The 144,179-nt window shown below is 39.0% G+C and overlaps 1 protein-coding gene across 1 annotated transcript; it reads left to right on the forward strand.

Moving 5' to 3' along the window:
- The first annotated feature begins 5,502 nt into the window (after positions 1–5,502).
- On the forward strand, positions 5,503–117,320 carry LOC136864122 (protein phosphatase inhibitor 2). Its single transcript, XM_067140726.2, has 4 exons — positions 5,503–5,690; positions 5,965–6,138; positions 53,364–53,455; positions 116,583–117,320. Exons 1-4 carry the CDS (start codon positions 5,605–5,607, stop codon positions 116,750–116,752), a joined length of 522 nt encoding a protein of 173 aa, XP_066996827.2. The 5' UTR covers positions 5,503–5,604; the 3' UTR covers positions 116,753–117,320.
- The last annotated feature ends 26,859 nt before the right edge of the window (positions 117,321–144,179 follow it).

A 144,179-nucleotide genomic window follows, 5' to 3' on the forward strand; every position in this document is an offset into this window, starting at 1 on the left:
AACCTATTGGCAAATGCTTATTCAAGATTACAAATCGCGTTTCCTGGAGCTGGTGTATGTAGACCGCTTGACAACCCAGGCCTTTTTAGTGACATTGAAAAATGAGTTCGCACGTCATGGGGTACCTCTAGCTCTCCGTTCGGATGATGGCACCCAATCTGTGTGTGAAGAGTTCAAAAGTTTCGCTGTACAGTATGGATATACATGTAAGTATTGAGCTCTAGATACAATCCTGGAAAGGGCTGTGCTGAGAAAGCGTCGATATAACAAAGAGGATTATTTCAAAACGCAGTAACCTCAACCTGGGACTTCCCGAATATAAGAAATCTCCATTACTATCACGTCTTTCACCTGCCGAGCTGTGTATGGTAGAAAGCTGCGATTAACTTTACCATTGGCAATGACTTTCCGACAGATATCTTAGAAGAAATTTAACCAATTTCGAAAAAAACTACTTTAAAATAAAACTGCGGAACAAACAATAGTTGGATAAATGAAATAGGGTGCGAACGCTTCCACTTCTCCAAGATGGAAGCAAGGTTTGTATTCAGGATATTCGGTGATATGGAATTGTCGCTAGAAAATCGGTGTCTTCCCGTTCAAACGTGATTCAAGCTGAAGAAGGAAACTTTGTTAGACGGAACAGAAAATTCCCAGAGCAGGTGAGGCATGATCAAACGCCATCAACAACATTAGGTCATAGGGCAGGTTTCGATACATTAGCGGAAGGGGAGCTTCCACTCACAGCTGAAGAAGACCAACATGGGACACCAGAACCTGAGAAGCAGGATGCGTCTAACACGAGAAAGGGCGTTAGAATTCGAAGACCGACGGTCCAATTTCAAGGCTATCTACTAAATTGAACATTTGTATTCTATTGTACGGTATTGATTGTACTGACTGCATTGATTCTACTGATTGTATTAATCTATTGATTGTATTCTACTGATTGTATTGATTCTATTGATTTATATAATATTCTTTTTATAAGTAAGAATAGAGAGATACTTTGTTATTGTTAAGGCAGATAAAATTACTATCATAGGACATTAGCCCAGCACAGAGAGCAGACGACGCTTTTCAATACATAACATAAGCATTATCATTAACAGTAACTGAAGAAAATATCATCATCGGAGGTGATCTCAATTGCAGAACAGGCAAATCAGACAAGAACTCAGAAATGATACTCGAACTCTTTCAGGATGAAGGTTGTAACTTAGTAAATAAAGCTGAAGAAGTAACATACACTATATATATAGCTCGAAATGGGAAAAGCACTATCGATCTTCTTTTCATGAAAGGAAGGAGTATAACTACATATAGTCAAGAAGTAATGTACTCTAGTCCGACTGCCGTTATAAAGAAGCATGTTCCCATAACCACAAAAATTACTTTGGAAAGACATACTCCTCCACAAGGAAAATGGTCAAAGCAAATTGCCATAAGAAAGTTAGATAAAGGTATTCTAAAAACAAGAAAATGTGATTTGCTTGAGATATTACAGCAAATAGAAGCTGGAAATATATAGCAAGCATTGGACAACACAACAAAATACATACAACAGGTAAGAACACACAAGTCCCGGTGGGTAGCGAAACCATAGTTTGATGCTGAGTGTTTCAACCTTCGAAGAAAAACATTAGATCTGCTACACGGAGCCAAAGAAGCAACTGCAAAAGGACCTCTAGAGATTTATGCTAGGAAGAGAAGGACATATAAGAAACTGGTTAAAGAAAAGCAGTCAGAATATTTCGAAAATCAAGCAAAGCAACAGGCTGAAGATGCACTACAAAACCCATGCTTTGCGCTGAGGAAAAATTACAAAACCTCGAACACGAAATTTCCGTTAAACACCTGGGAAGTACATTTCTCGCTATTTCTGAATTAGGAATCCAGCGAATCAGCGCTTCAAATTAGAACAACACAAACAAATTAAACGAACTCAAAAACTCTAACTGAAATTGAAACAGCAATCTTTGAAATAAGAAATAACGAAGCAGCTGAGCCAGATGGAATATTTAAGGAACATTTAAAGGAGACCGCAAATACGCTCTTAAAGATATGGTTTCTAATATTTAATAAGTGTTCCATTAGAGCAAACATACCTCAACATTGGAGAATATCAAATATAAAAATGCTATATAAAGGGAAATGGGAAAGAGGAGTCCCAAACTCATATAGAGGAATTGCCCTGCAAAACAACATCTATAAAATATATTCTAGAATAGTTAGAAACAAGCTTATCAAAGAAATAGAAACACACCTTCCAGAACAACAATTTGTTTTAGTAAAGGAAGAGGGACTGTTCACGCAATAATAAATATTCTTACGAATAACAAGAAGAAAATTTTATGCTACCTTTGTAGATTTCGCTAAGGCTTTCGATCTAGTGAGCACTAAAATTTTAGTCAAGAAATTAGAAAACATGATCAGCAAGGATGATCCATTGATAGTTGTTACCAATAACATACTCGCATATAATGAAATTGAAATTAAAGACGGACTGACAAGTTAAAAACCCATAATACAAACATTTGGCGTTCCACAAGGTGACCCTACCAGCCCAATACTCTTCAATATAGCTACTGCTGACATCACTGGGATACTAGACAGTAAAACTGCATCACAGTATGTATATGTACATGACATTATTTTAGGATCACATAGTAGAGAAGATCTACAAAATACTATGGACAGGTTACAAGAGTACGTAGACAACAATAGACTGACGATAAACTCAGATAAAACAGTTCCAATGATATTCAGAAAAGGTGGAAGAACAGCTGCCGCGGAAAAGATAACGTATAAAACAAGAAACTCAACATTTGTAAATTCTTTTTTTTTTTTTTTTTTTGCTAGTTGCTTTACGTCGCTCCGACACAGATAGGTCTTATGGCGACGGTAGGACAGGAAATGGCTAGGAGTGGGAAGGAAGCGGCCGTGGCCTTAATTAAGGTACAGCCCCAGCATTTGCTTGTGTGAAAATGGGAAACCACGGAAAACCATTTTCAGGGCTGCCGATAGTGGGGTTCGAACCTACTATCTCCCGAATACTGGATGCTGGCCGCACTTAAGTGACTGCAGCTATCGAGCTCGGTTGTAAATTCTTATAAGTACGGTATCTAGAAATCATCTTTCAAACAACAGCAACTTCCTTCAGAATACACGTGAGAGAAAAGGCAGCTGTGGCAATCAAGAGCATATATCAGATAAACGAGCCTACCAAGATATCGATAAAAACAGCTCTGATACCTTTTAACGCAAAAATACTCCCAGTAATAACATACGACTTAGAACTAATTTGTGAAAGGCTAACAGTAGGTGACTTAAACATAATAGAAAATGTTAAAAGAATATATTTAAAGCGAGTTCTTGGAATTCCCAAAATTAAAGCTTCAAAATTAGCTTATGAGCTAGCCAACGAGCCATTCTTAATAGAAGAGCTCAGAATCAAGTTTCAACTACCTTCTACCCGTCAAGAACAGTAACTTCTCAAAACCAGACAAGAAAAAAGAAACATGATTCACCGGGACTTCTACCAAATACAGTAGAGGCAATACGCGACACTTACAGATTTAGCCTTGTTAAAATGGGAGACAATTCGACGGTGGCGCTCCTAGTGACTTGACCTGAAAAGTCGCGCTAAATTCAAATATCAATGGAAATGCACATATGAAAATGGATAAATAAATTACGTCTAGAAAGAAAGTATTATTGAGATATTAAGTTCGAAGTTGCTAAAGCAATTCTCGATAAATGAATGAAGAATTATTTAAAAGGTTATTATTTAAAGATTGAAATTATACATATATACAAGATGTGAAATGGACTGCTGTGAAATGGGTTGATCTTTCAATTATGCATTACGTTTTTTGCTTTAGCATTCCTGCCTGAACTTTTACGGTTAGATTTGTCTTTTTTCTCTTGTATATCACATTAAGACACTTGTCAATAAAAATATCGGCACATTCCTTACACACATGATGCAATGAATTAACATTTAAAAGCTGGAAAATTTTCCTCTTAACATGAAGGCTACTAACAGAAAGAAAATCTATAAAATCCCGGCTTTAATCTGAGAAGTGGGATAAAAGAAAGAAAAGTATGAAAATGTTGTCGATAGTGATATTTTGAGGAATATTTACGTACAATTAGAGTAAAAAATGTAACATACCCTTGGCTGTGTAGTCGAGGATTTTTAAAGTCGCTGGCCTGGAAATGATCTGAACAGATCTTATAATTCTTATATAAGCGTAACGTCCCTTCTTTCTTGTACACTTTATCCAAATCACTTCTGTGACATTTCAAAACCCACAGATCACACCTACAACAACACATCGGTATTGAAGGTTAACTGCTGCACTATACAATAAAATATGCGTATTATATTTTAAGCCTGTTAGAAGATGGGTCGAGCAGGTCTGAAGATTATGAAGTACTATAAAAATAACTTTGTCACTGGAAGAATATATATGCAAACACAATATTTCTTACATTTTCTTGTCATGAGGGTAGCGAAAGAAAGACCGCGCATTCTTCTCTACTTCATAGTTACTGCAGCCAAACACAGCACATACCTTTCCCCTCATGTTGAGACGAGATATCAAGCAATGACACACACTACTATTTAATTATATCAACTCACTGAAAACGCATAAATGACACCAGAAACTTCACACACAAATACACGAGTTCTTATGGCAGAATCAGTAGTTCTCAGGTCTACACGCTAGAGAGAGCTCTAATAGCCGTCCCTCGATATCTCGCCGAGTGTCGCGTATTGTCTCTACTGTATTTGCTTCTACAAATGTCATGTTAGATCGATGTTGCACAGGTCCGAATAATGGCCCGCGGAGCGCTTGTACAAGTTCAGCAGTACACGGCTTGCATACGAACAAGTTTTCACAAGCCACGTGGAGAATGTGTGTGTGTGTGTGTGTGTGTGTGTGTGTGTGTGTGTGTGTGTGTGTGTGTGTGTGTGTGTGTGTGTGTGTGTGTGTGTGCGCGCGCGCCTTGTGCGGAAATTTACCTGAACGTTATCACTTCAACAAGTGTAAAGAAAGAACTTAATCACCGCTGGAGTATAGTGACAATTAGATTAAGCCGATCATACTTATGTATGTCATCTTATGGACTTTCGGGCATAATTTGTTTTTTATAAGACAAACACAATATTACTTACATTTTCTTGTCATGAGGGTAGCGAAAGAAAGACCGCGCATTCTTCTCTACTTCATAGTTACTGCAGCCAAACACAGCACATACCTTTCCCCTCATGTTGAGAGGAGATATCAAGCAATGACACACGCTGCTATTTAATTATGTCAACTCACTGAAAACGCATAAATAACACCAGAAACTTCACACACACAAACTTCACATCTCTGCTGATGGTGTCAACGAGGTAGAAGATTACTATCTCGTTGGGTGTTGTATTTTCTATGGTGTTTTGTACTCTGTGGTTTCAAACGAGTTTACTCTTTACTCCCTGACCCTAAGTATTCCTTGAGGGTTACTCTTTAACTGTGATAGGGTTGTGCCCGCATCTAGCAATTTTACATACCTTTCTGTTGTGCTGTTTGTGCTAGTAATCCTGGAATCATGGCGGAATATTCGGGAAAGAAAGCGCCTAAAGGAATCCTAAAAAATTCATCTGACAAAAAGTGCGAGTGCGACCCGTCTAAACGGTAAAGAAAATGTGGTCATGTTAATTCTGTATATGCCGGTTGTTTTATTGAGATTGTCATTTGGTTGGGGTTGCGTGTTGTGGCGATACTCTTTGTGCACAACAGCCAATATTTTGGCATTTAGTTATTAATTTAGTTTGGGTGTTGGTTCCTTGCATCGTAGTTCGAGAATCTGTGTTTGTTGTTATTTACATACTTGCCATGTATTGCTTTGATTTAATTTTGTTTGTTACTTGAACATTGATAGTTGTCTGTGCATCATATTTCTCCTCAGAAAGTCGAAACAAACAAAATGGGATGAAATGAACATAATTGCTACATTACATCCTCCTGATAAGGATTATGGACACATGAAAGTGGAAGAACCGAAAACGCCGTTTAATTGGGCAAGTGGGTCCGATTCAGATGATGAAACTGATGCCTTCGATCCTAATGATCTAGCCAGTAGGTGAGTAGCAGTTTTGTGTATGACCAGTAGTGATTTTTTGCTGACTTACTCTGGTAATTCAGGTGGTGTTATATGAGGAGTTTTGTAACAAAACAGTGTTGATGCTTTGTTCTGCTTAAATCTTTTAAGTATCATTGTATTGAGAGACTGTGGGAATCTATGACTTGAAACAAATCCTGCTATTGTTCTTAAGTGGTTATAACTCTGAGAAATATTTGCGATACTTGGTCGTTTTAGAAATTTTTGCTTGAATGGTGTTCTTGAATTGTGGAAACATGATTGGTCTGGACTGGTTCTTGCCATGCGGACGGCTAGGATAGGATCTGGATAAGACCATTGGTCTGGACGATTAGAAGCCGCGAAGCGGCCCTAGGCCCCTAGTTTCGTGAGGAAACACGATTCGTCTGGACGGTTATGATTCTTGTCATGGGCAAGACGATTGGTCTGGACGGTTAGGATTCTTGCCATGGACAAGACCATTGGTCTGGACGGTTAGACGCCGCAAAGCGGCCCTAGGCCCCTAGTTCTGTGTGGAAACACTATTGGTCTAGACGGTTAGGATTCTTGCTATGGACAAGACAATTGGTCTGACGGTTAGGATTCTTGCCATGGACAAGACCATTGCTCTGGACGGTTAGATGCCGCAAAGCGGCCCTAGGCCCCTAGTTCCGTGTGGAAACACTATTGGTCTAGACGGTTAGGATTCTTGCTATGGACAAGACGATTGGTCTGGACGGTTAGGATTCTTGCCATGGACAAGACCATTGCTCTGGACGGTTAGATGCCGCAAAGCGGCCCTAGGCCCCTAGTTCCGTGTGGAAACACTATTGGTCTAGACGGTTAGGATTCTTGCTATGGACAAGCTTCACCACTCGGTTAACATGTCATGTGACAGGTAAAGATGTTCTGTGTTTGTTTTTGAACTGTGTCTGAAGATGTCCCTATGAGTACGAAACATGTATCAATGAGGTAATGTTATTCTGAAGGGAATAAATGTGCTTTGTATTGTAAAGGTGGGCAAAAATTCAGAATAACTTACATTTTCCAGGTCACACTTTTTTTTTGCTTTACGTCACACCGACACAGATAGGTCTTATGGCGACGATGGGACAGGAAAGGGCTAGGAGGTGGGAAGGATGCAGCTGCGGCCTTAATTAATGTACAGCCCCAGCATTTGCCTGGTGTGAAAATGGGAAACCGCGGAAAACCATTTTCAGGGCTGCCGACAGTGGGGTTTGAACCTACTATCTCCCGAATACTGGATACTGGCCGCACTTAAGCGACTGCAGCTATCGAGCTCGGTGGTAACATATCTAGGCTCGATTGCACTGTCATTTGTTTCTCTCTCGATCGTGCGGTGGACAGAGCTGCCAACTATTCATATAAAGAACTAGTCCTAGTGCAGCAGCGCTACTTTGGAATTTACGAATCTCATGACAAAACCATAATGATAATGCCAATTAGGCAATTTAAAGATCAAAATCTCAATACCCAAATTTTCTGGAATTTGCTCAGAAGAAACTGAAACCATCTTTCTGTCATAAAACTCAATCTTCAATTAATTCTCTATGGATTAAAAATGAAATTAAGTTTCTTTATAGGAAGAAATTCATTTTTAACATAGTTATTTGGCTCAGCTGAGTGCTTCGTTCAGCACTGGTCCCATTAGAATGGGATTCCTTCCAAAGTTTTGCTAGCGCACAAATCCTCAGTCAACATCATTTCCCTGCCAGGTCAGGGTATTTATGGCACTTCACCATCTTCCTCTTTCCTTCCACCACTGCTCTTCCATGATCTTGTCCCAGTCTAAATTTCATCTTCTTATGCTGCTCTTCACTGTTCTAGGTCTTCCTCTTGCCCTCGTACTTTGCCTCCAGTATTTGTCTTTGAATTCTTTTCTCCTCCATCCTCTTTACATGTCCAAACCACCTTAGTTTATTCTTTTCAACTCTCTCATTTAGCTTTCCTACCCCAACTTCCTAACATCTTCATTTCTCACTCTTTCCTAATCTTTCCTATCGTACTACTTAGGAATTTCATCTCACTGGCTTGAATTCTATTCTCTTGCTTACTAGTAAAAGTCAAGTCTCAGCTGCATAAGTCAATATGGGTACATAGTACGTTTTTTACATTATCTCTTTACTTTTCCTGGGTACTTCTTTGCTCCAGACAAGTTTTCTTACACTTTGGTAGAATGCATTACTCTGCTGTACCCTCCGGCTAATCTCCATGTCCTCCCTAGCATTTTGCATTAATTCACTTCCTAGGTATTTAAAGCTGTCCACAATTTCCAGACTCTGACTTCCAATTGTCACAGTGCCCTTTCCTTGCCTTTCCCCTCTCGACATCTCCATTGTCTTTCTTTTCTCTGTACCGATTCTCACGCCATACTTCTCAATTTTTTTGTCTTGTACATCTAGTTATTGTTAAACTTCTTTGCTGTCCTTTCCCAAGATCCCAACATCGTTTGCAAATACACAGTTGAAAAAAATTAGGGGAACATGTTTTTGAATTTATGCCGTGCTCCACAAAACAATACCTCACACCCAGGTATATTACCAATCAAACCTTTATTGTTTACCGTTAAAGTATGCAAAAGAACATCGATGGATTCGTGTTAATTTTCAGAACACAAACTGAAATGTCCAAATAGGGGCGAAAAACAAAGTGATAACAGTCCTCCAGGTTGGGTTTTTATCACAGTTGGAGAGCTTCAGTATGGTGTATGTCCTCCATGAGCATTTATCACAGCTTGGCACCTACGTGGCATGCTCCGTATAAGCCGACGGAGGTCCCATTCTTCAATGGGAGCCTGTTCGAGGTCTTGGAGAGTCTGTTGCGGAACAGGACGCCCACTAGTGGTGAAGCGTGCTAGTATTCACCGTTACCACTGGTAACAGTTTGAAAATATGAAAGTGGAGTATTCTTTAATACTGAAAATATAAAAATCAAATATTCTTTAATACTAATATTTAATATTTTTTGTTTATTTGCCTGGATGTGTCGTGAGAACTCTGTTGCAGTAGATTGTCACCGTCAAAGCTGAACGTGAGATTTAATTTATGTTAAGTAAGGATAGCCTATAGGACTGCACAACATATTAAACATCAAAATGACTGTTGTCGCTTCCACCTCGAAAATAAGTGAGTTGGCGGGCCCAGAATATTCATGTATAATAGAAAGCTAGGAAAACAACAGATAGGTAATCTGCCACCTGGGCGACTGCCTTAAATGTAGATCAGTAGTGATTGAAAGCTTAATGAGTAAACTCGTGTCCTCATCCCGAGATGGTGCAGCTCTTATCAGGCAAACCCCCATTGGAGGTGAGCTGCATGTACCATTTCAACCACATACCAGCACTCCTGCCATTCTTAAATTTCTGGCAGTACTGTGTAGAGATGAGAAGAATGCAAGAATGAGGAATGTGACCTGCCAGCACGAACTTCCTGTTCTGTCCAGACAGGTCGACTCTTATCTGCTCGTATCTGCTACACGAAAACATTGACTCACACTTTGCAGTTCGCTGGATTACAACTGACAAGAGCGAAGAGTTGCCAGTAGAAGATAATATAAAGTCGCCTGGGTAGTAGCGGAGTTGCTATGGTAACCATTGTGTTACTGGCTCTGCTGGTGAAAACCCCTTCACTCCGTGCCTCACCGGGCATGTGCATTCTTCTGATCTCCCAACAGTACCGGGAATCGAACCCAGGCCCTCAAGGATGGCAGCTAATTACACTAACCGTTATACTAAAGAGGTGGACAGAAAGCTTAATGAACATGCCATTTTCGTTAAGAACTTTTGAAGAAAAGAAAAACATAATTGAAAGGGTAGACCCATGCCTTCTCTTAAAAATTTAGTCAAGGAATTGAAAAGAACAGTATGATATTTTCATGACTCGTGGTACATAGATCTGGATTGGGTATGTGGTTGTGCAAAAATGAATAAACTGTATTGTTGGCCTGTATTCCATTTTTCAGAAAAGAATGCTTGGAATAAAGATGGTGTGAACAATTTTTATATTTTCAGAGTTTTAGAGAGACGCCATGAGGTGCCTCAAGCACACATCACGCTGTTGCCGATAAGATTCAGTTCGGAAGGTCCAGAATAGAGTACAGCTCACAGAAAGAAAATTAACGAGCATAATGAGCTATATAACATATGTTATCAGCATTTTCTTTCAAAGCAACGGAGCGAGTTGGCTGTGCGGTTAGGGGCGCGCGGCTATTAGCTTGCATCCAGGAGATAGTCGGTTTGAATTCCACCATCGGCAGCCCTGAAGATGGTTTTCCGTGATTTCCCATTTTCACACCAAGCTAATGCTGGGGCTGTACTTTAATTAAGGCCACGGCCGCTTCCTTCTAACTCCTAGGCCTTTATCCTTGCCATCATCGCCATAAGACCTATCTGTGTCGGTGCGACGTAAAGCCACTAGCAAAAAAAAAAAAAAATATTTCAAAGCAAGGATTATCTTTCAGTGATCGAGAAACTGAAGAATCTGATAAGAGGTAATTACAGGGAGTTATTAGCATAGATTGCTAAGAAAGATGACATTTCAGCACCACTTAGAAACATCTACAGTTTTCTCAGGACTTCCATCTGACATTCAAAATGATATTGACGCCATAGCTATACAGCAAAATTAAAGACGAGGTTAAGAAAACAAACTTTATTTCAGATAATTTGGATTAAGGTACAGACATTTCTAACTCTATTTAGATATGTTAGTCCCGAAGGTGAAATTCAGGAAGGTTTTGAGATTCAGTGATGTAAGCAGTGACCGTCTACTGTTTCTCTCTCTAAACATCTCTTTGAAATGTTACAAGAATTCCAGTGTGGTTGAAAGTTAGTAGCAGAGTCATTTGATGGCACAGCAGTGACCTGTTTTACATAGATCTAGGTTGATTATGTGGTTGTGCAAAAATGAATAAACTGTACTGTTGGCCATGTATTCTATTTTCTTCAGAAAGGAATGCTTGGAATAAAGATGGCGTGGACGATTTAGATAGATGTACTCTCAAAAGGAGTGTGGTCACACTTTTCAAAACGCCACTGACGCCCACGAACACTTCTGTCAAGCCTGTCGCACACATGCTCGATGGGATTAAGGTTGGGACTCACTGCTGGCCATTCCATCTTTTGAATGTCCAGTTCTCTCAGGACAGCTCTGGTTATGCGCGCTACATGAGCCCTGGCATTGTCGTGTATGAGTATGAATTCAAGGCCAACACCATATGCAGCAACCAACACATGTTGTAGCAGTATCTGCTCGGTGTACCCCATAGCGGTGAGATTACCACGGACGATGACAAGATCCGTACGGCCAACAATGTTGATGCCACCACACACCACCACAGAACCTTGTCCGAATCGGTTACCTTCCTGGACAACATTTGGCATATACTGTACTGCTCACCACAACGTCTCCATACACGTTGACGTTCATCGCGCTGTGTCTGGGGAAATCTGGACTCGTCTGTGAACAACACAGGTCTCCATTGGCGAAGTTGCCAGTTGACGTGGCTACGGGCAAATAGAAGGTGAGCTGCGCGATGTTGCTGCATTAAACGGGGCACTCGAACTGGACGTATGGGTCGTAAGGACACTTCTCTTAACCTGTTCCGTACTGTCTGGTCTGGTCAATGCACAGATGATCAGGTATCTGTAATCTTGTGGGGTTGTCATGCGTCCACGACCTTGTCCAACTCTGCTTGTGAAGTGGCCTGTCTCGTAGTGATTCCACAAGCGTTGGATAACTGACAGAGAGACATTGAGATCTGCTGCAACACGACGAAAAATCCATCCTTCATGGATCAGTGACGGCCCTTGCGACTTGAACCTCGTTAAGATGTCTAATGGGATGTGCTGGTTTACGTACGTGCTCAAATGACCGCAGCAGTCTGTGTACCTCACGACACACAGATGTACCGCTATTCACTTTGTTTTGAGGGGTCACCTAACAGTTTAACCCGTTAAGTGGGGAGGTCATAAACGAGAAATTCCTGCATAGTGGGGTATCATTTTCAGTAAAATTTTTATTTGAAAAAGATAGTTTTTGCCAACCTACACCCGCTTAAATATTATATTATGTTAAACTTGGCATAAAATTATTCGTTTCAGTGTAAATTGCATTATTATTTACAATTAAAACTATTTTTAATTCATTCAGTGTCAGTGCAAAAATTGCATATGTGCCATTTCATATTTACTCCGATTCGGAGTATTATTTGTGTTGCTTATATTAATTCATTGTTGAAATGCGTAACACACAAATGAAGGATTATCAAATACACCAAATAATAGAGACGCATCCACTCAAATATCACATATTCCTGAAATAGAAAAATATACCAGAGGTGCCAGCTATTACGGATTTCACCTCACGATTACGGAATTATGGTCAAAGGGGAAATTATTACTGAAAAGCTGATATTACATGATACAAACTTCATATTTGGTCCGTATTGAAAATGTACATCAATTTAAGATTATTAAAATTTATTAGTCAACCTATTCAATACAAATGATACTTGCCAAGCTGGGTGACGCTCTTGTTCCGATTTCGAGGCCTATTTGAATGTCACAGTGCAACGATTTCGAACTACCCTACAATCAGCGTTGTAAAATTCATTAATTGAAACGAGGACGATTTAGGAGAAATGTTCGAGCCTTTATCATTGGTTTCTTTTTTTCGTATAAAATTATTTTTTCATGATAATATCAGCTTTAATTAATTTAAGATTATTAAAATCTATCTAGAATCTATATCTCCCCTATATTTTAATAATTACATTAAACAATTATACTGTAGTGGTACAGTACTCATGGGGATGCAATACTTTTAAAAATATGATCAGAATGAGGCTGTAACCTATTGTAGGTCCATATCATTTTAAGGATTTCTCTCATAAATAATTATGTCTACGGTCTTTATTGGAATTTACACTTAACCGCAACAGCCAAGCTGGCTGACGCTCTTGTTCCGATTTCGAGGCCTATTTGAATGTCACAGTGCAACGATTTCGAACTACCCTACAATCAGCTAACGTGATGTTGGCCTCGTGGCACCACATGATGAAGTGGCATTATTCGTAGTCTGATTTATAATGCTTTAGTCCGGCTCCATGGCTGAATGGTTAGCGTGCTTGCCTTTGGTTACAGGGGTCCGGGGTTCGATTCCTGGCAGGTTCAAGAATTTTAACCATCATTGGTTAATTTCTCTGGCACGAGGGCTGGGTGTGTGTTGTCTTCATCATCATTTCATTCTCATAACGACGTGCAGTTCGCCTACAAGCGTCAAGTCAGAAGACCTGCCTATGGCAAGCCGAACATGTCCTTGGGCACTCCCGGCACTAAAAGCCATACGCCATTTCATTATTTGAATGCGTTAAGGTTTCGGCTAACGGTCTTTAATTCTGCCCCAGTGATTCTAAAATGCGTATTTTCTACACTTTCTGTCATTCAAGAGCAAAGCTCCCTGGCTTGTGTGACCACAGGAAACATGGCGGACGTTAGTTCTATTAGCTTCACCCGGCAGCACTTCCGCCTCTCTGTTATTCTAGCTCGTTATTCAATCGTGACTTCCTTTTGCTACCCACAAGTGTTGTAAAATTAGTCCAACCACACCTTTCAAGAAGAAGCGTTGTAAAATTCATTGTGAACGAAGGAACTCAGGTGCTGTTCTGCATTATAAATCCTTCAATAATGTTGTATTGCTGTGTTAAGTGGACGTGACAGTTGACAGAGACATTGAGAAAGAAGTGAGGCCCACATTAAGCACATCTGCACTGGAATCGCTTATGGTTCAGAAGACGAAAATGTCATCATAGTAGGAAGGATGCTTCAAGAAAAACTACACAGAAAAGCAGCTGCTGCGTGAGAAACAAGCTGCAAGGAATGTTTTATCAGTTTATCACAGAAGTAACAGGTTGTGTGCAAATGTTATTGTGTAATGTGATACACTTTCGAATAAATTGCTAGAGGGAAGGGCAAAAATGGTTGTCATTATCAAGAAGGGAGGAGCATGGTTTGGACTTCAAATTTTTCTCGGGGGCGGAGGGCGATTACTGATAATCCACTTCAAAGGTTGACACCTCTGATGTACTTACCGTGTGGGCCTGTAACTTGCCATTGTAGAGGGCAGCAAGTAATCCACGAGTTCATTCGTCACAATTTTATCACCACACTAGCTGATGTACCTGTGCTTAGCTACGGGATTCTCAGAAAGACTGACTTTGTGGTTTTCCTAACCTAAAATCAACATAGGTCATTACAAAAACGTAAGTATGAATGTAGCGATTAAAAGCAATGCTATCATATAAAATACTCTATCAAATGAAAAGCCGCTAGTTTTATCACTTTTAACGAACAGGGCTGCGGTTAGATTGCGGTGCCAATCTAATAGTCCAAAGTTCCAGAGCTGGGATGACCAGGCCGCAGATTGCCATGAACACTCATCTGCCATTATTCCGCTAAATATGCACACTGTTCATTCCAATCACTGCCTCAGAGTAGGGATTGAATAGCCCGAATGCTATGATGATCCAGTGTGTTACGTACCAGTAGTATCAGAAAATTTATAAACCAGGGGAGTGGCATGCTAAAGAAGAAAGTTATCTAACTCCCCAGCTACTTCCCATCAATATTCAGACAGGCTGTTACACTCTGTACGACTGGGCGAGTTGACCGTGTGGTTAGCGGTGCGCAGCTGTGAGCTTGCATCCGAGAGATAGTGGATTCGAACCCCATTGTCGACAGCGCTGAAGATGGTATTCCGTGGTTTCCCACTTTCACACCAGTCAAATGCTGGGCCTGTACCTTAATTAAGGCCGAAGGCACTCCTAGCCCTTTCCTATCCCATCGTCGCCATAAAACCTATCTATGTCGGTGCGACGTAAATCAAATAAAAAATCCTCTGTACGCAGCAGTAATCCTATCTACCGGAGATGAGGGGCAACAGAAGACACAAAGCACATCACAACAAACAATGGTCAATGTAATGTTATTGTTGATCAATGTTATGAGCTTTCTATATTGTAGGCCTTCACATTTAGTTTTCTTTCGACTCTGTGATTTGTAAAATATTTTATACCACAAACTGTAGTTTCTTATTCTCCGACTTTACATTCCGATTTTCATTAAATACTGTTTACCCATTTTCTCGTTACTCGGCACTGATGTGGACTTAGTAACAAAAATCCAAATTCATTAATATCTTTGTGATCATAGCCAGTACGGTAACAATGTATAAGACATGAATAGGAAATTTAATACTATATAACCTTACTTATGTAGCATTCATCGATTACACCTCTAATAAGAAATATTTGTGAATTACATTTTAGGCCTTCCCCTAAACTACCATTTCACTCAGCGTGAATAAAATAATTTACAGCCTAGACTATAGAGACTTATTTCCTGACTGCATACCGATTTTCATCAATACAATTATTGATAGCCTAGATCAGGGCCTCTCAGGGTGCATGCGCCGTGCAGTGCACGGGCGCAAGGTGCAGGGGACGACTTCACTAAGTTGACCAGAGTGCAAACCCCCACTCCATTTCCCCTACACCTGTCTCACCCGTTCGGCCTGCCTTCGCCTTCTCCACCTTCCCCGCTGATCCACCCCTCACTGCGAAATGTTTATGAGCGGTGACACTGTTGTATGGGACAACGTTACCGGTGTTAAAACATTTCTTTCAATTTGGTTTGAGCAGTCAATTTATCTTCTCTAGCTCTTTTTTTCCGCCGGGCTGAGTGGCTCAGACGGTTAAGGCGCTGGCCTTCTAACCCCAACTTGGCAGGTTCGATCCTGGCTCAGTCCGGTGGTATTTGAAGGTGCTCAAATACGACAGCCCCCTGTCGGTAGATTTACTGGCACGTAAAAGAACTCCTGCGGGACTAAATTCCGGCACCTCGGCGTCTCCGAAGACCTTAAAAAGTAGTTAGTGGGACGTTAAATAAATAACATTATTATTAACTCTTTTTTTTCCTTTATCTTTGCAATGATACCAGTTATGCCTGCAACAAGGGACCGGCTGCCAGCAATTTGAGAGCCTTCTTTAAATTACAATCAGAAATAGGCCTACTCGCACGCAATCTAGTTTTCGTACAAGATAAAGCAGGAAAATATACCTTTCACATATGCATGTGGAACCAAACATAGAAATAATCTTAGCTGCTTCTCAATGCAGCTTAGGAAAATCTTCCTTAGAAAAATTCTCCTAGATTTTGAGCAAAGCCTTTGTATTCGAAAAAGATCTTTTTGATTAACTTATCACATAATTATTGGCCCACGGATTAAGCATTTGGCTTGATCGTCACGACTGACAAAGAAATATGAAAGTTCCCAGTTCGATTGAAATGGACTTTCGGAAGTCTTTGCTTTCTTTGAAACAGTTTGCTCGATTATTATGTTGTTGTCTTGCGCTTATCTATTTCACTGATAAACAAGCTGTCTATCACCGAACGCTTCGTCGCTCTCAGCGCACTACACCATCCGAGTCAAGCCGAGTTGAGTCGAGTCGAAACGATGCACAGTGCACGGAGTCTATGCGCCTCGATATCCACGCGTGAGATTTTCAGCGTTTGAAAGGCCCTGGCCTAGATTGTAGCAACTTATTCCCCAACTTTGCTGCATACCCATTTTCTTTAAAATACGACCAGTAATAACATAAATAGCTGAGAATTCAATTTTAGGCCTTCCCCTAAACTACCATTTCACTCAGCGTGAGTAAAATGATTTATAGCCTAGATTGTAGAGGCTCATCCCCTGACTTCACATACCGATTTTCATTAGACCACTAATAACATAGTTGAGAATTCAATTTTAGTCCTTCCCCTAAACTACCATTTCACTCAGCATGAGTAAAATGATTTATAGCCTAGATTGTAGAGGCTCATCCCCCGACTTCACATACCGATTTTCATTAAATTCTCTTCAACCGTTCTCTCGTGATGCGTGTACATACAGACAGACAGAAATTACGGAAAAGTAAAAAGTGCATTTTCTTGTTACTATGGACATGACCGATACATAAATACCATTATTTTCAAATTCTGAGCAATGTACAGACAAAACTCTTATTTTATGTATATAGATTACACAAAATTGCACTGCACTGTTCAGCACTATTTACACTAATTATTTACACTCAATAGGTATAACAAATGACTGAAGAAAAAATTGGAAAAAACTTTCAGGATGGTCACTGATAGTTGCTGGCACACAGATTGTACAGCGGTTACCGAGTGTAGACTACGATCTTCTCAAATTCCCCGAGCGTGGAACCTGATACTCGCTAGCATATTTGCAATGCTCGTACTTCAGCTGTTTGGTATAGCCTGAAGCAAGGTGAGGGGCATAAAGCGACATTGCATACTACACAACAATACTGAGTATCCCACCGCTGGCCTTTCGCCACGCAAACAACGCATCTCTTATTTCCGTGCAGTCTTGATTATGAGGCTGGAATGAAATCTGGAAAATGCCTTCCCGAGAATCGTGTTGACAAGTCAGTGGGTGCTGGTCTCACTGATCGAGTTGGCAAGGCTGCGTTAGTGTAGCGTTCGCATACTTCTGAAATAGTTTGCTGCCATGTTTCTTGTATATCACGAAAGCATTGAACACTGTTATGTCCAGTAGGTGTCTAAAAATCTTGTGGTAATATTTCTTCATTTTTCTCGTCGTACTGTATGGCATGATACATTTGTCCAATAAGTCCACACCTCCCATTTAGTCATTGTAGTCAATACATACGACCAGCTTCTCTTTGGTTTCTCCTTTCTTGTTTAGAACAGCGCGCATTTCGGCGTCATGAATACTACTCAGCATGCAGACGTCTCTCTTGTCTTTCTACTTCAAGGCCATGAGTTTGTTTTTATAGGCAAAAGCCACCTCCCCTTTTTTAAACTTTTTCCCCATCACGGCCTTCGGAAGATTTTGCTGTTAGATTTTACAGTACCGACAGCGTCTGTCTGAAACTCATTGAGCTGATCGAAGAGTTCCGGGCTACTGTAATAATTATCTAGAGCTATGAGGTATGCCTTATTTAGCAGAGGTTCGGCTAGAGCAAACACAACTTTCGAGGGCTTGGTATACTGAGAAATATTTACCCCACAAACCTCATTTACTAGCTCAGTTTCCTTGCCAGTGTACCACTGGATATTCCACGCATATCCTGTTTTAGCCTCACATAATTTCAAAGATTCCATCCCGAAACAAGCTTTCTTCTTCGGAATGTACATTTTCCATCCCAAGCGACCTTTCCAAAGGAGTAAACTTCCGTCACTCGATGGACAATCATCTGGCAAATAGGAAATTTTATATTTTGATACAAGAATGTCTAAAACTAGCTTCACTTTGTAGAGTTTTGGGGATACTTGCCGGTCGTAAGCCTTGTTATCTGAGAAATGTAAAAATTTCAGAAGGAAAAAAAGTTTCTCGGACATGGTCTTGTAAAACACGGGCGTAGCAAAGAGTCTATTAATTGAAAAATGAGATAGCTTCGGCTTTTGAATTACAGATACCCTGAAGAAAAAGGATCCCAAACAAAAGTTTTATTTCTTCCTTGTTAGTAGGAACCCAATCACTCTCCCTGCTTCTTCTTTTCATGTTAGTTATTCTTATACTAGCTTGTATTGACTGCTGAGCGTACAGATTAGTTTGCTCTGCAATAAGTTTGCACAGTTCGTCAATTAAATGCTCATATATTTCGTCCTGTTCTTTTTTATTTAAAAGTTCGCCTAAATTCCACTTTGCTATGTAGCTGGAAATCGGGATCTCCTACATCCCAGTCAATGGGCGGAGTAGCATGCAAATCGCTCTCGCTTTCTGACTCGCAACTCTCATCGGAGCTCAAACTCGACACCTGTCTACGGCATGTAGGCAGCAGGCCTACTCCGACGGAAGCACTCGTGCTTCGAGCATCTAATAGCGGGATAGTTTCACCATTACTATCTAAACTAGAATCACTGCAACTATCTTCCTCACTGAGTTCGAGAATATCCCATATATCATCACTCGGAAGAACTACAATTCTTTTGGACATGTTCACAACAAATAGGAAATGCTACATGTAGAATTAAAACAATAAATAAACAAGAGAGACTTAATTACCAACAAAACAACTTTTGAGTGCTGAAAACATTCACACCGAGACGCGCAATACTACGCTCCACGCAGCAACTGACTGAGCATCTCGCCAAGCGCCACATAGGTTGTTCTTGCGCTACGCAGCTATGTAGCAGATAACGAGGGGATTCCCAGACGAGAACTGCTTAGATACACAAAGGTGAAAAAATTTGTCAGATGGTAGCAACACTCGGAACATACGGAGAAGTTTCAAACCTACAGCTTGTTTCGTAATGGAGATAAAAATAAAAACTTTCCGCGCTTCACATGACGCGCACACACCAGCGGGCTCGCTCCTGCCGCATCACCTGAAGCGAGTCCCACTCTACGGGTTATGCATGGCTACGCCTACAGACTTCGATTTGACATACCCTGAGTAGCTAAAATCTCATGGTATGCTGTACGACCATTGGAACCCCATCTACCAAATTAACATTCCCATACCAGATGTTGCAAAATATGTTCCCCTAATTGTTTTAAACTGTGTAGCAGTATCTTCATCTCTTTATCTCCATAGGCTTCCTTTGTTTCCTTTACAATTTCCGCCTTGACCATAATGAACAAACGAGGTGACAGTACACTCCCCTGTTTTAGTCCAGTCTTATTCCTAAACCATTCTGTCCTTTCAACTGGGGTCAGTACTCTTAACACAGTTGTACATTGCTTGCACCATTTCTAACATTTCTCTTCAAGACTCTTTTTAACCATGGTTTCCCAAACCTCCTTGGGTAGACTATAATATGCCTTTTGTATATCTATGAAAGTTATGACTAGATCCTTTCCATATTCCCAGTTCTCTTCCATTAGCTGTCTCGTGCTAAAGATTTGGTCCACTGTAGATCTTCCACTCCTGAAGCCACATGTACTGCCTGTAACTCTTCTTCAATCTTTCTTCTCATTCTTCTTTCTAATATCCTTTCCATTATTTTAACTGCCTGCGATATAAGTGTGATTCCTCTATAGTTACCACAAACATTCTTGTTCCCTTTCTTAAACACCGGTATTATTACCCCCTTTTTTCCAGTCTTGTGGTACACATTTGTGTTTCCACATACACTTTAGTAGTCGGAACAACCATTGCAATACAACTGGTCCAGTAGCCTTTATCATTTCCACACTGATTTCATCTGTCCCTGTTGCTTTTCTCATCTTTATCTTTTGTACTGCTAACTCCACCTCCCTTCTGGGTGTGTTAACAGTCCCCCATCTTCCACGCTTTCACTAGCTTGGTGGTAACTCTTTCTGTCCTCTTACTTATAAGTCCATACAGCATCCTTTTACTGCCACTTATATCTGCTTCCATATTTTTGTGTAAATTCTTCCCAACTTTTCTCCTAACACCTTACATCTCCGTTTGCTGTTCAGATCCTTCCTTTTGCATTTTTCTGTTTGATCTCGGTTCCAGGCTGTCTTTTCATTCTACTTTCCTCACTTCCTCATTTCCTCATTCCAACACTGTCTCTCCTTTTCTTTCACTCTTGTAGATGTCCTGCCACAAGCACTCACTGCTGCACTAACAAATGCCTTTTTAAAATTGGCCCACTTTTCTACATTTTCCACTTCAGTAACTGGGATTTCTTGCTTCAATCTCTCCTGAAAATCGTCCTGTACATTTTTGTCTCTCAATTTCCATACGTTTTATTTTGCTTTCTCTTATCTCTTAGTTTTTCCCTTTTTCCCAACCGTAATTTTGCCACCACTACTCTATCAAATGCTTCTCCTGGTAAAGCATTTACATCCATAAACTTCCTTCAGTTTGTCCTTTACACCAAAAAGTAGTCAATTACTGATTTCTTCTGTCACCCCACCCATACCTCGTAATTTTCATGCTGTTTTTCTTTTGAAATCATGTATTCCCCACTATAAGTCCATTCCTGTCACAGAAGTCCATTAGTTCCTCTTCTTTGCGATTCTGTTTCCCATATCCATATGTTCCAGTGACTTCTTCCTTTCCTTATCTCTCGTTTCCGACCTGTGCATTTAGATCTCCCATAGTAACCCCTTCCACACCTGAAATTTCTCTTTCTACTTTCTCCAAGAAGGTTAGGAGCGTGCAGCTGTGAGCTTGCATCCGGAAGATAGTGGGTTCGAACCCCACTGTTGGCAGCTCTGAAGATGGTTTTCCATACTTTCCCATTTTCACAGCAGCAAATGCTGGGGTTTACCTTAATTAAGACCACGACCGCTTCCTTCCCATTCCTAGGACTTTCCTATCCCATCATCGCCATAAGACCTATCTGTGTCGGTGTGACGTAAAACAAATAGCTTTCTCCAAGAATCCTTCAATATCTTCTTTCCTCTTTCCTGTCTGTGGTGCATACACTTGTATAAGGTCCATCACTTCATTCTTCATTTTTCTGTCACACATTCTACCACTTCAACATAATCCTCCAATTGCTTCAAAATGATTAGTCCCACTCCGTTTATTGCCTCTTGGCCACCACTCCTGTATAATGTGTATCCTTTCCTCAATTTCTTCCGTTACCTTTCCATTTCACTTCACTCAGCCCCATCATTTCAACCTTCTCCTCCATGAAATCTGCTACTTCCTCCGCATTTCCTGTCAGGGTCATTAGATTTACTATTGCCATCTTAATGTTGGTTACTGGTCGCCCATTTCGCACAGTTCCCCCAGTACCCTGAGAACTGCACGTCGCTTTAAGCAGGGGACCCCCTAGCCTTTTCCGAGGTTGATTTCCTAGTACCATACCATACATAGGCTATTATTACGATGGGGTCGTCACTCCCAATGGCATTTTATACCTACTTCCAGGTGTTATTCTAGGCCGCTCCACTCGAATGCAGGCGCTACAAGTTTCCCTCTTCCCCACCACCGATGCCGTACCGAAGTCCACCTTCTCTGCCACTGATGCTGTTGGGGTTTTCAACCATACCCTTTGCTTGGGCCTTCCATATTTGTGGCCTCCGGAGAGAGGGTGTCCAGTATTTTAAAGCCTTGTAATTAGTACCATTATGTGAGAAACACCACGGGTCTGGGCGTTGCGTGTGGTTTGTACCCACTATGTGAGGAACACCACGGGATAGTTCGGGTCCCTGTGATCATACACCTATGTGAGGAATACCATGGGTTTGCATTGCCTATGACTGGTGCCATTATGTGAGAAACACCATAGGTGTTCATTACCTGTGAGTAGTACCACAATGTGTGCAACAACGCGAGTCTACGTTACTTGTGATTAGTACTGCTACATGAGAAGTAGCATGGTTCTACTTTACTAGTGATAAGTACCATTATGAGGGGCCATGGACCTGGATTTTGGTCCCTTTTAGACAATAAGCATCATCAGTTCAGGATTGTGCTTTGGAAGCAGCCCCTTGGTCAGTACATACTATTGTTTTATGATAGTATAGTTTCTGAGAATGTGGGGCATTGCGGGTCGGATCTGCTGATTGTTTTAAGTTTGTAATCATTGTTAGTCATCTTTTTGAATTCTAGTCAGTGGATTGAATTCGGAATTATTTTTAACTTTGAATATTGTGAGTTGGATCCCTAATTATTTTAAATTCATATTCATGCATTCATTCTTTATCACGATTTGAATTTTGGACTTTTAAATTGTCATTACGTTTCGTACCATTCGGGGCTGATGACCTAGATGTTAGGCCCCTTTAAACAACAATCATCATACTCATGAAATCTGGTGTACACAAGTTGAAGTGTACCCGATGTCAGGCCAGTTATACAGGCCAAACTGGTTGTAGTTTCTTACCTGGTACCAAGAACACGTTAATGCCAAGAGGTGTAATAAATTCTCTATGTGTAGTCACATGTCCGACTTTAATAATTCATTTTCTTCGATTTTTCAAATAGCCAATAAATAAGAACATATTTATCAACATAGACCAAAGGAATAATCTGAACTGTAACCAGAACAAAATATCCAAGAACATAAACATTTTATTTTTGTTACACCGCAACAAGCACACACAACGCACCCACTCCTGCTTCTCTCCCACTCGCCTCAACCCTCTCTCTCTCCTTCCCCTACACACTCACTACTCCAAGCTAGCGATCAACTGTCCGCAGTTCAGCTTAAGGCAGTATCAGGCTGACCAAAATGACATAAGATTGTTGATGAAGTAAGCACTCGGATGTCTATTATATTCCTCATTATCACAGTTTTAAAGAATTTTCTCATGTTATTTTTCTAAATAACTACTTCATCCTTTACAGACTCCTTTTAACATCTTTTGAAATCAAGCCCAGCATTCAATCTGTAAACACTTTTAAGAAATGTTCTCCCTCATGAACAACACAATACAAACAGAACTACAGCCTTCAGCAAAAAGAAAGTTGAACTTTTCTTTCAAGACCTACCCCAGGCAACTGTAAAACACACTAACATTTTAACTGAAACCAACTTATATTTTATGTGTTATCAACTTAACATCGGTGTATTTTCATGTCTAAAGAGTGTGATATGGGGGATGTATGGTTATAATGGTGGTTTTTGACCAATAATACATTTTAACTCGGGATGTTTGCACATCAAGGTGACAATGTTTTTAATTGGCACACGGACAAGACGCGTTAATAATACTCTTGTCCAGTGTCTTTTAAAGTACAGTTAAGTTGTATCCTTGTTCTGTTTACTTTTAAACTGTGGCTGAAGATGTCCCTATGAGGACGAACATGTACCAATACGCTAATGTTATTCTGAAAGGCATAAATGTGATTTGTATTGTAATGGTGGAATTCTCCTGAAAGTACCATAACATTTGGTAACTTTGAGACACGATAAAAAGAAATGAATCCCAAATCACGAGATTCATTATCGCTATAAAAGGTAGACCATGTATCATATCCACATTCCTTTCAGCCACATATATATTCATAAAAAATAGCAATATCACAGTAGAGGCCTGCTGGCCACTTCATGGACTTAGCCTGGTGGCTTACCCACCAAGACGACCTTTGCCCAAGCCCAGTAGTTTTGTCACTAGCCAGACCTAACAAATCCAGATTAATTGTTTGGTCACTAGCTGGACCTATCTCATCTTACTGTACTTTAAGAGACACTGGACAAGTCTTGTTAACGTGTCTTGTCGTTGTGCCAATTAAAAACCTTGTCACCTTGATGTGCATACATTTTGAGTTAATATGTATGATTGGTTAAAAACCACCATCATAACCATACATCACATTCTTTAGACATGGAAATACACTGATAAGTCTTATTAGCCCTTGGATAGTCGCGCGGGCTACAGATGTAGCCCTACATTGTAGTACAGAGTATATTTGTTGCTAGGAATGTTGATACTCTCTATAGCTGCCTGTCAATGTTGCAGTTAACTGGTGAGTGTGTTTTAAGCTTGACTAGCACACCACTTAGGTGTCCGACAGATTAGAAGTGGTCTGGGCTACCATAGTAGCCCGTGCGAGCATTGCTGTTTCAGTGCTAACAATGACAGAGCAAAGGAAACATCGCTGCGCAGGCGACCAAGTAGGTGACTTTCAAATCAGTCAGTGGTTTGATGAAAGTAGTGATAGTATTGTTAGCGGCGATGGTGAAGAGAGTGAACAGGATATACTTACACACAAAATACCAAAATACCCAAACTGAATCTGAAGAATGCACAAGCAGTGAGGAAGATACCCCGCTCGAGTGTCCAGCCTCAAATGCCACTGCAGGTACCAGAAGCATTAATCCAGATGGTTCACTGCCAAGGACAATTTCGCGTGGCTGAGGGATCAACCACGTACTAATGTGCATACAGAAGCCCATTTATTATGGTGCACTTTCCTGGCCCTAAGGGAATTGCTCGTACTATGAAAACTGACAATAAATTGAAATTATTAAGAGTCCACCTATTCATTACAATGACATTTATTATTGTGGATTGATCACATGTCGTTTCCATAAGGTACTAGTTTCGGCACTTATATCATGCCATCTTCAGCCATAGAGTCAAATTAGGCAATCGCAAACAATCTTAAAAACAATTTAAAACATGTTACATACCTACTAACCCTTCCGATTTACCCAAAAACTTTCCCTATTTTAACTCATGTTCAGATTTATTTTTACTTCTATTTTTTTTAGCAATATGCCCTATACTTTTCCCCTAGGGTAAATGATTGTGTGCTTTTGTAATTTGCACAACCTCATTTTCAAGCATATTTATTTGATGCTTTTTTTTTTTTTTCGAGAGGGTAACAGGAGTCAATCATTGATTATATTATGTTGGATAAACATATACAAGAAATGTTGCTGGATGTGAAAGTGATCCCAAGTGTGTCTCTTGACAGTGATCATAGGCTCCTTGTTAGTTGTTTCAGGTTTAAAGCATTGAAGGAAATAAGAACCGTCCAGGACAAGAAATTAAAGGTATGGAATTTGAAGGATAAAGAGTAGGACACAGAATATCAAGAAAAAATCCAGCAGCAAATGCCAAAAACAGACACTGGAACAGATGAAGAAGAATGGAAAAATTTCAAGGAATGCTTGGCCAAGACAACAGAGGAGACGTGTGGAAGAACAAATGGAAAGAGACACCATGGTAGAATGATAAAACAAGAGAGACAGTCCTTAAAAAGAACAATGCCTACAGAAAATATTTCAAAAGTTGGACAGATAAGGACAAAGAACTATAAGTTGGAGAAAAAAAAATAATCTAATCAGGTTGTCAGAACAGAAAGAGAAAAATGGTTGAATGAATGGAGTGATAAACTAAATGAAGATGTAGATGGCAACAGAAAAATGTTGTATGGAATGATGAAGCATAGGATGGGGGACAAAGAACAGACTAATTATCTGACTAGTGATAGTGGGTATCTCATTACAGATGACAGATCAAAGAAGAATGGAAGAATTTTGATAAGCTGTTAAATGTGAATATCACAAACATTCCATTAGATGGATTAGTTAATGATCGAAGGATGGAAGACACTGTAAGAGATCTGACATGGAATGTTATACACTGACTGAGCAAATGTCATGGGATAGCGGAGCGCTGATGCGCGGGTGTATTGTCTGCGCACCACACGCCCCCTGTGCCAGCGGCAGTTGTATAGGGGACCTTGTGAGCAGTGGCTGTGCATGTGACAGGTGTAACATGGAACGTCGCCGTGAGCTGACACCGTTCGAACGGGGTATGGTGGTCAGTGCCCGACGGATGGGGAGTGCGATTTCGGAAGTGGTGCGGAAATTCGGCTTCACACAATCAACTGTGTTCAGGGTGTGTCATGAATGGTTGAATGCGGGTGTCACCGTCTACAACAGACGAACGACCGGCCGTCCAGCCACTCTCGGTGACCGTCACCGGCGACATCTGAGACGGATTGTCAATACTGACAGACGGGCAACCGTGCAACAAATCACGGCTCAGTTCAGCACAGGACGTGCGAGACACGTCTCCCAGTGGACAATCCGTAGGAACATGCGCTCTATGTTGTATGGGAGCCGGTGCCGCACACGGGTGCCACTGTTACCCCAACCTCATCGGACACAACGACGCGCATTTGTCGCCAGTCACCAGGGATGGACACTGGAACAATGGCGTAACGTGATATGATCGGATGAATCAGGATTTCAACTGCACCATGCCGATGGGAGGCACCGTGTATGTCGCAGACCACATGAAGCGATGGATCCCGCCTGCCTCGAAGGTGTGGTCCAGGGTGCTGGTGTGTCTGTTACGGCCTGGGGTGCATTTTCCTGGTATGGAATGGGCCCCCTAGTTGTTCTGGGAGAGACTTTGAATGGTACGCGGTATGTTGAGCTGCTCGGGAGACCATCTCCACCCATTTTTGTCCTTCCGGCGCCCAGACGGTTCTGCGGTGTTTCAAGATAATAACGCGCCGCCACATCGCTCCCACGTCGCCCGGGAATGGTTCCAGGAACTTGCAGCGGAGGTCCAACGACTGCCATGGCCACCCAGAAGCCCCGATATGAACCCTATCGAGCATATCTGGGATGTCCTGGAACGCAGGCTCCGTGCCATGGATCCTGCACCCACGACCAGGCCAGCATTGGCGGCCGCTCTGCATACAATTTGGTGTCGGCTGCGTCCAGAGGACTACCAGGGACTTGTCGACTCATTTCCATGCAGTCTCATTGCAGTTCGGAGGGCCAGAGGAGGCCCCACACGGTATTAGGTGACTATCCCCTGACGCATGGAAATACAAAAAAACAGGAAAATCTCCAGCCATTGATGAAGTGTATGGTGAAATGATCAGGTCTATAGGGTGATGCTGGAAAGCAGTGGATGTATAGTAGTGATGTGCGCGAATGACGCCTGGAATCACGAGAATCGGTTCCTGCGACTCCGCTGTCGCATGCGAGGAATCAGTTCCCCAATGACGTCACCAGAGTGTGCTGGGCACACTGTGACTAGAGTGAGTCGTCCGTATATAAGTGGGCCAAATTCAAACGTGCAATATTTACTATTTCTTTTGTATACTGTATATTATGATATAACACCCATTTCAATGAAATGTCTTATTGCTTGTCATGAATGAATTATGCCACATAATAATGAAATAATTTAACCTGGTAGCCTGCAAATCACATTACACCTTTCGACACTGGTTGTATCAGTCAACATTGTTATTTTTTCTAATGTGGTTTTCAATGTCTGTGGAATTAAGTCACTTTTAATAAGTACACAACTTGTTTCGTAGCATACTTGTCTTCCGTTCATTTGCAATGAACATTTCACACTGCTGTTCGACTCATTGGCTGAATGGTCAGCGTTGAGTCCTTCGGTTCAGAGAGTCCTGGGTTTGATTACGGGATGGGTGGGGGATTTTAATCACTTCTGATTAGTTATTTTGGCCCGGGGACTGGGTGTTAGTGTTTGTCCCAACACTTTCCTCTTCATATTCAGACCCTACACTACACCAGCAACCACCACAGGAACACGCAATAGGGATTGCATCCCTCCATGTAGGGTTGGCATCAGGAAGGGCATCTGATAATAAAGCAGGGTCAAATTCACATATGCAATTCTTTGGTATTTCTAAACCAGGGAATTGTGGTTTTGGGGTTTGAATCAAAAAGTGAAAGATTTCTTTAGTTAACTTTCTTCTGTCCATTCTATTCAGATGACCGTAAAATCATGCCCGTCTTTTTCTGATTGTGTCGGTAATTTTCTCTATTTTGCTGTAGACTTCCTTGTTGGATCTCTTTTGATGGATTCCATTTCTGTACTTTGATCCCAAGATTCCTCTCACAATTTTACGTTCTCTTTTCTCCAGTTCTTCAAGGAGTCCTTTGTTGGCATTTAGAGACAGGGTTTCGGCTGTGTATAGAACTACTGGCTTCAGACCTGTTTCATAGTGACATATCTTGGTGTTTTGGGAAAGGCATTTTTTTGTTGTAGATTGTGCGGGATGTTTGGTAGGCTATTTCCAGTTTGCGTACTCGCTCCTGAAGTGCTTCTTTGTCCAGTCCATTTTTCATGATGATCTCACCCAGGTATTTGAATTTGTCTACTCGGGTGATGTCCCCGTATTTTGTATGGAGTTTTGGTGGAGCCTGTTTGATGTTAGTCATTACTTCTGTTTTCTCAAATGATATCTGCAAACCAGTTTGTTTGGCAATTTCCTTTATAATTTCAACTTGAGCTCTAGCGGTTTCTATGTCGTTTGAGAGAACAGCAATATCATCGGCAAATGCTAAGCAGTCTGTTGCGATCCCCTTGGATTTGGTTCCTATACTCAATGGACTGTAGTTGGTTTCCTGTAATCTCGCCCACCAGGTTTTGATGATCTTTTCAAGAACACAGTTGAAGAGTATCGGGGATAGCCCATTACCTTGTCGGACTCCTGTTTTGATGTCAAAGGAATGCGAGAGACATCCGTGGAACTTCACCTTGGATTTTGTATCGGTCAGGGTGGCTCTAATTAATGCCAGCAGTTTCAAATCAACTCCAAATTCATTTAAGATGTTTAGCAGGACTTCCTGGTCAATGGAGTTGTACGCTTTCTTTAAGTCTACAAAGACAGACACATACTGCTTGGACCTTAGTGTACAATATCTGATGATCGTTTTGAGATTTTGGATTTGTTCAGTTGTTGAGCGACCTTTCCTGAACCCTCCTTGGTATTCACCTATTTGATGTTCGACTTGTGCTTCCAAATGCTCCAGGATGGCAAGTGATAGAATTTTGTAAGTCACGGGTAGCAAAGATATTCCTCTGTAGTTGTTGATGTTCTTCATGCTGCCTTTTTTGTGTAATGGATGAATCATAGCTATTTTCCAATCTTCGGGTAGGGTCTCCTTGTTCCAAATTTTTTCTATTTGCTTTTGCAAGATATCAAGTGATTCCTCTGGGGCATATTTCCATAGTTCTAACTCATTCTTGGTTGCCTGCGTTTCGCCCTCATGTGCTAAGTTAGGCTCGTCAGTTGGGACTTAGCACACCACCCAAGACGCAAGGCTAGTGCATACCTGGAAAATTTATAATGTCCAATAACGGACCATTATATTGGTATTATAAATTTACTCATTCGCGACAGATATTTCAGGTTCCCTATGGGAATCAACATCTACATCATTTGATGGCCAGGCAGGCATCTATTTTTGGAAATGAGACATAGCTCTCATAGTGCATTGGCACTGCTGGTGGCTTCAAATAGCCTATGCAGTGGCCTCCACGGTATGCACTGGCCTTGCGTCTTGGGTGGTGTGCTAAGTCCCAACTGACGAGCCTAACTTAGCACACGAGGGCGAAACGCAGGCAACCAAGAATGAGTTAGCTGGAAAATTTATAATGTCCAATAACGGACCATTATATTGGTATTATAAATTTACTCATTCGGGACAAATATTTCAGGTTCCCTGTGGGAATCAACATCTACACCATAGCCACCTATCGGAAAAGAGCTGTAGTTAAGTGTGCTCTCCTAATGTTCTGTTGTTCACAGTTCTAAACAGGGTTGCCAGATCACCAGCAGCTGTATGGGTATCAATCTTTGCCTCGATATAAACACTCAATATGAAGGATGGGATCGCTAATCGCTATATATTCCTGTATATTTTTCATTGTGGTGGTTCTGCAGCTCTGCAGATCGTATTATGGAGCCATGCCTGGTTTGGATACATATTTACTATGTCAAAAGAATGAAGAGAGTGGTTAGGTTGTAAATTAAATAAATGACCTTATTTTTTCAATTAATTCGATGGTGTTTCTGATGGATTTTTTGGAGAGAAATTGATAGTTCATGGTTAGGAAACATTGAACAAATTGAGAAACTTTATATAATGGGCTAGGTTGGTAGTTAATAATGGGCCGGGTAGGAATATTAGCTGTATGGATTTTTGGGAGGGCTTTAACTGTAGGTAGACCTGGGTTCATGTTTAAATGTTTAGATTTTTCTTGGTCCGTAAAAAGACAGGATGTATTCTTTAAGTTTTGTTTTAATTGTCGCTGAATTTTTTTGTGTAGGATCTTTCTTGATTGTTATAAACATGCTGTTAAAGAATTCTTTGGTTTTAGATATGTAATTAGAGTTTTGTCCATTATAACTGTAGTATTGCCCTTATCCACGTTTGTTATTATTAGGGCTTTTTTTGAGTTCGGCATTTTCCTTGTGTTAGAGTATGAAACTATTATCATTAGAATTGATCGAGGTGGGGGTGGGGTCTTTTATTTACGTTATTAGAATTTAACATCTTATCCAATTTTCTTTTTATTTCAAATTTAAGTTTGTCATGATGTTCCAGCAGCATTTTGTTGATAGTAGCTTCCGACTCAATAATCAAGTTGGTAGCTATATTTATTTTATTCATATTAGGCCAGTTTTGCATTGGACCTTTTGCTAGGATGGTGGTTTCTTCCTTGATTAAAGTTACGTTAGACAGTTTGACCAAGGGTGGAAATTCTCAGTTAAGGTCTATTTGGACTGATTTTTTGGTGAAACTCTATTAATTTTTAATACATATAATTCCTTTTCTAAAGAAAGATGTTTTTGTGAGAGTATGCCAAAAAGTTCATTATCTGGTTTTGAAATAAATCCATTGGATGCTAGGAAGCAGATTGGCTGCTTCAAGGTGAATCTCGTAATGTTCATTATTCAAAACAGATTTTTTTTTTCTTGTGTAAAAAGCAGATTTTTTTTGGTGAGTTTTGACTGAATGTGGTGCAGAACGATGCTTTTTAATGGTTTCTTTCAAAAAGTTAGGTGTTAAATTGTGCATAATGCATTGCTTCAAAAGTTAATATCTTTGCGTAATTTAGCGACTTTAATTTTTAAACCCATATACAGAGAGGCTTTTCTCTTTGTCTGGTAGGCCGTTTCATTGATAGTTAGGAATTTCACCATGATCCGTATTGAAGTGGGATTACAACAAATTGAAATTATTAAGGGCCACCTATTCAAGACAATGACATTTATTAGTGTGAATTGATCACATATCGTTCATATAAGGTACTAGTTTCAGCACATATATCGTGCCATCATCAGCCATAGAGTCAAATTAGGCAATCAAAAACAATCTCAAAACAATTTAAAACACATTTTAACACCTGCATAGATGAATATTAAAAAAATTGATTCATGATGATGTTGCAGTCTAAAATCCTTTTAGATTGATGACTTCGTTATTTTGTACTCATAGTGTATAGTCCAGCTTGTGTTAGTCTTGTTGAATATAAGCTGCAGAATTTTGTATTGTCATATGAGGTTGACACTTGTTTAATCTGTAGTTTAGGTGGTTCTGAAAGAATAAACGGTCATGTGATGATTTTAGTTTGACCCAAAATGATTCCCACTTCAATATGTGGTTTGGAACCTGAAGAAGAAATTAAAAGCCGAATTAGGAAGTAGAAATGATGCCAATCTTATGTGTAATTAATTTCAGGGGAGAGATGTGGTAATTGCGATGTTCAGGAACCCACCAACCCGCCCCCAGAAGTTCATTCACTTTTATGACCTAATGAAGAGTAACTCATGGCATTCTCCATTGCTGAAGTCGCTATTAGCATTGCTATTGGCTAATGTGAAATGCGTTGTGATGTCATTGTCAGGAATGGTGAGAATTCGTTTGTTACGAAACCCCGCAGAATAAAAGCTCTGGCTTTATTCTATGTCCGCGGTGCATACTATCCGCATGGCAAAAGAAAAGGTCATTTAGAAGCTGTAACCTGTCCATGCACATCCAGGCCAAATTCTGTCATGAGAATAGTGACCCCTCCCTTCAAGAAGCTTTTTTCTATCGCCACAGTGAATACTGTCTGCTGTGATGTCGTTAATAATAAATTTTTGAATAGCTTAATAGTAATATATAGTTTGCCACGAATATTTGGCTAGTGTAGTTCTTAAATGAACTGTAAGAGACTATGCCAAGTGATGAAAACAGTGAGGGTGTGGATGGATTGGCTCACACAGGACATAATAAATAAGATATTCATGGGGTACTTATCCACGAAGAAAAAAAAAAAAGCAAATTATGAGGCAAATAAACACCAATTGCCAAAAACTTTCCGATGCTGGAGCAGGTGATTTTTCTATAAAGGTGTAAATGCAGTATCTTCATGCCCCAACACTATTTTACCAAAATAAAATTGAGACAGTAAAAACTTATAATTAAAGATCGAACCACAACTTGAAACAGAGTTACCGCGAAGCATTGCTGATATAATTCCAGAAGGTCGTCCGTCGTAAGTACAGGGATGACAAGGATAAAGGCGAGAAATAGAATAGTCTGGATATTCGTTACGAGAATTAATACCAAGGTATATTTATAACACCATTCAAAGGGAACAAAATCATTACATTGAGTGCGATTCTTTTCAGTTAACACCTGCAAAACATGAAAGTTAGAAATTTACATACATAGCAAGGACTCTTAAGAAAATTGATCTATAGATCGTGACTAGACTTCAGGATAAAAAGTAAGTCTTATCGAACCCCAAAATAAATTAGTAAGGACAACACTTAAATACCCAGAAAGTAAGCACAATTGATAAACGCTTCTAACATCGACAATGAAATGCCAAGACCAGTTTACAAATTTAAGCACCAGGGTTACAATTAAAACATTATATGGCTTATTAAAAAAATAGGGACCGACAATAAATTGAATTAAGCAAAGGAAGAAGGGGGTTGGAGGACTGGCGAGGGAAAAGGAAGTATTGGGCTGCATTAATTTTACACGCACATAGGGCGCAATTAGTTCCCTAGCCGACAGTCACTCATTTGATTAAACTTCAAGTGTTCGTCCACACAGAGAGTCTTGCAGGATAACTATTCGAGATTTAGAGTTATGTTTAAAAACAAACTCACAATATTGAGCACTCGAATTGTCACACCAGAGGCCTAAAGTTCAAGTTGCAGATAATGTCTGAAGGGCACAATTGAAAGAAATGTAAGTTAAAGTAGCAAAGTACTGCATGAATTAATTGCTTAACCCAGCTTGATGTTAACAGTTCAGATGTAGCAATACGAAGTAAAGTAAAAGATCGCATGACTGCCTGAATGCCAGTTCAAAGCCAACGCACGCATTTATAGTCGAAGGTAGCGGAGTGAGAACATGCGAGAGGTGTTCGTGACATAGTCATGACTTAGAAGAAGGTAGGATAAGGAGCAAACCACAAGCACAGTATTGAGTCGGCCAGGTGAGCAGATGGGGTAAAAGGTGCAACATGAATCAGATGTAGAAATAAACACAGCAGCAGGCCAGTGAATTTGGCAGGCAAAAAGGTAAAGCACTGAAGTAGTACATGTTAGGAAGCACGTAATACTGCACGGCAAGAAAAACTGTCATTTAGTGCTTATCTCAGTTTCTCAGTAAACAGGTTGGCAGCCTTGTGCACCACCCTGTCACATCGTCTGCGAAATGGTAACAAACTACAGTCATTCCACGTGTATGTGTTTGTGATACAATTGGTCACCCATGGTACTAATGTTCCAAGACACAACATAGGGTATTGATAAGATTCAGAATATGAGCTGAGCAGCCATATGTAATTACATCAGTATCTTCCCTTTATTTCTGACCACTCCTCATTTTTACCATATTGCTTACATTGTCTGTAATGATGCTTCTCGCATACAGTGTTGCCAGAAAGTTTAGGGACACCCTGTGATTTAAAGATAGGCAACCTGTCCCAATATTATTATATGATATAACAATGTTTCTAGCGATTAACTATGGAGAATGCATGTTGTTTTGGTGCAAACTAGGCATTTGTATGATGACGGGTACTCCATCTAGAAAAGTTTACAATTTTGTAGGGAAACTAAAAAAATTTGATCTTTTTAAAAATATGTAAAATAACAGAAACTAACTGTAGTGATATTTCCATATTGTGCTGGATTGTTTCTGACGTACAGTATTTTGAATAACAATGAAATGTCCCTTGAATTTTTTTGTAACGTCCAAGCATTTTCTAATTTTCTTTTACCTAGACTGAAGTATAGAAAATCATGGCCTAATTCTTTTTTACATAACTTCCGAATGGAAGCACCTAGCACAACACAGTTTTCACAGCTGTGTCCCTTGAGATCAACTCTGAAAGCGAGCCAAGTTGCGTGCTCATTGCATTGCTGTGCCATGCATTGCTGAATGCTTGCTTCCTACCCTCAGTTACAGTTAATCTGCTGAACTAAGCACATCGTAAACCTGGGCCGGACAGCTGTGAACAAAGACTTAAAGTGGCAAGCTATTGGTCTGCATGGGACCGGTGTATCATATAAAAGAACGGCAAGCGTTTTAAGTGTGTGTAAGGCATTTATAGAAAATATTATTAAACATAATAATGAGAGCGATAGTGTCAATGATGCTCCTCGCAGCAGTCACCCGCTTAAAACCACACCATGTGACAACTGGCTGCTTCTCGTGTTGAGTAAACAAAACAGAAATGCGAGTGCAAGTGTCTTGGCGAGTAAGCTCTGTGAAAATTATAATGTCGAGGTCAGTGTTTCAACGTTTCACAACTTCTTTTTTTATTTTTTTATTAAGTTAATTTAGTCACTTTAACCCTAAAGTCTTATTGTGACTTCTAACTGTAGAATTTACATTAAATTACAGTAGAGTGAAGAATGAAGGGAATATATAAGATTTTGGTGTTTTAAACTGAGCAGTTAAATTTTTGAGTACAGACCAGTGTCTTTGAAAAACTTGATAATTTGTTTGCACAGTGAAGGAGATCAGTGTCCCCTTAATATCCTTAGGTATACCGTGGTACTGGCGCCATTTGTCATACAGTGAACAGTCTGTAATGATATGCTTCACTGTCAACACACTATTGCATGCTGTACAGATGAGTCAGTTTCTTCTCAAGGAGGTAGCTGTGACTTATCTTGGAGTGGCCGATCCGTATTCTAGATATTAGGACTTGATCTTGCCTCTGAAGGTTGTGAAGATAGTGTTGTACTGTAGATTCCGTTGTTACTTTGTGGAGTTTGCTGTTTGAAGTTTGAAAACACTGTTGGTATAATTTTGTTTTAGCATAGGCAATAATGTCAGTGTGAGGGGTAGCTATTGTTAGATCACCTAGTGGGAGGTAAGTAGCGTCTTTAGCTGCTTGATCAGCAGACTCATTGCCTTGAATACCTCTATGAGAGGGTATCCACACAAGGATGACTTGTTCGCCTTCTTTCATGATGTTAAACAACAGTTGTATTTCTTGTACAAGGATGTGTTTTGATGATGGACTTTATATTGCGTTTAATGCCCTTTTTGAATCAGAAAAAATGGAGTTATTGCAGGTGCTGTTTTTCAAAATATGTAACATAGCCTGCTTTATTGCGTACAGCCCATTACAGAAGACTGTATAGTAGTCCGGCAATCGATATAGCATGGTACGTTCAGGATATATGATCCCACATCCATTTCTTTCCTCACATTTTGATCCATCAGTATAGATTGCAGTGTGCCTAGGGTATTTATTAGAAATTTCGAGAAATAATTGATGATAGTGATATCTGTCAATTTCATCTTTGACACTAATTTATTTCAAAGTTAATTGTTGGAAGGGTAGTAGTCCATGGTGGGACATTAAGAGAGTTGTCTGCGAGAAGTATTGGAGGGATACTTAAATTTAATTCTTCAAGAAACTTGGCTATTCTGACATTGAAGGGCTGTGGTTGTGATCCTGATTTGATGGGTGTACCTTGGTGCTTGTTAGGAAAAGCATACAACTTAATTCTTGATTCACTCATAGTTGCTACCTTGAGCGCATAAGTCAAACTTAGTTGTCTACGTCTAATTGCGTGTGGTGGTTCATTTGCTTCTGTTTGAATGCTGGCTACTGGACTGGTACGGGTACATAAACACTTTAAAATGTATAGTACATATTAAAATCACGTATTTACATGAATTTTAGGCCTAAAATATACACCCACACTCATTTTTAGATTGTACATATAGCCAGCTTTTACTTTTAAACAGACCGAGCTCGATAGCTGCAGTCGCTTAAGTGTATCCAGTATTCGGGAGATAGTAGGTTCGAATCCCACTGTCGGCAGCCCTGAAAATGGTTTTCCGTGGTTTCCCATTTTCACACCAGGCAAATGCTGGGGCTGTACCTTAATTAAGGCCACGGCCGCATCCTTCCCACTCCTAGCCCTTTCCTGTCCCATCGTCGCCATAAGACCTATCTGTGTCGGTGCGACGTAAAGCAACTAGCAAAAAAAAAAAATTACTTTTAAACATGCCCAATTTGAACGTTGGACACATTCCATTATTATGACTTTTCTACTATGCAAGGCATATTAACCAACTTTGACTTATATGAATGTACTAATGTACAGCTGAGGATGACTGTATAAAAAGTCGAAACTGGTACTGTAAGTAGAATCTTATATAAATAAAACTTGTATTGATAAGGTGGAACCTTTCTTACCTATAATATACGAGAACTATCAATACGGAAAATGAAACTAATAAATCAAAAGTTCCATTTGTCCTGACTTGAATTCAGCGATCTTTAAGGAAATTATAAATGAAGTAAAGCATGTTCCCTGAAATATTATGTTTCATCAATGTTTCAATTAGATAGTCTTTCCACACCATGTCATATGCCTTCTCAATGTCTAAACTAACAGCTATGAGGTGCTGATTATTCAGGAAAGCTTCTCAGATTTCTGATTCTAAACATTTTACAGTATCTGTTGTTGAACGTGTTTTACGAAAACCATTTTGTGCATCACTAAAGAAGTGTATATGTTCCGAATACCAGCTTAATATCTTGTTAACAATTTTCTCCATTAGCTTACACATTGTATTTGTCAAGACGATGGGACGATAATTATCTGGGATCAAAATGTCCTTTCCTGGTTTTAGTTTAGGCACTACAATAGCACAACGCCATTGATCTGGAAATAGTTTGGAACTCCATATAGGCCTATAGTTGAAAATAGCAAGTAGATAATTGAGTGCACTATGTGGAAGCTGTTTTAAAAATTCATATGGAATGCTGTCTGGGCCAGGACTAGATCTGCTGCATTTGTTGAGTTCTTTTTACAATTTCTTGTAACTGTAAAATATCATTATAAGCATAGTTCGGTGTAGGTACAGTTTCACTTAAGTCTATTGGATCTTCAGTTGTTTTCATGCAAAGAAATTCAGGTTCATAATTGTTATCGCTGGAGATTTTTGAAAATGATTTAGCCAGTTGATCAGCTATTTGTTGAGGTTCATTTACAATTAACCCAGTGACTGGATCTCTTAGCGAGGTAATGTAGAATTTATTGTATTTACCACTTATTCTTTGGATTTTATTCCACGTAAGTTTTTGTGAAGTTTGGCAGGTTAAGGAGGAGACGAATGTTAACCAGGAGGTTTTTTTACTTTATTTTATTTTGTGCTATTGCTCATTGGAAATTGATTTTATTTTCAGGCATAGGATTTCTTTTGTATAGGTAATAAGCACGGTTTTTATTTTTGATAGCCTCTTTACAGGAGTCGTTCCACCTGGGAACCGTTTTCTTGAAGGGCATAGGAGTTGTTTTTGGGATGCTCTGGTCAGCAGATTTAATTATTACTTCAGTGAAGTCTTGAACAAGATCATTGATGTGCTTAGAAGGAAATTTATTTGTTGGACTTAGATCATTTAAATAGTTATTTAGTCTTTTTAAATGATTGCCAGTTTGCCTTATTTAAATTCCATTTACAGTATTGGGGTTTTGATGTGTTGTCTGGAGAAATTTGACCATCATTAATTATGATGGGGAAGTGGTCACTTCCTCGTAGAGTTGAATAAATGGACCAGTTGGCTGATGTTTATTTAGTAGAAGTTGTAAATACTCTTGCTGTGATTGAAAACTGTTGAGACTCCATTGAAGTAATGTTATAAGAATGACAAACGGGTGTAGAGGGAATTTTATCATATGAGGGAAGTAGAGTCATCACTGGTGTAATCTGGAACTAAACTGTTAATTGCTTCACCTCGGTTTTCACTGCTAGCCTTAAGCAGTTTCTTGACTATTTGAGTACTCCTGTTCTTAATGGATTTTTCAGTGTAGTATGGATATAGTTTTTGAAGGGCTTGGGCTAAACCCTCTAGATCTTGGGTGTAATTGGAAGCTATTGTTGCTGTGTCATTAACTCCAATACTGTTTACGAAAAAGGATTGGAGTTGTAAGTAACTGAGGGGGGAAGGACTGAGGGTTGGCTTCTAGAACTTGCTTAATTGGCTTAAGCATATCACTAATAGTTGTGCTTTCTTTTTCTGTCTTTGGTTTCTTGTAAGTTTGTTTTGTTGTGTGTTTCCCTGCCTGTTCACTTGTCTTAGGTTCAGTTGTTAGGGGAAGTTTCTTAAAATCAAGGTCTTTTCTGTCCTGTAGTTTCACTGCTATATAGTGATATTGGCCTCTTTGATCCAGCAAGATGAACACACGGGGGGTTTTGAGGACATTCCAAAGGAGAAGTTAGAGTCTTTTCGACTGAGGGTAAAGGCCCACAGTTTTGATTTTGAGAACACTGAAGAGATGTAGATGTAGCAGTTGTCTGAAGAGTAGTTTGTGAGGGAGAACAGGTAATATTTTCTTGACAGTTTCTTTTAATTTTTTGTGTATCCTCTACTAGTTGGGGAAATTCCGTTAGATTGATGTTGCCACGAGAATGACTGTTTTGATTTAATGAGGAGCCTTCATTTATTATTTCATCATTATCAGGACAGTTTCTAGCTAAGTGCCCCTCAGTTTTACAAAGAAATCAGGTGGGTGTGTCAAAGGATAAATAAATTCAGTAATTGGTACACTCATATTCGATTTGGAGTGAGTCTGGAAGTTTGTTAAAGTCTTCATTTTGAACATAAATCTGTCTCCGAAAACTGAGAATGTGAGAAAATCCAGGGATTGGTAAACCTGCTCTAATAGGTGATATCTTTGACATTGGTCTAATGCCGAGTTTGAGAAATTCTTCTTCAATAACAATATTAGGAATCACGGGGCAAACATTGGATAGAATAACTAGTTTGTTTTTAGTTAGGAGAGGTCTTATTTCCAAGGAAACATTATTTATGAGAATTGTGGGATGTTTTGAAATCAGTTCAACACACTTTTGACTTGCAAGGAAGATACATATTCTTCCATTAGATATCCGTGAGACAAATCTGACGTTGCTAGTGACTTTTCTACTTGCTAGTGTATAATCTCGGATACTAATACCATCACACGATTCAATAACAATTGCTTGATCTTTGGTAGGATAGGATTGCATTGCTGCAGAGTAACTTAACCTTGGATTGTTAGGAGATTAAGTGTGTTGGGAACAGTAATAGAGGTTGTCATGAGGTTACCTGGTTCACCGCTACAGGTGGGAATTATGCTTTCTTTATTCTGTTGATTCATGAGGTTACTTGTGACTTGCTGATTTTCATTATTTAGATTCATTGAGTTAGAAAAATCTTGCCGACCTCCATCAGCAGAGGCGGGCATTATCGCTTAGTTAACAAGATGAGGTTATAGGTATGAGATTGATCCTTTAATGAACACTAATCTCCACAATGCAGATTTAAAACCACACTCACTACAAAAGTACTTAGCAGCTTCACTCTAGTGCTTCAGACGGTAAATTTTAGCTTAGAATTACCGATTATTCAATAGTTCCAAGCGACAATATTACACGCGAACATCATGTGAGTTGTTCTTGTTCTTCTTCTTCTTGATGGTTATGGGCTCTTTATATTTTTTTTACCCAATCACTACACATTTAATATTGAAAAACACACGAAAAACTATACAATTCCATAAAGTCACACGTGATGAAGCTGATTCCCACGTTAGAAACAGAAAAACAATTATGTAATGAGCAGTAGTACTATGACATTCAGAAGCCACTTAGAGCATGGATCGTACACACCAATTACACACAGTTTGAATGGAAGCACGAGCAAGAGTGAAATTCACAAAGTCAATTGTGCGTCATCGAGAAATTGGTTCACAGACTTCAAGACCATGGGATGGATTCATTGTATGCACTTCAAAAACAATTTTTTAACGACCTGTCCAGGAAACAAAGAATAATGTGGTTTAAGGAACGCTGTGGTTGACTGAAAGAAGCGTAGCATCACGTCATATTTTTTGATGAGTGCCGGTTTTAATTGTTCCCTCGGAGAAAAGTTCAAGTTCATCAAACATCTATTGAGAAATTCCTGCCAGCTTGTGCAGCACCATCCGTTCAGCGAGGCAGAGAGGCTGTAATGGTTTGGGGGTGTATCACATCTGAGGGCCACGATACGTTCGTTTTGTTGATGGGGCAATTAATAGTGAGCATTACATCACAACCCTTGAAGAGATAATGCTTCCCTTTGTACAAAATCTGCTTGGTGAAAATTTAATTAACTAACAAGATAATGCACCGTCACAGATCACGGCCAACATCTCAGTGGCTTCAGAACAATAATGTTGAGATTCTCCCAAGGCTTGCTTGAAGTCCATGCCTCAATCACAGTGAAAATCTTTGGAATTCAATGGCATTGAAGATTGCAAAGCAAAAACCAAAGTCAAAGGTTCAGCTTAAGTTTCTCATCAGCAAGATCTGGCAGGGTATAACAAAGGAAGACTACTGCACACTGATTGACTCCATGCCAAAACGCCTGTATGAGTGCAAGACAGCTTCAGGTGTACCGGTTGAATATTGACATATGTAATGCTTCATCTCACAAAAGTTGTATAATTTTACTGTGTGAAATAAATATTCACATGGAAAGTTACATTTCTTTTAAAGTTTAAGGTGTACTAAACTTTCTGGCAACACTACTCTAATTTACTCTCACAGCTTTTCACTGAATTTATTGCAATTCAGTTAAGTAGTCGTGTGTGTGGAAATGTCCAGATGCATCAACTTTGTTGTACAGAGGTACGTCACCATTTTCACTGGTCACTGTAACACAAAATGGTCTTATAATGTACATTTGACCATCCAAGGTCACACAGACTGTATTCTCAAACAAATCCTTGAAACACTTAATGTATCTCTCTCACTTTGGTAAATTTCTTCAAGAAGTGGTCCTGCTACTGCAACAAATGATAGTGGAGTAAATGCAAATCACAACATACTTAGGTCTTCTGAATGTGTAACGGAGTGAAGGAACTGTTTGTAGCCTAACAGAGTTTTTCAATCTGTTTATCTGACTCCTCTGGTTTTGGAGGAGGGTAGGTTACCTAGGAGAATAATGGACTCTGCTATGGAGAGTAAGAGAAGTAGAGGTAGACCAAGACGACGATGGTTAGACTCGGTTTCTAACGATTTAAAGAGGTATAGAACTAAATGAGTCCACAACACTAGTTGCAAATCGAGGATTGTGGCGACGTTTAGTAAATTCACAGTGGCTTGCAGACTGAACGCTGAAAGGCATAACGGTCTATAATGTATGTATGTATGTTTTTTACTAGTTCAGACTACAAATGACCAATCTGACTTTGCTTAATTTTTAGAGAGGGTCCCTAAATGGATAGCTGATTTGTAACCACTGATCTCTTATGTTTCGATGTCGAAGGTGAAACTACTGGATCTTTGTCTCAATTTTCATCTTCATTGTCAGGTGTTGCAGTATCAACATTTCCTTCTTAACAAATTAGGAAAATGAATTGAGACAAACTCATTGTGAGATAAATATCCTCACAGCTATTACCAGATTTCATGTTCCACAATAGCCTTACATTTCTTATTTCTTTGAGCTCACTTCAAGATTCCAGTCAAGTACAAGAGGTCAGTGGGAGCTTTTTACTTCAGTGGGGTTTGTTACTCTTGCATCTCACTTTTTATACTTCTGTCTGGATAAAATCATTGTAAATATTAGTGGACATAGTAGTAGCACTGTTGAATAGACACTCAAAGCTTTGCTCATACTACTTTCTAGGTATCTTTCCTTATCCTTAGAGGCCCGAAATGTGTAGTACGGTATGATATGAGAACGTGTGTGCATATGTGTTACTGGATCTTAATACCATATTCTTATATCCTTAGACAGAAGTCATCTTTTGACCTCCTTCTATGCCTTAGGTCACAATAGAGACTGCTGTGTTCACTTTCATTCCCACCTCTTCATTTCATTGGAATTTTCCTGCTCTGAGACGGGTGCGTCGTTATTTGCTTCCACAAAATGTTATTCGTCATCATCAGAACCGCCTATTCGATCACCATGATCATCATCTAATAGGACATGATGGGAGTTTTCACAATAAAAATAGATTTTCTATGAACCTTTGAAAGCACATATATTCCTCAGTTGACCAAAATTACACCCAACAGTGAGAGCATATCAGTTATCTGAAACAAAGTAGAGGATACCTGCCTTTCCCCCCCCCCCCCCCCCCCCGATCTCTAATAACCATGCGAGAATCAAAGCTTTTGAAATGTGGTGTTAGAGAAGAATGCTGAAGTTAGGATGGGAAGTTTCAATTATGAATGAAATGATACTGAATCAAATTGGTGAGAGGAGAACAATTTGGTGAAATTTGATAAGAAGAAGAGATAGAATGATAGGACACATCTGAAGATACCCAGGACTTGTTCAGTTAGTGTTTGAGGGAAGTGTAGGTGGTAAGAGCAGGAGGAGTGAATTTTACAAAATAAATTAACATTGTGTGACTCATCGTATTTGAAGACCTATATGTTCATCCAGGAATAGAAATGATGTGGCTTCCTTCCTGATGCTCCTCCATTCCAAGTCTGCTTGTCCATGATCACTAGGTAGTAGTCCAAGTTAGAATCTTGTAGAATCCTTCCCACATTGGTCTTGAAATCCATAACAAAGTACTGCATCAATTGAATGATCCTTTCCAATCCAGTGTATTGCTGCAGATTAGTTTTCTGTAATTGACAAATATGACTAGCAATTCTACTTGTGCTGCTATATTAGTGATGAAACTACTTCACTGGCAGTATTGAAGTAATGATAATCTACAGCATTCAAATGCTACTATTGAAATATAATCCCATCGAAAGGTCACAAACAAATTGTGGTTATGCCCTAGGTCACAATACAGATCTTTACTGGTTAGTCTCCAGCACAATAGAGACCTGCTGTAGTTAAAAGACTAGATCAAAATGGTGTGAGCATATAAATGTGCAGCCTTATATGGGGTGGTACAGCTGCCCTTACTTTTTTCGAACATATGCAACCTGCTAGGAATTGAATGTCTCTTTAGTCATATCCTATGTAACATCTGACTAATTTTATGTACAGTTAGCCTGATATAGGGTTTCCCCTCACGGTGCGAAAACCATGCAAGAGGCAGTGAGGTCCATCACAAAAACACTATAGCCTTTTATGTAGAGCAGAGCCCAATTCTCAACTAATTTTTACGAAATGTTACTATACTGTGCAAGCCCTATCCACCACCATAAATTATTTCCAACAAAGAATAAAGTAGACATAAACATTTTGTATCAGTTCACGTGTCCACGTATTTCGCTGCCTGCTCTTTACATCAGTATGAACAAAAATGAAAATTGTCGGATGTAGACATACGAACATATTTGAGATACGGTAACAAAAATACATCATCTTTGCTATAAAATATATTTGCCTTGAAAATTAACGTGTATGCCTACTTACATGACATTTCATTAATCCGAACTTTCAAGAGCCTCGATTCCCTGTAAATCTGACAATTCACTGTCACTTGCATCACTAGAATCTTCTCTTAAATTCATAATCCCTGTTGTCTAAATTATGTTATCTTGCTTAGATATTTCTTACGCCACAATATATCATCTCTATCCACTACGATGCTTTTCGATTTCTACTGATGAACTCGAAACATATTTCGTTCAGTAGCGTGTGAAGGGAGTTCAGGATCAGAATTTACAGCCGATAACACTTTGTTAATCATAGGGGTTTCATTGTTCTTAAAAAATATGTGCACCTTCCTCTGTATAGCAGAACGAACAAATTATAGCACTCCATGTCCAAAACACTTCTAACATGCAATCTCCTTTTACCCTGTGTGGTACCACGGCCAGTACTAGAAAATTATTCCCGTGCACTGTAAGCACTCAAACTCAGATGTTAATTTCACTATATTGTCAATTGAACTGTCGGGATATGTTTCCTTAAACTTAAATATATTTAAGACAATAATCTTCTCTCCACTTTTCAGAGCTTTCTCTCGCTTATGTTTTACAACACCAGCCATTAAAAGAACTGCCTCACGGGCGTGCAGTAACACGTGACTTGGCTGCGGCTGACAGCTACCAATACCAGATAAATAGGGAATTCTGCAAGCAGATATTGGATATTGTAAGTTATTGACCAGAAGCTTAGAGCAATAATATAATTTTCAATATATAAAGTGCTTTCACATTCAATACTGTACCGGGAAAAAATGTTCTATTCCATCTATAAACAAAATTGCGTGTACCTGAAGACGGTTAAGCAATGTCATTAAGTGATCATTAAATTTAAACTGCACTTGGAAAGAGTCTAACACTGTTCGTGAAGAATGATTATGAAGTATAAATTACAAGTTCAATTATGGCACTGAAAAGTTCTATGTTCTCTTGGAACTTCACGAAAGGAAAGCACAAATTCAGATATGGCATGGGTACTCTGTTTCCACAGTCAGTTATGATGACACAAGCTTAAACACAAGTTCATATGCGGCACTAAAAAAATATTCCATGTTCCCACAATTTGTTATGAAACAAGTTCAATGTGGTACTTTGAAAATTACAACACTCATAAGAAAAGTTCTATGTTCCCACAGCTTGTCGCAATGCATAAGCTCAAATATGACACTCGGGAAATTTCTATGTTCCCAAAGTCTGTTTACGGAATACAAGTTCAGATGTAACACTTGGAAGAGTTACAACTCTCACAAGAGAAATTCTAAGTTCCTTCAGTCAGTCATGGAAACACAAGTCCTAACATGGCACTTGTAGAAAATTATAAAGTTCCAAATCCGCTGGAACCGAACACTCGAGATGCAAAGTCTCGTCCCACCATAGGTTCGGTCTGCCACACTTGTAGAGCTCCACCCGTCACACGTATCGCAGAGACAGTGGAGTAACACACTGACTCTCTAGTCCGGATCGCCCTCCTTTTATACCTGGTTGTGACGAAGCATCTAGAAACGTGGGTATTATCCACCTCTATAACTCCCAAAGTACACTGTGGGTTTTCTCGAGAATTTGATGGATTGCATCTATTACGATGGCCTCCACGTTGGTGGTGTCAAAACATCATCATCTTAATGCCAAATAGACTTTTACATATGGTTCGGGACATTACCATATATGGTCACACATGGCTGTGTGGAGCTCACTTGAAGCGGCTACGTCACGGCTGAGTACTTCAGCTTGTTCGGCGGGCTGCCTATCTTCCACCTCGCGCAAAGTTTAACACACATACTTCGAACGTGTTTTCACGTGGCGGCGTTTCCGGTACATGTCCCCCTCTCAGGATAAAGGAAATTCGATCAGGATTTTCTTTATGTGTCTCTTTTGAAGTATGTCTTCAAGTTGGATGCAATATATTTATACCCTCAATGGTTCCATCCATTTGATGTGCGCTCTTGCTTCTGCTCTGCATCTTCCTACTATGGGATAGGGTTGTTTCTTGTATGTGGAAGTATCCTTAACATCCAGATGGTATCTAAAATCTTGGATCTCTCTGGGCTTATCATTGAATATATCCGGATAAGTTTTGAAGATTTCCTCGACAGAATCTGTAACGTCTTTGTTGGCTGCTGGGTCTTCAATTACACTGTCTATGGAGCTGACATAGTCTGGACCGTCGTCGTACATCTCTTCTATAATAGGCAGATCTTCGACGGGTCCCACTTCATTGTGATCACCCTATTCATTTTCGACTGGCGCAGCATAGCTATTCCCCACCATCGAAGTCTTCTTGTGGGGTATCTATCCCTTGTATTCGACCATCTCCTTCAATCAGCTGTAATTCTACAGGGTCAACATTGTAAAACGTAATGATGTTTGCAGCATGATCAATCACTCCTCCATGTTTAACAAGGAAATCAGAACCAAGGATGATATTGAATTTCATCTGAGAAAGCACTAAGAAAACGTGCTCAAATCGAACATTTCCCACAATGAATTCCACAGAAGTCTGCAGCTTGCATTTAATGCATTTATCTGGCACAATCCCTTTAATCCTAAGTTGGGAAACTGGCATCAAAAGTACATCATGTCTTTCCTTTATGGCTTCCAATAGTCTAATTGAAATGAGGGAGGCTTGAGCTCCTGAATCTACTAATGACATAATTTTGATGTTACCAATCCTAATGGCGATTACTGGTAGGCTACGCTGGATTCTTGGCCTAGATGGTGTCGTGTCCTCGTGGAGTAGTTCCGTGTCCTTTACGTGCCAATAATGTACCCGAGTCACACAGAGCTGCTCTCACCTCCTTCCGTTTTCAGGCAATCTTCCTAAGGGAAAATTGGAGGGGTTTTTTTTGGCACCCGTAGCGTCGGAGTTCGGGGGAGGTGTTTCGTTTCTCTTATGAGAAGACTCCTGATCCTCTAATGAGGCGGCTCCTCCTTGATCCGCGCTTTTCCGCTGTTCTTTCATGTACTCTTGAGTATTTCGCCATCGTCTATTCAAGTACCCATGCCATATCTCGCATCCAGGAGATAGTGGGTTTGAACTCCACTGTTGGCAGCCCTGAAGATGGTTTTCCGTGGTTTCCCATTTTCAGACCAGGCGAATGCAGGGACTGTACCTCAAGGCCACATCCGCTTCCTTCCCATTCCTAGGCCTTTCCTGTTCCATCGTCGCCATAAGACCTATCTGAACCGGGCGAGTTGGCCGTGCACGTAGAGGCGCGCGGCTGTGAGCTTGCATCCGGGAGATAGTAGGTTCGAATCCCACTATCGGCAGCCCTGAAGATGGTTTTCCGTGGTTTCCCATTTTCACACCAGGCAAATGCTGGGGCTGTACCTTAATTAAGGCCACAGCCGCTTCCTTCCAACTCCTAGGCCTTTCCTATCCCATCGTCGCCATAAGACCTGTCTGTGTCGGTGCGACGTAAAGCCCCTAGCAAAAAAAAAAGCCTATCTGTGTCGGAACGTAAAACAACTAGCAAAAAAAATTTTTTTTGTGGAAGAAATTACAGTTAAATAATGTAAAAAAAAATTCAACAACACATTGGTAAACTAAAACTCTTCCATTATCTTTTTCAGAAGTGGGCCATGAAAATAACTTTCTAGAATTCTTCTCTTCGGGAACACACTGAATGAGTTTTTAATGTCTGCCATTGTCTTGTGATTACTGGGTATGTTTTTATTGTAAGCCTTGCATGCCAGGTAGTTGATGGCATACACCAGCAGGTTTTACCAACAAAAGTTCTTCCCTTAGTAGCCCATCAATCCAATTGTATACCGTACTTGCAAAAGCCTTGGATTTTCTGACCTATATGCGAACATCATGTTTTGAGAAACGTGAAATGACACTTTTTGATCTTTAGGAATTTTTGCTAGATACCTTATAGACAGTAGTTTTGTTATAGTCCGCTGGCCACCAGCTCTTATAATCAATAAGACTAGAGAAAGTGCTAGCACAAAGCACTGGAAAAGGCCATTTTTCCAGAGATGTGGCAGTTTTCAAAGAACTGTGATCTGGCTGCTGCATATTTAAGCAGTGCCGAACAGGTATAGAAATGGCCTTTTTACAGGAAAGATGGGTCAGCGGTAGTAGAGTGCATTCATGCAAAAATATGAGTTGTTAAAAAAGGGAGACGTGGCCTTTTCCAACAGACTGGATCAATTAAAGTGAAAATGGCAAACCATGGAGAACCATTTTCAGGGCTGCCAGTAATGGGCTTCCAACCTGCCATGTCCTGAACGCAAGCTAACAGCTAAGCTGCCCACGTCACACAGCTAGCTCACTCGATCCTATGTGGTTTAATGTCACATCAGGATAACATATAGAACCCATCATATATCAGTTTTTCATTTACTTGTTACCTATGGCGATATTGAAGGTGTTAAATCAGTTTTTCACCATACTATATGAGTACAAGTAGAGAGAATACCTGTCAGAAGATGAAACAACTGTCTATGTTAAGAGCTAGCTCATATTTCATACATTGCACAAATCGAACAGGGCAGTCACCATCTGCAAATGAAGGACGATTGAATACATCACATTTTCTCAAGAAGTACTGGTCCGATTTTCAAAATAATCACACTGCTTAATTTGTGATGTTTATAGGTTTATGAAAATGTGTAAAAAACTGTGTAGTTCCATTTAAGAATCCAAATTTAGTGTCATTATCTCAAAAGATATTGACACCATGAAAAAGTACTGTAAGTCTGATTATGAGCCTCTTAGTGACATTATTGAAAGTGAAAACAGAATGTCAATATCCTTAACCGTTCAAGAGTTATTTGAGATTGGCAACTTAGATGTATAACCCTGTACAGGGCCTCCCATATAAACTAAGACCGTCGAAGCGGCGTTTTAGCTTTCCGATACGTAAGCTACGAGTGGTGCGCGCATAGTCCTTGACCTTGTAAGCAGCCTGCACGCGTTTGACTCGGCAAGCATCAATTGCCAGACTGAATCTCAACTGTTAACATGCTGAGACAGTTATCATTGCAACACCATATTTTCATATGTAAAAGTTCTGCTTTCATCTTAATGGTCATGTGAACAGTCGGTCTTAACTCTCGCTATTGGTATGCAGAAAATCCTAATGGTGCTTATGAAGTCCCTCGTTATGATAGGAAGATTGGTGATTGGTGTGCTGTTAGTGCAAGACGAATAATTGGGCCTATTTTTTTCGTGATGGCATTAAATGCAGGGAAGTACCAAGATGACATTTTGACGCTTCTCTTCCATCAGTTAATGGAAGCAGAAAGATCGCGTGGATGGTTTAAATAAGATTCATCCCCTCGCCACACAGCTGAAGATTCCCTTCTTACAATCTCGGAAGTGTTTGCAGACAGAGTGATCAGTGCTGGTTTATTTCCCTCTCGTTATCCAGATCTAACAGTGTGATTTTTACTTGTGGAGTAAACTGAAAGAAAAAGTGTATCAACAAATCCCCTCACATTGGAGGAACTGAAAGAAAACATAAGTTGATAAACCAGTATATTGGTTCCACCTAGTCGATATGATACCTTTAAGTTTATTTACAGTTCAAAGTTTTAAAATCATATTAAAACAGGACATGTTTCACCTGCATTAGACCATGTTCAGCTGTCTAGAAATAACTTAAAATCTATATATTAAAAATGATTATGAAAACTAGCCAGTCAGTCCGGCCATTCTGTCTGGTCGATTTCCTTCATTCTTTTTTTAACTGAAAGGTATTCATGCACAGATTTGTCATCAGGTACTATAAATCACTTAACTTCCGCCTTCCTCAAAATATTGATTTTTTTTCCTATTTTTTGTCTGTTTGAAGCAATCATATCTTTGGTTCTAGTTGAGGTACAGAGTTTTTTTGTCTATGAACACTCCGTGAATCAAGCTCTTTCATTTCAGCTCTTAACTATTCAAATTGGTTGGTTCTGAGGAAAGTTATGAGCGCATATTCAATTTGACGTCTCATTTCTTCAACTTCTTTTCTCATTGAAGCAATCATATCTTTCGTTCTAATTGAGGTACATAGTTCTTTTTGGTCTAAAAACGCTCAGTGGATCAAGCGCTTTCTTTTGAGGTAATAACTGCTTAAATTGGTAGATTCTGAGAAAAGTTATGAGTACATTTGTCTCCATGACGAAGATCCTTGAAGGACTTTTTAATAGTTCGGCGCGTAGTGTTGTTCCAAGGAATGTTTAATTCAATTTCTTTGTGTGATGTATTTTCAAGTGTTTTGTTGACATAATATTACATTCTATTGCCACAGCAGATCATGTGCTTTATTTCATTATCTCGAAACTTTGCAAATACATCCATGAGGATAATAACGAACAACACCACACTTTGTACATTGCGGGCGGAGCCAGAGGGAAACTGCTAGTTAATATATTAAAAGTTACAAAACAAGAATAAAATTTACAATCATATGATATACGTATAAATTAAAATAAGTGCATGTTGGGACATCAGATGAAGAAGAATAGAGATTTAGTGTGATGAAGTCAGAATGAGTCTGACATTGAACACTTCAAATGCAAAGAGGAGAAGAATTCCACCTAATCAATACTTGTTTATTATTGTTATTAATAATAACAATAAGTCAGTCATAACTCTCGCTATTGGTATGCAGTAAATCCTAATGGTGTTTAAGACCCTCGTTATGATAGGAAGATTGGTGTTTGGTTTGCTTTTAGTGCAAGATGAATAATTGTTACTAATAACAATAATAAACAAGTATTGATTAGGTGGAATTCTTCTCCTCCTCTGCATTTGTGTGAAACATCAATACAGATATGAAGCTCATAGATTACGATTGAACACTTCTACATAATAAATGACGATGATGTAATTAAAAGGGTTTTTTTTTTTTTACGTCGCACCGACACAGATAGGTCTTATGGCGACGATGGGACAGGGAAGGGCTAGGAGTGGTAAGGAAGCGGCCGTGGCCTTAATTAAGGTACAGCCCCAGCATTTACCTGGTGTGAAAATGGGAAACCACGGAAAACCATTTTCAGGGCTGCCGACAGTGGGGTTCGAACCTACTATCTCCCGAATAATTAAAAGTTTCTTCTGTCCTTAACATTTGTTTCACCTAATAATAATGACAGTTGATTCACTGAAATTGTTGTTCCACTTTATATTCAACTTCTAAAATGGTACTGATTTACAAATGTAGATTAAATTGATTTGATGCCAGCCTGACCATTGAGTGGAAGTCAACTGCCGTCAGGTCATGTTGCACGATATGAAATTTTCAACAGCTCAGCGTTTGCATCATATATCTGTACGCTGGCTAAGTCGAAATGTATTTCATGAAAGAAAACATAATGAATGAAATCGGAAACATTACAGTGGCAGAACTCACTCGCGTCAGCCAAAATGTGGTTAACAGATAGAATGCCTGTATAACCCATAAAGGACGACTCTTCCTGCATCTTTTATGAGGTAAAATTTCATGTAAGATTGTATACACGTTTAAAGCAGGGCAGCTGCGCATGACATAAGTTTGGCTGAAGAAGCTGCCATAGCGCTGTGCATTCGGTCTTAGGTTATATGAGAGACCCACCCTGTAAATTCTATTTTGTAACTCTGGCAAGAAACCTTTCGATTGTTGTGGTAATATGGCATCATGCATACTTCTGTGCATGTAGCTATTTATACATCTACCGTTCACTAAAATATATCAGAAATCACACTAATGAAATCTTTTTTGGGTAATTTAAAGAAAAAGGAGGGCAATAGGGCTGACCCAGTTTTGCGAAAAATAATCCCTCGACTGATGCAGTTGATCTGGAATTTCTTTCATATTGCCCATTGCTGAAATATGTTGTAATTGTCATTTTTCTTATTGGGAACATTCATGCCTCTAGCTGTGAAATAATGGAACAAATTTCTTGTTAAATTTTGAAATATTTCTATTTCCAGTTCTTACTCCCGCAGTTCAAATCTCTTCCAGTGCGTGTACGATTTTAAAAATCAAATGTACGTTCTTTTGGGTCAGATGGAACATAGAGCTGGAGCTTCCATGGCTGTGATTGCGATGTCAGCAGTCGTGTAAAAACAAGCATTTATTGCTTTGAAATCACCCATTACCACACTCCTGTCCTGCTGTAAACCCTGACTATGACATCCCTCAGTGCTTCATTAAACTTGTCTATTTAATTCTAGTCTGCTTGGTCATGTTTTGAATACACTTGAAATGATTCTTAACCTTATTCCTGCAACTGCTACATTTATCCAAATTATTCATTGACCTGCCTAATGGTAAATTCTATGCTGTGCTTTTCCTTATAAACAATCCCATCCCAAACTCTGCCATTCCCCTCTTGCATCAGTGAAGAATACCTTATAATCTAAGAATACCTTTTAATCTATCTCAACTTATCTCCCTCTAACCCAAACATCATTAACACTCTATTGCATTCAGACGCATCCTCACATCTGACCCTGTCCTACTTTCTTCTTTAAGCCCCTTTGATATTGATAGTACCTCACCGAATATTTTCAGTACCACCTACTAGGCCAATCGGCTATTTCCCATTGGTTCATGAGCTGGACATGACTACAGGATCCCTCATCACAAACCACCAGTACTATCGAGTCACCTCAAATTGTTACTTGATTGTTACATTCTTGAGTCAGACATGTCACGATCTAGGACTGCTTGACATAAGCCTTGATTGATGCTGCATGTAGTTGCATTTCGTGTATGTAAATTGTATTCATTCATTTTTTACAAATCTGCTGCGAGCTTGATCAAGTCTGTTAGTCTGTAGAAAATATAGGTGCATGAGATCTGATGGCTATGTCCTGTATTATGTGTTGGAATTCCCTTTATTTTGTTACGAGGAAACATCCAGTCCATTACTGTCTTCACTGCTTTAGCATCGCTCTTCTATCGCTAATACTCATCTTCTGTGGAAATATTATTGTTGTGCGAAAGGAAATACCACTTTATCTTTAAAGCCTTTCCTCTGAACAATGATATGGGAGACAATTGTATTCATTTTTATAAGGCTGTGCCAGTATTTTTGGTTATTTCTGGAATTTCAAGCTCTTTAATTTGAGAGTAATTTGTTGCACTCACTTATCCAATTCTGATGTTGTTGTGATTTTATTGCACAGGCTTACTCGAAATGCAGCAGAGCCACCAAAGAGTGTGGTCCTTGACTCTGATAGTGACGAAGAGATGGAAGTAGAAACGGATGAGCAAAAAGGTGAGCTACTATAAGCCACAGAACATAGATTTATGTGTGTCTTTGTCTTAGTTTTATTCCATGCTTGTTGATAGCATGCCAATTGTTAGTTAATGTTAGCAAATACTTCTCATTTTTATGGTAGAGGTATCACTATATACTTGCTTGTATCATTATTTTCTTTGTAAGAAAGCAAAGGAGAGATAATTTCTGTATTGAACTTGGACTTAATGTAACTTAATGTAAGCAGCATCTGTGTCGGATGAATCCTTTTAAAATCTGCAGACAAGTGAATGCCTCTAGATCTGCAATTTTATTCTGTTAAATTCTGGCAACAATGGTAAGAGAATTGATAAGTTGAAGTACCAGTATCAAATCTAAAGGAACACAATACTGGCTCGGTTCCTGATATATTTGAAGAGTTAACATTTCTCCATTCTTGTTAATTTAAATTGACTTGAAGGTGATGAAAGCTGCTGAAATGTTTGTGAATCAGTACCTTAAATTATAATTCAGATAACTTAGGAATTGTTATCCTTCAGGAGAAATCACTTCGTAATTTAATAGTGTTCTTTTATATTATTATTATTATTATTATTATTATTATTATTATTATTATTATGTCCAATTCGTTGGCTGAACGGTCAGCGTATTGGCCTTCGGTTCAGAGGGTCCTGGGTTCGATTCCCGGCCAGGTTGGGGATTTTAACCTTATTTGGTTAATTCCAATGGCACGGGGGCTGGGTATATGTGTTGTCTTCATCATCATTTCAACCTCATCACGACGTGCTGGTCGCATACTGGCGTCAAATAGAAAGACCTGCACCTGGCAAGCCGAACCCATCCTGGGATATCCTGGCACTAAAAGCCATATGGCATTTCATTGTTATTATTATTATTATTATTATTATTATTATTATTATTATTATTATTATTTAGATCCTTATATGATTTTTCTCTTTGTTGGGGGGTGGGAGCATAATAGCATAGCGCTTAACTGCTTGTATTTCACCCTCACATATTACGTTCAAATCCTGGTGACTGCAGAATGGAATTTTTCACCTCAAAGTAAGCTGAAAAATAAAAGCCTCTGGTGTATTTGTTTTTCTTCTAAAATGTGTATGAACTTCTGAGATGTTTGATGGGATTAAGTTCTTGCAGTTTCTTTTGATGTGAATTTCCATAATAGTTGGAATTCTTCTGCATATTGCTTCATAGAAATATATCTGTAATGGAGCATTACAGCTTTTTAGTGTTCTCGGCTTATTTTGTTGAAATAGTCAAGGAAAAACCTTGAGTATAAAATCATTGCACTAGTTAACTGATGGCAGTTACTGAAGCTTGTTTTCTGGTGATAGATAAACCTACAACAGACATTGCAGTGTGTTTTGATAGACTTTTCATCAAATCATAAACCAGAACTAATTGTTCTGTAGTCTTTTGTATAGTCAGCAATTTTGTGTGTGTGTGTTTTTTTTACTAGGTGTGAAATTTACTTGCATTAAATTGGTAATAGACAATAACATTTGTAGTGAGGGGGTGGGGAAGAGGCTGTAATAATAATAATAATAAAGTATGGTAGTCTGGGTAGATTCCAATCCTAACTCAGATGGAAATTTCTGCTAGTAGTAAAAATCCCTCAGATTAAATCATGAAGGTTGGCACCACAGAAATACCAAGGTTTAGCGCTTGAGTGTAATAGGGGATATACCTACATAATACTTTTTTTTTTTTAATATGTAGCTGCACGAGAGGAAATAAGAACAGAACGGTGGAAGCAATAGCTGGGAATACCAAGGACAAAGTTTGAGGTCAAGGTTGGATCAAATAAGGAGCATAATAAGTAAGTGATGCACTTAGGGATTTGCGTTAGGCTCGGATATAGGATTGCTAAGGCAAGATAAGAGAGCACCGAAAGCTTTGAAATAAAAATCTATTTGAAAAATACCAAATTTACAAGAAAATCAACGGATATTTTAAAATATTTTTCTTTCCCGTGCATCGTCTCTACAGTGCATACATCGTACAGAAATGATAAATAAGAGAAAAAGGGGTGGAGGGGGTAAAGGAGATAGATAGATGCCCAAAGGCAAATTAGAAAGCTAACCTGGAAATACACAAATTTAAATATCAAACGGAAGAAAACGTTTCTTGCGGAAATTATCCATTGAACACTTCTAAATAGAAGTTCATTGGTTACAAACATTGAAGATTGCACATCTTGAGAATAAGAAAACGAATTTTCTGATGCCAAGGAATACCAGGCAAATGATTTTGACTGCAATTTTAACCAACACAACATCCGAAGCAGGTCAACCCAGTCTCACTTAACATTGAATGGTTCAAAACAAAGTAACGGGGAAAACAAGTGTATGGATCAAGACCAGGGTTGATGAATAAATAGTTCATGCTCACAGTTGAAGTGGACACTTAAAGCAATAGATGCGAGACGCAGGCACCTCAGAAAGCTTAAAACATTACGCACCAGGTGTAGACCAGTGAAGCAGAATAAAGTCTTTGCTAGGAAATGGCATGCTCCCCATTATTTTTTTCTTGATTGATAAATTTCATTTTGTTCCGTATTGATAGTCACCAAATGTCACAAAAGAAAGAAAAGTTCCACCTGATCAATACTTATTTATCATAACATGTATAATAGGACCGGTTTCGACCTCTTAACAGATTCTGAATTTGACAACATTATGGTGGTTATGCTTATGCTTTGCTAAGAATTTCTAATTTTACAGCTTAGCTAAAAATTATATAAACAAATTGAAATGCTCTTAATACGTAATAAAATATGACACTATATATACATATGTCCAATTATTGACAAAAATAATTGAATGAGTTCATCCTTCTATCTTAATCTTTATGCATAATGAGTATGTTGGACTAGTTTTGTGATAGTTACAATAGGCTTTGCCTTGTCAGTTAAAAGGAGTTCCATTAACATATAAATGCTTAGTCATGTGTGAGATAAGCTTAATTGTCACTTATAAGGTGGTTAATATTGCGTTCGTATTAACAGTAATTACGTTACTTAATATGAAATTATGTGTTGATTGTCCATTAAAATAATAAGTTACATAAGCACAATGAAGCATTAGCAAACATGGTAATGTGCTTGGATGCACTGTTGACAGTCTAAAGCAACAGGTAACAGTATGTTCTTGCGTTGTTTTTATAGTTCGTATTACATTAGTTGATATGAAAATTGTCCATTAAAATATATTACACATTAAAACATTAACAAACATAATAAGATGTGCTTGGACGTAAATGTCTGTTGACAGTCTAAAGCAACAAGTGACAGTATGTTCTTGTGTTATTTTTACAGATCGTTAAAAGTGAGAGTTATAAGCTTGAGTTTGTGTAAGCATGCTCCCCATTAGCCGCTAGGTGAATACCAGTGTTCATATTGCAGCTTTTAAAACATAATTAAATGTCACTCGTACATCATGTCCATCGTTCCAGAGAGAGAAGAAGATAAATTATATACACTGCTCCGTAAGAGAAAAGTAAAACATTCGTAGTCGACCCTCTTCACAGGCTGGAGGTCCATCTCAATTGAGCATGAGCAAAGCCGCAAATATATACTGTAGTGCAGAGGGGTAGGAATAAGGGGAAGAAAGACTAGCACTCTCTTCAGGGTATTAGGCATTACGGGAGCATGCGCCAGTCGAAACAGCTGTCCATCTACGTAGCATGTGACGTCATCGGGATATCAGCTGACATGCAGAACAGTTAGTTGACGGAGTTTGGCCAGTGGAACTGTTAATTCTAGAGTTGAAGGCTAACGCTAAGGAAGAACGATTTGAATCCCATTCTTTCTGAAAAGAACTATGAAATATTGATAGGGCAACTTGGTGAAATTACGATGATAGCTTTCCACCGTGTTGGACTGAGGGTGATCTGGAGAAGTTAAGACACGTTTAATACCTAGCTGAAAACACATATTGAAAAAAGCTTTTGAAGTAAAGATGGAGGCATTGTCGGAAACAATATTTGTTGGTAATCGAGTGTGAGGGAAAATTTGCTCTGTAAGTAGGTTAATGATACTGGCTGAAATATTTCTTAAGGGTTGAAGAACTAAAAATTTTGAAAATGCATCCAATAAGGTAAAATGGTAGATGTTGCCCCAAGAGGAACGAACCCTAGGTCCAACTAAATCAATTAAGAATTTTGAGAAGGGTGAGTGGGTGGGAGGGTAAAATGAAGACCAGCAGATTTTACATTGAAGGGTTTGGATTTCTGACATGTCACAAGTCTGAACAAATTCCCTTATGGATTTACGCATGATAGGCCAAAAGAAAAGGGAGGCTATACCAAGGCCCTACACTGTTGGCTGCGCAGTAACATGTGACTGGGGAAGAGCTGTCCGTGCGCGTGTCGCCATGTTGTGGGCACCTCACAGCTCGCCGAGGAGATCGTAGTATGGAATTAATGCATTAACTTCAATTACGCACAAATGAAAACACCCCTCGACTGGTTATTTCTATTCCTGCGATACAGGATGACACGGTAAGAAAAGATGTTCATTAGATACATCCAAAATAAAATGTTAAAAAGGTGCCGCTTTAGAAAACAGAAGATCCGTACGGAAATGTAGCTCACATTAGGCCTACTATAATGACCATGTTTTTAACTGATTTGTTTGCATAATCGGAATAGACACATGCAATTAAATCCTAGATTCGGTTGTTAAGCTATCATGAAAATACCAAGACATTTTCAAATCACAGCAGTTTAAAACTTCAGTATGATTTACAGATCATGAGGAGAAAAACAATCTTTTACCTGTGACTTAGGAGACTGGAGAACACCAATAATCCATCAATTCCTTCAATATTTACAGTATTTACAAACAGTTGTATCAAAAGCAAGAATCTGTAATATTGGCAAAAAGAAAACTTGTGAAATAGAATGTTTTCTATGAAAGTTACATGGCAGATAATTTCTTTCTGATGAGTAATCACAGCAGGTATTATTCAGTACTATGAACAGATTGTTGAAAAGGTACATGTTGTAGAAATCTGTAAAAAAAAAATTTTTTAAAATAAAAAAAATAAAGCTATGCCCAGTGTTCACCACAAGTAACTTTACTTACTTTACTAATTCCCATCGGAATGAAATTTTTCTTTTTTATTATTCCAAGATATTATGATTTCTATATGGTTTGGAAAATAGCTATGTAAAATCTATTTAGATATACTGAGCTTTTTAAATGTTTTGTGGGGCTTTCTGCACTAAAATAATTGTGCTCAGATGAAATGCGCTGTGTAACAGCACTGACTGAATTGCTACGTGGACTGGGGTCTATGGTGTTATTCTGTTGATTTGTCCCTCCAAAATCGAACTTACTTTTTAAAATCCTACTGGGAGCCTTGTCAGTCTGAAAAAATTAAAAATATATAGGCCTTCTGGGTCTACCATAAGCAAAGCCCTATCATTGATAAAAAATAAAAATAAAGTAATACAATATCTAATCCAAATTACTTGACCTACAAGTACTGTTTTTAGATGATTTGTAAAGTCAGTGTTGGCACTGCATCATCTTTCAGAATTTTGTTGCCTTCAGATTGCCAAAAACTTGCTTCAGTGAATTGAATTGAACATAGTCTATGGGAATAAGTTGGAACAAACTTGTCTCTTAACAGCAGCAAGCCATTTCGACAGAAGTTCAGGCTTATTCAGTGGAAAACTGTAAGCAATATGTCCAAAAATATTAGCCATGTAATCAAAATCAAATCAATGTATATATTTCTATCTCCTTTTTTTCTCAACCATTCCTGGTACAATGACAGAACATTCTCCCATTGATTTATCACAAAATATTCTTCTGCTTCATAAATAGAACCTCGTGTGATATATTACAGAACAGAGTGGTGGAGCCAACAATCATTTACATTTCACTAAATTGTTTTACATTTTGAAAATATTCTTCCTGAAAAAACTCATTACACTAGTGCTACTCTACCTCATAATTCTAAATGTTTCTAACAATGAAAAGAATACCTAGCTTAGTTTAAGTTTCTCTGAATTAAATATATTTTTACCAGTTGGTTAAATTTAAGAGAGGAAAAATATATAATTTAGGATGCAAAATTCCCTCTCATACTATTCTCAACTTGGAATACCAATATTAGGCCTACTGATTTTATCAACTCGAACTGAAAGGAGATTTTCTGAGCACAAATAAAAATTGAAAATATGTTCTAACTTTTCTATTAGAGGAACATTATGATTCACATAAGGAAGAAGATAAAGGAGCTTGAATATTAAGCACATATGAATATAACAGTTAAACAGGTAGATTGATTGTTTCCTAGTGCATAGTAGGAGTCAGCCTAGTTAAACTTCTCTGGAACAGCTTATTTAACAATTCTTTTATTATAAAGGAGATTTGAAAACATGGATAATGATATCAATAAATCATTTTTCTGATAATTGTTAATAATCTGAAGTCATAATTTGACATAAAATAGATGGGTTTACCAAGCTTTATCAATCATATTTTTCGGATTCTAGGCCCGTGTTTATCGACATTTTTATACGGGTACACAGTCTGTAAGAACAAAATGTGCGCTTTTTCAGAATACCTGATTAGTTCTTAAGAATTGTACCTAATGAAATGAAAAACGCCAAGAAGGAGAAGCCTAAATATTAAGAATGCCACGTCCATACGTCCCTGAATCCACCAATCTGTATCCCATTCTCGATTATGGTAATTTTGTAACATTTCAATTTCTACTCACTCGTGAAAGAAATACCAGATCCTTTCTGATACAGACTGTGCAATTGAAAGCTACACAAGAGGTCACCATCGTGATTAGTTCTCCACCTCGCACTTGCGGTTTAACTTAGGCCTACTCTCCTTTAATATCGCCAATCAATGTAAGCTGGCACTTATCACTAAAATAGTTGCCCGTTACTATAAATTATCACTGTATCACATAACACAACCACAGATGCGCTAACCGATAGGAATCACCATGAAAAACACACAAGAAACTGTAAACATCACCACGTGTTAAACATGCATTCAAAACTGAAGTTCCCGAAACATGGCAATGCGTGAAGATATTTAATTTTACGCATAGCACCAGCGCGCTCTGTGAGTCTAGATAAGTAATATTAAAGTCTTTGGGCTGTATGTCTTAGAGATACCCAAATGACCCCCTCCCATAGGAGAAGAATGATAGTATTTCAAAATCATCGGTTGAAGAGTCTGATCATAAGTTATAAACTTCATGGTTCTGATCTGTATTGAATTGTAAGTACAATATAATTATTAAATTAATGTAGTAATGGTCCACCTTTCAGTACTATAATATGTAATATTCTAAATTACATTAATTAATTAGGGACTAGTTTCGGCCGGGGCTGGCCATCTTCAGCCTTAATTTAAAACAACTAATAACTAATCAAATGTACATGCACACAATTGACATAAAACAAATGAAACAAATATATACAAATTGACATTAAAAAACTGGGATGAAATTATGATTAAATTTGAAAATAAACTAGATTCTAACTTGAGTATGCTCATCATTGAGAATATTTCAAGTATTAATTCATATACATTGAACATCTAATCATTAATAATTCAATAGTAATTGGGAACTGGTAAAAGTTGATCCCATAGTTCATCACCAAATCTATTTGAGTGGTGTTAGTCATATGCAAGCCATTGGACACCGCTGTAAATAATCATTAGCTGACGGAGAACTGTTAGATGTTGTTTCATCATCACTCAAGGTTAAAAAAATGAGATGCTCTTGTGGTGCTTGTTAAATCATGCTGAAATGTTGTTGGACATTGTCAGGATGGCACATGAAGATGGGCACCGCAATGAATTGCAAATTTTATACCAGACACAATGTATCTGTGTTAACCACATCTTTTTTCTACTGGTTGTATGTGTTGCCGATTTGTTCAACTATCCGCACCAACTCCGCTGGCACAAAAGTTCTTAAAATATCGATTTTTGGGTTGTCATCGAACACTGCTTGGCCCTCAGAGCCTGTCACAGTTACTTGAAACTCTGTTGAAGAAAAGTAATCCATCTGCCACGAAGATAGTGATAAAATAGCTTTTGTACTCACCGTGTTTTTCTTCTTTTGTTTAGAAGAAGGCTCTGTTTCTCTCACGTACAATATTTTCAGCACTCTCTATCATTCTCACTTTCAAAATCGCTTAACAATTCATTAAAATCATCTCCATCATCACTTTCCGCTGTGCAAGAGCAACTAGATTTTTGTTCCGCCATATTTGTTTACATCACAGATGAACTCCACAGACGTCTACAAAAAGCTCTGTAAGTTACTTCCCGAAGCTATAATCTCTGATCAATTAGTTCTAAATAATGCCCAACAGATAGCAGAACATGTCAGAGATCAAATTGTCACTCAAAATTGAACCGGGAAACTCAAAAAAATTCAAATTCTTGCGCACCGTCTATAGATGGGAGTAGCAGTGTTGGACCGGCCGCGTCACCCCATCTATAAGGCGGGCGTAGCACTCATCGGGTTAATAGTGGTTTCTTTTATATTATGTTATAAAGTAATATTTATATCGAACGTGTGTGTTCGACAGACTGAAAAGCTTTTAAGTTACATGTTCTTGAAGTTGTCAGAGTGAGCTGTGGTACCTAATCTAAACATTTTTTAATGAGCTGAAAGTTTAGAGATTGATTTTGAAGTCCACTATTGAGAGTAGTTTGCAAGTCAGAAAAAAATTGGTTTGAGGGTGATGGTGTAGGAGTGGAAGAAATCACCTTGTGTTGGGCTGGAAATGAGAATGGAATACAATATCAGATGTGCCAACTCTCCCGATTTAAGCAGGAAACTCCCGATTTTTCATCGTTCTTCCTGATTGCCGGGACCGATCCCCCATTTTTCAGAGCAGTTTCAGTAATTTTCTTGTTTTAAAGTCCGGCGCATTTCCTCGCTCTATCGATATATGGCTGAGTTTGACTGGTCGATAGTAGTTCTAATAATCACAATCGGATGGCAGTATGGGACACAGTGGCCAGCCATGTGCTCTTGTTTTGTCTATAGTACAGTTAAGTACGTCACGTAGTATTGCTTCTTGGTTGTATGTCTTAATATTTGTTTTGGCCAAAATGTCAAAAAAGAAATATGATGCAGTGTTTAAAAGGGCTTATAGGGAAGAGTTTCAGTGAATCCAGGGAGGGACCAGCGTTTACATTCTGTACTATATATTTCATGAATATATATACATACTATAGGTGTGATTTTTCAGTTGTGCATGGCGAGAAGTGCGATATGCTCAAACTTGTGCAAATGAAAAACATAAGGAGAGTGTCCAGTGTGTACAGTAGAAAGAAACCAGAAACTGAACTTTTCATGTAAAAACCAAGATGTAAATCCTGTAATGAATCCCGAGGCTTTATTTACATCATTTATCACAGAACATAACCTGCCTGTAAATTGTGCCAACCACGCGGGGCTTTTGTTTTTCCCGAAATGTTTTTTGATTCGGAAATTGCTAAACGATATGGGTGTGCTAGAATAAAGGCAGCAGCTATCATTATAGAAATGTGCATGGAAGAAGGGCAAAAATTGTATCACATTTGCAGGTGAATGCATTTTCTGTTGCTACTGATGGTAGCATACAAAGTGACTTGAAAATATATCCTATTGTAACATTTTTTAGTCCTGAACTCAATGAAATTCAGAATTTTCTACTCTCTGTGCCTGATTTACAAGGGGTTGCTACTCTAGCTAATATTTTCAATCTTTTGCTTTCAACTTTTCAGGAATTCCGCATTCCATTAAAAAAACTGCCTAGCTGTTGGTGCTGATAATGCTCTAGTAGTGGTAGATTTGAAGAATGGTGTGGCAGGATGTTTGAAGCGGGAAAATAACATAATCGTTGGCTGCTCTTGTCACCTAATTAATCTTGCTGCAGAGAACGGTGTATCGTACTTGCGGGTAAATGTAGATGAAAGTATAATTGACATATTTTATTATCTGGAAAGAAAGAAAGGTTCTGAGAATTTCGGACTGACACAACATGAGATCAGGAAAATTCTGAAGTGCGTGCCTACTCTATGGTTATCACTAAGAAGGTATTTGGATAGAATTTTGCTTCAGGAGCAAAATTGTGAGTAAGGAATCTCAGATGGGAACTTTGAAGACCTACAAAATTCCTAAGCACAGTCTAAGTGCAGATGTGTATTATTTCTCTCAAAAAGGAGAATCCAGTCATCAGTTTCACCCAAAAATATGAAACTACTGATGATACTAAGAGTCATGCTTTGTCACGTGATGAAAAACTGTTCATGTACCTTTCATCAAATTTACGTAAATCTTTTTGCCTTTTTCTCTCAAGTTTTATGGATATCTTTGAGAATCCAAGCATCGTCAAGTATGCCACACATCCAGTTACTGAAGTCAGTTTTGGAGGAACTATTGAAGAATGTGATGGCAAGGTTTGTGAAACCACACGTTATTAAAAGCTCCTCCTCTGTCGTTGATGTAGATTATCCTACTCCAGCATCAAATGGATGATTGGGATTTGATGCTAGGAAACTCTGCGTTTGGTTTTTTGAACACTTTGAAGTCAGTGGAAAATTGCGTATTCTTTATGTAAAAATTTAGTTTTGAGTGTCTGAAGAGGGCTAGGTCAGTTGCGGGTTTGTTGAACAACAATTAATTGTAATGAGTTCAGCATGTTGTAGGATGAGAAATCAGATGTTCCTCAAGTACAGGTATGTCCAGTAGTTAGTATTCACATATAAATAATGAAAAATGTGTACATTATATGTAGGCCAAATAGAGTTGTTAATGTATTGAATTATACAAATTAGTACATGTTCTGCCATCAGTGATGTGTCGTAATACGTCGCGATTCGCTGCCATATTTCTGCTGATTTTTTTTTTTTTTTACTTTTGAAAGTTGGCATGTCTGCAATATGTTTCGGTTCAGATAATATAACTTGCCGAGTACTCACATTAGGTGGCTTGTGCTTGAGAACTCCCATGTGAGCTTCCATGTGAAAAGATGAACAATCGGTCGATGATACAGTGGGCATAGAAGTATTAGAGAATAATAAGATGTGTGAAGGGTATGGTAAGTTTGTTAAGAATGAAGCCATACTTTCCAGTGCCGACTTAGTGAAATGTTACAGAAAAACTTTCCAGTCTGTCAAACACATCAGTATAAATTATAACACTATAAACATACCTGTAAAAAATGATACATTATTATACAAAGAATGACATGTTTCGTTGTACAAGAACATGTTCAGATTCTATCAAATCACCAACATACATATGTATGTACAGTATTGTTTACGTTGCATAAACTAGTCACTTGTCGATGATGGAGTGTTAGGTGATAATATGAACAAGTATTGACAAATAATGAATGTACAAATAGTAACATAATGAAAAAAACTTCTGTACTTACCTAGAATGCTGATGCTAAGTCCGTTGTCACCAAACACTATTTCAGGACTGTGGTTATGGAGAGGCAAGTGGAAAGTCTCGCGGAGAGAGGAGGGGAAGCAGGGGAGGGGCGAATAGAACGTTGTGGATCCTTCCTATTCGTGTTATAATCTAGCATACTGTACCATGGAGAGGGGAGAGAGAGGGAGATAGGGGTGGAGCAAGTGGAGCACTGTGGAACTTTCCTTATCACTGGAGAGGGGAGAGAATGTTATTAATCTTCTTCACGTTATAATGTATATTGTGTAATACAGATGAATGCAAGTTAATGATGTTAGGAATTGAAATAGAGTAACTATTAGAAGTTACGATAAACCATACTCTAAAGGTCGTTCAGCTCTAATTTAAAGAGTAAGCATTGTCCAGATTTTATGCGAGTAGAACGAAGTGGGAGCGCGGGTGGATTTTTTAAGTGTGTATGGTCATTTAGGTTAGTTATGTTAGTTTTTTTTTGCAATGTAAATTTTGATTGCTTCCTTTATGTTCAAAGAGCTACTTTTATTTTCAATGTGTAAAATTGTTAGATCTGTGTTGATGTCTGTGAAATGGTGTGAAATGTCATGTGCTCCCCGGTGGCCTTAGCCATAGATCGAATAATGTTCAGTTCCTTGTCCAAGTCTCGCTTGGACATTGGTATGCTAAATGCACGATTAACTAAGCTGTTATAGGTTGCGCATTTATGAGCTACGGGGTGTAATGGCTTTAAAGGGAATTTTATGGAGCAAATAATTAAATTTAAATATCGCCCTCGCACAGCCCTGGCTATAAAGATAAACCAGAAGAAAAAGAAATTGCCACTTTCACGTTAAATAACGAGGTTTATTGGGTTACGAATATTTTCAAGAAATGGAATATTAGGATTGCGTTCAAAACAGATAACTGAAGTACAGAAATTTTACATAATGCATTAGCTGTCAATAAGGTCAACCCACACTCTAAATCAGGTGTATATAGGTTCGAATGCAAAGACTGTGGAAGTGGAGATATAGGGCAAACTGGGCATAGCTTTAATGTCAGATATCAAGAACACCTCAATACTGTGAAATATAACAGATTTTCAGCTGTAGGCCAACAGGTCCATAAACACAAACATAAATTCACAGACATAGGTCATGATCTTGAGATCATGGAAACACTAGCTAAGGGACCGAGGCTTGACATTATAGAAGCGTGTCTAATACATTTAGACCAGTATTATAACGCTAACCTAAATTTGAATGAAATTTCGGAGAAACCCAAAGTATTATACGATTGCTTGATTCTGTTACTTGACAAGCTAAGAATTCCAGAAAATTTGTCCGTCTTTCAAACTCTACGTAACAGTTTTTCATACTACCCTCTCATTCATTGTCAGCATTCTGAAAACATTTGCCTTGCCGCCCCTACTTCCACTTCCTTAGCGCTTCATCACATGGCACACGACATGAGCAGACACACTCGTGCCGCAGTTGCCGCGCCAAGTACACAGCCGTTGAGGTGAGTCAGCTTCATGAATAGTTTGATTCAATCAAGTTTTTAACATTTCTTGCTTTCTATTAACATTGGGCTTTAATCATTACAGGGTTGTATTGAACTGAGAGGCTATGCCCGCTTAACAACATCAGGGCAAATAATCACAGTTCCTACCATTAGATATACAACATAAGAACTACGTTTCCACATATCAATAAACTTAAGAAGATGGTGCAGTTTAGCAATTTTATGAACACAAGTTTTTTTTAATCCAATAAATGGCTAGTAATGCATCTGTGAAATGAACATTTTAACATTATAGGACTTGATTCAGCTCTAATTTTTCAATGTTAAGATTGTATTTGAACTTGATTTTTACCAGTGTATAGAATAATAGCCATCACAGAATATTGAGGACAACTCATCACTCAGAGATGAGATTTTACATTTTTGACTCACAAGGGTTATCTTGTTGTCAGAGTTTTTAAACTTAACATGTTATAGATATTAATCATGTCAGTATGTTGTTTTATATTGTTATATCTCCAAGTTTTTCATTACTTATTATGCAGCTGATGATGGTACCTAAATGAGCGCCGAAACCAGTTCTGCAATAAAATATATGTTGTAAAAACCATCTAACAACAGTGTATTTATATTGAACAAGGTGAAACCTACAAGATTTTTATTTCAATTGCTATCTCAGTACAGTATGGGCAAATAAGATGTTCCTCACATTTAATTCATGAATGGTGGCAGAAGAGCTTAACTTTAAGTTAAATGTAAAATAAACATTCAATTAAATAATTAAACACTTTATACAAAGGGCACTAGGAAAGTGCCTTAGACTTTTTCAAAATAATTTCCACCACACTCAATACACTTCTTCATACGTCGAAACCAGTCCCTGAACCAACTCTGCCACTTTTCTTCAGTTACATTTTCACACTCTTGATCCCATGCTGCCAGAAGCTCCTCGTCGGATGCAAAACGCCGCCCTTTCAGCTTCATCTTCACTTCTGGGAAGAGTGCGAAGTTACATGGGGCAAGATCAGGACTGTATGGAGGGTAATCAAGCACAGTCAACCCTGATCTGGCAAGAAAATCCATTATTGCATTAGCACGATATGCTGGAGCATTGTCGTGATGCAAGAGCCAAGTGTTGAGCCGTGACCTTGTACGGAGCTGCTTGAGAGCCTGGATTACCTGAGGCAGACAAGTCTCACTGTACCACTTCGCAGTAACTGTCCTTTCTGTTTCTATCACAACCCGAGTCAGGATGCCCCGTTTAGTGAAGAGTACTGCAATCATCCTTCTCTTCACTGACCTTGACTTTCGCACAGTCACAGGAGTACCCTCATCTTCAAACAGCCACTCCGTGTTCTGGGATTTTGTTGGGACATCATAATAATAAAGCCAAGTTTCGTCTCCTGTAACGATGCTGTTGACGTTATGCGAAGTCCCATTTTCAAACTGTTTTAGCATTTCTCAGCACCATTTCACTTGATGTGCCCTTTGTTCCTCTGAAAGTGAATGGGGCACCCAAAGGGAACAAACCTTTTTAACATGGAGATGGTCGTGTAGAATTGAATGCATAGCTGGTGCAGGGATGTGGAGGGTCTCTTCTACCTGCCGATACGTCAACCGCCTCCCTTGTTGCAGCATTTTCCTCACAGATTCAATGTTTTTTCCTCAGTCACTGATTCAGATGGTCACCCAGAACGAGGATTGTCTTGTACTCCAAAATTTCCCCTCTGGAACTCTTTGTACCAGCGGAAAATTGTTGTCCGATGTGGACAGTCTTTCCCCAGCACAGGAGTCATTTCCTCCAGGCACAAGCAAAATTGTAGCAGATAATTGCGCGATAATCGCCTTTAGACCACACTGACATCTTAACTTGCTTTCAATCCTGCTGCCTGTTAACAACTGGTGTGAAGGTCACGCCTTGCTGTCTTCTAGACCGGTTTTCACCCTTCTTTTCATCCCTCACCATAATGGGGGTGTCCAGCCAGCTTTCCTAGTGCCCTTTTTAAAAGGTTGTGGCTTGGGTATTCTTGATGTGCCACCCCTCAAGTAAACTTCCGCATGTAAATGCAGTTGATTGCATGCACACGTGATAAATTAAGCAAAACGACTTCTAATTAAATTTTAAAAATCTATATTACCAGTTAATTAAATCTGTTATAGTGGAAGCCATTTCTTTTCAGCTTCGAATCAATTAATTTATAACTGTTAGATTCTTCAGTCTGTTGATACTAATTTTATTTATTCATAAATTATTTTTGACAGACTGAAGAACCTTAGTTATAGATTAATTAAACAAAGAGATAAGAAAGGAAAACATGGAGTTTCCTGTGCGAAACGTGAAAGAATTATCATAAGCAATAAATTTCATATTGATCCATATTAAAATACAAATTAGAAACCGGAAAGCTAAAAATGGTTCCATCTCTAATTTATTAATTTAAGAGCTACCTTAAATTGGGACCAGTTTTGTTTTCTGTAGAGATCATCTTCAGCCAAAAATTATAGAAAATTGACATGTCGTGATATAGAAACGTATGAATGTTGAAATAAGTCTGTACAAAAAAATTAAAATTGACAGGCTTAGTTGCTATACCTCGTTGAATTAAAAGTACATCGCAGTTCTGCTACACCACTAAGTGACGTTTCACTCTCTTAGGGTTGTGGTTTGTAATAATTTAGTACAAAACTACATCAATAAAAAGTTTCATCGTGATACATAGCTAATGGAAGTGGCTGTTGCTCATTTAGAGTAGAATGAAACCATGTGGCATTCCATTAGGGATATGTCACATCTGAAAAGCCTAATCTGAAAAACCTTATTAAACCTCATAATTTTGATGCTTGATAAACAAGCATTAACCAGAACCCCCTCATAATACCTTCATATTACCCATTCAGCTGCTATGTACCTTTCCACACCTCTCAGGCCCACCTTAAGTAACCATGCCTCATCTTCCCCCTCCCTCCTCCCCTTTCACAAACATGCCCAATATCGACATGTTATTGTAGTTTCTATCATGGCACCAGTAACGTACTTTGGGCTTCACAACTAGTCATATTTTCCTATTTTTTAACCCACGTTGCTAATTTTGTTATTTTTTTCAGACAAATTTATGGATTTGATTCAAATCGGAAAACAAACCTCACTCGATCTTGTACTTTCTTCCAACATAATAAGACATTCCTAATGGAATGCCACACGGTTTCGTTCTACTCTAAATGAGCAACAGTCAAATGCCATAAGCTATGTATTGCGATGCAAAAAAATGTTCATCCATGAGATTCTGTACTAAATTATTTCAAACCACAAGCCTAAGGAAGTGAAACTTCACCTAATGTTTTAGCAGAACTGTGATGTACTTTTAATTCGACGAAGTATGGCAACTAAGATGGTCAATTTTCATTTTGTTGTACAACCTTATTTTAACATTCATATGTTTCTCTGTCGTGGCTAGTCAATTTTGTATAATTTTTGGCTGAAGATGATCTCGTGGGAAGATCGAAACTAGTCCCAATTTTATATAGTTCTTATATTAATAAAGTATTGCATAGGTGGGGCTATATTTAGTTCTTCACTTTTTAATTTGAAAGAATTAGGTTAACATGTTAATGCCAAAAATGCAATTTAAAAAATGTAAATTCAATTTATTGAAAGAAAATTAAATTTACCAAGAGAAGAAAGCATGGATCCCTGTGGAACCATTAGCCCACATGAACTCTGTCCGTCTCTCCAGAGACCCATCTAGGTAGTACTGATGCCACAAGAAGCGTTGCATCATGCACAAGCGTGCTAATGCTAGGTGGAAAAGCTCCAATTTGGAGCTTTTGGCTGAAGGCCAATCAACATGCAGAGTCAGAATCCCGGTGCCCTTTCCCTCTCAATCAGATTTAAATACATTCTTCTTACATTCAGTTCTAGTTGGGTCTGGAAAGATACACTTCCTTGCTGACATGCGATGGGGATTCACACGAAGGAACACATTGTCCCATGTTATTATCTGAGTGCACAATATTATGCCATACTGACAAAATCCGGTACAATTTGCATTAAATGTAATCGATATGCCAAATGAATGTAGCCTGGTCCAGATTTCCATGAAGTATGACGACCTGCAATGACATAAACTTTTAAATAATCAAGACTTATTAAAATAAATAGCTGAGATAAAAGGAAGGGTGTAAATTAGGGATTGACATAGAAGAGTAACCCCCAGATACGTAACTATATCACAGACTAGAGGTAAGCGACCGAGCTCGATAGCTGCTGTCGCTTAAGTGCGGCAAGTATCCAGTATTCGGGAGATAGTAGGTTCGAACCCCACTATCGGCAGCCCTGAAGATGGTTTTCCGTGGTTTCCCATTTTCACACCAGGCAAATGCTGGGGCTGTACCTTAATTAAGGCCACGGCCGCTTCCTTCCCATTCCTAGGCCTTTCCTATCCCATCGTCGCCATAAGACCTACCTGTATCGGTGTGACGTAGAGCAAATAGCAGCAAAAAAAAAAAAAAAGAGGTAAGCGAAAGCCCAATAACAAAATCTACAAGAACTCACATAACTGGCAAAGGGGAACAATAAGACCAGCGAGGTATCTGTAAATTTACTTTCACTTTCCTGTAAATTAATGTTCCTTTTGGGACATGAGTGAGGTTCCAAAACCTCACCTTGTCATTCGAAGGAACACCCCTTTAAATGGCAAGATTTTAAATCAACCCAAAATACCATTGAGAGTTAAAAAGGGTGGTTTTATTTAATGGATTAGGCCCTTGGTTTACCGTATTGTCCATAGTAAAATAACATTACTTACCGGTAGTGGGCTGGAATATATCGACCAAAGAACAGTCACATGACGAAGGTGCCATCTAAGTAGACTGTATCACCATGATGAGTATCACTTATATCCATGTCACCCGTAAGAAAGATAAGTTTTTACATTCATTGATGAGAGCCTACTTTAACAGTGGAAATTATGAAGTCGCTCCTCCTCACTGACCAGCACTTGGCAAGTGAACAAGTCTGAATCATCGGATCTGACAGTTAGGTTATATGCAGGTCGGGTAGAGGAGTCTGATACACTATTACCACTCACCACACCGCACATCAACACAAAGTTCCAGATCACCAAGCCCAGGGTAGAAGGTGACATCAAAAGTAATCGGGTGATAATTCAAGAACACTGTAGAACGGCAGTATGGGAATAGCTGGATTAGTTCAAGTTTAGCTGCAATATTGTTAATACAGTATGAGACAGATTAATGGGCGAGAGGAGATTTTTTCACAGAGCAATCAAATGGTGATGTGCTGTTACAGGACATATGGTTTTGATGGTATAGAACTTTCCAGAAATTGTTTGCAATAGTTCTGCTCTCACCTATCATACAAACACTGTTTTTTTTTTTTTTTTTTTTTTTTTTTTCAACCTCTGATCATGCACGTAAGTAAACAGGAGATAGTCGGGAGCGAGGTCTGTGCTCTTGGGCAATTGGGCAATATCCCCTCCACAACCTCTGCCACTGTCGGTTCCAATGCGCCGGTCGTAACCAAGCTACGGGCAATTAAACATGGCCGCTAAGATTGATACTCCTGCCAAGTGTGAGTCGCGAAGTGAGGTGCATTTTCTGCAAGCAGAATGATGCAGCGCTGCTGAAATCCATCGCAGATTGAGCATAGTGTATGGTGAAAACTGTATGCATGATGGTAGTGTACAGAAATTATGTCGAAAATTTAAAGAAGGACGAACATACATCCATGATTGTGTTGATGAGTTTGTCCATGACAAACGGAGGTTTACGATCAATGAACTTTCTGCAGCGATCCCAGACATTTCAAGGTCTTTTCTGTACACAATTGTGACTCAACACTTGGATACCAGCAACTTTGTTCACGTTGGGTCCCAGGAGTGTTGACTGACGATCACGAAACTCAGCAAATGGTGTCAGGGATAATGTTTCTCACATGTTACCATAATGAGGTGGTGGAAAAGTTTTTAAAGTCTGTTGTTGCTGGTGATGAAACTTGGGTCCTGTATGACACTCCAGAAACCAAAGAACAGTCTAGGCAGTGGATGCACCCTTCTTCTGCATCCAAGCCAAAAAAAAAAAAAAAAAAAAAAAAAAAGGTTAAACTGATGCTGAACAACAGGAAGACAATGGCTACCATTTTTTGTGATCATAAATGTGTCTTTTTGGTGGACTTTATGGAGCAGGGGACAACAGTAACAAAGGAAGCTTATTGTGAAATATTACGTCGCCTCCACAGAACGATTCAAGACAAATTAAGAGGCATGCTCTCGTCTGGCATTATATTGATCCATGACAATGCTCAACCGCACTGTGCCAGTGTGATGAAAGACCTCAAACAAATTGAGCAGGAAGTTTTCAACCATCCACCGTATAGTCCAGACCTCACACACAGTGATTTTCACCTCTTTTGAGAATTGAAGCCATGGTTGGGCGGACAACGCTTCACCACCAATGAAGAATTTCAGGAGGCTGTCTGGACACACCTTACATCACTTTTGGCAGACTTCTTTGCAGGGGGCGTCGGAAAGCTGGTGTCACGATATGACTAATGCCTAAATCGTTTTGGTGAATAGGTAGAAAAATAAGTATGAAACTACTAAACTTTTAGTAATAAAATAATTTTGCGTCTCCAAACCAGCCTGGAGCCAACAGGAAAAAAGCAGGGTTCGTTTCTGCTTTGTTATCGCTTAGACGGGGTACGTCGTCATTGCATGTTTAGTGACCAGTTGAATGAAACACACAATGATGCTCACGATAAAACAGCGTGTGTTCATTGTCAAGTGTTATGCAAAGTGCGATTCATGGAAAACCTGAGCTGATTTTTTTGCGCAAGAGTTTAATACTGGAAGTGTTTTGGCAAAACCTCCAGCGAAGTCTGCAATGCAAAACGTAGTGCCAAAATGGCACGAAATGGGCTCTGTAGTGAATAAAATCCGTAACTATCCAAAAAGAATTCAAATGCCAGAAAGCATTACTCAAGTGAAGGAAAGCCGAGAACGAAGTCCAACAATATCTCGGTGCTGTTTATCTGTGCAAGTGTGATTTTACGTTTTCACTCCAGCGTAGCAAGTATAGTGGTGTGACCCTCTGGACGCGAGCAGCAGGTGGTTCACTGAGCCCGCTGTGTGAGATACTTGTCTCACTCCGCTTGGCAGTCTGCTCGTGACATGAAGAGAGGACAGACAGAGTTTAAAAGTATTTTATTTGTAATGCATTTTCGGTGAAATGTTTAAGTTTACTAATGTGCTTAAGTTAAAGCACCCAGACAAACCTTCGCATGTTGAGCATGAGGAAGATGCGCACGCACAGATTTGTGGCAGCAACTGATTGGTGCATCGAAATCACAGTTTCCAGCCTTTCTTGTGCGGGGCAGTTCTGTTCATTAACAACGGTCAGTTCCGCATCAGTCTTATGAATACTTTCCAGGCCAGTTTTTTATTTTGCCCATGCTGTAATTACCAATTAAAATAAGAAACAAGCAACTATAATGTGAAGTGTATTATTACCATAAACATTTATATAAAACAAATTCATGTATAATTACACTCACCAGTGCTGATCTTGCACTAGCATAACACCAGATTATTCTGAACTTCTATATATGCATGAACTTCGCTTCAGCAACAAAGTATGAATGTGTCATAATAGAAACTGAATCAACAAGACAAATATAAAATTGTGTTTATTTAATTGTAATACCGTTGCACGTATTACCATCATTTAGACTTTGGGTATGCGAATGCCCAAAATTACACCACTGATTTTTAAGATTATTAAAATTTTATTAGTCAACCTATTCAATACAAATGATATTTGCAAAGTTAGGACTTATATCCTATTAAACTAAGGTCTAAAGGGACATGTTTCGCCCTTTAAAAGGGCATCATCAGCCTTTTTACATTCATGCTAAAGGTAAAAATCAGGATCCTGATTGTCGATATAAGAAAAAGTATATAAAATGAGAATAAAAATTAGAATGAATATTATATAATATGTGCAATCATGAGTTCTTAAATGACAATTAAAAATCATTTAAAATGTTTGCGAAGAAATAAGAGTTTATATGGTTATTACATCAGCAATCTTAAAATGATCTTATAAAACTGTACAAACTAGGCCTTGACCAAATAAATAATAAGAAAGTCTATGGCTAAAGTTGCCGTATCAAGGTTCGTGAAATTCGGCTGGAAGCAACCTGATTTTAAATGGAGAGCAAATTAGAATCCAATGGCCACTCAAGACAACATAAAAACTCTCTCTCGTTGAAAAGTCGTAATGAAACTGTAGTATGGCGCATGTAGATTATAAAGTTGTGTCCAATCAATCCATTAATTTCATATTTTACGAAGTGGGATCGCGGTCTTAGTATTTTTGTTGAAGGAGTTGTGAGAAGTTAACTAATAAGTGCCGCTGTACAGATTTCGCAAACATTTTAAATGATTTTTAATTGTCAATTGTCATTTAAGAACTCATGATTGCACATATTGTATAATATTCATTCTAATTTTTATTCTCATTTTATATACTTTTTCTTATATCGACAATCAGGATCCTGATTTTTACCTTTAGCATGAATGTAAAAAGGCTGATGATGCCCTTTTAAAGGGTGAAACATGTCCCTTTAGACCTTAGTGTAATAGGATGTAAGTCCTAACTTTGCAAATATCATTTGTATTGAATAGGTTGACTAATAAAATTTTAATAATCTTAAATTGATGTACATTTTCAATACGGACCAAATATGAAGTTTGTAACATGTAATTACACCACTGTCCAAAAACTCTCCCTTTGAGGGTACGCTTGGCATACCTAGTTTTCTGTTCCTTTGTAAATAAGGAAGCATTTTTACCCACTTTTTATCAGTAATATAAGAACTAAATTCATGCTGTAATATTACAGTTTGGTCAAAGTTCAGCAGTGTCATTTTTACTTACTGAGATAGGCATTGTTGTATTGAGTATCGTATCTTCGAGTGTAAATGAGAAGTATTAATTTCACTGTTAAAATAACACTATAAATTGAGAATTTAAAGCAATAACTTCAAATGTTTTTAGAGTTCTAGGCAGGAACATGTAAGTTACAGCTGGCCATCGATTGGTCAGTGAGAATCTGTCCTGTTGAACAACCCTGTATTGATAATTTCCAGTTCTGGATAAGAAGAATCATATGTACACCACTATAAAATGTTTCAGCAATTGAATGACTTATGCTTGACCTTACTGCCTATTTACTGCTTGGTATATACATCGGTATCAACTTTTACGGATTGTCCATAATTATTACGGATTTTGCCTCATGATTACAGCATTGCGGTCAAAGGGGAAAATATTGCTGAAAGGCGACATTATCCTGAAAAAATAATTTCCTGCATAAGAATGAAAGAAGAAACACATTCAGTTCTTTTGAGCGTACTGCTCAAACTCCTCGTTTCAATACTTGTTGGTTGGTAACTAAATTTATTTGATTGTCAGTCATTTTGCTGCCTGTAAGTGTTTTGAAATTCATTGTGAATGAGAGGAGCTCTGCTCTGTTCCTCTCCACTCTAGAACCTTAAGTAATGTTGTATTTGCAGTACTGCATTACGTGTACCTCACAGTAACTTTCCCACAGAAGTAGTTTTCAATTTGTAAGGGAAAATCAGACAGAATTTAGGGTTACAGTAAGTACATCTACTCTGGAATAGCTTACAGTCCAGAAGATGAAAATATCACCTCAGAGGGTTTTAGAATACTTCAAGAAAACCTATACTGAAAAACAGCTGCTGGGTGGTTAATAAGCCGCAAAAGCAGTTTCGTTTATCACACTACTTACAAACGGGTAATGTCTGACTCCTTGGCTGAATGGTCAGCTTTAAGACCTTCGGTTCAGAGAGTCCCAGGTTTTATTCTCAGCTTGGTTGGAGATTTTAATCGCATCTGATTAATTCTTCTGGCTCGGGGACTGGGTGTTTGTGTTTGTCCCAACACTTTCCTCTTCATATTCACACATCACCACACTACCAACCACCACAGAAACGCACTATAGTGATTACAGCCCTTCAAGTGGTTGATGCCACGAAGGGCATCCGGCCGTAAAACAGGGCCAAATCAACATTTGTTACAGAGTTCGCACCCGCATCTCCACAGGTGTGGGAAGAAGCAGTAGAAGAAGATAAGTACTAAGGGGTAATGTGAAAATTTTACTGCATAATATGATTTACTTTAGAACACATTGCCTTTGGGAAGGACAAAGGGTGTGTCATCAGGAGAAGAAGAGCATGCTTCGGATTGGATTCAAAAGTTTTCTGTGTGGGTGGGGGCAATTACTGATAACTAGGGCTTGGATGTTTAGGAAAAGTCATTTTTTCTTTGTCTCTATTTTCTGACTTAATTGTATTTTGGTGCAAATCAGGTGATTATCGTTACAATTAAGTGATTTTTATTTGTCATATAAATGCATATTTTGGATATTTTTTGTCATATGGTCATATTTTGAGCTATTTTCATAGAAACGTCATATTTTGGCGGTTTGGCGACAGCTGTAGCTGTGCAAAATAATTGTGAACTGCTTTTCCATATCACATCTGTAGTTAATGCAAGTGGAATACTCTGCCTCTTCTATCAAGATTGCGCAGGAATTGTTTGCCTGCAGTTTGTCAGAAGGTCTGGCATATATCAAGTCGAACTTTGGAATTATATAGAGTGCAATTACTCGTTTAGAAGCTGCTAACTTAGAAATTCATGCAAGTATTGAAATTGTGAGATGTGTTGAACTTTCAGCACAACAATCGCATGGAATAGTTGGCGTCAGTGTAAAATAGAAACTTTAAAATGTGCTTCATTGAAGTGACGCTTTTCGCTGTGTGTGCAAGATAAATAATGTTCTTAGAGGAGAAGGTACCAGTACATTTCAAGACAAGTGCATACTCAACAGCCGTGGTTTAATATTATTTAAATATGCACCGTCTTGTGACGTAGAAAGGGCTTCTCTGCTTACGTGAATGTGTAACGTGATAATCGGTGGTCTTTCGTGCCTGATGTTTTTAATATGAATCTTCTCGTACACTTCAATACCACCCACGGAGAAGAATGAAAAATTTCTGTGAGTTTGCACTATTTGCCCTGCCACCATATCATAATGTATCGAAAGACATCTACTTAATTCATTTCATGGTGCTCAATTTAAACTTTTAACGCATTTGAGTAATTTTAATGTAACCTGGGCTTAAATATTCAAAAATATTCTTTTAAATAGATTGATTTCTAGTTTTCTCATATTTCAAACGACCAATGAAGGGTGCAGACATGTTTTGACTTTTAAAATATTGTGTGATCTGATAATCTTAGCGAACTAAGTAGTTTATAGGTATGTATCCGAAAATGTTTGATAAGTAAATGAGTACGATAGACTGTGGATAACTGCTAAACATATATATTCAGAAAATTAATATGAAAGTAAGAATAAAGAATTTAGTTAAGAAATATGTATCAAAGGAATTTCCGTTTCGATTTATAACTTATTTTAAAATGGTCATATTTAGATTAATCATTTCCGGGTCATATTTTGTAATTTTTACGTCATATTTCGTCGCTTTTGAGGTCATATTTGCTTGCTTATTTGGGCTATTTTTAGGTCTTAAACATCCTAGCCCTACTGATAACCTACTCCAAAGGTTCACTCCTCTGTGTATCCCTTTTTAGTTATAGTAGTAAATTAAGATTAGTTATGTAGGTATGGTTTTTGTGCAAACCTACTTGCAGAGTTTAACGGTTATGGACGAACTTAACTGTTGTAGTGGTGGTGTTTGGAATCTGCAGAATCTTATCAGATTATCCACCATGATTTTTATATCCTCTATCCTTACGTTATGGATTTCATGACTTTTTCTTTTAGGCTTGCCAACCTTCCCACTGCTCTACCAAATTTTCTTATAATTCTTTCCCCTATCAACAGAACTATTTTAATAGACATTTTCACCAGAGCTGTATGAATAAAAATGCATAGCAACCCAATTGAAATCAGTAGGAAACCATTTTATAAAAGTCTTAATATTCAATTACATTTAGTTTCAATAGTACCTATAGGAATATACTGAAGGATCTTCACTTATATTGACCAGTTGTATGTCTTTTGGTTGCTGTATTTCAAAGGATATTTTCAATAAAATGTCTAATGCCTCATCGTCTTACGAAATTTGAATATTAGTTTGTAGGGTTATGGAGTAGGCTGCCACACTCAATCCCATTTGTCAGCTCCTCTTTCTTACCCTCTCTGCACTTCCCAATTTAGTAAAGCAGCACCTCTTGATGAATAAATCTATATTCATGAGCCTATGTGTTTCACTTACTGAGGATGTGTAGCTGAAATATTAAAGCTTGATAGTTTTTATTTTTTGAAGATAACATTTATACTGCGAAGAGGGGTGTGGCTGAGTTAGTCTTCCCAGATAGCCGTACAGTACCTTGTCTAAGGATTTGCTGTCAGAATCTAGTCATGGAAAGATAAGTGCAGTGTGGAAGTGTTTAGGAGAAGAGCAAGAAAATTGTGGGTTACTTTTGTCCTTATATGATTTATCGATTGATATTCCAGTGAGACAGTTCCAGTCCAGATGGCGACTACGGTGATGATGGCAGTCACTCTGCAATCACTGGGTTTTCTCCCTGCCACCATAACCTTCCACTGCAAAAACACTTACACACTTGACTTCAGTATCCTTGTTGTAAGTATCGACATAATAACTGTTTGCTAAACCGTGCTTATGACACTTACGGGGGAACAGTACGAAGTCTGACGGCGAATTTCGATTTGATTTTTACATATTCGTACAGGTCTTTTTAAACTGAAACAGGTAGTGGAAGTCTAATTTTTCGCTGGTCATTTTTAAGGGGCCATTTGGGAGCTCAAAGTTGGCGGTGCGCGCAATGAATTGTACAGTACATGCCGGCACACGCCAGCGCTCACAGCCAGCAGCTGTCTTGCCTTGCCTTCCCTCTCCACTCTTTCGGTTCTCCTCTCTCCCCCGCCACATAGGGCTGCCTACAGTTGTGTACAGAGGATTGCGGGTGAAGACTGACGTTAGTTGGGACATTTTATTTACAAAGATGAATTCATTATGGAATAAATAAACAATAAAAATTGTTTACAAATCACTACTTAACATACAAATAATACATAATCCAATATCATCTGCATCATCATGACATTCAAAGTGTTCAAGAAATAACTTTATTCTAACACAGTCTGGCATTGGTCCATTGTTCATGGCATGATAGTGAAAATCTAACACAAAATGTGAATAACAAAACACAAGACAACAATGTGCGCAACTTATAAACGAAAAATTGGTACAATCATTTCCAGCACACTTTGTATCAGTCAAATCATGAAAATTCATTTGCGAGACAGTATGAAATTGTGGTATATTGTCATTAATGGAATAACCACCTGCTTTCCAAACATATTTCAGCATTGGTACAAAACAATCGGCTTGTAATTGGTTATGCGCTTGTATTTGGCAAGTTATAATGGAAGGTCTGTTTCTGGGTTTTAATTTTGACTGGCCGTGTAAATTCCTTACCCAGCAAATGTTGTCCATTCGACGGACTAAACATTTTAGTTGCCGGAATAGTCCAAGATCACACGGCTGGCAAAGATACGTACGGTAGTTCCTTTCGGTATGTATTCAATTTGTACATGTTTGTTTGTCAGGGATTCCAGTTGTGCATTTTTGCCCTGGCCACTGAATGAATTTATGAAAAGATTTCTTCCGTCTTCCTGTAATTGCGGATGGAAAACGTTTTGAAACCAGTCACGTACATGCCCTTTCCCCATTTTCCCGGAAGATGAACAATCAATTACGACATATTTAAAGGCATCCATGTAGGCTTTGATACTTTCTTGTACTGTAGGTCCAAATTTTCCATTAATTTCTTGGAAAACGATCAAGAACAAATGTCCCATTTCTCCGGCTTTAGAAATGTAACATTGCACTGTGTGGGAGTGCGTAAAACTATTTCGGCAAACAAGCGTAGCAAGAACATCTTTCACACCACGAAATTCATAACTTCTCTGTGTTGCCATTTCGTACTCACATCGGGACTGGTCCGAATTCCAGATATTAGCATCCAGGATCTCTTTCTTTTCTTGCAATTCATTAATGAATGTTACAAACTTTTTAGCCACTTCGTGTCATACTTCGTCTGTTTTAAACGTTGTTCTGACTAGTTTGGTTACTTTTCAGAACCAAATTTTCAAACGCCTTTTAAGGTTTGTCAAGTAGGACTTGCTTTGGAGAGAGTGTTTGGGGCAATACAACTCTCTACCCTCACCAATCCAACGCTCAATGTCTGATTTTGTGACATATAAATAACGCATCCTTGCCTTGGTGAACTCTTCTTTCGCATAAGCTCGAACCATCGCACATTTCCTAATTTCTCCATTGTGTTCAACGTGGTTGACGATTCCATAAATTTATCTCAGAGTCTTCTTATACTTCCGTACGGCGTACATAGGTCCTTGTTCCTTTATTTTTTTATACGTGTCCAACAATGATTCGGAATCATAATCTTCCACTGACTTACAGAGTCTTCCTCGGCCATCACAAGACTTTGTTATCTTCGTTAAACTCATCTCCGTGTTTGCGTTTTTTCGGTGTTGTTGTCCCGTCCTCAACGCCATCTTTGTCTTCTGAATCAACGAAAACGACTTCTTCCTCCTAAATAAATATGCATTTTCCCTCCAAAATTGCATCAAACATTGTCTTTATTTGTATATACATGATTTTCTCTTCATCAGAAAGCTCTGTAGCTTCCTGAATATAAACACCGTAGGCATTAATAAGAGCTGCAGTAATGTTGCAAGCAGCCATAACAAAGTACCAATGCGAACTCCTGTATGTGGAATAGCCGTCAGTCGTGGAGAACTTGACCGAATAGAATAGGACTCTCCGTCTCATATACACAACTGTTGGCAGCCGTATGTGGTGGGGGACAGAGGAGAACCAAAGGAGTGGAGAGGGAAGGCGAGGCAGGGCAGCCGCTGGCCGTGCGCGCTGACGTGTGCCAGCATGTGCTGTACTATTCAGGGCGCGCACCGCCAACTTTGAGCCCCCAAATGCCGCCTTAAAAAAGACCAGCGAAAAATTAGACTTCCACTACCTGTTTCAGCTTAGAAAGAACTTCACGAATATGTAAAAATCAAATCGAAATTCGCCGTCCGACTTCGTACCGTTTCCTCGTTAGACCCTGAGCAAACTGAATCCAGAGCGAAGTTTTGCCAAGTTGTCAAAATGCAGAATATAATTGTTTGTTTCAACATCTGTTATGCTTATTAAGAAGGTGTAAAATGTTGATTTGTTTCATAGTTGTGCTCACCACAGTTACTTACCTCATTCATTTTTCATTTGTCTACATTAGGACAGTGTAATGTTGGAAGTATATTTCTGGATACCAAGACATAGACGTTTAGAAATAGCTGTAATAGCATAGAGTTTGTTCTGGGGCTAATAAATTTATACACAGTTCTCTTTAAGTTCTAATGCAAATTCTACTATATTGATTTTTAAACTTTGAAATTAGACTGCAAGGCCTTTAAGAGACCAAAACAGTCATGCAAGAAATTATATGTGGCAAATTTTAGGAAATTAATCCTCAGGTATCTTTCCCACCTGACCTATTTTCCATAATGTCTCATACGCATCAAACTGGGTGGGAATGAGATTTGTACTATTAGCAATTTTCTCTTGCAAAAGAACAACCTGTTACTTGTTAAGAAGAGATCAGCGGCAGTCCAGTGTACGCAACAGCTTGTATGCATGCTTTTGTTTTATTTTCCCCATCATAATAATCATTGTGAACGCCCCAGCACCGATTTGAGACAGAAAACATCCATCTGCAGAGGCTCACTGGAAGTAGACACATGAATTAGATTACGTATGAAATGTCTTCAGCTCCCTCTTTAAGCATTTTTTAGAAATTTGTGTGTGATTTAGTTGGTTGTTATTTGTCTTATGTGTATGAAGGATTATGGAGTAGATAATTTTTATGCTCATATAATGTGCAAGATTATTAGAGTGGGTTCTTTGCTAAGTCCTGAAAATATCAAAAATCTATTTTCATGGCCCACTATTCCTTAGTCTGTTGTCTGCAAAGGTTTATGCAGGAAACTGGTGGTTTTCATTTCATTTTTCCTGCTGTCATGAACTGCAAAGAAGAAGAAATTGGTACAGACAATTTTACTAAAGTTTCTGTAATTTTGACATCAGCTTATTGAAATTTGATAGGTTCTATGTTTGCTATATTGTACTAATTCATTCAGAGTCAGATCTGTTATAATTTGATTGTAGTGTAGAATTAGTTTAGAATTACTATATTATAATTTTCAGATACCGTCAAACGGGGTGATATCGGTTTTGAGGTTATTTTTGTCTTTACTCACGAAGGGAATCTTAAATTGTATTGTTTGTCATCCTAACAATGAGGAATATATCCAATTAATGCAATACCCTACAAACGAAAAATATACGCCAATGCAATGCCAATCCTGAGAAAACAAAAAAGGAGTGTCCAAATTCACCCCGTACTTTGGGGTGATTTCGGACACACATGCCTTTTGATTAAAATCATTGTAATGATAAATGTAATGCGTTACTGATCGATCTTTATTTTCTGACAAGGTAAATGTGAAGTTTTCCGGTCTTAAATTGAAATATTAATAAACTACCGAAAGATCTTAATAATTTTTCTTACAAACGATACAAATCTCAGCGCAAAAAAAGGTCGATACAATGAACATGTAGTTGAAATAAACATTCCTCTCTTCTCAACTTGGACTCTAAGTATTTTCAAAATTTGTAATTTAGCTATTCTATCCTCAGCAGGGATGTTAGGGAACACAAACAACTTCCTGCTGTTTTTATATGGGTGCAATTATTTGACATTCACATCCCTTGAACAAATATTTCAGGCCAGGCCAAAATACTGCCTGTATGCTCTTTGTTCCTCAACTTGTATTTATAATGTGCGACAAGGAAAGCCTCTCCTTGCAACACCAGAATGTCATTACATTCATTGTGTGCTTCATCGCTTTCATTTTCACTGCTGCTCCCAGCACCATCACTTGTTTCTGCACTGCTTTCATCTCGGCGGAAGTCACGGCAAAATTCTGACTTCTCAGGAAGAACATTTCATTTGCAGCGGCGGCGGGAAGTAGCAGATTGTGTTGGAGCATGGCCGGAGGGTGACAAGCTTCCTTGAGCGTTTCCTTCTTCCTCATTTAGCATGGATTGTCTTATTTTTTGGATGTACTTTCCGCACTTTATTTAATAGGGTGGACCAAGATATACCATACAAATCAAATGCCTATAAGACAACTTGCCACTTTTAATACCACGTAGGCCCTACAGTTTTTTCTAATTATTTTGGTTCGTAATTACATCTCGAAACATTTTCTTTCTGCCCCTGATCATTTCTAGGCATTGTCCGAAATCATCCAGACTGCTTTCAATTTTCAGTAAAATGTGCATAAAACACTACTTTTCACTAAATCACACCAAAATTCCACAGCAATCATTTATAAACACTTCAGTCAGTTAATCTCGCTAAGAACCATAGTTATAATGCATGGACTTTCAACAATGCCAGTGCACACGGGGAAATTTTCCAAAGTATGAAGTCGGTTCGTAATAAAAAGCACAGAACGCGGGAAGCATAACCTCAAGGTCAAACTAAAATGGGCGCGAAAGTGCGAAGCACCGGCGGCTCGTTGCTATGCAACAAAATACGGCAAATCTACCATACTGTCCGAAACCACCTCTGTGTCTGAAATGTTATTCTTTCTGAAAGTGGATAATTTTTTATTTTAAAAAAGTATGGCTTGTTTTTACTATTAACCACTCAGGCCAGTTTGACGTTCATTATACATCCGGTGGACTATACTCATTTAGCCATTTTGACGTACCACAAATGGCTGGTGCAGGCAGAAGTTAAAATGCCTATTACACATGCATCACTGCTTTTGTCTGGGATCTTTTTTCACCTTATGAATTTGGAAGTTGTGTACTTTCCTTCTATCTCTGTTTCATAATTAAAACTAATATGAAATTGATTGATATATATGTTGCTCTCAACTCATATCAATCAGGGATAGAACATGAAATGTGCTGTGTTGCATTTCAGGGAAGAAACTTTAGAAGGTTCTTTTCAGCCATCTCGAGAATGCTTTGTGAACTACATTTAATTTGAAAATTCTACCGCTTAGAAAGGGGAAGTATTGAAAGCAAATACTTGGCAACTATTTCTTATTTCGCAGGCTAGCGGCTGCTCAGTTACAGAAGAATGGTTGGGCAGTCTCATTCTCGTACAGGCGCAGAGATTATTCTTTGGATAGATGACGGTAGTGGAAATGATGTATTGCAAAGTGATATTTCCAGTAGTGATATGACAGTGACTATGCAGAGCAACAGGTTACTGCACAAGTGGCAGACAGCACACATGAAGAAGAAATAGTTTTCATCACGAGCATACAGGAGATCACCCTCCTGTGTGTGCCAGGTATCAAGAAGCTGTTAGTCTGTTTTAGGTGTTTTTCGACTGTTTTTTGCTGCAAAGTGACTGGCCAAATTGTTCAAGAGACAAATAAGTATGCAGCTGAATCTATACTGGGCACGCCCTTGAAGCCAAGGTCGCCAGAGGCAGAATGCAATTTGTGTTCTTTGCTGGTAATGATGGCATAATTCAGTAACCCCTGCATTCTCTCAAACAGTGGCATTTAAATTTTGCTGTATTTACATTTTGTTTACAATTCTATATGGGATACATATACAGGGCCTTAAGAGCTTTCTGAAATTCAGCCTTTCATGGAAATTATACATGATCCTTTTTTTTTTTACTGCCTATATTTCCAACAAAAATCTCTTGCTTATTTTGTAAATACGCATGAAATACATAGGTTCGAAATGTGGAACTGATCCAAATTACATATTTTTGTCAATATTGTGGCTGGTTATCGATAATTATGAACTGCTGTCATCACATTAGGGGCTGCCTGGCAGAGGCGGTAAAGGCGTGCTTGGTTCGCCCCGAAGGACATGGGTTACAATCCCCGTCAGGAAGTCGTAAAATTTAAGAAACGAGATTTCCACTTCCGGAGGTGCATATGGCCCTGAGGTTCACTCAGCCTACACCAAAAATGAGTACCAGGTTAATTCCTGGGTGCAAAGGCAGCCGGGTGTAGAGCTAATCACTCTACCCCATTACGTGCCGAGGTTAACAATGGTGGAAGCCTTTACCTTCCATTCCTCCAAGGGCCGTCATGGCCTGTACGGAGGTGGCTTTGCTTTGTCATCAAATTATTGAAAAACATCCATCTTGGTAAGTAGACCAAAAATTTTCACTACATGATGTTTCATATATTTAACATTATGAATTCTTTCACTTGATGGTGCATAACCCTCTCTTGAGGTTCAATTTAAATGCTGCCTGGGAAGTGAGCAGCTCGGGATTAAATTATTGGCTTGGGAGTTTATATGGTTTATATGGGTAATAAGGCGAGCACTTGGTAGAGAAGAGTAGTTCTGCCCGTATACATTTGCATAGTAGAGTAGAAAGTCAGGTGGTTAGTAACTGCTAGTCAAGTCGCTAGCAACATAAAGTAACTGTACTCTACTGCCCCTCCATCATCGTCAAAATTTTCTCTCACTGTCGCAATTTACACGTGTAAACACGTTTGATTGAGTAGAGTAGCTAAGAAAGCATGGGCGCTGGAGTAAGTCTCAGTGTTACTTTTATGTTTTGAGTGTGAAAATGTACAGAAGATGATATGGCAAATATGAGTCTGTATGGTGTTTAGGTCCTCAGTTGATACTCATATCTAAGTCTTAATTTCTCTTGTGTAATTTTTTCATTATCTGTATGCCCTATGCAGATGTCTTTGATGTCGTAGCAGACCAATCCTGGCATGAAACATGCGGCCGCGTTGGTTGTACATAATGGAATATGGACGAATTGGCTTGGCTTGACATAGTTACGTCTATGAAGTTTCATTTCAGCCTGTCCTCAACAGTCATGTTCATATTGTGCAACAGCAGCTGAAGTGGTTATGATCTATCGAGATGATATTCCAGGTACTCGGATCAATGTTTGTGCTCCTGAAGGTCTTCTTGAGTTCGTCCTTACAGCACTTCAGAGGGGCACCACAAGCTCTCCTACCTGCACTAATTTCACTGTACAGAGTTTGTCGAGTAAGTGTATCGTCCCTCATACACTAGACATGCCCAGTCCATCTGAGTTGGTGACCAACAATTGTCACCTTTTTTCACTTTATGAATTTAGAAGTTGTGTACTTTCCTGCCATCTCTGTTTCATAATTAGAACTCTATACCATTCACCTGTGCCCTTTCAAGAGGTATTGTTTTCGGTATGTAGTCATCCCATTTGATGTTCATAATGGATCTGAGCCTCAGTTGGTGGAACGGTTCTAGTTTCTAGATGTCACGGTGATATGGAGTCCAGGTATCACCTCCATACAACAAGGTGAAGATGACAGCTGCTCAATAAATCACCAGTTTGGTGGATATTTTTAGATCTTTATTCAGGAATACCTGATGAGTGAGACATCTTAAAGCTACGTGGACATGACAAATTATGCTCTTCATGTCCTCCTCTGATGAGCATTTATTTAGTAGAATACTTCCTAGATAAAGGAAGTGATCCAGGCATGCTGAAGATGGAAATACCTGAAATTCAGAAAGGTAATTCCAGGAACTGGTTGTGCGAGTACCTTCGTTTTTGGAATGCTGATGATTAGGCCCTACTGAAACAGTTAGCTGACAGTTACCGCCCATCAGGTGTATTAGCTGAAGAAGCATTGTCATCTGCATATTACAGTTCAGTTATACAGGTGAGAGTTGTAAGCCTTTTTGATCAGAGATTGGATTAATTAGTTCTCCATTAAATCTGTATTTAAGTTCCACATCTGTGTTGCTTGCAGCAATATCCGTAGAGCTTGGTTGCCAGGTAGGGGACAAAGAGTATTGGTGCAAGCAAACAACCTCGTTTAGACCCATTAGTAATGGGAAATTATTCTGATGTTTCATTCTGGTACAGCACCTGTCCAAACATATCATAGAGTGCTTGGATCAGTCTAACAAAGTGTTCAGGGCAGCCAAAGAGTCTTAAAACCATCTACATTTCGTCTCTCTGCACTGTATCAAATCCCTGTTTTCAGATTGTAGGAAACTAAAAACAGAGGCTTTAGTTGTTCTCTGCACTTTTCTTGTAGTTTTCTCGCACAGATCATATCAATAGTTCCTCTCTAGGGACGAAACCTGCACTGAGATTCCTGAAGTACCTCCTCAGTGAAAGACTGGAGACAATTCAGCAAAATTCTTCCAAGATTTTACCAGCTATGGACCAGGTTGAGTTGCTCAGATGGTTGAGGCACTGGGCTTCTGACCCCAACGTAGCAGGTTCGATCCTGGCTCGGTCCGGTGGTATTTGAAGGTGTTCAAATACATTGGCCTCATGTTTTTAGATTTACTGGCGTGTGAAAACTCCTGTGGGACTAAATTCAAACACCTCGGCATCTCTAAAAACCGTAAAAGTAGATAGTGGGATGTAAAGCCATTATTATTATTATTATTATTATTATTATTATTATTATTATTATTTACCAGCTATGGGGAGCAGTGATATGCCACAGTAATTGCCACAGATGCTTCAGTTTTTTTTTTTTTTTTTTTTTTTTTTATTGGTGACATTGGTGGACTTCCATGTCAGCAGGAAACTTACTGGTTTCCCATATTAGAAGCATCAGGAAGAAGCATCTAGTTTTCAGAGGTGAATCTCCCATTTGAATGAGCTCAAAGTGAATGTTGTCGGATGCAGGTGCGTTTCTTGGTTTCAGATTATAAAGAACCTTACTAAATTCCTGAAAAGTTTGAGGAACTGCTATCCAGGGTTATGGAGGATGCTGTGCCATACGTTGCAGGAAGTCTTCAGCGGCAGTAGAACTGCTATGTACCGGGCTGAGTCGCGCAGACAACAGAGGGCTGGCCCTCTGAACCCAACTTGGCAGGTTCGATCCTGACTCAATCCGGTGCTCAAATGTCAGACTCGTGTCGGTAGATTTACTGGTAAGTTTTAGAGAACTCCTATTGTACAAAATTCCAGCACCTCCGCGTCTCCAAAAACAGTAAAATGTAGTTAGTGGGATATAAAATCAGTAAACATTATTAGAACTGCAGTCTAAGAGTAAACTGAAGGGTTCTTCCCAGTTACTCAAGATGTCCTGGCTGTCAGTAAGGATGGCAGCGAGCAAGTTGGCTGTGCAATTGGGGGGCGCGTAGCTGTGAGCTTACATTTGGGAGATACTGGGTTTTGAACCCCATTGTTGGCAACCCTGAAGATGGTTTTCTGTGGTTTCCCATGTTCACACCAGGCTGTACCTTATTTAAGGCCATGTCTGCTTCCTTTCCACTACTAGCACTTTCCTATCCCATAGTCTCCTTAAAACCTATCTATGTCAGTGCAATGCAAAACAACGTGTTAAAAAATTAAAAAGTAAGGATTGTAATGTTTTGTCTGCTTCTGGGGTACCTTTTAGGAGTATACAGGACCGTATAATTCCTTTATCCTAGCATAGCATAGAGAAGAGGAATTGTGCGCTATTTTCGTTTCACCTACAATCTGAGTGAAGAGAATGGTGGTTCTTCCACCAGCAGCAGCACAATCGCCTGGGTCGGCAAGAAATGAGACTGATCATTCCTGCATGTTACATTTGTGGCAAGTTATCACAATTTATATTGTTCTGCATTGTCACTTACAAGGTTTAGGCAGTTGATATTATTGGTGTATTCATTAGGTATAGTGAGAGTTGTGTTATGTCTTAAGAACAGTAGTTCACATCACAATTGTGCTTGAAGACTGTGTGGGAGGTACTACCACAACATGATTTTAGGCAGAGCTGCCTAAAATCATGTGCTCATACATCCACCAGGGAACTAGCTCGAGTTCAACTACCACAACATGCGTGTGTTTCTTACCGAGATGTAGATCTGGATATGACCAATCACATTCAGGTAGGCATTTCCTTAGACCTCCTAAAGAGAGCAGTGTTCTCCTGAAATGAGGGAAGGCTGTGTGAAGAAAAGACAAAAATCTGACTCATCATTATTATGTGTGTGATATTTTTGCAGTAACTTCTTAATAAATTTAGACTCATTTATGGTGAATGGAGAAAGAGTAGAGATACCAAGACAGCACTGGCAATTAAAACCACCAAGCTCGATAGCTGCAGTCGATCGATTAAGTGCAGCCAGTATCCAGTGATCGGGAGATAGTGGGTTCGAGCCCCATTGTCGGCAGCCCTGAAGATGGTTTTCTTTGCTTTCCCATTTTCACACCAGGCAAATGCCGTGGCTGTACTTTAAGGCCACGGCCGCTTCCTTCCACTTCCTAGGCCTTTCCTATCCCATCGTCGGAATAAGACCTATCTGTGTCGATGCGACGTAAAGCAAATAGCAAAAAAAAAAAAAAAAAAGAAAAAAAAGAAATTAAAACCAGAGGTATTCTCCATATATTTCTTAATCTGCCCAAATCTCTCTCTTCGACAATTAAGAAACATAACAGTTGCTTTGTTTAAAAGGAGATTCAAGGATCAGAAACAAAATTCATTAGAACACAAAATAAACTAAATGTCACTAAAGCTAAAATACGTGGCGACAACCAACAACAGTCTTGTTTCCTTACCTCCGACGTATTTCTTTCTTCTTTTCCTAGTCTTTCTTTTGTATAGAAGTGTGTCGTGCTATGTTCATATCTGCAACCATCCCCGAAGCAACTGAAGTGTTGTGTGGTAGAGTACTCCAATGGTGCTTCGCTGAACGGCATTTTATATTCTTCACTTTGTGTGCCTCTGATTTCTCTGTGTTTCGGCATACTCCTGTCTTTTCCACTGAAAGGACGAACGGTTGCCATGCTTTCTGAAGTACTGTGTATGTTTCCTTCCGGCTTCTCTCTGGTCACGTTCATTTAAATCCAGGGCCACTTACCGTACAATCCCAAATACCACCCGCACTTTTTTCCCCAAAATATTGGTTCTAAATCTTGGGTGCGGGTCATATTCAAGCTGTTCATTCTCGTAAATATTTACTATGTTTTGTTGAAATAGATTTGAATATGGTTGCCATACTCAATATACCATGTGTAAACGGGCATTCAGGTCTTACTGTGATTTAGTTGTGTTCTAGAAAACAAGATTGATTATTTTCTCAATACAGTTACAGTGGCATGTAAACACGAAATGTAAGGAAATGAAATACGGTAAATCAAAGAATATAGGTAAATATGAAAGCCGCTGCTGCGGATGCTCGATTGTCATTTGTTTCACAAGTGTTGGTGCTGGGTGCGCGAATAGCTGATTTTGCGGGATATCGTACTTTGCGAGAGTCGACTGTTGGTTACGGAAGTCTACCTCGCTCACATTTGAATTCCATATCTGTCTTGTGAAAGTGCTGCCTCGATAGTAAGCGATGGATTCAAAACGGCTTCTGCGGTCGTTTGCTGTGCACGAGAAACTTATAAGTTGTAAGCGAAGCTGAAATATACGGAAATCGTGCCGTTGGCAGAAAGTACTATATTGATGAATCGTGTATTCATAATTGGCGGAAGAAGGAAAAACTACTAAAAAGTAACGGCAATCGCAGAGCGTTCTGCAGGCGGAGTGCAGTGTTTCCGGAAATTGAACGACTCCACAAATTGTGATAGAAAAACGTTAGTTAGGATATGGTGTTTCTAGTGAAATGTGTCAATTGAAAGCAGTGGAGATATCAGAAGAGCTCTGAACACTCGGTTTTACTGCAAGCCGCGGATGAATCCGAAACTTTTATTGGAGAAGGGAGATGTGTGTCTATTTCACAATGTCTCCCTGGGGCATATGAAGAAAAATTAACGACCTTTCAGCGTCACATTATTAATTTGAGGAAGCAAAATTCTTATTTGCTGTCGCAAATTTGGAATGCTGACTAGACACCTGTCTATTTTGAAATGCTGTTGGAAAATACAATGGATACGAAGGGTTCTAAAAGTGTAACCATCAGAACAGGTGGTAACGAAAAGCAACGATGCACGGTAATGTGTATATTATTGACTAGAACAAAAAACTCCCTCCATATGTGGTTCTGAAAAGGAAAACACTTCCGAAAGGAAACTTGCCGTCCAGTGTTATTTGTTAGAACACGAGTCTGGCTGGATGGACAATGCGTTAGTTGAGGACTGGGTGAAATGCGTTTGGCAACGTTGCCCGGGAGCTTTGTTACAAAAACGAAACTTGCTTGTGTTGGACAGTTACCGAGGACATACAATTGGCTCCGTAAAAGATATGATGAGGAAAGGAAAAAACGATCTTGCGATAATTCCCAGTGGACTCGCTTCTATTCTACAGCCGTTGGATGTGTGCATGAACCAGCCTTTCAAAACTGCAATGAAACAGTTGTACAGCGAATGGATGTCTGATGCTCATGCGTTAACACCAACCAGACAAGTGAAGAGGCCTGAAGTGGGACTAATATGCAGCTGGATCAAGACTGCATGGGCACACATTCCCAACGATCTAGTGTCCAAATGCTTTAAGAAATGTGGAATTTCAAATTCAGTGGACTGTAGTGAGGACAACTATTTGTGGAAAGATGCCAGCGACGAAAGTTCCTGTGGTGAAACTTCAGATGACGGTGAATTGTGAATGATCTGAGTATTGGACCGATTTTATTTATGATTCTTGTGATGATTTTGTTAATTGTAAGCTGTTTCAATTTATATTTGTGGTATGTTTGAAGAAAATGAAATAGGTATGCAAGTTATTTTTATTTTTTTCCGTATTTTGCCATCTCAAATTTAGGGTGCGGGTCTTATTCGTTGGTTGGCGTATTCAGGATTATACTGTAATGTTTATTATCAGAACGGCCAGAGTCTGAAAAACATCAGCTACTATTAACTAATGTACTGTGTACTCGGTGAACTTAAATGTAGCAAGTCTGATATCTTAGGTTTCACTGGAAGTTTGTTGCCTGATTTTGTTTCAGACGGTGAACTTCCATTCTCTTCTAACTTTTCAGTGTTTTGTAAAAACAGAGGTACTGGTAAACATGAGGGTGGTGTAATGATTGCAGTTATTGATAAACTAAAAACCCATCACAGACCTGACCTAGAAACTGAATGTTAGGTTACCAGAGTCAAGATTACAATCTCTAGAAGAAATAACTTGTCAGTTGGCTGCTTCTACTATCCACCCTCCAGCAGAAACACAGCGTTAGAAGATTGCTTTGACTCTACAGTTTGGTTCTGAATAAATCCTACGATATAGTGTTAATCGGTGATTTCAATTCACACATAATCTGGCAATCTGTGACCACTGGAATAGTAACTTAACCAGTGAACTTATTTATCTTGTCAAACTTCATAAATGGGCTTCATCTACATCAGTTCTGCTTAAATCCACTCAAAATTTGGCAACGTTGGACCTCCTCCTCTCTACAGTAACTAATGTTAATGTGTCTGTTGGCAGAAATATTTGTAGCGCTGACCATGACTCACAATGCAAAGAGAAGAATTCCACCTAATCAATACTTTATTATTATTATTATTATTATTATTATTATTATTATTATTATTATTATTATTATTATTAAAAATACAGGACCGGTTTCAACCCTAGCGGGTCATTCTCAGCTGGAGATACATGCAACACTTCATGCAATTGCAAACATTACCATATCTAAAAAGGGATATCATGTGACGGTAACATGTCAGGTTGTACTCATGAGTAGGGCATTTGTCAAATTGGAAATTAAGTATATGTTGTCATTTATCTGTGTGACACATGAATGCACATCTATGTGAAGTGAATTTTCCTGAACTTAAAACTAACCTTATAAGTATTCATAAAATAAAAACAATATATACGTAAAACACTTCATACCGAGCTCGACAGCTGCAGTCGCTTAAGTGTGACCAGCATCCAGTATTCGGGAGATAGTGGGTTCGAACCCCACTGTCGGCAGCCCTGAAGATGGTTTTCCGTGGTTTCCCATTTTCACATCAGGCAAATGCTGGGGCTGTACATTAATTAAGCCCACGGCTGCTTCCTTCCCAGTCCTAGCCCTTTCCTGTCCCATCGTCGCCATAAGACCTACCTGCGTCGGTGCGACGTGAAGCCAGTAGCAAAAAAAAACAAAAAAAACACTTCATCCCTGTAAATGTTTGAGTGTATGGTTTGCACTGTTTCTTGATTCTTCAGTTTGACTACTATAATTAAGTCATACTGTCCATAACTGTGCATTATATTAAAAACTCATTGCCTTGAATTGTGATATGAGTTACACTTTAAAATACCAATTTCTTGTTTAAAGGATTTGTCACCGTATGTACACGAAGGACAAGAAACACTTTACATCTCTAAAAGGCAAAACATTGACGTAGTGTAGATTCAGTTGAGGCTTGGATGAAAGTGTAGAGATTACAGCTTGCCGTATATAAAATCCTGTTGTTTACATTAAAAGATGAGTCATGATGTCCTGTGCTGTATTAAGTAAAGTTGTATGGCTTTAAACCTGAGTGGTGGCTCCTTCCCTTTTTGTAGTTGTGTGAGTGTGTATGGATTATTGCTATTGCAGTCCTGAGGTGGTATATAGCGTGGGAGCACATTATTTACTGCCCTTTTTTTTATTGTAGTCCTGAGTTGGTATATGGGCACGTTGTGTACTGCTCCGTGTTCATCTCGGGCTAACGCCGGTTGCCGTGAGGAAAGGAGCAGGGGGAGTGGCTGTTCAGGGGGTAGGTGTGGAGCTGGGCATGTCTTCCTGTGGTTCTCTGGTGCGTGTCAGGTTTTGTTTATTGATTCTCTTGTGATACACATTTTTTGCCAAAGGAATGACTGTATTAAAGATCGTTTGTTTTTTCTGTGATTTCTTTTATATTAAAATTATGGTTGGCATATTGATCTAAAGAGATATAAAATTCTTCTGTTATATTGAGCAAAGGGCCCTTCGGGTTTATATTCAGAATTTGCGTGTCATTTTCGATATTTGTGAATTTGTGTTTATAATCTTCAATGGAGGCAAAATTATTGTGTTTTATGGCATTTAGGTGTTCATTGTAACGGATTTGAAAGTTCCTGCCAGTACATCCAATGTAGCTGGTGTCACAGTTGTTGCATTTTATACAATATACCCCTGAATGGCTGTATTTACTATTACTGTTGATTGTTCTAGCGTTGTGTATGATATTGGCACTATCGTGTGTAGTTTTATATGCTATTGTTAAGTTGTGTTTTTTGAAAACATTGGTTATGGGATATATATGCGTATTATTGAAAGTAAATGGTACGTAATCTTTCTTGGATTTTTCTGTTTTAGTGAATTTTGATTTGGGTTGAAATTTTATTTTACGAATAATTTTGTTAAATCATTTCTTTCTTTTATCCATTGTGTTTGGCTATTTCATGAATTAGTTGTAATTCTTTGTTTAATTCTTCTGTTGTTAACGGTATGCTAAATGCTCTATATATCATGCTGTAGTATGCTGCACTTTTGTGTATATTGGGATGAATAGAATCCATTTTGATTGTATGAGAGGCTTATGTGGGTTTTCTATGTATTTTGTAAGATAGGTGACTTTCATCTCTGGTTATGGATATGACTAAATAGTTTAGAGTACGGTTGTTTTCTATTTCTTTAGTGAATTTTATGTGTGGGTCTGTTGTATTCACAGTACACAACGTGCTCCCAAACCATATACAACCTCAGGACTACAATAGCAATAATCCTTATATAGAGAGCGAGGCAGTGTTCGAATTAATTCGGTATTCTGAATTCTGTTGGTCTTGGTCTGTCTGTCTGTGAGCAGCCTATCTGGTTGACGGCGCCCGGTTCCCGGGATGGCACTCTCCTCGGGTGAGCACTCTTGAATTCCGTTCCTGCTAAAATTTCCGTACTGTTCCGATTTGCTTTTCATACAGGAGTTTGCCCTAACCTCGCCTAGATTCGCCAAATTAGTTACTTATGACGCCTTAGTTTTTCAGCTAGGCTTACCTGTTCGTTTCCGAGGCATTCCCATTTCTTGTTTCACTAAGATATGTAGGTTGTAGTTTAATATTATTTCCCTTGGGGTTTGCCTCTGATAGGTCTGTATCACTTGAGGTACGCTAGATTTTTGAGAACCTATTTCAGTTCACTGAAAATTGCATTGTACAACTGCATTGGTAACTAGATGTATAGTTGATTTGAAATTTGAATTTACACTGCTATGAAAGTATTATCAAAGAACCTCTAAGCTACGTATATCACTGAACTTATAGCTCGTAACTTGGAATTGTATTTGTAAAATTATTTTGTAGATAATATTTTTCAAATCTAAGGATCACGGCGATTTATTTCAGAATCCGCAATCTAAGCCATGTCCATGCCTTTGGTAGGTTCCCAGCCCTTTTCATCTTCCCGGTTTGTTGTCCACTAGTTGGCCCTACTGGTATTTACGTTAATGTTTTTGTTGGAGATCCGCGTAATGCCAGCTACTCTTCTTCCGTGTGTGTAGTGATTTCTTATATTATGTAGTTTGCTCTTACCTTCCCCTTTTAAATCTGTTTGTGCCTTGTTTTGTGTTACCACTGTAGTAGAGGTAACACCTTACACTCCCACACAACTACAAAAAGGGAAGGAGCTACCACTCTGATTTAATGCCATACAACTTTACTTAATACAGCACAGGACATCATGACTCATCTTTTAATGTAAACAATAGGATTTTATATACGGCAAACTGTTATCTCTACGCTTCCGTCCAAGCCTCAACTGAATCTACACTACGTCAATGTTTTGCCTTTTAGGGATGTAAAGTGTTTCTTGTCTTTCGTGTACATATGGTGACAAAAACCTTTTAAACGAGTCATTGGTATTTTAAAGTGTAACTCGTATCACAATTCAAGCCATTGAGTTTTTAATATAATGCACAGTTATGGACAGTAAGACTTAATTATAGTAGTCAAACTGAAGAATCAAGAAACAGTGCAAACCATAAACTCAAACATTTACAAGCATGAAAGTGTTTTACTTATATGTTTTTATTTTATGAATACTTATAAGTTTTAAGTTCAGGAATATTCACTTCTCATAGATGTGCGTTCATGCATGTCACATAGATAAATAACATATACTTAATTTCCAATTTGACGAATGCCCTACTCATGAGTACAACCTGACATGTTAGTCACATGATATTCCTTTTTAGATATGGTAATGTTTGCAATTGCACGATGCATTACATGTATGTGTGTGTCCAGCTGAGGGTGACCTGCTAGGGTCAAAATCGGTCCTGTATTTTTAATAATAATAATAATAATAATAAACAAGTATTGATTAGGTGGAATTCTTCTCCTCTTTGCATTTGTGTGAATCATCAATACGGATATGAAGTTCATAGATTACGAGACCATGACTCAATCAAAGCTACCGTAAGCCTACCTGCTTATCGACATAAAGACGCCCCTCCCACTGCGAGGCAAGCAACGACCCCTATGGAGTAAAGTAGACTGGCTAGTTGTCAATCAGGACTTGTCATCCCTCCCTTGGTGGTGGTTATTAGCTGAGTGTGACATCAGCAATGCAGTTTTCCCTTTTTGATGTTTTAATATTTACCACAATTAAACAGCATGTACCTTTCTCCAAACCCAGACACACAGATGTCTCTCCTGGCTGAGTTCCAAAACAAAACTCCTACAGAGAGTGCGTGGTCACTCTGGAAGTATATTCCTAATCCACACACCTACAGTAATTTTAAACACCTCAGGAAAATTTCACTTCTAGAACTGGAAACCTTAAAAAAAAAAAAAAAAAAAAAAAAAAAAAAAAAAAGGAACTTCATTTAATTCTGTACCGAGCTCGATAGCTGCATTTGCTTAAGTGCGGCCAGTATCCAGTAATCGGGAGATAATCGATTCGAATCCCACTGTCGACAGCCCTGAAGATGGTTTTCCGTGGTTTCCCATTTTCACACCAGGCAAATGCTGGGGCTGTACCTTAATTAAGGCCACGGCTGCTTCCTTCCCATTCCTAGGTCTTTCCTATCCCATAGTCGCCATAAGACCTATCTGTGTCGTAGCGACGTAAAGCAAATAGCATTTCATTCCGTAGTAAGTTGTCCTGAATACCACTGAATATAAAAATACGTAGTGATGATGTCCCAATGGAAATAATATCTCAAAAATTCAATGAGTACTTTCATTCTTCATTTACCCATCCCGCACCCATCAGTTAACTACCACAGACCAATAGTATTTGCAGTGGCTCACCGTCACAAATGTCAGCGACCCCTAATGATGATCAAAATATTCTCAATAGTCTCCCTGCAAACCGCTCCACCGAACCCAATCATATTAGCCCTGTATTCCTCAAAAATTCTTCTCTCTCTGTGTACCGTTATCTATAATTTTAAACCTGTGTATAGCTTCTGGTACATTCCCTGACATTTGGAAACAAGCTGATAACACACCTAGTTTCAAATCTGGCAGCAAACATATTTCATCATACTGCCCTGTATCTATCGTCTCAATACTATCCTCTGTCTTTGAAAGAGGAACCCCCGGGTAAGTTGGGCGTGCAGTTGTGAGCTTGCATCCGGGAGAATGCAGGTTTGATCCCCACTGTCTGCAGCCCTAAAGATGTTTTTCTGTGGTTTCCCATTTGCACACCTGGCTAATGCTGGGGCTGTACCTTAATTAAGGCCTCGGCCACTTTCTTCCCACTCCTAGCCATTCCTATCCCATCGTCACCATAAGACCTGTCTGTGTTGATGCAACGTAAAAGAAATTTTAAAAAGTAACTCAGTCTGTTTACTAGATGTATTATATGTACATATATTTATATTTCGCTCATGCTAACTTCCTCACTTGAGCTTTAATGAGTAAAGCAAGGATACTTATGTTTTTGTTTATCCAAAAATTTACACTGTCTTTGGTTAGATTCACTTCTTTCTGTTTGCAAGGATGACGTACTTAAGAGTATGCAGCAAGATTAATTCCACTCCAGTTGGTACATACCTGCACTACAATTTACAGTGACAGCTGGATAACCAGAGAGGGTGTCGGCAAAGCACATAGCAAGCAAACAGAAACTAAAACCCTCGACGCCTACAGTTTTTATGTACACAGTGATTCTTTACAACGAGACTGGCTGATTGGTTGATTTATGTCTGGACATCAAGCTTGATATATCGAATGTTAGTATTATTCTCCCGCCCCTCGAAGTAGTGGCCTCGTTGCATGGAGATGGTGTATGATACAATAACATGATATCTTCAGCCTAAAACGTAAATTAATATTCTCGTAATGACAAATGCTAGATATTTTTGATAAATTAGAAATGCCAACCAGATATAACGAAAATGAAAAGCAGGGCATGTTCCTGGATGGTTGGTAACCCTAAGCTTGTGCCGATAGGTTAGTGAAAAACAAATTCAAAATTTATTTTATAATTAGACCCCACTGAATCCAAATCTGAAAGTAGAAATGCTATATCACCTATAGATTTCCCTGGATTTTCGTTTCTTTTATAAAAATTTGGTTCCATTTGTAATAATTCATCAAAAATAGAAATTATTTTTGTTTGCTCATGAAATAAGATTTAAATATTGAATAGAATAACTACAAAATATATTTAAAATACAAATTTTATATATATAGGATTGATTTTGACTGTCCAGTGAAGAAATTTCATGCAGAAAAAGGAAGAAACGGATTTTCAAAATTTCTTTTTTAAACTCTTCTGTTTTGTAACTGCCACCATAAACCTCTTCTTTGAGTTTCCAACAGTAGTTTAATTCTTCTGTACCGATGTTCCTGAATATAGTTTTTCCACGATAGAAATATCCTGTTGAAACCTCATGCTGCATTCGTCACTAACCATGCCCAAGTTGGGGAGGGGGAAGTCCAAATGCGAATGTAAAAAGTGAATTTTCAAGGACAAATTGCATCCTATGCTCTGATAACTAGTGAAAGGATTTTAAGGTGCAGCATTTTTCAAAAATTTAGCTATTTTCATAGAGATAAGTCAATATATGTATTTAGACATGATATGAAGCATTGTACCATTGTTCAAAAAGAGAAATAGGAAGAAATGTGAAAATATAGAGGGTATAACCCTATTATATCATGGACAAAACACTGAGAGATATAATAGAAACACAGAGGAAGAACAATATGGCTTTAGACCAATTAGATCAACAATAGACTTTATATTTACACTGTGAACGATAATGGAAAAACATTTGGAAAGGAACAAGGAAATCATCTTTGTAATTTTGGATTTGGAAAAGCTTATGATACAGTTAAGAGAAAACATGTATGGGAATGCCTACTGAAAGGAATGTACCAAAATCATTAATTAACAAGATAAAAATATTGTATCATGAAAGTAAAAGCAGTGTACAAGTGGGAGTGGTGGCTCTGAAACATTTTATACAAAAAATAAGTCCAAAACAAGGTAGTGCACTGTCACCATTATTGTTTATTATATTGATGGATGAAATTATAAAATGTGTAAAACATAGTATCAATAGTGATGAAGTGAATGACTTGGTATTTGCAGATGATGTGGTGATTTGGGGAAAGGGAGAAAAGGAAGTACACAGGGGACTGGACATTTGGAACGAAAATCTGGAGTAGTTTGGAATGCTAATTAGTAAAAATAAAACTAGTCATGCACTGTGGAAAAGAGAAAAAGAGAAGCCAAGTGAACATAGATGGAGAATAGTTAGAGAATGTAGAACAGTTTACATATCTGGGTAGCATTATTAATGGAGGTAATGAAATCAACCTTGAAATTAACAACAGACTAAGTAAAGGTACAACATTTTATCAAGTTAGAGAGCTTTTATGGGATGACAAAGTACCCAAGAGAACAAAATTAACATTATATAAACATTATTTCACACCAGTTGTAACATACGGACTAGAAACGCTGGTGACTAATAAGAGACAAGATAGTAAGATCCAAGCAGTAGTAGTGAAACTTTTTTAAGAACATTGGTTGAAATACAAGTAGAGATAGAATTCAAAATATTAAAATCAGAGAAGAGCTAAATATAGAACTGTTAGTTCAGATGATATGGAAAGCAAGACTGAGATGGTTTGGACATGTAAAAAGAATGGGAAAGGAACAGGTAGTAAGAAGGGAATTCAAAGGCGAAGTTAAGGGAAAGAGACCAGTTGGAAGACCGAGAAGAAGGTGGATGGATCGGATTTGGATGGACATTAGAGAAGCTGGATTGGATGTGGCGGAAGTAATGGAACAGGAAAAGTGGAATGACAGAAACGAGTGGAGGAGGCTTGTTAACCACACCCAAGCGAAGAAACGAGTGGAGGAGGCTTGTTAACCACACCCAAACGACTGGAGTGGGACATCGATGATGATTCTGCAAAATACATTTTGTTGCACCTTTAGCACTTTTTTTTGTGAGATTACTACATTTTGCCAGCTTTTCCCTTATATTTAATGTTTCATCACCTCTTCCCTCTACTTTTATCTGCATTTTTAAAAGATTAGACAATCTTTTTTCTCTTCTTGAACAGATTTTTAAAATTTTGTTTAATCAGTAGGCACCAACAGTCAGTAATTATCAAAATATAATTTATGGAAACTAGCAAAAATGGCCAACCTGTGGCTGTGAAATCAAATTAAAATTTAAACCTGCTTCAACAGTTTAAACTAAATTCAGTTAGTACTGGCAGTGTTCATGTTTTACCAGCCCAAACCAGAATGTATTTTTTACAATGCAAAATTATGCTGAAGGTTAAGAAGGAGTACGAGTTGTATGCGCATTCAGAAGAATTCTAGATGCAATTTATCGATAATTCTTCAATATGCCGTTTGCAAAGTAAATATTGCAATCAGTGACAAGCATCAATAAACAGAATAAACCTGCACATGCAGTACAGCAAGCATGTAAAGAACATTGAAGTTCGAAAGTTGAAACCCAAACAAATAACTCTGATAAATGCCTTTGCTTCAGGGTCTGAAAAGCAGTGAAATGCATTCAGATCTTTCCTTGAGATGTACATGCAAAGGTTAATACTGGTTGAGAGCACTTTGAGAAAAAATTACATACAGCCAAGTTATGAGAACGGCTTCAAGAAAATAGAAGAGGCAGTCGGCAAACATGAAGTGGAATTCATTTTAGATGAAACTACTGATGACCTGCAAAATTATATTTTGAGAATGTTGTTATTTCCACTATCTGGTGAATGGTTAAACCCATTCTTTTTAAAACATATCAACTCTAGAAGACAAATACCTGCACAATAATGCAATAATTCATTGATTTCACGTATGAACCTGTGGCCGAGTGGCATACAATACGAAAAAGTCAGGCGTGTGGTGTCTGATCAATCACGCTACATGCTTTCGGCATGTATTGTATATGGACTACAGCGTGTTCCGAGCTGTCAGAGGAGAGATGGCATGGGAGGACATCAGTGGACGAATAAGTTTGAGTGGTGTCTTTAAAAGTAGGAAAGATCACAATATGAGATAAAGATAAAGTTGGAATTCAAGAGGACAAATTGGGGCAAATATTTGTTTATAGGAGGGGGAGTTAGGGATTGGAATATCTTACCTAGGGAAATGTTCAATAATTTTCCAGTTTCTTTGCGATCATTTAAGAAAAGGCTAGGAAAACAACAGATAGGGAATCTGCCACCTGGGCGACTGGCCTAGATGCAGATCATGATTGATTGATTGAAAATTATCAGAGAGAATTACAGCAGGCTAAACAACTTCATTGCTGCTCCGAAGATTCTCGTAAAGGCTTCCTGTCGCCATGTTTTGTACCAAGAAGTGACTGGGCTCCACCTTCCAATTTCCTGTCCCCACGAGGTGGGGTACTTGGATAAGATGCGCAGTTTTCTTGGGCAAAAACTTTAATAAAATTAAATGCTTCATATGTGCCTTGGACTCAACGAACACAGCAGCTATCAAGCAGGCCCAACAGTTACTCAACAGCAAAGGCCTAGAGTTGGAACTTTATGCAGTGCATGGCTACAAGTATTTGCCTGATGTGATTCAGAGTTTGGAAGAAGTTGGTGAGTGTTAGAGAGAACCTTGATGGAACTTTAATTAAATTTGAAGACCACCCCAGGTGTGGATACCTTTAACTTTGACTGAATTCCTTTTATGATTGCTGACAAGATATGCTCCATTGGTTTCTGTAAATGGCGAGCCGAGTTTCTCTACATATACGGATCTGCTGAGCTCAAAGCGCCAGCGACTTATAAATTCCAGCCTTGGAAATGAGAACCTAATAATTCTGCTTGAACTTTAGAAAGGTTGAGGTCTCTTGACTACATCATTTAGTTCGGATTGGGAAATAAAGTGAGGTATGTTTGACTCAGGAAAATTTGAATCTCTGATTGAATACGAGGGTCCAGGTTAATCATCTGGAGAACCACTGGTGGGTTCTGTTTCATCCACTGTCCATTCTTCAGAAGGCTTAAGATTTGGTATAAAATCATGACTCATAGATTTCTTGGCTCAAGGAACATCAGGATAAAGTATAGAATGTTTTGATTTAGAACTACATCCCAGTTTGTTTGTTAAACAGAAGTAACAATAAATAAAATTCTTTGAAGAATAAAATTTACTGTGTCCACCTATTCAAAACAATTATATTCTGTAATGATTAAATCCTACGTGAATTACATATACTAATTAGGTACATGTTTTGCCCTAGTTTTGGGCATTTTCAGCTAATAATAATCTTAAGGTCAAGTCCTTAAACCAATTAAACATTAGAACTTAAAACTAAATACAATGGTACATCTTTTGTTAATTTGCCTATTTTGATCTTAAGATTCAATTATCTGTTTAAATGATAATTTGCCTGGTTGGCTATCAAGTTAGAAGCTCCGTAGTACGATCTTTCTGTTCTGTCCATATTGCGGGGTTTCTGAAGGGCATTGAGTGCCATTAAGCCAACCATGTAAAGGGTTAGTGTAAATTCATGTGATGTGAGATGGCTCTTAGATAACATACAATGTTGTTTTCACACTTGTATTGTGGTAATTTCTGACCATATGTAAATCCTCCTTTGGTTATTAAGAAATATTTGATTCATGGGCTGCTTAATTATGGTATCACCGGCCAAAACTTAGGTGACTTTATTCTTCTGTTTTAGACTGCTGTTCTTTTAGATAGCAAATGAATGGCCAAATGTTGTCATGATGTGCCACCACAGTCACCGTAACTGGGAATGAAACCCTTTGACATTATTGGTGTTGTCTCTTTTGTTCACTTCAAGTTGCTAATTCATAGAAATTCCATGTCTCAAGAAAATCTAGGAGGAATTGCTCTCCTTCATTCTCTTGCTGGTATGACTTGTAATATGTTACTTCAATATATGATGCAAGTTCGAAGACGTATTTAACATATCCCTCATTTAATAGTTCCTAAATCATTTGAATGTCTTTTAGAGTACCAAATGAGAGTACCATATGAGAGTTTCATAATTTCTGGTATTTGATTTTTTTATTTCAGGCTGGTCATTATCCTCCTTTCCCTCTTGGGGGTGGGGGTGCCATAAGAGGTGGCCAAAGCGGGCAACCATGGCAGGACTCTGGTTTGTGGACTGATATCTGTGAATTGGACACCTTGTGCATAGGAGGGTGAGAGAATATATCCATGGGTAATCCGTGCTTTTTGTAAAAGGTGACTAAAAGGATCGTGTGGCCATCGGTCCCCTCATGAGGGAATTAAAATTAAAATTTGCATGTTGCTTGAATGATTGTACGTGTGCAACTGCGCCCAAAATCTCAGACAGTATCCACAGTCCATGCAGTAATATCTATCTGAAAGGCAGGTCCTCGCCAGTCAAATGCCTGAGCTGAAAACCCTCCGTTTACACTACGCCATGGTAACTATTGGGTTCATCCCTATACAGCATTAGAGTAAGTGAATCTTTATCTGACCCTGTAATAATTAAGAGGGGAAATTCCTCAAGGCAGTATTATTGAACCTTTGTTATTATATATATATAAATGATATGAGTAGGGCTCGGATGTTTAAGATTTAAAAATAGCCCAAATAAGCAAGCAAATATAACCTCAAAAGTGACTAAATATGATCTCAAAAATGACTAAATATGTGTTAAAAGTTGCAGAATATGACCTGAAAATGATTCATCTAAATAAGGCCATTTTATAATAAATTACAAATCGAAATGGCAATACCTTTGATACATATTTAACTAAATTCTTTATTCTTACTTTCATATTACGTTTCTGAATATAGGCTACATGTTTAGCAGTTATCTACAGTCTATTTTCTTTGATTCACTTATCAAACATTTGTGAATACGTACCTATAAAGTACTAATTTCGTAAGATGATCAATTCACACAGCATTTTAAAATTAAAAACATGTTTGTAATCTGCATTGGTGGTTTGAAATATAAGAAAACTAAAAATCAAATCTATTTTTTATAAGTAATTTGGAACATTTAAGCCACGACATTCACTTCACACAAGTTGCAAAATAGAACTAAACCGTCTGTACAGAAATATTCTTCTCCAAATTCCTTAACAAAGCTTCATAACTTAACACTAGTAGAAAACTTTTCCTTAGGCCTACTGGAATGTGTGCTGGGATACGGTTCACTGTGAACTGACGCTTGTGTAAGTGAAAGGAGGTTGAGGTTGTAATATCTGTACAGAGACAAGTGAGCGATTGCCATAAGTAATTAGCTCATACAGCGGGTGGGGTAAAAGGTGCAGTGAGGTCTATGACCTTCATTCTCTACAAAGGCTATTCCACTTGTATTAACTGCACAGGTGATACCGTAAGCAGTTTTGTGAACACTGGTTCGCATTCATTATTTGAAGATTTTGCATAGCTACAGCTGTCGTCAGACCGCCAAAATATGGCGTTTCTACGAAAATAGCTCAAAATATGACCTTACGACAAAAAATAGCCAAAGTATGACAAAAATTACTTAATTGTGGCGATAACCACCTGATTTGCACCAAAATCAAATCGGGCAGTAAAATAGAGACAAAGAAAAAATTTCATTTCCTAAACATCCAAGCTCTAGATATGAGTAAAGAAGTGGAATCAAAGAATGCTTTTTGCAGATGATGTTATCCTGTACAGACTAATAAGTTGAAAGATTGTGAGCAACTGCAACGTGACCTCGATAATGTTGTGAGATGGACAGTAGGCAATGGCATGATGATAAATTGGGTTAAAAGTCAGGTTGTTTCACAAATAGGAAAAGTCCTCTCAGTTTTAATTACTGCGTTGATGGAGTGAATGTTCCTTTTGGGATCATTGTAAGTACCTAGGAGTCAATATAAGGAAAGATCTTCATTGGGGTAATCACATAAATATGCACGTGGTTATGAGGGTATATACTGGTTGTCGTGAGGATGTAAAGGAGAGGGCATATAAGTCTCTGGTAAGACCCCAACTAGAGTGGTTCAAGTGTATGGGACCCTCACCAGGATTATTTGATTCAAGAACTGGAAAAAATCGAAAGAAAAGCAGCTCTATTTGTTCTGGGTGATTTCTGACAAAAGAGTAGCGTTACAAACATGTTGCAAAGTTTGGGCTGGGAAAACTAGGGAGAAGGAGACGAGCTACTCGATAGGTGGTATGTTGCAGGTTATGAATTCCATTTCTTGTCCGTATTGAAGATCTACTAGTGATAAAAATTTATTCTAATTGTTTTAATAGACCACCTATTCAATACATCGTAAGCTAATGTAGAAATACATCCTTATTAAATTGTTAACATGGTACTTGTTTCACTCCTTTCAGTTAGCATCATCAGCCAAATAACATTTACTCAAGGCGTAATAAAATCATGAACATACTCTATTAAGCTAAAATGTGCTTTACTAGCATGGGTGAAAAATATTGTAAAATTTGTCACCTTTGCTTATAAAGCATATTTAAGAAGGGGAGTTAGGGATTGGAATAACTTACCGAGGGAGATGTTCAATAAATTTCCAATTTCTTTGCAATCATTTAAGATAAGGCTAGGAAAACAACATATAGGGAATCTGTCACCTGGGCAACTGCCCTAAATTCAGATCAGTGGTGATTGATTGAGCATCGTTTAACATCGGATCCCAGGCAGTACCTTCCAAGTCAGGTGGTTATTGCCTTGGATGCATACAGTAGTAGTTATGGAGGTTGTTGAAGACTGCATAACTGCCCAAATCAAGGCAGGGTTAAAGTGTGAACACTTTGGTGATATCCCTATCCAAACAGAAAAGCACAAGACTCAGAATTAGGTCCTAGATGTCATCTTCCACTGCAACCTGATTTTGAACGCTGATAACGAGTTGTTAGTAGACGATGTGAAGGTCAGCAGCGTTGGTAACGTAAATTCACAAGGTGGATTGCAACTTGTGCATTCATAATTTCCTTTGAACTCTCAGTGCTTCCAGGGAAGGTTAAAGTAACAAGGTACTGTTCTGAATGCCAGGCCATATATTCCACCTCCAATGCAGTGTTTTAACTGTTAAAGTTATAGTGGGCTTGTGATATCCTAATCCCCAAAGAAGGCTATCTACTGCACTTCTGGTAGTCTCGCATTTCAAGGGATCGTGCACATCCCCTAAAATGTGTACAGACTGCTCTGGACTGGGACAGGAACTATCCTGTTTATCTGAAGGAGGAGAAGGTCGAAGAGAAATTACCTTCCAGGAAGCTTGCAAGAGATTCAGTACCACTAATGCCATAGATAGATTGATTTCAGTTTACTACTACAGAGCCTGATACAGGCTAGTTCCCTATTTGTAACAGCTAAGCACCCGTTATGTCTCTTAGCATTGAATCATCTATGGGTCTTGTAGTCACATGCAAAAGTTCTTTTCATTACTTCCGTGGAAATTGATGGATGAGTGTACTTTAGTAGACGAAGCTGCAGGAATATAGTATGATTTATTTTATGCTGCTTGTCTGTACTTTCAAAGCTCGTAAATTCCCAAACTGATATGACAATGAGTTAAAAGAAAAACTGAAGGAGAAGGAAAAGACAAGAAAATACTCTTGTGTATCGGGTCAGCCAACTGATTACATATGTTTCTCCAGTTTGTGTAAAAAATACAAAGCACTGCAGGCATTTAAATACAGGGAATATGTTAAATCAGACCAGGAGGACATACATACCAGTCACAAGCACTTCTGGAACTATATAAACAAAGAAAATGAGCCAGTCTTCTGTCTAGGATGTTTAATGGCAGTCAAGAAGTGAGTAATACTAGAGACATCCTGGACATTTTTGCCGACACTGTCAGTAAATACCACGTCTCCTCCATCATGACCTGTAATTCACTGTTTGAATTTCTCTGTGACTACGCTGGAAACCATGGTGGCATCTGCCAGTGAGGTTATGGAAATTCTTTTGGCAGTTGACATTGACTTGTCAAATGGAGCAGATAATATCCCTGTTGTTGTGTTAAAAGCATGTGCTCCAGTGTCAGCTGTCCCACTAACTAACCTACTGAACAAGTTTTTTCAAGCTGGAGTGAAGAGCCTATGTTGTTCCAGTGTTTAAGGTTGGGGAAAAATATTTCAGATTCCATATGGGAATCAACTTCTATATATCATCTGATAGCCAAGCAGGCATCAATTTTTGGTAAAGAGACAAAGTCTCTCTTAGTGCATTGGCACTGCCAGTGGCTCCGAGTAGCCTACGCAGTGGCCTCCATGGTATGCACTAGCCAGCATATTGGTAGGTGTGCTAGGTACCAACTGATGAGCCCAACCTAGCACACGAGGGCAAAACGCTGGCAACCAGGATTGAGTTCGCGGGGAAATTTATAATGTCCAATGACGGACCATATATATTTGTATTATAAGTGGTATGTTCCGAGCTGTCAGTGGAGAGATTTCGTGGAATGTCATTAGTAGACAAATAAGTTTGTGTGGTGTCTTTAAAAAGTAGGAAAGATTGCAGTATGAAGATGAAGTTGGAATTCCAGAGGACAAATTGTGGCAAATATTTGTTTATAGGAAAGGGAGTTAGGGATTGGCATAACTTACAAAGGTAGATGTTCAATAAATTTCCAGTTTCTGTGCAATCATTTAAGAAAAAGCTAGGAAGAGAACAGATAGGGGCTGCCCTAAATGCAGATATTGATTGATTGATTGATTGATTGATTGATTGATTGATTGATTGATTGATTGATTGATTGATTGATTGATTGATTGATTAGCCATAATTGTGAGTTCTATGAATTCAGGAGACAAATGTATCTGAATTTGTGAAATAGTAGACTACAATGTCCTAAGCTCTAAAAATGAGACTACAGCGTTAATAATGGCTTTTACAAGTTGTTCATATTCAAGATGGCTCATAACACTAATTGGTACACAGGAAGCTTTAAATGGAAGGAACTTTTTTTAATGTACATACACTTTATATGGAATTTTTGACAAACAAAGAATGTGGATCTGAAGTGAACATTCTACTGGTGCAAAATGTATGATCTGGTATTCAAGAAGCTTCACATGGAAAAGAACATTTTTTAGCATATATATAAACTTCGTGCAGAATTTTTTATCATGCAAGAAATGGGTTTCTGAAAAAAACATTCTATTGAATTTTAGTGAAAAATGTGTAATCTGTTCATCATAAATGGTCCAACAGGCCAAAACATGTCTTACTAAATCACGTTTTAATCTGTGTTGAATTTGCAATTTAAATTGTAAAAAATTTGTATTGATTATACTATTGTAAATGTCAGTACGAAATCACAATAAAGTTTATTCTATGTTAAGCTTCCAACCTCCTTCTAGTTCCATGTCAGCTATGCACTGCGCATCTACACAGTCCACATGAGATGAAAGTGAATGTTGCATTCTTATGATAATAGTTATTTCCTTGCAAATATTTTGTAATTCTATCCCTATTTTCTGTTTCACTCGGATCTTGTTGTAAGGAATGGCTGATAAATATGCAGTCCACATCAGCGTTTTTTTAGTCGGTTTTGTTTTGTTAAAAAAGAAATTAGTACTGCAATAATTTATCTGATAAGAAGACAATATTAACAGTTTCACAATGCTTTTGTAATATTTAACTCGGGCATGAACAATCTGGTGCTGTTTTGGAACTACAGTAGAACCCCATTTATCCAAAATAAAGGGGGTGGAGCCACTTCAGTTGACGCGTTTTTCGGATGATACATGGTACTGTAAATATTTTCGGAAGTTAAATGTCGAAATTAAAATACATAAACTCTGTTAAGCAAAGGTGCATACTGTATATTAACATCAAAATATTTACATAATGTCACTCATATGCAATCGGTGATTTTCGTCTGAATTTTCTTGGTGCAGCGCTGTCATGCAGCTGTGTCGCACCATTGTTTAATCAACAGTACATCAACTGGTATAGATTCATCGCTTTGTTCACCAAAGCGCAAAGCAGTCTGAAATAATGAAGCAGTTTCTTTTGCAATGGGGTAAGAAAAGCATTGGAACTACAGTATAAAACCGCAAGGCCAGTGGAATGACCTTGGGTGAAAGAAAAATATGAATGGAGAAGGGTCGCTGGACTTCCATGGTTTCATAACAGAAGCTGCAGTGTAGTCCGAGCAGTAAACAGGATGAAACTCCCACGAATGAAGCAACGTTAACCACAGTCTATATAATCATGACGAATATTACAGTAATAATAATAATAATAATAATAATAATAATAATAATAATAATAATAATAATAATAATAATAATTCCTGCTTGTTCAAGACAAAATGTATCATGGAACGAACTAGATGGTAAAAAACAAACTTTTGTTTTATGCTACACGTGCATTCTGGTATAAGTCATGATATAAAAATAGGGTTTGCCTAGTAGCTCTCAGCACATATAGCAAGAGTATTGCTAATATCACCGGCTAAGAACGAGAGGGTAAAAACAAAATATTAAAATACAGTTTTGCCAGAGCTTTTCGGTTAAGCGGGGTTCTACTGTACATGATGCTTTTAACTTTTTTTAACCTTCAGTGATTCACCATTATAACAACATTCTGCTCAGTGGTCAGTTATGTGTATCTAGTTTCAAGAGGACAATTTCAAGGACGTTTGTATAAAGCATTGATGAGGTTGATTTAACCAGTACAGTGTAATTTCTTATTAAAGAAATGGTATCTTATTTTAATTGTAAGTCAATATGAAATCCGACATGAAAGGTATTACATGGAATTTTGTCCGGTTTGTCCAAATATTTCCTGTTGTGCCTAGTATTGAGATTATCAAATTGTATGCTACAAAATAAGAATAAGAAGTATGATGGAAAAGATCTTTGGGCCATCTTGGTCTCATAAGTCCTTGAAATGAAGGCAACAGGCTCTACTTGTCTCGGCAAACAGTAGAAGGCTTGTATGAGTACTACAAAAATTTCTTTGTTAAGAAGACAATATTAACGGTTTCACAATGGAAACAAAGTTACTTTACACTTTACCCTTTATTTCTATATGATCCATCACTCGAGCATCACACCTCTTCAGATAATCTCCACGTACTCTAAAAATACATACTTATGTACATCATCTGTGTGTGTATGTGATCATAAGAGAAAAGGCTTCTCTTGGGGTCTTGGCTAGTTTGGCTATCGATTACAGATCAGGAATATGTGAAATATTGTTTTGCATGACCCCTCCTTCTAAAAGGCTGTTAATTCCCTTTTTTTATTTTTTCCAGTTTTTATCTTGATAATATACATCTGCCTTGTCTGGACTTGTATCTTCATAAAGGCAAGTAGGTCAGAATTAGCATTGTGTTCACTCTCTTCACCATTTGTCTTCTTCGACCTCAGAAGCCTTCCACTCAGATTCTGGTTAGTAAATACTGTGGCATTCTGTAAGAAAAAGTGCATATGCTTCATCCCTTATATGGGCAAAAAGAATCAGAAAAATATTCAGAACAGAAACATTCCATATTTAATACAAGGTGTCTTGGTTAAAGGTATAATAATATAAAATTCAATAACTTGAGAAGTAGTGGAGATATTTACTTGCGGTTTGTTTCTACAAGTAGGGTAACTCAAAATGTTTGTTTACATACCTAATAAACCTTGATATGCGCATCATTAGTGACGCGAGAGACATCTAATCGGTATTCCACTTCTCCCCAAGTGTTCTGCAGCATAGTAGGCATAACATTTGCGATAGCTGCACGAATGCGATGACGCAGATCTGGTAGATCACGAACTGATGTCTGGTACACTTGATTCTTGAAAAACCCCCACAGGAAAAAATCAAGTGGCGTAATATTGGTCTTCTAGGGGGCCAAGCAATTGATGGACTACCTCTCCCAATCTAGCGATCTGGGAACTCACGATTCAAGAAATCCCTCACAACTTCCACATAATGGCATGGTGCACCATCCTGCTGAAAGACCGCGCCACAAGGAGGTTGTGGCACAACATACTGCTCCAACAAGTCTAGGTAACGTGTTCCATTAACTGTAGGCTCTGCGAAGAAGAATGGGCCAATAACCCTGTCCTTCAACAATCCACACTACACATTCACTTTCGGAGAGTCCCGTTCCAACTCTATCACTATGTGGGGGGGGGGGGGGGGGGTGTTCAGATCCCCCATATGCGGCAATTGTGCTTGTTTACCATGCCGGAAATATGGAATGTAGCCTCATCCAAGAAACAGATTGAATCAAGGAATGCCTCGTTTCCATCAGTTTTTGCCAGAATTGTCCCCGCGAATGCCTTCCATAGCGACCTGTCCTGGGGTTTAATTTTCTGACGAAGCTACAGTTTGTACACCCGTAGGTGCAACCTTTTGTGGACAACATCGTGTACTGTCGAACAAGGTAACTGCAACTGCCTATTTGCTTGTCGAATTGACTTACGAGGGCTCTGCTTGAAGGACTCACGGATTAAATAAAGAGTAGCCTCTGAAACTGCATGCTTGACTTGGCGGCCCGACATCGACAGTTAGGTCCCAGATTCTCGAAGGCGCCTGTCCCATTTCATGATTGTTATGTAAGTGGGAACATCATCAGTTGGTAACAGTCCATACTCGCACCGAAATCTACGTTGTACTAGTGTAATGGATTTTATCTCCGCAAGCGAAAGCACACAGAACACCTTCTGCTGTGGAGTCCACGTGGTTACTGGTGCGCTTCTCGTGAACAGTGCAGTTATGCGCATGCGCATGTGGTACCACCACCACCGCAAGCAAACACAGAAAACTTTTTTTGAGTTACCCTAGTTGTAGAAACAAACCGCCAATAAATATCTCCATTATTTCTCAAGTTATTAAATTTTATATTATTATTACCTTTAACTCGGACAGCTTGTATAATACGCATAAGGTAACAGTTCTGCTTAGCTCACCAGACTTCTTGCCATTTCTGCATACATCTTCTAGCAGAAAACACACTTGTATCTGGTCAAATCTCATAACAATCACAGGCACGCAAGAAATGATCAGCTATGGTCCCTACTGCACTATTAAAATAACTCAACAGCAAATGAAATTACATATATCACTGGTAAACTTTATTTTACCATATATCAAAGAACACTGAGAAAAGAAAATTCAGCTGGTTATCTGCAACCCAATTCAGGTAATTAAGGATTAACATACACCAGAGTGATGGAGTTTTGTTCTGAAAGAGGTGTGTCAATAAATGTATTGGCAGTGTATCTTGCCTTTAAACCCTTCTGAATGCTTCATGACTGTTCCCAGATACAGTATAATCCAAGCGATTCCAACTGAGATGCTCCCACGGCCCCGGCTTGAACGGGCAGCAGCCCCGGTGCTGCGCTGTAGCACCGTTGAGGTAGTGGGGGAAGGAGGAGAAGTGGCAGAGGCAGAACCATAGGTCATCAAGTCAGCGCGCAGCTTATGAAAACAATATTATTTATGACGCTTCTGTGAACACACAAACACACAATTTATCCTGTACATACATTGCGTTTGCCGTAACGTACATTTAGGGTTTAAGTCGATGGTTGACATCGTTATGCGGCAACTAATCTACCAATATTGGGTACAGTCGATTTGGCAGTAGAAATTCTAAGTACAGCCTCTAAATCAGCATCAGAGAGAGAAGTCCTAGTTCTCCATTTATTTAAATTCAGAACTGAAAATATCTGTTCGCATGCATATGTTGTACCGAACGTTGACGTAAATTTTAAGGCAAGTGCTTGAAGTCTAGGACATTTTTGTGGAGACCTTTGTAAAAGGAAATTAAATCACCGCTGTAGTACCTGTCCTTTAGGATTGCGTCGCACGGTAGTTTTATCAGCTTTGTTTGGAAATATGATAGTAATTTTTCAAAACGCGCTGAAAATGGGGTCATAAATATTTCAAGTTGAGGTGCCATATCATTCATTTCTTTGAATCGGATACTGAATTCAGAGTGCAAAGTATGTAACAACGTCTGATAGTCTCCAAGATTTTCATAGGTAGACAAATGTAATTATTTTAATGAAGGAAAATTGTCAAAATTTCCGGCTTCAAGCTGACTTCAATAACAAACTCTGCATTTTGAAAGCCTTAATTCTACCACACATGGCGCTAATCAATGTAAATCATTCAAATAAGGCGTTATGTCTACCAAGAAAGCGAGGTCAGCTACCCATTGCTTATTCCGCAAAGTTGGTAGTGGAGAATCTTTCATCTCCATGAAAAGAGCAATTTCTTCAATTACTGCAAAGAAGGTTGCTAGCACTTTTGCGCAACTTAACCAGCGCACAATACAATAAAAGGGAATGTCTCTACATTTTACCTCTAGATCTTTTAAAATTTCCTTGAACTGCCGATGGTTTAAACATTGCTTTCTGCAGAAATTTACACATTTTGATACAGTATCCATAACAGATTTAAAGTTACGAATGTTCTTTGCGCATAATTGTTTTTGATTTAAAACACATTGTACCAATAATATTGGAGGTAACCGCGCACCTTCATTTTGATGCGGCCTGCAAAACCTTGCCTACCCGACGACTTCGCTGGTGCTCCGTCAGTCGCAACACTAGACAGATTTCCGAGTGGTAAGCCCATATTGTTCATTGCGTCCTCAACAGCTGCAAATATATCTGTGCCGGTGGTAGTATCTTTGAGGGAAATGATGTCCAGTAGTTCTTCCGTTACAGCTAAATCTTTTTCGACACCCCTGATGAAATTGATAGCTGTGCCGTGTAGTCTCATCGGGAGCAATAGAGTACTTCTGGAAAGTGCCACATTTGTTCCACAATTGCTCTTTCTAGTCAGCACTAAGTTACTGTTCATGACGAGAGATCGTTTTTTTTGACAAGCTTATCGCCTCAAAGTGGGCCACAGCACATGGACATAATACTTGCGAGCACTCTATTAAACATTCTTTTACAAATTCCCCATCAGTAAAGGGCCGCCCATTTTTTGCAATTTTCAGAGCAACAATAACCCATAACTTGCTCGAACTGCGCCTACTAAAATGTTGGGTTCAAGTATCCGTGGTACAGGGAGATAAAATCATTATCTTTGTGTTTTCTTAGCAGCACATCTAAGTCTAATTCTAAACAGTTCTTAATAATACAAACCCAAAAACGAAAACAAATCCCCTAAATTGCATGTAAAACAATTCCTAACGAGTAAGTTATTACTTATCTCTGAAGAACTTGGCAATTCCGATTTTAACTTAGCATTTCGTTCGGTTCTTGCTGCGCCAACATTGTCATCACAGGTTGAAACATTTTTATTGTGGTAGTATAGTCGAACGGTTGAAGACTTTACACTTAAAATTACATGACAAATTAAACATTGAACTTTCCCTTCGATATTGAGAACAAAATAAGAATCCACCCATAAAGGATTAAACGACATTTTTAACGAAGATGAAACCAACTCTCCGCTATCTGTTCTATCGAATAGATTCCCCTGAGAATGACGACACACACAGAGAGAGAATGAGGATGAATGTACTGTCTCTTATGCACACATGCACCGACCACTGCGAGGGGTAGTTGGGGAAGGAGGAGAACGGTGCTGCTGAATGCAGCGCTGGTGCGCCCCAGCACTAAGTGCTCGAGTTGGAAAGGCTTGGTATAATCCTACTGTCTTGGACACAGAATCAGCTCCACCACACAGCCACTTTGATTAGCCTTGACTATGTCCATATTAGTATTGTCATTTGTTCCAACATTGTTTTAATCATGTACAATTTGGAAACACCCTAGTTTACATCCTAACATTACAAGAACAATCATTTTATGTACATTCCAATAAGTATCAGAATATTTTTTTAAATAGTGAGATTTGAATTTGTCATTAGCCTCATGTTTTAGGAAGTTACTTTACTCTTTACCCAGAAATATTATAACCTGCTTGTTAGTGATTAGTATTGATGGCTTACTGTTTGGCAGTGCAAAAGACCATTGTTTATAGGTATTCTGAGCTAACTTTTGTCCTGATCATTGCAAAGGGAATTCCTTCCCTCTGTTTGCTGTTTTCCACATTGCTTCTACAATATTTGCATGATGATCCTCCTGCTTCTAATAGCAAGTCAATGGATTAGCTGTGTTCTTGCTGAATGTGGCAGTAGTGACCCATGAATGGCAGGTAGATAGTTGAACTGAGAGGAGTATCAGTAAATCCAGTTTAATTCAAGATGAAATTCTTGCCAACAGGCTCTTGCTGCAATTTTCAAATGCACTGTACATTTTAATGCTAAAATACCTTATAGAAATCTAATACATTACTTTGGTTTTTGTTTATTTTCCTGGATCAGGAAATCAGTAGTGTGATGCTGATCTTAGGGACTACTAACCCTGTATACTTCATGTGTATGTAAATAGTTCATGCCAGGTGGTTTTATGGTCTGAATTTATGTATTACTTAGAAGTTGTTGTGGGAGTAGAAATAAGTTATAACACTAGCATTTGCCTGGTGTGGGAAGAAAATGTTGCCAAGGTTGACTATTGTCAGTGTTGTGGTTCGATCCTTGAGCCATTGAACCCTGATTTGACACAGTATTGGCTGAACTAAATCGTTAGAGCCTCTGTAATTTTCTCCGTTTTCTCCTTCTGATTATTGTGACGTGTATATTTCACTAGCTTTTGGGCTGCTTCACATATACGGAATATTTTGTCGTTTTGTATAATTAATGAAAGTGATTATGATTTTTTTTATTTTTCTCTTTTTCAGCGAAGAGAAGTGCATTTGAAGCCAAGAGGAAAGCTCATTATAATGAGTACGCAGCTGTGAAATTAGCTCGCCGGCTCATGCAGGCTGACAGTGAAGTTTTAGAAGATGCCGATAACAAAAACGTCACCAACACAAGTATAGATGACGGCGGTGGACTGAAGAAATGTTAAGTGGCCGATTAAACCACAAAGGAATGAACTTGTAAATATACCTACTATGGAAGTGTGATCGAAACTTAACACTTATAGTATGCTTCTTTTTCTTTTGTTTTGAATTTCATTGTGAATTCCACATCCTTATGTCCATATGAAATTTAAAGAGATTTGATTAAATATGCCTTTCCATATTTTTACTGCAACAACATGGCTGAATTTTATTAAAATTTGGTATCATTTGCAGGACAGCCATGAATAAGGTGAGTAAATATCTGGAGTGAGTGTACTTGACTACAAGTAAAATAATTTAATCCCCTACTCACATTCATTGTGTATTTTTTAATTAATGGCCTGTGATCTTTGGAGAGGCCTGGTGCAAGTCATTTGAGTCAGGCAACCTGCACTACTGTAATGATGGGGCCTTACCTTGTGACTTAATGTTTTCAATTTATTTTTATTTTTTCACCTGTTCATGTAATTAGTTAACATCTACAACTTAGACATGTGAAATCACACTGTCATGGCTTTTTGTACATGAGACATGTACCAAATAATAAACTATATTTATGTTCTCATTATTAAATCTTCATTTCTTGAATATGATTAAGATTCCAGTTTGTGTATATATCTCATTTTTCATGACCATCGAGACATACTGGTGATTTCATCTCTGTTGTGCACCTGGATATTAATGAATTAACCTACTCTTAGAGAATGTTGTATACTGAAACCAGGTGACTACTTGAAATTGGACAGATTCAGACTACATATTTCTCTTTTAAAGTTCTCTCTCTCTCTCTCTCTCTCTCTCTCTTTAGTATAGGCAACCTGAAATTCTGTGAAGATGGGGCCTTACCTTAGATAAATTCTAATGCTGAAGAAGACACAAATTCCCAGCCCCTGAGCCAGAAGAATTAGCTAATGAAACTTAACATCTCCAACCCAACCAGGAATTGAAACCATGGCCCCTGGACCAAAAGCCAGTATGCCAACTATTTAGCTGTGAAGCCAGACACAAAAATTAATATCTAAGCTCCAAATAAACATTCCCATGTCATGCTAATGCTGTTTTCTGCTTCACTCACCAGCAAAAAAACAGCAAAACACTATGTATTTCAGACAAAATTTAATGTTTGTACATTTGAAACCTTGTATAAATTGTTATGACATTACAACAATATGGCAATGTGTGGTAAGTCAATCAGCCCATTTCAGAAGTTTCAGCACAGTAATTGAGAAACATTACTGATTGTAACAATCGCAACACCAGTACTGCCGTTTTCCACTTTTAGACAAGAATAACCACAAACAGCTGTGAATTCTTGTGTCGCTTATTTTTGTGGACATTACAGTTTGTCTACAACAGTTAGTCTCGCTTTTAAGTCAGGTCATAATGGCTTTTTCACCTCAAAACTCAGTAAGGGCCATAGCATTAGTGGAGGATGGGCGCAGTGTGCGCAATGTTACAGACGTTATAGGCACGATTTGTTCTAACATGTACAGAACTGTTAAAAGGTACAGAAAGGACAATATCTACACCAGGAGGCCGGGTTCTGGTTTTAGAAGCAGCTCTACTGAGCACGATGGTCGCTTTTTCGTAATGCAAGTTCTTCATGATAGATACTCAACAGGTGTGGAGGCCAGAAACCGTTTGCAGCAAGTACGGGGCATGAACACCAGCGAAAGGACAGTAAGGAGGAGGTTGTATGAAGTGGATTTAGAGTCCAAGAGGCCCGCCACAGGACCTCTGCTTACACATGAGCACCGCACCTTTTGGATGCAATTCGCCATTGCCCATCGAAACTGGACTGTGTTGTTCGCGGATTAATCCAGATCCTGTTTGAGGATACCGGATGGGAGTGTATGGAGAAGGTCCAGCGAACGTTACTCATCTTGTACTTTTTCTGCAAGGACACCATTCAATGCAGGCTGATGGTCTGGGCAGGGATTACCACTGGAGCTTTTGTTCATCGAGGATATTTTAGTAGATCACGTAATGCCTGTTGCACCTGTCATCAGCGAGAACTTTATCCTGATGCATGACATTGCTCACCCACACGCTACCGTTTGTGTACGTGAGTACCTGGTTGACGTCTGAATTGAGCGCATGGTGTGGCCTGCTCGTGGTCCCAACCTAAACCCGATAGACCATGTCTGGGATGTACTTGGGAGACGTGCTAAGATTAGTCTCTCTGACACACAGGCTCAACTTCGGGCTGCGCTCCAGGCAGAATGGCAGCTTATACTACAAGAGAACATTCAAGTTTGCATCCAGAGCAGGCCTGATCGAATCACAGCTGTAAATGCACCTAGAGATGATAATACACATTACTGAGGCAATGGAAATTTGTTGAAAACATATGGACAAATGGACTGCATATGAAACTGTGCAGAGCTCCAGGTTTCTACACTTCCAAATTTGTGTTGGTGGACTGTTGTGATGTCAGGATCAATAGTCTTTATCAGTAGTTGCGCTGAAACTTCTCAAACAGGCTAGTTAACTTATGGTAAATTGCCATACTGTTGTAATGTCATAATATTTTATTTTTACTATGTTTCAAATGGAATAACTATTAAATTTTGTTTGAAATATGGAGTGTTTTGCTTTCTTTGCCAGTGAGTGTAGTTTTATTTCTATGAAAATTTACTTTAGCCCACTTCCATATAGCAAACAAGGGGTTCAGAAATGAAACTGGAAAAGAAAAGACTTTCTATGGAAATTTGTCAATACAGGTAGGCCTTGTTATACACTGTAGTTATATTTCGCGGAATTGCCACGTATACCGAATTTGCGTAAATAGCGTAATTTTATATGTAAAATATATGGTTGGGTTTCAGTTTCTTCACATAATTTTTAAATAGCAGATATCATTAGTATTTTTACAAGAAATAACATCATGTTTCAGAAATTCATTTTATTGCAAAATTATTACACTTAAAAATTTAGCACTGAAATACATTACATAATAATAAACTAAACTCTGCATACAAGATCTTGGCTTTAGCTTGAATAGCAGCTCCGGAGAGAGGCATGTGTTCTTGGCTGTAACGCTCAATCCAATGGCTTTGCATTTTTTTCCATTGTTTCCATCACTTCCAAGCGAGATTTCGTCACTAGTCGTACTTACATTAGTAGAAGATCAAGCAGTTTTTCGAATTGATTGCGCATTTTCATGATCAGTTCTTGCAGTGGATTCACGAAGTCGCAAAGTACGCTGAATGTCAACAATACACTCACCTTTCTCATAGCGAACCAAAACTTCTAACTTTGTTTCTAACGAATACAATTTTCGTACACGCTTCTTTCCTTTTACCCGGCACTTTAAATATGAAACCTGTCAAATGCAACTTCACAGTTATGCTGGCTGGAACTGACAATTCGTGTCTCGACAAACACGACAAAAGATGCGCATAGAGATGCGGTTGCCCCATTTAATCTTTGCGCACAATGTAGTGGACGTTAAAGTTTGGAGCGCATGTCTGTACCTGCCTTAAGGCATTACAGTTTACATGTACTGTTAGCAGATGGCAGCACTAGCCTTTTAACCAAAATCATGTATGTGCAAAATCGCGGATAACGAATCCATGTATAACAGGGTTTACCTTTTTTTTTTTTTTTTACTCAAAATTATGGCGGGCAGAAATTAAAACTGTTGAATCAGCTGGCAGATTTGTGTAAATTTGTTAGAAATTAGTCATGCTAAGGTAAGAGATAAATAGATAATTAGCATATGAACAGGTCCTCAGTTTTGAGGTGGTTGATTTGATTGCATTATACTGTAGTAGGAAGGTAGAAGAATGAACACTGTCCAGCTTCTTGGCTGAGTGTTCAGCATTAAGGGCTTCAGTTCAGTGGGTCCTGGATTCAATTCCCAGCTGGATCAGGTATTGTAACCACATCTGATTAATTCATTTCTTGGGGATAGGGTATTTTGTTTTTCTTAACACACTCCTCTTCATTCACACAACACACCTCACTGCCAACCGCTGTAGAAACACACAGTAGTGAATACATCACTCCACGTAGGATTAATGTCAGAAAGGATATCCAACTGAAAACTGAGCCAAGTCCACATGTATGAGATAGATTGCACCTGCGACCCCACCAGGACATGGAAAAAGCAGTGGAAGAAGAAGGGTGAGTAATGCTGAGCAAGATGGCTACGTGGTACAGGTCGTGTAGCTGTAACCTTGTATTCGGAAGATGTTGGTTTTGAATCCCACCATCAGTAGTTTACCTGTAGTTTCATACCAGGCAAATGCTAGAGCTGTACCTTAATTAAGGTCACCACGAACCTACTACGCTGGCGTAGCAGGGGGAGAGGTGATACTCCCACATGGCGCATCCCTGGTGGCGGATAGGGGTGTCCTAACCGGCTTGCCGGCGGACTTGAGGGAAATAAAATACCTCTCGCGGACCAAACACACTACCCCCTGCGGGTGGGGGACGCTCATGTAGAATACACCCGCAGTATCCCGTGCCTGTCGTAAGGGGCGACCAAGGGATGATTGAATTAGGACCATGAAACTACTTTTGATTCGTACCATCATGGGGGGAACACCGTGGGTTGCCTGTACTTGCGAGTAGTACCACTACATTAGGTACGAAATAGGTTTGTGATTAGTAGCAGCAAGAGGGGGTTCTCCTGTGGGTTTCCAGTACCCGTGCGTCGTACCCATGTGAGCAACACCGCGGGTCTGGGCGTTGCCTGTGAGTTGTACCACTATATGAGCGACACCGTGGGTCTGCGTTGCCTGTGATTAGTACCCACTATGTGAGGAACACCATGGGATAGTGAGAGTCCCTGTGGTTAGTACACCTACTGTCGGATTTTTTATTATGGACACTCGAGTTTAGCCTTTAATTACAAACGAACCAATAGGCCTATTGCGATGCGAGTTACTCCAGTATTTTCCTTGTTTAATCCTACATTAGCGTATATAAGACACATTGTTTTTGACGTTCATTAAATATTTTTTATTTGTGGTTATAATAAATATTGCCCGGGTTTTTGGCTTCTTCTCTAGGAAGCGCTCACTTAGGAATATATACAAGGAAAACTACTTGTCTGGTGGTAATGAAATTTTTATATGTTATAACCACATGTATTTGTAGTGTAATACTAACGTTTTAATTTTTTTCAACCACCCCGAAAAAAGTTCTTATCATTTTTCTAAAGCAACTCTTTCTCAGCTCAGGATGAACGTACAACAGCAAACTTGGGCTTGTTTTGAAGCACTCAGTCATGGTTATCAGAAACTACAACAACTGTAACCGTACAGTTTGGTACCGAATTTATGAAGAGTAATATTGAAAGGAGGTTTTGTGTATGCCGGACCGTGCGATTAACAACAGGCCGGGTGGTGAAAATGGGCGCAGTGTTGCCGCGTTCAGTAGGAATCATGCGCGCAACGAACACAGCTTTTCGTTTACTTTCAACCTTTCATTATTTTATTTCCTCTTATAAATTCCACTTCCCATCACCTTTTCTCGTAAGGGCTTTGGACCTTCAAAGGCAGGTTTATAAGTGGTTGACTTCCTAATTTAGAAATATCACACTGTACAATTTTTACAAGAGTTATTTGCATTATTATTTACATATAAGTTATTTACAATATTTAATTCTATCAATTTTCTTCGTCTGAAAAATCACTGTGTCCCGATGAATCGGTGCTGCTGTCATTCATGTTGATTATGACTGGCTCCAAATAAGGGACGTTTTCAGTCAGTCCATTTTTTTCCCCAGTGTCTTCGATTTTCTTAGCGTTTTTAATGCATTGTTTCCAGAGTTCGGGGGGTCACTGGTTTCCTGTTTAGTTTTTTGAATCTGAATCCCAAGCTTCGAACTACTTTCAAAAGCGTAGAAATTGACATATCAGGAAAATCCGGCATATTTTCTAACAGTTTCATATGGAGGCTTTTAATTGTGGGAAATCTTATTCATATAAAACTCGTGCATATTTCTTCGTATTATGCCCAAAGTAAAATCATCGAGATGGATTTTCGGACGCCCCTGTCTCACACACTGCTTCTTTCTTGACCTGGATGACGTATTTCCATCATTCTCCTTTGAAGCGGCTCCTACTCGCTTCACTGACGACAGCGATAATCCAAGACACTCTGCCACTTTCTTGTAGACAGGGAACCTCTTGTCCTCTAGTTTCCCCCCCTCACATTGAAAGAAACAAATAACACCCAAAATCATTGCAAGTTCACCCTCTGATAACGGCGGTCTCGGAGGCATCTTGAAGTGACGTGGCCAACATGCAGAACATAGGACAACTGAAAGTAGCTTGCGGATAAACCAAGGTCATGGGCATTCCATTGCACAACTGCCCGGGGCGAGTGTACTGTGTTCGTTGCGCGCATGATTACTACTGAACGCGGCAACACTGCGCCCGTTTACACCACCCGGCCTGCTGTTAATCGCACGGTCCGGCATACACAAAACCTCCTTTCAATATAACTCTTCATAAATTCGGTACCAAACTGTACGGTTACAGTTGTTGTAGTTTCTGATAACCATGACTGAGTGCTTCAAAACAAGCCCAAGTTTGCTGCTGTACGTTTATCCTGGGCTGAGAAAGAATTGCTTTAGAAAAATGATAAGAACTTTTTTCGGGATGGTTGAAAAAACATTTAACTTGAGTATTACACTACAAATACATGTGGTTATAACATATAAAAATTTCATTACCATCAGACAAGTAGTTTTCCTTGTATATATTCCTAAGTGAGCGCTTCCTAGAGAAGAAGCCAAAAACCCGGGCAATATTTATTACAACCACAAATAAAAAATACTTAATGAACGTCTAAAACAATGTGTCTTATATAAGCTAATGTAGAATTAAACAAGGAAAATATTGGTATAACTCGCATTGCAATAGGCCTATTGGTTCGTTTGTAATTAAAGGCTAAACTCGAGTGTCCATAATAAAAAATCCGACAGTAGGTGAGGCACCTCATCGGTTTGCGTTGGCTATGAGTGGCGCCATTTTGTGAGAAACACCATAGGTTTGCGTTACCTGTACGAAGTACAATACTTGTGAGTAGTACCATTTTGTGTGGAACACCGTGAGTCTTCACTACTTTTGATTAGTACCCCAACATGACAAATATCATGGTTCTACTTTACTCGCGACATGTACCATTCTGTGGGACCTTAGACCTGGTTTTTGGACACCTTTAGACATCAAGCACCCTCGATTCAGGACTGTGCTTTATAAGTGGTCCCTTGGTCAGTAATAGTGTTATTTATGACCTTTTTTGAGTCGGATCCACTGTTTTTTGTTTGTTTTTGTTCTTTTGGGTTCATGTCCATCCATTCATTTTTCATGAATTTTTTTATTATTTATTTTGGTCAGTGGATTTTTGAACTATTTGTTGTCATTTCATTTCGTACCATTAGGGGCCAATGACCTCGATGTTAGGCCCCTTTAAACAACAAGCATCATCATCATCAATTAAGGTCATACCCACTCCCATTCCCAGCCCTTTTCCCTTCCACCATCACCAAAATACATTACAGTATATATCATTGTTACATCAACCCACCTGCAAAAATTGTGTGGTCTGTTGTGAGCATTGGGAGACCTAACATGCAAAATACATGTATGCGGCTAGATAAAAGAAAAGAAAAATATTAAGATAAGGGAGTTAAAGAATTTTGGCACAATCGACTAAAATGAAGTAGATGACTTACAAGGATACAATACTAGGAAAGATATGTTTTGTGATAATGACTGACAGATATGAAACATTGGGAAAAGCTAAATGCAAAAACACATTTTAAAAATGCCAGTGAGCTCGCATCTGGGAGATAGTGGGTTTGAATCCCACTGTCAGTAGCCCTGAGGATGGTTTTCCGTGGTTTCCAATTTTCACACCAGGCAAATGCTGGGGCTGTACCTTAATTAAGGCCACGGCTGCTTCCTTCCCATTCCTAGGCCTTTCCTGTCCCATAGTCGCCACAAGACCTATCTGTGTCGTTGCGACGTAAAGTAAAATAGTAAAAAAAAATATGCCAGTAAAAGAAGAAAGCCTGTGGATTGTATTACCGGTATTTCACAAAAGTGAACAGATCAAACAAATGTTGAGTACAAAAGAAAATTGTAGGAAGACTTCAGGAATAAATTAGGAATGTTACATCCGCTTCCAAGGATAATATGTTTAGGCATATAAACATAATGTATAGATTGAGAAGCCTGTATTCTTTAATATTCTCACTCATTAAGAATGGAAAAATAGGAAGGGAAGTGAACAGAATTTGTGGGTGCTTCATTGAATCCTAAGGCAGTACTGGACAGAAGAAGGGTTACTTGGATATTCAGTCAATAGTAAAGAAAAAAATTTTGGTATTGCATCAGCTTTTCTGTGTTCACTAGGATGAGAAAGGGAATGGAAAATTAATGACATTGACATAAAATATCTGAAATGGACGACATCAGACCAGAATTCACAGTACAGTGGCAATCCTAAGAGCGATAATATATTCCTTCAAGATATGATTGGACAAAAAGAATACTGTAATTACATTATATTGACAAAAGGAAACAGGAAAGGTTGCAGTAGCTATCTAGATGCATCTTCAACCAGTTTCCATGCCTTTATGTTAACATTCTGAGATAACAAAGTATTTGTTGGGACCAGATTTTCAATATGAAGCTAGTAATTTAGAAACTGTACCTTTTGTTGATTGAGGGAAGGATCGGATGGGAATCACTGATAAACATGCACAAAAAAGCCTTCTTAGCTGTGGACAGAAAGATAAAATGAAAGAAAACCATGAATGGTGCATCACTCGGCTTGTAGGTCGATGAAGAATGCAGCAAATTGCGCGCTGACCTGTGAACTGCACGATACATGAATGTCAACAGTTTGAATCCTAATAGATTTATGGTATCAATGATGTTTATTGTTGTTTGGATAGTCATTCCATTGACTGGCCTGATGCAGCCCTCCATGCTACCCTAACCTTTCCATATATATGTAACTGCTACATATTTTGCTAGCACAATATATGCTACTATAAAGTCTGTGTCTGTCCAAATGTATACATACTAAACAAAAGAAGGTGAAGATCGGTGTGAATGTGGTGCTGGAGATGAGTAATGAATTGTGGTTGGAGGAGTCCATGAGGCATCTGTCCACCTCAACTCAGTCCCGCCGTTGGAGGTGGCTGACATGTAGGCTGGGGAACTTGACGGAAGTAGTGGTCGGGGTTTAGGGTTTTGGTGGCTTGTTTCAGAAGAAGCTGAAGGAGTTGGATGATTATCGGGTGGTTTAGGTCTTTGGCTTTCTGGGTGAAAGGTTGGAAAAGGAATGAGGTGTGGGTATCTAGTTTACGAATTGGAAAGACATCATATAAATATGTCGTCTTTCAATACCAAGGAGGGGTGGATGAGGTTACGATTATGGTTTACTGCAGTGTTCCAGGCAGGGAGATCATATGTGATGTAAGAGTGAATCGAGGGAATGTAGGTGTGCAGTAGGAGTTTGGGATTGAGACCCCAGTTGGTTCTGGCAAGCTGGCAAAGCAACCAAGATCTCTCTTGAATGCAGGAGTAAAGGTTCTACAAGTGAGGATGATAAGTGAGGTGTGGTCTAATGATTCCCAGGTATTTTAGGGAAGGTGAAATTCGTATTGGGATGTGGCGTAGGGAAAGATCGTCGTGGTTCTGATGGATGTAAGGCGACCGTTCCTGGGAGAGATTGGGAGGGTTTGGATTGTGGTAGAATTTAACTTTAGATGTCAACTGTCACATCCATGGATCAGGGAATTTAGGAAGGGTTGTATGGTATGGTGGATGGGTTGGATGGAAGGAAGATGTGCAGGGTGGCGATATACTCTGAGAAATGTAGGAGAGTGGTTGTGGGAGCGGGTTGTGGAATGTCTGCAATGAAAAGGACAAAAAGTAGTGGTAAGAGTGGAAAACCTTGGGGGATGCAGAATAGGGTGCCTTGGATCAAGATTCAGGCTGAATGGTTGGAGAGGTAACAGGTTAGATGACGGATGTAGGATTTGGTGAGAGTGAAGTGATGTGATTTGAAAATCAGTGCGGGGTGTCAATCCAGATCAATTGCCTTGTCGAAATCAAAGGTAATCACGAGAATAGGGCATCAGAGATTAGAATTAATGGTAGTAAGTTGGACGAGGCGAAGGAGTTGGTGGAATAACTGGAATAACCAGTTTGGAAGCTGCGTTGGGATGAGGGGATTAAATGATTGGAGTTAAGGTTCTGCTCCCTGAAGGGTACTGACTTGTTCCTACTCAATTCCTACTCATCCTGAAGATGGTTTTCCGTGGTTTCCTATTTTCACACCAGGAAAATGCTGGGGCTGTACCTTAATTAAGACCACGGCCGCTTCCCACTCCCAGCCCTTTCCTGTCCCATCGTCGCCATAAGACCTATCTGCGTCGGTGCAACGTAAAGCAAATAGGAAAAATCTTTAGTTGCCATCTTGCCTTATAACACAAGAAACTAATCATTTAGTATTACAAACGGACAAACAAATTTGGATTTATATACAAGCAAATGAAGTTTTCAACATAAGAAAATAGAGAGAATTGTAATTTTATGTTAATTCATGTAAATGGTGATAGGCTTGAGTAGTAAGGATGTAAAGGAGAGGGCATATGTGTGTGCTAAGATCCCAACTAGAGTATGCTTCCAGTGTATGGGACCCTCACCAGGATTACTTGGTTCAAGAACTGGAAAAAATCGAGAGAAAAGCAGCTCGATTTGTTCCGAGTGATTTTCGAGAAAGGAGTGGTGTAACAAAAATGTTGCAAAGTTTGGGCTGGGAGGACTTGGGAGAAAGAAGACGAGCTGCTTGACTAAGAGGTATGTTCCGAGCTGTCAGCGGAGAGATGGCGTGGAATGACATTAGTGGATGAATAAGTTTGAGTGGTGTCTTTAAAAGTAGGAAAGATCACAATATGAAGATAAAGTTGGAATTCAAGAGGACAAATTGTGGCAAATATTCGTTTATAGGAAGGGGAGTTAGGGATTGGAATAACTTACCAAGGGAGATGTTCAATAAATTTCCAATTTCTTTGAAATCATTTAAGTAAATGCTAGGAGAACAACAAATAGGGAACCTGCCACCTGAGCAACTGCCTTAAATGCAGATCAGTACTCATTGAATGAATTTGACATATTCACATGCCTTAGCCTGTCTATATTGATTTTCCCTCCTACACTTCTCTCAAAAAGCAGAGGTGCCAACTATTACAGATTTTCCGTAATGATTACGGATTTCACTTCGCGGTTACGATCAAAGGGAAATTTATTATGGAAAAGCAACATTGTCACGATAAAAATTAATTTCTACGAAAGAAAAGGCAAGAAGTAAAAAATGTTCAATCTCTTCGAGCATTACTTGTCAACACTTCTCGTTTCAATGTTTGTAAGTTGGCAAGTGGACTTATTTGGCAGTTATTTTGGTCGTCGCTTCCTTTTGTTTCCCACGACCATTGTGAAATCACGGGCAGCTTTATAGATAGAACTCGCGTTCGCTCGTTGGGGGCTCCGCCCCCAAACAATTCCTCTACATTACAAGTGGTTACATGGAAAATTACTGTGACGAACTGGTACTTCGTTACGAAGAACGGATTCGCCACCAGACGGCCCATATATTCGCGTACATATTTGGTCCTCTAATATTTTCTCGTACCGTATATTCACGAATTATGGAAAAGATAGCGTTAAACGTTTCGACGTGGTGAAAATTACGTACGATTCTCACAAGATAAATTATTTTCCTAACGTAACGGGGAGCTATAGTCTTGAAACTTGGCAGGTTTATCGTGGTTGAAACGCTCTATATTTCCGTTATTTGATGTTTTGTCATATCTGCATCGAGTCCACTGTAGATTGGTTTAGAACCTTGGATTAGGAGTACAGAGTTTACGTATTACTTTCGTTTTTAAAATTTTTAGAGGGTCTTAGAATCATGCATTTTGCTCACATGTGGCCCACGAACGTTTCAATGAGCTTGCCAAATTTCATTATTCTATCGGTCTTATAAGTGTGTAAAACAGTAAATTAATTACGGAAAATGTAAAAAAAATCGACGTTAAATTTGAAAAATGCAGCTCTATCCAAGGCATACGGGATCATGATACGACTAAAATTCCCGGGACCGAAGTCGTAGAACCCTTCATGATGGGATCCGAACGTCTTGTTCATTTGGCGGTACGACGTACAGTTTAGCCACCAAAATTCTCGAAACGTTACTTAGCACCATAATGAAAGTTGCTTCCAGATTTTGATAATTTCTGGAGATGAAAATATTAATTTTTTGGTGCACTGCAACATATCGTCCACAATTTAATTTAAGGCAAGGGAAGTAAAAATAACAATAAATCAACTTTTCCACAATACAGCCTATGAGCTATCATATTGCCAAATTTCAAGTTTCTAGCCCATACCGAAGTGGGTAACATTTATGCCAGCCAGTGAGCCAAACAGTTTTGATATATATATATATATATATATATATATATATATATATATATATAATATAGAGCCAGGCCATGTGCACGCTAAATAGTGCAGACTTTGATTTGGAAATATATTGCGGCAAAACGGTACGTCGTATCAAAGTACGGATTGCGCCATCAGACGACCGCTTTAGTCTTCTACATTACTGTCTTAGGCATTTTCTCGTATCTTGCGTATTTATACCAAAGGAGGAGGTGAACATTTCAATCCATGTCAAATTTCGACCGCTTTAAACAAGTTGAAAAAGATTTTGCCAACTTAGCAGACAGCTACAGTCTTGAAACTTGGCACGCTGGACGACAGTACAACGACCTACAATTTTGGTTATTTGAGGATTTACCGTTTCTCCATGGTCTTCACCATAAATTGATTAAGGTACATACATTATGCTGAAATTAAAGTAGTGTTTCCAGATATTCCTTCAGTTTCCCATACATTCAAGGCCGCTAGAATAATGAACGTCCGTCTACATATCGCCAATGGTCGTGCCAAGGAGCGTGCTGAATTGTGTCTATCTGTCTTATGAGTGTGTTAATCAGTAAAAAATTATATGGAAATTTAACAAAATTGACCAAAACCGGGGAAATGAAGCTCAATCTAAGGTAGAAAGGGTCGAGATACGACAAAGTCATAGGACCAAAATTGTAGATCTCTTAATTTTTGGAACAGAAAGTGCAGTCAGTTCATTGATAGCAATTGCCGTTCAGCCACTAAATAGCTCTAAACGAAAGTCTGCACCGTCATTAAATTTGGCTTAATATTTCGAATTTTTAATGGGTAAAATATTAAATATTTGAACTCCTTGCCATGTCTATGTCAGTTAAGGATAGGAGCTAGATCTTTGCGAAATTTTATTTTTGTAGGGCACTGCATCATTGCGTCCGCCATTTTGTTTGGGGGGAGGGGTGCAGAGGATTCTGATTGGGTGGTGGAGGGGTAAATATGAGAAACTGGAATGTTTTGGAATTTTTCCTTGGCTTACAGCCCAATTTCTATCATATTGATTAATTTCAACTTCCTGGATCATCTGGAACGGACTAACACGAAATTTGAGTCCGATATTTTGATTGGGCAGGGAGGGGGCTAAATATAAAAAAATTGAACTATTTTAAATTTTTCCTTGGGTTGCAACCTAATAGCCATCACATCGCCGAATCTCAAGTTCCTAGATCATCTGGAAGGGTCTAACACGAAATTTGAGCCCGATGTATTGATTGGGCGGGGGGTGGGTAAATATGAAAAATTTGAACTTTCTGGATTTTTCCTTGGATTGCAGCCTAATAGCTATCAGATTGTCGAATTCCAAGTTTCTAGCTCATCTGGAAAGGAAGGGTCTAATCCGAAATTTGAGTCCGATATTTTGATTCGGTGGAGGGCTAAATATGAAAAATGTGAACTTTTTGGAATTTTCCTCTAGGGTTACAGCCTAATACATATCAGACTGCCGAATTTCAAGTTCCTAGCTCATCTGGAAGGGTCTAACAAGAAATTTTAGTCCGATAATTTGATTGGGCGGAAGGGGGGCTAAATATGAAATATTTCAACTTTTTGGAATTTTTCCTTGGGTTACAGCCTAATAGCTATCAGATTGCCGAATTCCAAGTGTCTAGCACATCTGGAACGGAAGAGTCTATCCCGAAATTTGAGTCCGATATTTTGATTCAGTGGAGAGCTAAATGTGAAAAATTTGAACTTTTTGGAATTTTTCCTTGGGTTGCAGCCTAATAGCTATCAGTTTGCCGACTTTCAAGTTCCTAGCTCACTTGAAAGTGGGCAAACATTAATGTCAGTCAGTTAACCTTGTGGCTTTATATATATAAGATAGCTAGAATGACGCATCAAGTCGGCCGTGAAGTACGCTCTACCTTTGCCTACGAGATACATAAGGCCGGGAAATACAGCACACTAGACCGTTGCCTACGAGATATACAAGGCCGGGACATAGCTACTTATTTGTCGCTGAAAAAGCGGCCCGACCGTGTTCACGGTTTGGCCGCTAGATGTCAGGTTTCCGTTCTGTTCTTGGCGGACATTAACATTGTGATATGCGGAGTAATTGTGATGCTGTGTTGATTTTGTGCAATTGATTGTGAATATTGTTTCTGTCGGTGAGTGTCTCTGTACACTGTTGTGTACCTCTCTGTAGTTCGGATGACACCAAAAAAGCATGAAAATTGACGTTCCATAGTTTCCCTTCCGAGTGCGGTTTAAGGGAGAAATGGAAGCAAACTATTTCTAGGCAAGGTGATACAGTAGGATCTCTTTTGGTACCTAACAATTCTTCTCAAGCGTCCAGCTCCCAAAAATGGTGTATTGCCATCAAAATTTAGTAAACGTTCCGGTTCAGATAATGATAAACATACCATATCTTCATACGTCAGCCACAAACGAAAAAGGAGTACAAGTCTCGTTTCTATATCAAGGAAAGTCTACGAGTATCTCTGCTAAATCTAAAAAATATACTGTACCGGTTACGACCTGTACATGAGTATTTTTTGAGTATAAATGACATTTATCACGCGTAATGTTCTGAGCACGCCTGGTTTGTTTACCGTCAGCGGGGCAAGCAAGCGAGTGAAGGACAGCTGTAAGCTGTGACGTAGCCACAGGGGCTAGCTAGACCTCCCGCCCGTCACACTACGTATTCCCAGCCTGGTCTCGTATATTCTAGATTCCACGTCACATCTTCCAGATTGTTCGACGGGGAAAATTTTGTAACTCCCGTAATAATTATGCTAGCGGCTTGAGCGATATGTCATCTTGTTTAGGATCACCTGGACGTCGCAATGCTCGAGTTTCAAGTAAATCCATCGAGGTATTTAGGAGATATTCAGTCAAGCCGTATTGTGATGTAGACATCCCGGATCGAATAAAAGGAGGGCCCACTGTAGCCTGTTCACTCAGTTACAGCTGAGTAGTCAGCGTGGACACACTCGCTGCTACTATCGTCGTGTTGTGATAGTCCCGACGAGGAACTCTGTAATTTTCTAAGTATTCATAAAGTGAACTTGTATTTTCTTAGAGTGTGGGAGAACGAATTCTTCCAAGTATTCTCAAGTGGACTTGCAATATTTCGAGTGTTAAAGAACATTTTCTAGTGATGGGCTAGCGACGGAATGGAGTAGAATCGAGTAATGTGCTCTTAGAATCGGTATTACTCGAGTCCAAGCATACTGGTGTCGCTATCTGTGGACATGCCTTAGAACTAAAATCTACTGTACTGGAGTGGAGTGCACGGCATTCAGGGTCACCCACAGAATATTTGTGTGGTGTGGAGTGCAATATGTTTGCTGCTGATGATTGATGTTGTTCAGTCATCGGTCGTCAATAATTCGATTGTTATGATTATTATCATCATCATCATCATCATAGGCACTAAAGGTTGTGACTTACTAACAAACTGTCAGCTGTTTAGCTAGAACAGAATGACGTTCTGTCCGCTGATTTGCTGCGTGAACGTACGTCACATTCTGGACGCCTCATCTTAATACCCGACATTATATCTGCCGAAAGTATGATGTACATATAAACTGCTGTAATTCACCTGTTCCCCCGGACGATTGTAGGCTTTGGCGCGGTTAGCAATAGGCTATGGTTACAATAAATCTGTCATACTACCGATCATATTAGCACATCTACGCCCGTGTATATGCATAATGGCTACATGAGATATAATTTACCAGTAGCGAAGCAATACAATGTGTGCAGAAATACCGTCTATAGTCTACAAATAGCACATGTTTAAAATACACTAATTACAACATACATACCGTGACAGGGATTTGAAATAATAATAATAATAATAATAATAATAATAATAATAATGTTATAACTTTTACGACCGGGCGAGTTGGCCGTGCGTGTAGAGGCGCGCGGCTGTGAGCTTGCATCCGGGAGATAGTAGGTTCGAATCCCACTATCGGCAGCCCTGAAAATGGTTTTCCGTGGTTTCCCATTTTCACACCAGGCAAATGCTGGGGCTGTATCTTAATTAAGGCCACGGCCGCTTCCTTCCAACTCCTAGGCCTTTCCTTTCCCATCGTCGCCATAAGACCTATCTGTGTCGGTGCGACGTACAGCCCCTAGCAAAAAAAAAAAAAAACTTTTACGTCCAAGTACGTACATTTGTATGGTTTTCGGGGATGCCGAGGTACCGCATTTAGTCCCCCGGGAGATTTTTTACGTCCCAATAATTCTACCGACACTAGGTTGACGTATTTGAGCACCTTCAAATACTACCGGAATAAACCAGTATCGAACCGGCCAAGTTGGGCTATGAAGGCCAGATAAGCTATATTATCAATATTAGAATAGATGGCATATTCAGTGAAGTGTGTGCGAGACGCCGTAAACGGATATTTTCATATCTTATTATGCGTATTAAGTGGCATTATTATCGTTCTCAAGTAATTATCAAATTTAGGTTATTCCTTTTGCGCATGCATTCAGTTTTTTCATATCGTACCGCGCTGTCGCAATCCCATAAACCCTCAGTGACCGCTTGTACGCATGCTTCATCCATCTACGAGCCGGCGAGTGAGCGAACGTGTGACGTCATGCTATCATCGAGCCTTCGCAAGCGAAGCGAGTCCGAGCCTGGACTCGAAAGAATCGAGTACCGCGATTCCAGGCATCACTCGCGCACATCACTAACATTTTCTAAGTCTTCATAATTGAACTTACAATATTTACGGGTGTTCGAGGCTGGAATTTTTCCAATTATTCATGAATTGGACTTGTATTATTTACGTATGTTAAAGAACGAATTCTTCATAAATTGAACCTACAATATTTGCGAGTGTAAGAGACTCATTCCTCTAATAAACAGTGATTTATAAACTTTGCCGGTGATGAACTCTAACTTCATTCAACGTCTTTAAAACATAAATTTAGGATTTCACCTGTGTTTATTCAAAGACTTGGATGCCTTGCCAGTGATAGACTGTAAATTTATTCATGTGGATGGACTTGTGTTTTTCGTCCATGTTCGCTCAAAGACTTGTACATTCACCAGTGTTGATTCAAAGACTTCTAAATTTCGCCAGTGATAGAATGTAAATTTATTCATGTGGATGGACTTGTGTTTTTCGTCCGTGTTCATTCAAAGACTTGTACCTTCGCCAGTGGTGAACTTTAAATTTGGTTATAGTTTCATGAGGAGGGACTTGTGTTTTTTTTTGCCAGTATTTATTCAGAGGTGAGGACTTTGCTAGTGGTGAACTTTGAAAGTACTCATAATCCTCGTATACAGAGACATATCATTTTACGAGTGTTAAGTTTTGAAAGTCTTGACGAATAATAACCAGTGACTTCGCTAATAGGTTAATCACCCAAGGTTTTTATGAACTCAGATTTATCAGTACTGCGAGTGACCTTGGAGACATCAACCCTCTCAGTCATGTTGGACTGGGGTAGTAAATGATCATCTGTAACATCACCAGGATCATCGGGGTTCAACCTGGGCCTCGAAAGTTCGAGGCATCTCTACCTTCTACCAACCCAGGCAGTCCAGCCGCTTCTGTACGGAGTCCCGGGAATCTTCTGGAACGTGTTCCAACCTGCTCGGCTTCGTGAACTGGAGAATCCGAGCCGTATTATAGGACTATGTGGAAGGCAACTTATACCTGCCTGGAGGTGATGTGCAATTTCATGTCTTATATGAATAAACTCATGTTCATTCAGAGTCAATGTTTTCTTGTAGATAGGACCGTACCTCCTGTACCGAGCCCTAGCTACTAGTCACCCAGTTTTAGCCCTGAGAACTATATTCTTGCGTACTTTAAAATATAATCTGAGAGTCGGGCTCTTTTACCGGTACAATACGGATGAGAAAATTAAATACCAGATTACAGAAAACAATCTGTAAATTGAGAAATAGGATACGGGTAATGAAATCAGAAAAAGTTTTACGGTATCTGAACTTGACCAAAAAGCAAACCAAATGAAAATCATGCTAAAATTGGTCATTTAGGAGTTTTATTCCTGTTAGAACGAATTTAATTTTCTTATTTCTTCATCCGTTTACCCTCCAGGGTCGGTATTTCCTTCGGACTCAGCGAGGGATCCCACCTCTACCGCTTCAAGGGCAGTGTTCTGGAGCTTCAGACTCTGGGTCGGGGAATGAAACTGGGGAGGATGACCAGTACCTCGCCCAGGCAGCCTCACCTGCTATGCTGAACAGGGGCCTTGTGGAGGGATGGGAAGATTGGAAAGGACAGGCAGGGAAGAGGGAAGGAAGCGGCCGTGGCCTTAAGTTAGGTACCATCCCGGCATTTGACTGGAGAAGTGGGAAACCACTTCGAGGATGGCTGAGGTGAGAATCGAACCCACCTCTACTCAGTTGACCTCCCGAGGCTGAGTGGACCCCGTTCCAGCCCTCGTACCACTTTTCAAATTTCGTGGCAGGGCCGGGAATCGAACCCGGACCTCCTGGGGTGACAGCTAATCACACTAACCACTACACCACAGAGGCGAGCACAAATTTAATTTTACGGGAAGAAAAAAGAGAAATACGGTGAAACGACGCTAAATATTTGCGTAACGGGTATAACATCGCTCACCAAACAGCGGCTTCAATACGAATGTCAAAATATCAGATGTGCGGAGGAAAAGATTGGATCGCTGATAATTGGTGAAAGGGAGATTAAACCCAAAGTTATTTATGACCGCAATCTCGATCCGCTTATCGGATACTCGGAGGCACAATTAAAGGAATCGGTAAGAAGTGACAAACTCGCTATCAGATTTCTCTGCTTCTCTCGTGAATTACTTATTTCATTTACGCATATTGTAAGAAATACGTTGTAGAAAATAAGTCAAACAATTGCTCTTGGTCTATCTTTGTTCTCATATCTGTTTGCTGCCTTCTGAAATTACTAGTTTTAATTAATTTTTATAGTTTTTCATATTCGAACGTGTTGCAATGAGCGGGCGAGACCAAGGTCTGTCTAGGGAGGTCAAGTCACGAATGCTTCTTATGGAGCCGCCATATTGAGTCTGTAAGCGAGCGTAACCAAAGGCAAGTGTATTCGAATTTAGAGGATTTCGGTGCCGTACATTGAAATAAAAACAGAACATCAACTATTTTTCGTAAAGAATTTAATTGGGCATGTACTGTTCTTGTATATATAACTGTATAACACTTAAATTATATTAATACATTCACAGCTATTTGAATAGGAAGATAATTAGCAGAGCCTGAATTTTATTTTTAATTTTTTTTTTAGAAACAAGAATCAACAGGAAAGTTCATGTCCTACTCTTTTACTTCCTTACAACTTGGTCTTACTGTGTTTCCTATTAATATCATCCGTCAAATACGTAATCTTATTGACAGAAACATAGAAATCTGTACAGTACCTGTGTCATATTATGATTAACGGTAGGTTACATGAAATACTGAATTTGAAGTACTATACTTAAAGTACTAAGAGACAGTTGTAATAAATTACCTTCAGCATTTTCTTTATTAAGTAAGTAATTACCGATACTGCGTTTCTAAGGGGTTATCCCAGTGTGTTGACAAACACTGAAAGTCTCTTGAGTTGAGTGCATTAAATGATGTATGGTAACTGTTGTTATCCATTCATGTGGTATTTCTTTGGGTTCTAAGGCAAAAATACTCTGCACATGTGCAACAAGAGTGATGTTCTTAGCTACTCGTAACTAGTTTGTTGATAACCCATGCAGCTTATATGGTACCAAGTGGTGGTGGTGATTGTTGTTTTAAGAGGAAGTACAACTGGGCAACCATCGTCTATAAACACTAATCAGAAGAAAACAAATGGAAGGGGTCCAACACTTCGAAAAATGAAGGTATCGGCAAAAGAAAGATGAAGGCCATAAAGTGCGTGGAAATGAAAAACTTCCTAGGCCTCGAATGCGCTAATGCCGTCGCGGTCGGAAAAGAACAAGTGTTGACCAGGGGAAGTCGGATGGGATAGAATAGGTGAGAGCCTAACACAAGTGAAAGAAATGTCAAGACTCAGCTAAGAGCCTCGTAGTCACAACCCAAATTGATTTTCCCCTGTGGGCGGGGGCAATAGAATAACACCCACGGTATCCCCTGCCCGTCATAAGAGGTGACTGAAAGGGGCGTCAGGAGCTCCTAACTAGGGAGCGTGGGTTGGCGACCACGGGGCTCTCAACTGAGTCCTAACGTTCATACATATAATAATAATAATAATAATAATAATAATAATAATAATAATAATAAAGAGCTCGATAGCTGCAGTCGCTTAAGTGCGGCCAGTATCCAGTATTCGGGAGATAGTGGGTTCGAACCCCACTGTCGGCAGCCCTGAAGATGGTTTTCCGTGGTTTCCCATTTTCACACCAGGAAAATGCTGGGGCTGTACCTTAATTAAGGCCAAGGCCGCTTTCTTCCCATTCCTAGGCCTTTTCTATCCATTTGTCGTCATAAGACCTATCTGTGTCGGTGCGACGTAAAGCAAATAGCAAAATAATAATAATAATAATCTGTCTGTTAGGTCACCAGACCAGTGGATGGTTGGATCCTCAAATAGCACCACCAAAGGTTATGCGGTTATAAGGAAACCCCAAAAACCAAAGCAGCACCAAAATGAGGCGTACTAGGCAAGATGAGGAGTGAGGTAGTTTGCCATTGCTTTCCTCACTGGGTCAGAAAGTACTATTGCAGCACGACTGACCCTAGCGCCTTTCATAACACTCAGATGCACTAGTCATGTGCTGAATGTCATTACTCAGCACTACCCATACCCCAGCAACTTCCATATTGTCATAGCCATGGATTTTGACTGAGACTTCGGTGGAAGCTACACTTTACTCTGGCCTGTGCCAAGAGATGGATGCAAAAGTACTGTATCCATCAAGAAATGACAGCAGGCAGCAACATAATAATAATAATAATAGTGGTTAAGAAAATTACAGCCATTGTTAGACACGATTCCTTAAGAAATAGAAATTCAGTCACTATTAAGTTGAGTTAACCTAGGTTAGGCTATTTTAGGGATTACATTAGGATATTATGTTAGGCTTCGGTACGTTAAATTACAGTCGTTGGTTAGTGCGAGTGTTGTGATCTTTAAGTATTTGTCCAGCCAGATAATGTACTCCATAGAGCATTTAAGGTGAATGAAAAATAGCTGTAAATAACTACAGTACCGTAAAAGACTGTTATTAACAATTATTGTTGTAATGAGTACAAGCTGGACACAAATTGTTGGTTTGAAGAGATAGGCCAACGAAATTAACCAATTACGGTTAAAATTCCTGACCTTGCCGGGAATCGAACCCGGGACCGCTATGACCAAAAGGCAAGCACGCTAATCATTTAGCCATGGAGCCGGACGCATGAAAAGGAAATTTTCATAAACAACAATACTACTATTACACATTTCCTGTTACTTTTCTTGCTTGTTTTGAAAGATAGTTCCCTTTCTTTGGGAGGTTTCCTATCATATGTCAAAGACTTGGGTGGATTAGGGACGTTGAAAATTGTTGGGATGGAATTCCACTTGAGTAGTTTCCGTCCATCTGCCCTCTTTAGTTCAAATAGCGATTCTTCAAAATTATGCTAGAAGAAAATACATAATAAGACCTATAAATATAAAACATCGTTCATACAAACATATTACTGTATTATTCAGGAATAATACGAGTGTATAAGTTCACAAAAGCGCGCACAAGACGGAATTACCTGTAGATTACCATTTGTCATGCCTACAGTTTTGTACCCATTGAGTTCCCTTTGCTTAACTTTCGGGAAGCGAAACACTCTAATTCCGTCAGTTGTCTTATTTTGACAATTTGGAGCGGCACAGTATCCCATTTTCTTTCAAACTACAAGTAATAACTCACATCATTACATCGTGCGCGCCCACATAACGATATTTGAGACCCAATATGGCCGCCACCGCAAAGGATTGTGGTAGCGTGACCAGACCTCCCTAGACAGACCTTGGGCGAGACAGATCAGTAAAGAGAACTCTAGCGGCACTTGCCGGAAGTATCTCGAGGACGAGTCTAGTGTGCTGTATTTACCGGCCTTGTGTATCTCGTAGGCAACGACTAGACTCGGCCTCGAGATATTTCCGACAAGCGCAGCTAGGGTTCTCTTTATTGAGCTGTCTCGCCCGCTCAATACAACACGTTCTATTACGAAAACCTATAAAAATTCATTAAAACTAGCAATTTCAGAAGACACCATACAGATGCGAGATAAAAAAAATAGACCAAGAGCAGTTGTATGAATTTTTTTTCTACAACGTATTTCTTACACTTTGCTTAAACTAAATAAGTAATTCACGAAAGAAGCAGAGAAGTCTATTAGCGAGTTTGTCACTTATTTCCATTTTCTCTAATTCTGCCTCAGTGTATCCGATAAACTGATGGAGATTGCGTTCATAAATAACTTTGGGTTTAATCACCCTCTTATAAATTATAAGCTCTCCTATCTTTTCCTCCACACATCTGACGTTGCGACATTCGTAGGTATTGAAACCACTGACTGGAGAGCGATGTTATGCCCGTTTCGCCATTAGAAAATCCTATATAATTTTTAGCATCTCCTGATGGGGTACAGTTAGGCAGTGCAAGGATCTCAAATCTGTAGCCGGTAGGTGCTTTCCTATGCCAGAGGACGCAAACTTTTAGCGTCGTTTCTCCGTATTTCACTTTTTCTTGCCGTAAGATTCGGTTTGTTCTATCAGGAATAAAGCTCCTAAATGATCATTTGTACCATTATTTTGAATTTGGTTTACATTTTGGTCAAATTCAGATACCTTAAATCATTTTTCTGGTTTCACTACCGTATCTTCTTAATATAAAGACTGTTTGCCGTAATATGGCATTTGAAATCTCATCAATATATATTAGGTTTAGCATAGATACTCGTAGACTTTCCTTGACATAGAAACGAGACTTTCAGGTACGTGACGTAGAACAGTTATATGGTATGTTCACCGTTATCTGAATCAGAATCTTTACTAAATTTTGATGACTTGGAGCTGGAGCCTTCCTGCGTTTGGCACTCTTCTGTTGTGAACAGGATATACACTAAAAACAGAATTAAATTCGTTAGGGAAAATTCGCTTGATTGATATGCTTACACTGAAATCTAATGTATTAAAATGCAAGCTACATACTCGTGCCTCGAAATAGCCTTGCCTGCATTTCTCTCTTAAACTGCACTCCGAGGGAAAGTTATGGAACATCTCATTTTCTTGCTTTTTAGCGATATCCGAAGTACATAGAGGTACACAATAGTGCACCATGCTTTTCAACCTTACGGACACTCACCGACAGAAACAATAAGCACAATAAATTGAATAAAATCAACACATCACCACAATTACTCCGCACATCACAATGTTAAAGTCCGCCAAGAGCAGAACAGAAACCTTACATCTAGGGGCCAAACCGTGAACACGGTCGGGCCGTCTTTTCAGCGGGAAATTAGTAGCTATGTCCCGGCCTTGTATATCTCGTAGGCAACGGTTCTACTTACTCCCTGCTCTGCTGTCCTCCAGTGCGCGCATCCGGCTCTGTCTGTTGTGTGAATAGAACGAGTGGTATATTGAGCGCATTTCAGTTCTAATTATCCTAGTCGTTGATTCTAAAAGAAGTGATTGGTTTTGTAAAATGAAGCGGAGCAATTGTCAAATTGCACCTTCTTCTAAGAAGACAGCAGTGTTGCAGAAATATCGAGACGGTTACACAAAGGAATGGTCATGCCTACTTGCTTCACGTGTTAGTGAATTCCATGCCTGCAGTGTGTGTTCGTGTGATTTCTCTGTGGCTCACGGACGAGATGATTGCAGAAGACACATAGAATCAACGAAACATCACACATACGGTGAATCAAAATTACGAAACTAGTCTGTTTCATCATTCTTCGTAAAAAGTAATGAAATTGTGGTGACAAATGCCGAATTGCTGTTCTCATCATTTCTTTTGGAGCATAACATTCTGTTACCGGTATGTTTCAGACCACACTGGAAATTTTAGATCGATGTTCCCCGACTCTAAAATATCTCAGAAATATGGTTGTGCAAGAACTAAAACCTCTGATTTGGTTCAATACACGGCATCTGAGGCAAAAAAGGAAATAAGTGAACTATTGCAAATAACGCCTTTTTCTTTCTAGTACGGATTCAAATGCAGTTAAACTTTATCCTGTAGTTGTCTCTTTCTTTAATGCTCAGAGAGGCCAAATATTAACTCTTCTATTGTCATTGTTAGAGAGTACCAACAATACATGTAAGGGAATTTTCTCTGTTATTAATAGTGAATTGCCTTCTTTAGCCATTCCAAGTAAAAATTGCATTTCTTTTTTGTCTGACAATGCATACACAATGATAGGGGCAAATACAGGTGTTGCCATATTTGTGCAGGGCAGGCATTCTTCTTTTTATGTCCCAGGTTGTTCATATCGTCTCATAAACATCTGTGCACAAAACGCAGCAGCCCAATTACCAGTCAATGTTGAGAACGTTTTGGTTCAGTTTTATATTACTATCTTGATAAGAGTTCTAAAAGGCAAAACACGTTGAAAGTATATCAGGCTGTTGGTGGCACAGAGCGGGGAACATCGATCTAAAATTTCCAGCGTGGTCTGAAACATACCGGTAACAGTCTATTAATAGAGTTGTTGAGCAGTGGGAAGCTTTGACATTCATGTTTTGTAGTGAGCCCCACCATAAAAATGAGAGCACCAAGCAGTTAGAACGTGTAAAATCTGTCGTACAAAACCCACACACAAAACTGTTTTGCTACTTTCCTCAGAGTACACTTCCTGTCTTTAACTATAATTTATTTCTGCAACAAGATGCTCCGGCCACACATCTTTTAAGGAAGAAACTTACTGGTCTTTTAACTGACCTATTGGTCAGATTTGTTCAGCCATGTTCTATTCAGTCAGAATATACCTCCCTTTTGAGTGTTGAATTTAAGAGGAGGAAATACCAGAAAGCCAATGAGGACTTGGTAATTGGAGCCAAAGCTAGGGCATACTTAAAAGATAATGACTGTGATGAAGAGGTGTTTTATAATTCTGTAAGAGTTTTATATGGCAGCTTATCTCTCTCAGAATGGTGGTTTTCTATTCATCTCCTGAATAGTTTGGTCAAGGAAAGTGAACATGATACGGTATACTTGAAGAGGAATTTGCAGTTTACCAGTGTGATACTTTCCCTGAATATATTGTTCATGGACCTAACATTGATATGAACTAGGGCAACATTGCAGAGCTACCACACTATTAGTTTAGTAGGCCTATCTCATGTTAGCAAAATGTTAAAATGTATTATTTACAACAGCATGGAAAGACAAGTTGAAGTTGAGTTGAAAGATTACACTGTCCTGCGATGGTCTCACTGCCGCAATCCTGTATTGCTTTTTAGGATGACTTCTGCTTCCTGAATCAGGATCCGATATTAATGTTTCTCCAACACATCACATTTTCTCAAAAATCCTATATTACGTTTATTTCATCACATGCACTAATGCACTTCTTACATTGTTGGGAAGAGTGTTGCTTTAATTTAGATTTCCATATTCTTTTATTAACTTATTGTATTAATTCGACGTCCTCCAGTCATCTCGTAGTCCAGTTTTATCAGGCTCAGAGTGTAGAGCCGGCAACGCGCGGTTTTGGTCGAGTGGAGTTATTCTCTCGTTGTGCTTCGTCCGCGGCAGTCTGAGTTGTGTTTCGCTTGCTAATGAAAAGAGATTTTTGTCTTCATAAGTGTTCTATATGTGAGTGACGTACTGTGTTAGTATTGTTATTGAACTTGCATCTATCAACATGCCACGACGTGGCTGCAAGAACAACCCAGATACATTCAGCTATGTATGTGGAAGTTTCGTGCCGATGAGACAGCGGCACAATATAACCGAGTCAGCCCCTCTTTTCTTGGGAATAGGTATAACAACATTCTGTTTAAAATCAGATGGACAGGGCGAGTTGGCCGTGCGGTTAAGAGCGTGCAACTTTGAGCTTGCATCCGGAAGATAGTGGGTTCGAATCCCACTCTCGGCAGCCCTGAAGATGGCTTTCCGTGGTTTCCCATTTTCACACCAAGCAAATGCTGGGGCTGTACCTTAATTAAGGCCACGGCCGCTTCCTTCCAACTCCTAGCCCTTTCCTATCCCATCGTCGCCATAAAACCTATCTGTGTCAGTGCGACGTAAAGCCACTAACCAAAAAATCAGATGGCACTTTTCCTGAATAATACATCCTACACACTGATAGGAATAACCTCGCCATGCCAGTTTCTCCTGAGGCATTCAGAAATTCTGAGGATATATCATCAATTCCATGTGCCTTGTTACTGTTATTTAGGTCTCTTAAAGCTCCTTCAACTTCAGACCTCAAACGTTTGCCTCATTTCATCATCAGCCTCTTCTTGTTCAACAACTTCATCATTTACTTCTTTCCCTTGATACAGTTGTTGAATATTTTCCTGCTATTTTTCTGCCTTGTCTGCTTTCCTTAGAAATGTTTTTTTTTTGTCCTTGCTTTTAATATTCATACACTTAAATTTCCTTTTACCGAGCTTGATAGCTGCAGTCGCTTAAGTGCGGCCAGTATTCGAGAGATAGTGGGTTCGAACCCCAATGTCGGCAGCCCTGAAGGTGGTTTTCCGTGGTTTCCCATTTTCACACCAAGCACATGCTGGGGCTGTACCTTAATTAAGGCCACGGCCGCTTCCTTCCCATTCCTAGGCCTTTCCTATCCCATCGTCGCCATATGACCTATCTGTGTCGGTGTGATGTAAAGCAACTAGCAAAAAAATGTCCTTTCTTCAAAGTTTCCTAGATTTGCCTACAGGCAGCATGTACCTTCCATACAACCTTCAGCATCCCTGCATTTCTCTTTCAGATATTCTTCCCTAGCTGTCCTGCACTTCCCGGCTACGCCATTCTTTAATCGCCTGTTTTCTTCTCTGCCCTC

The sequence above is a fragment of the Anabrus simplex genome, chromosome 2 (assembly GCF_040414725.1).
Source record: "Anabrus simplex isolate iqAnaSimp1 chromosome 2, ASM4041472v1, whole genome shotgun sequence".
Taxonomy (NCBI): domain Eukaryota; kingdom Metazoa; phylum Arthropoda; class Insecta; order Orthoptera; family Tettigoniidae; genus Anabrus; species Anabrus simplex.

Excerpts from the sequence above, each read along its gene's own strand:
- LOC136864122 (XM_067140726.2), top strand. The coding sequence starts at position 5,605 with ATGGCGGAATATTCGGGAAAGAAAGCGCCTAAAGGAATCCTAAAAAAT. Across the intron at positions 5,691-5,964 it reads GAGTGCGACCCGTCTAAACG|AAAGTCGAAACAAACAAAAT; the intron begins GTAAAGAAAATG and ends ATTTCTCCTCAG. Across the intron at positions 53,456-116,582 it reads AGAAACGGATGAGCAAAAAG|CGAAGAGAAGTGCATTTGAA; the intron begins GTGAGCTACTAT and ends TCTCTTTTTCAG.